Raw genomic sequence first — 144,179 nt, forward strand, 5'->3', positions numbered from 1 at the left:
TCTGCTTTGTCTGCTTTCAACCAGAATTCTAATTAATCCTAATTAATCCAACCAGACTTTTTCTCAATGAAGTTGAAAAAGTTGTCCCCTTTTTCTAAGAATCTTAATTTTTTGAAGTAAGATGGCGATATGTCAATGATTGCATCAATGACGAATCAAGAAGTTGCCTTGCATCTTGTGCGCATTAAAACATTTCTATCCTGTACACAGAAAAAATAATTTTGCTGAAGTACCTAAAAATTTAGCTAAATAGGTATAGGTCTAAATAGTTTCGTTAGATCATCTAAATAATTATGTAACAATTTCAAGCATGAGTAATGCTACAAGTGACATTCTAGCAATCAGTTTGTGCGTCTTATATAATTATTTTGTTGATTTTATATTATGATCCAACAAAGTTATTTTTAGATCTATATCTAGGAAAATTTTTTAATACTTGAGGGAAACCGTCTTTTTCATGTATATTTGTTTCTAAGACACCCTATATAATGTTAGTTGTGTGTGCACACCAGGCAATGACGAGGCGATGCAGCGACGCGACGCGGCGTCGATCTTTGATCTACGATAGAACGTCACTTTTCTCTCGTAGACCCGAATCCTCTCTAGCGAGAGTAACACCTGCATTCTGCAGAAATAAAAGCCCGACGCGCCCAGTTCGATCGACCAGCGGGCGGTTTCTATTATTCATAATAAACAGGATCATGCGATTCATCTCTGATTTATATCTGCATGGATTTATCGATATGTATCTATAGCGTTTCACGATTAGCTACGAAATCTTCATTCAGTATTTAATAAAAAGAGATTGCAAATCTCTCTCTCTCTCTCTCTCTCTCTCTCTCTCTCTCTGTTTCTCTCGCACGTTAATCATTGTTCGGAATTAGCAAGCTGAATGAGAAATACGCAGCAATAATAATAATAAACGGATAAACCGGATTACTGAGTATACGTTTTAACATATATTCTCTCTCGCGACTGATGACGTCTTTTCACGAATTAAAAATTCATACCATTAATATAGCCAGTGATATTGTATGTTATACATATTACGTCTATTATGTTTGATAAAAGACAGATTATTACTTATCTACGTATTAATTATTGTCATTCTGTTATTATGTTTATTTTATCAATTTCTCGTTTTTGTTATCTGTGTAATAAATTATTAACTCAAAATTAAAAATTTTATTGTATTGCTATATTAATATAGTCTATATAAAAGTGTTAATTCCCATTTCGTTAGTTCTTGCAAGTCGGAAGATCCAAGTTCGAATTCTGGCTGAGGCGACATTTTTTGCAATAAATTCTTCGCAGAGCATAAATTTTTTTAAGATACTTTTAAGAATCAGTGAACAAGTCTGTAGAGACTTATAGAACTTACAAATATATTCGACATACGAAGGGGGATCCAAAAGTAACATTCTATCACGAATTACAGTGCACTAAAAACTCCGAACTGAATTTACGGTTTGCAATAACTTTTTACATAATTAAAATATTTTAGTTGGCATTTTATATTATTTACAAATATTTTTTATAAAAATTTGTTGATAGCTTCATAAATAAATGTCCGACTCTCAATATACATTCGCCCATTTAAAAGAACGATATTAAATGCTTGCAGTATTGCAGTATATAATACACAATCGAGAATATATTAATCGTAAAAAAAACGATATTAAACCACTCAAGTGGCACTTCTGTTTACCATTTGGAATATTTATGAGAAAACCACTAACAGCTCCTACGAACGTAAATATTCTACATACATAGTTATGGTTCGCGATATGGTTCCGAAGACTCTATCGATTAAATTATTATCATTTTCTAAAGAGAACTCCGCTAAATTAGAATTCGTTGCACACTTAATGGCTGCACCGATGGTCGTGTTTGTATCTCAAGGACCAACGTGTATGAACAGTAAAGATATTGCCAGTGTCAATCGAGAGTAGAACTATCGCAAGACGTCCCATTGGGAACTGACAATGAGTTACGAACTTGCATCAATGTTTCAATTAACGAACCGAACCGTCATTACGGAGGAGACGGAAAGAAGGAACGAAGATGCGCGTTGGTGTGCAAGATACAGCTATATCCAACATCATCCGTTTTTCTCCTCAAGGTGAAATAAAACCTTAAGCAAAACGATAAAAAGAGAGGAGAGGGGGGAGAGAGAGAGAGAGAGAGAGAGAGAGGAGGATCCGAACGCTTACCAACCCTCGTCAGCCTTTTCAACGCGGTAGCGTCCGCACTATGCGCACTTGTCTTCCCGAGACAAGAAGCTGCAGACTTTTAACGAAACCCGCGTACAACTAGATAGAGACAAGTAAAGGAGGAAGGTAAAAACGTTGAAAAATCTTCGCGTGGTTGCGCCAGATAAAGCTCCTAATAAAGGAGTAGTTTCCAAGTATTTTTTAATTCCAGAATTATAAACTATGTCGATTAGGCGAAAATTCTTTGTATTGATTTTTTAGAGAAACTTTAGAAATGTTTATTTTAGAATAAAATACACTTATAATATTTAAATTTATTTTTATTTGTAAATTCATACTTTGTCAAAACATGAATAATAAAACAAAAGATATTTATTTTAATATCTTTATGTATTTATAAAATAATTTAAAAATGCTTATTTTTATTAGGTTTCTAAATATATTTATTTTTCTAGGATTTAATATTATTTTTTTTGCATATAATACAAAAGACTAAAATGAGAATATGTAAGAGTGTACTCAAGGAATACACAAAAAGTCAACAAAAAATCAAAATGACTTTATTTTGTTTCTTAAGGTCAATAAACAGTTAAATTTTGTAACAAAAAATCATTTTTCGTGACATTAAAATATTCCTTGGATATTAGAGTAAAAATAAAAGACCGAATGGATTTCTAAACGTTAAATAATATCGTACAGATATTTTTTGTTCCTTTTTCCATGTTACCTTTTTTTTAATATCTCCTATTATTGAATTTCGTGTAGTTAAGATAATATTACTTTATAGTAACAAATCGAAAAATATGAGAACATTTTGAGCGCCGGGAGAAGAGCTTCAGTGGACTGTTTTTCCACAACGGATCTCTGGTTGAAAAGCAATAATTAGCCCCTCTAGGCATTATGTATCCGTTACACAACGCCCGTCGAGATATATTAATCCCTTCTTGGCTATAAAACAACCGGAGGGTAATAACACATATATAAATCCCTTTCGCGTTTCGAGTTGTGTGGCGTTAATGCATGCGAGAGATTTTATCCTAACATCGTTCCAAATATGTTAGAAAATTTCTGCGGTTCTAACGGTGATTTAAAGAAAAAATGTTGTAGACCCTCACATGTCTAAAAAAAAAAAAAAGAAAGAAAGAAACATTGATTGCAAGGGGGGCCAAAAAATTGATGTATGAAACGAAACATACAGCAGGTTTATAAATGCCTTTTCCAATCGATTTTAACTACCGGAAACAAAAAATCAACATTCAGATGTGCGTCCATAACGTTGCCAACCGAATGTGAGGTGGTCGAGAAAAAAAAAAAGACTCGTACGCGATGCGTGGGACGTATATAGCGGATTTATAAATACACTTTCGGAATCAATTTTTTAACTCCACTATCGGAGACTATAATTACTGGCATTGTCGATCGTTTAATGACGTTATCGAAAGGCGGATACTTATAATGTCGGGAAGGGTGCAGGGAACGAACGGGTGCATGTGTACGCGCACTGTTTTATAATCGATCATTTTTGCGCTCGATATAATCCGCACCCGAATGTGGGGCGAGGTGGGGCACCCGCGTACAAAACGCCGCGGGGGTTAATATGTGTTTGGGCGCGCGATCCCGTATGTAATGGATCCGTAATGCGAGCCGGCGATTATTTTCCGCCGCCGCGCGCACCATTATCGGTCGAACGGGCTGTTGCCCGGTGACAAATTTACCAGCGATTCGAAAGCTTTTAGTGGTAAAAGTTTGGCGCCGATCGCGCTTATATCGTTATGCCTGCATTATGCAGAGGGTGATTTTTAGCGACCGCGAATCCCGCGCCGACATGCGATGCGCACGAATCGCAGTGGATTTATCGTGCCAAATCAAAGACGGAATATCGCCGTGTTGATGACAAATTGTCCCCCTCGTCCGGGATCGTTAAAGCTGTATTAACCGAAATTGCTCCGGAGAAAGCGTAAATATTCGCTCGGCCGAGCAAAACGGGGATTTCATTTGTTGTCTCAAATGGAAAATAATTAATTATAAATGTGACACAAAAGCATTACTAAATTAATAGAAGGAGACAATTCGATTGGAGAATTGAATTTATTATTTATATCGAAACGATTGAAAATGGATGAGGTATACTTAAATAATGAAATATATTATTCGCCGGTAATAATTGATCTCAGTCAAATCTAAATTTATTCGAGAGCCGAATATACGAAAATCTCAAATTTTCGGTAATAACGTATTTTCACAACATACGACATCGGATCTGAGATGAGAAGCGATTTAATGCGTTTGGAATTGCAATAATTCCAAATCGCATGATATCGGCAGGATTAAGTATAATCTAATGACACATAACGAGGCGGTCGTCCGTTCCCAGGAAACAAAGAAAAACGCGCCAAGTTTCCCAAACGTAGCTTCCATCTTGAGCAAGCCGAAGACCGACGGGGGACTCTTCTCACAATATTGACTTTTGACCGTAAGTATTTATCTTTTTTTTTCTTCTCCTTTTTTTTTATAGTTACATATTTACATTTATCCATGGTTGCCCTTTTGTCGGCTGGTCAGAGGAAGGTAGTCCCTCGGAGCAGAACTGGACGATATATAGACATAACTACTTTACCTATATAGGTACGTCCTCCCTCTGCATCCCAGCTGCATCCTGCATCCGTCGGGCGAACCAGAGCAACTGGTTTCTGCCGCATGCATGGCGGAATAACGAAATCTCCATCCCGCAGCTCGGGCGCTGACTTTTGCGACGATTATTCTGTCAAATGTCCCACCGTGATTAACGCCTGTTTTTCAAAGACACTCGTTGCTCTGACATTTAAATAAAACTGCATGCTTTAAAGTATAAAATATTCATCTGAGCAAAGAGAAAAATCCCGATAAAACGAGGAATCAGAATAACAAAAACACAAGTGAACTTTCATATCGTCTTTCTAACAGAAAAATAAACGTATATCTCTGCAAACATTTCTTTTAGAACCTTATCTATTTTGTCGAATATATTTCTCTATAATCTGATTTGCAATTGCATTTTTTGCTAAAGAATTTATTGTTAGTTGAAATTAATTTTGTGAAATGGTTTGATGAGTGAATCTTAAAAATTAATTTGATATTCGTAACGTTAATATATAAAAAATAACTTTTATAATTTAATTATTTCTCCTTGCCAAAATTTAAGCAAGTGTTCCCTGCCTCTCTTGGTACGTCCATGAAAGTAATTACAGATACGAGTATATATTTGAATTTAACCCTTACCGTACCAATATGGGTAACTAGTGACCGAGCGATTCCTGTTCGTGCAAGTTTCTTTGAGTCTTTCGGTAATTATAAATTATACTACATTTTATTATTTTCCAAAATAAAGAGTCAATATTTATTCTAGAAAGTTGAAAGTATGTTGGTGAATTTTTAAAATTATTATGAAGAGGTGAAAAAAACGAAGAGATTCTAGTGACCCTTGATGGTATGGATGAGGCACCAAATTGTAGATGGCACGGTAAGGGCTAATCATTCCTCAGCATCCCGTTTTTCCGGAAAGACGTTTCTTGTTCATGGACGACGTCCATCGTTCGTGTCGTATTCCTCTCGTAAACGCATGCCTCAGTCGCACGTCGTGCGGGAGTCAATACGTGCGTGTTTCGCTTGAGGTAGATCGATTGACTTACCGTCGTCGAGTCGGAGAGCAGAGAGGTCGATGGTTAAGGGAGTGTGTTAGGACAGCGCGATGCGCTTAGGATGAACGCGTAACACGCGATCGCGTAATCGCCGCGTGTCTATCAGACAAGCCCCGAATCCACATATGCACTGTTCATGGTGATTTTCCGTTAATTACGAGCGGCACGTGTCGCAACGAATAATAAAAATGATCTGGTGACGATAAGCCGCGGAGACAAACGATTGTCGCTTCGTCAAAAGCGCGGTGATTACGCGATCTGCGTAAGTATTTTATATTATTTTCTTTTTTTATTTCTCCAGTTCTTTACGAGAAACCGTAATCACCATAATTTCAGAAGAACTAGTACTACCTGTAGTAATTAGAGAGAGATACAAACGATAAACTGTTAGCCAATTCAGTTGACGTATCAGTACATGCTAATGCACGTTAAAACCATCGTACAAAAATAGGTGTAAAAATATATGTTTAATTGGTGGGAACAAAACTTTGTAGCGCGACGAATTTCAAAATTCAGGCTGCTGTAATTTAATTAAAAATAAATAAAATTTAAATTTTAAAAAGAGTTTTAAAGCTTAAAATCGATACTTTCAAAAGATCACTGTCTTTCGAGTTTCTGTGAGTTTAGTAATTTATAGAATATATAGAAAATTTGAGCTGGACAAAATGGGAAATTTTCCTCTCATTTTGAAGGTCTGTCACATGCCCAAGAAAAACTTGCAAAAATTTTTGACTTTCTAACGTGAAAACTTAAAGTTTTTCTTACAAGATTATTTTTATGAAAATGTTCCTAAAATTTTTGTTTCTGATTTATTATTAAATAAAAGAAACATTTTAAACAACCACGATTGCTCAAACTCTGTTAAAAATCATCCCTATTTAAAAAATAAATACTAAAACTTTACTCTATTGAATGATATATTTGCTAATTTTTTTAAAAGATGTAAACATGATATAAATGAAGTAACGCGCTACGAATTTTTGTTCTAATCCAAAAATATATAAATGTATTAAACCATAAAATCTTCAATGCTTTATTGAGTCTGATAAAATATGTATTATGCATTATATCATTTGAAACATTTGCATTTCATTTTTAGATTTCGTCAATTTTAGAATTCGTTATATGTCAAGTTAGCGATAACAATAATTTTTTTCCTTTATCGATATTAAAAAGAGTTTTAACTTTTTTGTTACACGACATTATTATATAAACGATCTGTTGTATGAATCGAATCGTGTAAACGATTCACATGGAAAGCGCCGATTGCAATACAAAAGATCGAAACTCTGCAAATGGTTAAATATTGCGTTGCAGGTAAAATTTAGAATACAACGGCTTTCGAGTCACCTGTTTGCAAAGTCTCGCTACCGTATCGGGATCGGATTTGTTTGCTAACATAAAAGGGACCAAAGGATTATCTGTGCAAACAGAATACCCGTTACATTTTATCTCCTCTCTCTCTCTCTCTCTCTCTCTCTCTCTCTCTCTCTCTCTCTCTCTCTCGCATTCTTTTTCAATCCAGTCTTTTATTTTTATTAACTCCGGCGCGCGACTGTACGTTATCTGTTTTATCGACACTATACAACTGTTAATATTTTCGTTAAACACGGAACAGCCTATCTCTTCGGGTTTCGAAACTTTCGAAGAAAGGACGAGTAAGAAAAGAAGTGGAGAGAGAGAGAGAGAGAGAGAGAGAAAGCTCTAAACGAAACTTAAAATATACCTACATGTACTTAAGTAAGCAAATTTAAAAACACTTATATAATCATTATTTAACATTAACTAAAGTAAAGGAACCGCAGTTGTACATTTCGATTTAAAAATCTACTGTTAACTATTAAACGTACAACTGCAGATTGTAATTAATTTAAACGAGTTACTTATATTTCGAAAATTTCGAACTATACGATATCATAAAAAGGTATTTAAAAAAGTATATGTTCAAAAAATGATTTTCCATGAATATTTTGAAAAAAGATTTACACTGCAGCCGCAAAATTCCATATTTTACGATCTGGTTGGAGTTCTAAATCCTAGCTGGAAACTGTCGATTTGAAATTCCTTATCTCAGATTTTCATTGACGCCTTTAAGATTCTCTCTCTCTCTCTCTCTCTCAGCCGCATAAATAATCGTGCCATCTGCAAATCAAGTAAAAACGGTAAGCATGAGCTGGCTTTAGTAGAGATGATGAGCACGCGATCCGATCAACAGCTGTCCTTTCTAAATCAAGTAGAAACAGTAAGCATGAGCTGGCTTTAGTAGAGATGATGAGCACGCGATCCGATCAACAGCTGTCCTTTCTGGCCATATGGCATACACCAACCGTACCGTACTCCGCCTACCCTCGACATGAGTCGAGTCCACCCCCGCGCAAGCGTGCATCCGATAAGAGATTATACTAACGATAAGCGCGGAACAAGCTATATCGTCTCTCCCGTTCACCGCGCGGACGCGTGTGATGGTCAATAAATCTGCGGCACGCTTCCTGCTTTCTGCTTTTCTGTGCAATGTTTCAAACGAATAACTGACTTCTATTTTTAGCAAAAGTTTCGGCATTAGTTAATTCTTCCTTCTCTCTCTGTTATCTCTTTTTTCTTATTTAAGCGAGAGAACTAAATTGCAGAATTATTTCTAAAATACATCCATAATGTGCAGCACTGGTCAAGTAAAGGCGCTTTGTGCGTACAATCGGTACTCATACTTGCAAAGAATTACTCCCACTAGTAGTCGATCCGGAAGGAAAGACCGGAGAATTTGACGAAAGGCAGTTTTACTACCCTTTGTGCATCGACCATGTCGCACGCGGACACGATAAATATTTTCCGGGAGAATGGACAAGACGTTAAACCTCTACGCGTCCCTTCTCTATCATTGCGGCTTTTGATCGGAACCACGAAAACCTCGAAAGAGGAGGAAAAGGAAAGAGTCACTGGGACCGGAAGCCGAGGACGATCGGCTGTACATCCGGCCACGCGCTAGCGCAAGGCAATTAATTCATTACCGCCCTTCGCGACCCCTTTCTTCACTTACTCTTCCACCCTTCGTTCCATTTTTGCCGATCTCTTTCTTGCTGGAGATACCAATCGTTAGTAACATCAAACAGAATGACGCACTACACTAAAAATTAAAAATTTTGTATCAATTTTTTATTAACGATACGAGAAAATACGATAGAAAAAGACCAAGTGATTAATATTAATGCATTTTGTCTGTTCTTGATTCAATGAGATTTACGAGATTACATCAGGTCGTTTGATTAAGTAATGTTCTTTAAAAGATTTTGAAGAACGTAATTTACATTTGTTAATTTAATTTAATGCAAAATGTAATCATTACATTGTTCCATTTTAGTCCGCCACCTTGAAGTCAATTGTTCAATTCTATTCTGACGAACGTGTTTAACATAAACGAAATAAATATATTAGTTATCGAATGAATGTTTATTTGATTATCATATATCAAAACAAATAGTAAACGTTATAATCATTTATTTATCGCTGACGTTCATATCGTTAATAAGCATGCGTGATGAACCGTCTGCCTAGCTGGCCTCCCTCACTTAACCAAATCTTAATGAAAAAATTATGGAATAATGCGCTATTTATGCGTTACCCATATCCGCAAAAATATTTTTGCGCTCATTCCGTTTAGCTAAAAAAAAAAAAATTTTTTTTGTGGGGGGGGTTGAGCAGGCAATCAGTCAGCCCCCCCACCTGTTAAAAACAACCGATTTGAAAAATTAAATACACAGGATTTATGCGCTATTTATGCGCTACTATTTCCAAGCATTTTCGATTTTTGCGCTGCAACCCTTAAGGCACTTCCCTCTTGGAGCGAACAGTCATATTCACCCCTAAGTCGTTTAAAATTGCAAAATTAAATACTCTGACTATGCAAAACAATTCTCTGATTTATGCGTTATTATTTCCAAGCATTTTCGATTTTTGCGCTGCAACCCTTAAGGCACTTCCCTCTTGGAGTCATATTTACTCCTAAGTAAATTATTTAGGGCTCACAGTTAAAAAAGGGAATTAGACCTCACAGATACGACGTTAGGTATCCATATGTTACGACTGGAATTTGACTATCACACGAAAATTTTTGCTGCTGCAATTAATCTTTTTTTTTTCCGTGTATATTTTACTAATGAACGTGTGAAAATGAAAAATACTCAGTTCACATCTCGATATACTACGCTATAACGTGTTTTTCGAAAAGAGCGACGTCGAAATGACTTCGGTCTAGAAACCAGGGTGTAGAGTTTGGTGCTTTTTGGATAGGAGGGTGGTGGAGGGAAGGACATCCGCGTAACGCGTCTGACTTTTGGCAATGCCGTACTCCTCGGAAACTCACCGAGCGAGACACGTGACCCCAACATACGAATTCATTGCCGCCGACACGTGACTTCCAATCAGCTCGGCATTGTGCCAGACGTTGCGGTGTCGGATGATGGTATTGGTGAACGTTCTTACACATAATCGCCGTAGGATGCCAAAATTAATGCTCGCGCTGTTTCGAATAGTTTAAGTCTCTTCATCGCAATCATAGATAAATCAGTCCCACTTATGAATAAGATGCAATCAAAATTTATCTTCTGGCATTTCTTTCGTATTCTCAATGTCTTAAGCAACAGCTTTGTCAAGCAACGCGTTTTATGGAACGTTCTATCTGTAAAAAAATAGTTTCAGGAGTCCACATTACATTTTTACGATCTTTATGGAACTTTCTATATATATAAATCATCGTACACATCTAATCTATTTAGCGGTATTCATAGTCCGTTCTTATTTCAACATTGTCTTAAGTAATGTCTTAAGACACTAATACGACCTCTGATTAGTTCGTGACTTCTTAAGACTGTACTTAAGACGGTCTTGAATATAAGACCTACAAATACCGGTCCATTTCAATCAATTTTATTCTCGATTAATTTTATTCTCGATTCAACTTACTTTTCGTCTGTTTCTAGTTTTAAGAATTAGAAAAAGATGAAGAGTAAATTGATTCACAAGATCAAAATTAATCTATATCGATGGAAGTGGGCATAATAGTTGTATAAGCATGGACGTTTCGATCGAAACGGTTACACTGAAAAAAAAGATTGGTTGCTGTAGCAAATTAGATGGTTAAATATGGCATAGCATTTTTAATTGACTGCAGTAACCAATTTTTGGTTGCGTTAGCTAATCGAAATCCTACACTGTTAAATTTTATAGGGTCAAATTAACTTAATGTGAGTCGCCACTGCTCCTACTCAATAATATCATTATTTTTTATTATAACAATCGTTATATTTGACACTATATACAGTATCAATTTAACATTATATAATGTCAAATTTAATTATCATTTTAGTTAAAAATTGCGGATAAGCTAACAGAACCAACAATTGGCTGTAGCAACCAAAAAAAATTGATTGTTGCAACCAATTAAAAATGCTATGCCATCTAATTTGGTGCAGTAGCCAATCTTTTCTTTCAGTGTATGTATAGGTATCTAAATACAGCGAAAGAAAATAGCAGAAGATAGTTAGCTATTCGGGTATCAGGGGTATCCCAATCGTATACGGGGACGCGTTCTGACGTTCTTAATTTACGCGCGATGCGCGATCCTGCCCCTCGTCGTCGGCGTGCACGCGATCTGAGCGATCTCAAAACGAGCGGTCGTGCGGCACGCCGAGATCGTTCTCGATGGAGGAAGTCGGCAGTCCAAAGTGGTCCCGGAACCGACCGCTCGTTTCCCAAGAGCAGCGTGGAGAAGAGGAAGAGAGGATAGGGCGGATCGCGTAGGAAGAGGTGGAGAGTTTCGACGTTGCGTAGACGTGTGTGCACGGCACGTCGCGTTGACGACGTCGTGCGTGCCGCGTCTCCTTCTCCCGGGGACGACGCTGACAAATGACGCGTGGCGCCGTTCGGCCACGCGACGCCTAATTGACGCTACCGTGACGTCACGTGCTGCGGCGTCCGCCGTGTGTGTGTGTGTGTGTGTCGTTGGCCGACTTTTCACTGCACGCAACGACGTGGGGGCGGTACTCTCTAAACATACGCGTCAGCCCGTGTAATCCACTGTGTTTTTAACGTGCCTTGACCCCCGAAAAACCGCGGGCTTGATGAACGATCGTTGCCCGTTCTCCTTCTACTGTCAGTCTTATCATAACTTTCATTCTTTCCCTTATCATTTGATGGTTGCGTGTTATTATATTTTTCGTTTGGTCTCACAACCATCTTCTTTGTCAATTCAAACGTATATTTTTCATATGATGAGGGAAAGAATGAAAATTATGATAAGTATTGATTACGACTGTAACATCCTTTTGTTTTCCATTATTTGCGGTGTAGCATTGACTGTGTTCAGGAAAAAAAAGTTGCTTTACAACATTCCTCAGCTGCCACACAACTGTTGCCGAATTCTTTAATATGATTAAGTCTGTACGTTTAGATTCAATGAAGAATTAAGGACAGTGGTAGAAAAAACAATTTTTACACACGAATAGTTTCAATATTTGACGCTCTCAGCGTTTAATATCATTTGTTCTTGTGTAACATTTGATAAACAACAAGAATGATGTGATTAAAGCGCCAAAGTGAACGCTGTATCCTCACAATATTTAATTCACGAATATACTTTGCAATCTAGTTTATGACCAAATATTAATTAACTTAATCAGTAGAATTGTACAAAACCATATTTCTAATTATATAATTTGTTATTTCTGATATAATTTTGGTTTTCACATTAAGCAAGAAGAAATTATTAATAATTTAAAAGTTCAACAGATTAAAAATCAAGAACTTACAAGGTGCTCTGATGAACTACGCTAATTCATTATGTTAGGATAAATAAATTTTATGAATATATACATTAATAATAATAAAAAAACTTCTATCTCTATAATGTGCGGTCATTCTCAGTGACAGATAAAATAATGAATGATATGAGAAAATAAAGAATAATATGTAATAAAAAATCAATTTAAGACATCAAGGATAGATCTTTATGTCATCTCATATTCAGAGAGAATGCAGATAAAATTTATAATAGTGAAGACCATAAAATTAATACCGCATCTACAAATAGAAAATTATACAAAAATAGATTTTTACCGATTAACCTTGATTATAATATCACTTTTAAAACTTTTTATTCCATTCCATTGGAATTTTAATGTGATTATAATACTTAAGAACTTTAAAAACAAGCTTTTAAAGGAAACAAGATTGCATTAGGCTATATTTGGGTTTTTTTTCTTTTTCGAATATACTATGGAATTTTGTACACTGTAAATTCATAATGTCAAATTATATCCAGTTTGAGATATTTTGAACCATTTCTGTAGGTCTCCATTGCTTCTATTCAAAATGTGACATTAATTTAACTGAAATAATGAAATAAAACAGTTTGATTCAAGAAATTATTATTACGTATTAAATTTGACTTAAATTTAGTTTATCATTAACTAAGTACATGTATATTGTTTACTTTGAAGCTAATGACATAAATAAATTGATTTCTATTTTGACACATACAAAAGTTAAAAATAATAAAATTTTATTTAGCTCAAGGGTTGCTCCTTTGATATCTAACAGTTAGAAAGAAGACGAGACTCGTAATCTTGCCTTGAGCCACCTAACGCGAAGACAATAAAGCCTTAAACACAATGGAAAGCACAGGCAGTAGCCAATAGCGGCGGAAAGTAAGAGATTGTAATCTATCAGAAACTGTGTATCTAGAATGCACGATTTTCGTAGATTGAAATCTATTATTCTCTGTTCTTACTGCCTGTGCTTTTCACAGTGTTTTAGTGCGGTATCGAAATTAATATGCAGATATACGAGCGTATACATATGCGACAACTTGGTGACGGGGTGATACGCGTTATCCAGTAACCGATCAGTCGCGTTCGCGGGGAAGGGGCAAAATTAGGGACGTCATGTGCGTATGTGCGTGCACGCGTGGACGTTCCTGAATATCCGGCGGAGTCGCGTGGTCGGTGAATAATTAGCCGATTGTCCCGTCCGTGGGCCGGAACCGAACCATCAATATTTTTATTTCCACAACGACCCCTGCGGTTGGAACCCCTGTCTCCTCTTTTTTTTTCTCTCTCTCCTTGTCGGAGCTATGGGGCGCTTGCAGAGGAGAGGAAGGGGCGTCGATGGCGCTAAGTGATATCCCTTGCGTCCGCAATGAGAGACGACTCTCTCGACGATTTTCCCGTTCTCTCTTGAGAATCCTCGCACTCGCGCGCGCGGAATACATCCTGTCGGATGAGAGATGCACGTCGGGGTCGCCGCACGGCCGACAGATTGATGGAACCCACCGCGACAGGGGTAGATCCTTTATTCGCTAATGGACGAAACGTTCAGATTTTTTTTTCATCGTAAAGATCTTCGTGATTCTGAAGTGAGAATCTTTCATTTACTGTGATATCGTACAAAATCTCTGTAAAGTGAAACAATACTATTTTTCGCTTTTGAAAGATAGCTTTCTGGAACAAATTGGTGTTTACTAGAAATTAGAATGTGGCTACGAGCGATTTTGACAAAATCTGACGAGAGAGAAAGGTTTGTAAACACACTGTTAGATATGAAAGGAGCAATGGTAACCCAATCCCTTAAGTTAAATAACATTTTGTTATTTTTAATTTCTATGTATGACAAAATGTAAGTTAATCCATTTCTGTGATTAATTTCAAAGTAAACATCGTTCTTATTACTAACGTATACATTTAGTAAATAATAAACTAAATTTGAGTCAAATTTAATACATTTTCTTGAATTAAATTGTTTAACTTTATTATTTTAATCAAATTAACGATATACCTAAGTAGAAGCACCAGTGGCGAAATAGAAATGATTAAAAATAACTCCAATTGTATGGGTATAATTTTACATTACATTTAACAGTGTATAATTTCTCCCTGTATATATGCTATCTCACTCTAACTTATACTGTGTGTCTCATTCTATAATCTTAATTAAAGTTATAGAGTGAAACCGTATAAATTAAAATGAGATAATATATATACAGAGAGAAATTATATATATCTTTCTCTCTCGTAGAATTTTGACAAAGTTGTTCGTAACCAGACTCTATATAAGGTTTCTAAAGTTTTCACCAAGTTACATCTCTGATGTCTTTCGACAGAAATCGTAATATAAAGTTTGCGATAAAATATGATCGACACTTCAAATTACGGAAAATATTAATAGTCTGTGACAAATAATTTTTTTGTTCGAGTAAAATGAAACGATATACCACTATTTAATGGTCACAGGTGAACCAAGACATGATAAATCTCGATGATCGACGATCCGCTGCTGGTCGTAGCAGGGTTGAGTGCACGTTGAACAAAGCTTACACAATTTTTCACCTTGTCCCGAGTATCATGTGTTTGTATCGCGCGGATTCCATTAATCTGCTTTCCGTTATACACATCTTACAAGTATCGCACTTATCTTCTCGACAAGATGCATTATATTTGAAGTGAGGAAAATTGTTAAAATCATATCATGTGTTAGTTGCCAAATCTGGACTCGTAGAAAGAAATGGATCTCGATACTGTATAGTATCGGGATCATGATAATGCGAAGAAAACTGCGTATCATCTTCGAAAGGCCAAATCCATTCGTAGTCTCACGGTCCAGGTCAAACCTTTGCTCTTAATGGGTGACGATGCGTGGAATATGATCCATGTTAGACAGCATAATGTCGCGTTATTATTGTACCCTTTGTGCCTACTCCCCCGCGTACCATGTAGTGATCAATCCAACTTAGTTTCCCACCGGAACACCCTACTTGAAATCGAAACCGTCTAGGACGCGTGACGTGGTCACCACATAATTTCCGCAGATCACATCGTGAGTAATCTCATATAAAAATGTATAATATATGCTGAGAAAGCTATAATCTTTTTAATACATTTATATATTTTTTTAAGTAAATTAGGACTGTCTTGTCCTTCAATCTTTCAAAATTTGTTTAATATTATTATTAACTGTAACAGTAATGACTAATATTTTGTAATTGTACATAAAAAAAATTATTTTATTGAAGTATAAAACATTTAGCGGGATGTAGATTTAAAAATAATTTTGTTGGACTATCAAAATATATAAGAATCTCAATAACGAGCAACGCTGCAAAAAATATTGACTTTGTATCTCAATCTAAGAAACCAAGTTAAGAGAAAGTCAAAATGATGATTTTTATTACAAAATTTGACTATTTACTTACGTTTAAAGACAAAATAAATTCATTTTTTTTATTGATTTTTGCGTTCCTTGGGAACTTGAACTCTAAATAATTATTTTGAAGGTCTAACAAAATTATTTTCAGATCCGCGTGTGTATCTAGCTAAACTTTTAGATAATTTATTTCAGCAAAACGTCCTTTTCGTGTGTAAGTCTAAAAAGAGAGACAAACTGTAACCAGTTAAGTTTAATGCAAATCATTCTAATGTTCGAATTCACGAATATTATACGGAACGAATGGCTGATTTGAGAGAGAAATCCCAATCGGACAATTCGATCTTCGACGATAGCGTATATATTGCCGTATATGCAAAGCGTTCAAAGCGCGAGTGACTCAACAGCTTCCGCCTGTTCGCCGATTCCATGCCTCGCGTAATGGAGCGCCAGATGATACTGGGCGCCGTATGGAAGACTACCGCGTGTTTGTTAAGAGATTCGCTACGGCGAGCTTCCCGTGGCGAAACGCTAAGTGCATCCCTCTATTATGCAAGCCTCGTCTTCCAGCGAACCCGCGTCACGAGCGAACTCGGCTCCGATCGCGCCCACGGTAATGAAAACGCGGAGTGCATCAGGTAAGGGAACGCGATGAAATTGATTGATTTATGCTTCTCGCGATGAAGAGTGGCCGAACGCCGGACTGTATAAGCGACGACGCGTCAGCTAATCAATTGATAGTTACCGTGATATAGATAATATTCGTATACCGTTTCTCTAACTTTTATAGAACTTTGTAAAAAAAAGTTCTCTTCGTTTACGCTAATATTCAAAGTTTAAAAGTTGCAATTCCTCGCCGAAGTTTGTACCTGCTATAGACGTCGGAGAAACTATGTAGAAAACTAAAAGAAATTACCCACAGAAGTCCTGCAGTTAAGTTAGGCTACAATAAATAGTGCTCAGAGGAGCAAAAAGAAAAGTATCGTCTCTCTTATTCGTGCAACTCGAAAAACCTAATTTTTATCGCGATGACTTGCGTGTGTTCAAATTTTAAAAAGAGTCTCTCGTTATTCGCGTAATTTGTAACTGTATCGAATGCTTCAAAGGTTACTGTCAACGAATGATGTTATACGAAAAGAACAATTTTGCTGATGAATCTAAAAATTTAACTAGATACAGATCTGAAAATAATTATTGGATCATCAAAATAATTACATAGGATATTCAAACATGATGAACAATGCTGCAAAAAGTTTGCCATTCTAACAATCAGTTTGAGTGTCCTACGAAATTATTTTGTCCAACAAAATTATAACAGATCTGTATCTATCTAAATTTTTATAGGTCAGCAAAACCGTCCTTTCTATACAAATACTTTGAAGTATTTTTCGATCGGTCAATTAGTAAAATTCTTTCTTCTAACCGATAAAGATTACAGTGAGACACTTTGACCGCATCCGAAGATAACGTGTTGAATGCTGTTATTCTGTCCCTTTTAAACGCGATCCAAGTCGGAACAGAATGTATTGTACGAATTTGTCCGAATCGTGTTTTCATTGGAATCACGGCTTGGTCCAAGGTAACCACGGGACATCACCTAAGGTGCCACCCAAGACCCGTCCCCTTCGCCGTCAGATCTCGAAAAGATCTCGCGCGCTCACGATCTCCGTGACATCATCGACGTACGAAACGGACGGGTCTTTAGTCGGAGATTCCGAGAAGGCAAGAAGACGGCAGAAGAGGGTAGCCCCCGTATCGAGGACTTGCATCTGCCACGTCACCCGATCGGCCGGCCACTCTTCTCTCATCTCTCTTTCCGGATACGGTTCTTCCATGCTCGTATACCCTATGCCCTATCCCTCTCCCCGTCCTCCTTCATCTTTTCGTCGCTCCTCGGCGTCCCGTCGGTCTCTTAATCTACCTGGCCATCTACATCCACGTTATCTTGCATCGCGGCCACGACGGCGACTACTAATTCGAGGATTTACTGAAAGTAAGACCTTAAACGCGCATCGCAGCCCCTGTCGAAGTTAGGTAATGATCGGATCAGCGCCGTCCGGCAAAGTGCAGGCCAGACAGCACGCCGATCATTCCGTTGATAGAGTCGTCATAATTATACAAATTACTCCCAGGTATTGGAAAGACAGAGAGAAACAGGAGAAATTTAAAGGAAAATGATAACTGAGGAAAAGTGCAAATAATAGCAGATGCAGTGATGAATAATATAGATCATATAGGAGATTAAGATAATGATTGTAATATAGAAGATTAATTTTAAGAAATGCTGTTCGATACGTCGATTTTTTTAAATAAAAAGATCGTCCTATGTGCTCACCTTCTGAGTACCTAAACTTCATCAACGGATCCAAAAATTTGTTAAAGGAAGAGGACCATTGGCGTACTGCAAGCGAAATTTTTTTAATGTCAAATATGAAAAGATAGAATATTAAATTATTATTAAAATTATTACATTAAAAAAGTATTATTTAAATATTTTATTTAAAATTGTACAATATTAACACAAAAAAGAACATAATAGAATCCATGTTTTTTACACCAAATCTGAGTTTCTTAAATTAATTAATAAAAAATTTTTGGAATATCAAAATTGATTAAGCATTTGAGGAATGTTAAAAAATGTTACGTCACATTTTGCAATAAATATTTTTTAAAAAAAAGACTTCAAGTGCGAGGACCATATGGTCCTTTTCCTAGACTCGCCAGTGCTAAGCTTTCTCTCTTGCCAGACAGTCGCAAGAACTGGTGTTGAAAAAAAAAAAAGATAGCCGAGTGTATTTTCTTGCGCGACAGATACTTTTCCTCGAATTTGCAGGAGACGTTGCGACACGCTGAAATTCTTATCGGCAGCGACCGCAGCGAGTCCGCCGGGTAAAACACATTTTAATGGTTACGGCGTCATCGCAACGTACGTACGGTGGCCGCTTGCTTCCCTCGAAAGTAACCGGTCCGGTTCGATTATCGTCCGGTTAGATTCGATTAAGTTGCTGCAAACGTCGCCGCCGCCGATGCCGTAGCGTAGAGGCGGATAATAAATTCGATTTCGGCGTCTCGCAGAGGCTCAACGAGCCACGACGTAAAACCGTCACGTCGCCGAATCACCGAGCGTAGTCGCCCGGCGCGACGATACGCGGGGTGGGATCGAATCGACGGGGATAAGGGGATCGAAAATTCGGGACGACGTTCTTTATGGGGTTGCCTGTAGGAATAATATTTTTGTTTCTCTTTCTCGCCCCGCGCACATGCAAGGTGCAGCGTTCAAGAGGGATGGAAGCAGGAAGGGGGATTGTTCAAATTTTTCCATTCGTTTTTGTTGCTAGCAGCTTTCTGCCGTTTCACTCCTAGTTCTGTCGCCCATAGTCACGTAATTATGTGGAAAGTAATCGTATTGATCTTGTTGATGTTCCAAGAATTTTGTTTATGTAATAATTATTCTATTATAGAACGTTGAAATACGTATCAATAAAAAAGGCAAATTGAAATTAAAATGTCATCGTTTAATTAAAATCCATCTGAATCTGGGAATAGTTATCTGTCAAATTTTTGTACCCCAGCAGCCAGAAGATAAAACTCATCAGTCATAATAGTTTTTTTTTTTACTAAATCGAGAATTTACATATCCATTTCTTGATTTCTTTTTACATTTTTTTAAATATAGAGTAAATCTATATACATAATGATCTCAAATTGTAGACCAATCAATAATGTACAATATCTACGTAATTTATTAATAATAATGACTTTAATTAGAGTATAAAAAACGACTTAGGTAATTGTTTACGTAAAATAAGCCAGCTATTTCCGGATCAAGGGTCTCTCAGAATAACATTAGCGTTTGTCCTACATTATACAACTATATTCAACTAATGTGTGCACTTTGCAAGGTTAATTGACGTCGTATTGACCGATTATTGACTAAATTTTATCATTTTTTAAATCATAATTCAAATAATATGTATATGACATTAAACAAATAATAAATAAAGCAAAAAATGGGCGATTAAGAGCCTTAATTGGTGCGATTACCTTATAAACATATATTTCAATTGTATATCTTACTATAAAAACTGTTCAAGGCTCTTAACTGCCCGTTTTTTGCTTTACTTATTTGTTTAATATCTCAAGAGCCCAACTCTAATTATTCGCTTTTTTAATATGACATTATTTTGACTTGTTCTCCTCGAGTTCATCTCTCTTTCGCAATATCTGTCCTCCATTTCTTTCCTCCTCTACTTATAACGCAATCGAATCAGATGAACATTCGGATCAGTTTTAGCTATTTCGTGCGATTTGTGAAAAAATAAAAAAATAATTAAAAAAATCAGTCACGATAATTGAGAGGCGGGAGCTCTTCTCGACTATTTTTCGTGTATCGGTCTGCCGAATACCTCAATTATTCTCGATCCCCGGTGATCATCTCCGCACTCGAGTCGCGCGACATCAAAAGTCTCTCCGCACGTGCATACAGACGCGTCGCACAAAGGCGAAGGTGATCGAGGAGAGCGGCCTGCCGGCTGTCACCGCGATCGAGCGCAAAGTGCAACATGCTCCTCGTGTCAATTGAAATCGAAGCCGCGCGAAGAGCGACTAGCGAGAGGGTGGCGAGGGGGAGAAACGGGAGTAGGGGACTGGAGGGGCACCTGCTGGTGTAAGAGCGCGCGCTCGTTGCACGGCGCGCCCAAAGGACGAAGGATCGTGATTAAAGCTCCACCGTCCCGCGGGGGTCCGAGGTCTCGAGGTCGACATTTGGTGTCATTGTCGTCAGACGACTCGTGAGAGAGGGTGCAACGGGAAAGTCCGCGGCTACGCTCTAATGCTGATTTAATCAGAATCACGATGTATTCTCTCTCCCTCCCTCCCTCTCTCTTTCTCTCGCTCTTTCTCTCCCTTATATTTCTGTTTCTCCTACTCTCAAACACTCTCCAGGCAATGTTGCGCGGACACCCTATGCGTATAATACGTACAAGGGCGGAAAGTGTGGTTGAATGAATTCAATCTTGCCGACGTTAGATAGATGTGTTATGCTACTTATTAGAGATCACTCGTACTTATTACAGTAGACATGGCAGGGAATGGCTTACGTTTTTATACTGCGATATTCATAAAATGACGCGTAATGATATTTCTTTAATTTTAAAGAAAAACAAGAATATGCTGCCAGGTTTTTATTATTACCGTATTACGAATTAAAGCGATTTTTTTACTGAAATGATAAAGAAATCGTGGATAAGTGTAATTCTCACTTTAGTCGGAATAAAATGAGGGTTATTTTACAAAATAGATCTGGTTGCATCTTACTCTTTAAAATTTTTCTTATTAATTATGAGCGTAAATTGTTTAACAATATTATTTTTAGTACATTCACATAATTCAAGATAAAATTGCGGCTAAAATTAAAAAGTCACTATTATCATCTATCGTGCAATTTTTACTTTCGTGCTTGTTAGCGTTTCTTTTTTCAAAGTGCACTCTCGATTGGGAGAATATCGTTTATATCGCGGTCTCGTTACGGCAACGCGTCCAAAAGAATAACGTCTCCCTAGATCGACTTGCACAGGGTCCAACATCAGTGTCCCCTCACCTTAGCTATAATTTTCGGGCCTACATACGTAATGTAATAATCGGTATGTATACCAGCCATATGGGCTTGAACCGATGCGCCCTCGTGCATACAAGTATCGGCGCCGAGAGCTCACGAGAGAGATGATTCCCCGTATTCGAGTCCCCCTGCTCGATGAATACGCACACTTGCTTAAAAGCGGGGAATGACTGCTGAAAGTATCTTAGATTACATTAGATTAAACATCCCTTTGCAGTCCGACGTCAGAGTCATTTTCCGTCCAACATTATTGTATACTGAAAAAAAGATTTTTCCCGGGGTATCAAAAATTTAGCTACAGATCTGAAAATAATTTTGTTGGACCATCAAAATAATTTACGTAGAATAATTGAACGTTGATGCTAATATTCTACAGAAATTTTTTAATATTCCATACGAATCAATTTAAGATACATAATTATTTTGATGATTTAAATTAAAATTATTTTCAGGTCTAGCTAAATTTTTAGATACTTCAGCAAATCGTTTTTTCAGTATACTCATACAGTATACCTACTCTTCATACCTTCGTGACGCAGCTACAATTATACGAATAATTACTGATTCCCCTTATATAAAAAAAAAAATTACGCCTCGGAATAAACTTGTCTTATCATCTTATTAAATAATTTTTCCACTTATGAATCTCATTACAATCGATCAAAGGATTACTCGCTAACGCATGCTGTACTTACGGATACATCCGGATTGAAACCGATTGAAATTCAATTAAACGCAACGCACTTTGCTCTTCGTAGATCTTCGATCGCCGAGTCCGCGAAGTGGCGTGTCCAGTGCAAGGAAAAGTGAGCGTCAGTCGACCCAAACCGAAAACCTTGAGGGAGAGACCTCGCTCCCTCTTCCTTCCTCCTCCTCCCCCGCGTTAACCCCCGCGTGTATTCATGAGACGACACAGATATGCTTTTAGCGCGAAGCGGGGTGCGTTTCCGAGCACACGCACCGCCCGTGTTACCGACGCGACGCGCGCGCACATGCCACGCGACAGCGTTAAGACGACACGCGAACGATGCTGGCCGACGTCGCGCGTCGCGACGTCGTCACGGAGCGAGCACGGGGAAGTGCGGGATCGAGAAAAAGAGCTATTCTTTTCCTCAATTCGCTCGCGATACTTCTTACGATATTTTATGATATTTCATAAAAATATCAATTTTTTTTGTTGCTCATAAAATTAATAATAAAATTGTGTGACATCAAGGCAAATAGGAGTTAACGAATAAGATTACGAAAACGTTACAAAACTAAAAAGCGTGTATAAATTGATAAATTTAAAAATATATACTGTGTGAGATGAAACGCAGAGCGTTTTTCATTAACGGTTGCGTTTTTTCTCACATAGTATATATTTTTTATTGTATTTTTTACATCTGAGGAGGGCTCGAATTTGTAGCCGAAACATGCAATGTGACTTTATTAAATATTGTTTTGGTTTATTAACAGGTTATTTATCAATTTATACACACTTTTTAGTCTTGTAACGTTTTCGTAATCTTATTCGTGGACTCCTATTTGCCTTGATGTCACACAATTTTATTATTTTAATATCGAGAGTCCTGTTTTGACTTACTTTTTCATAAAATTAATCTATTTTAATATAAATGCTTATATTTTATAAATATTGAATGTATTTTTTTATAATATAAATTTCATATATTCATACTTTGATTTATATATCACAATTAAATATCGATTTTCTTGTTGTCGCCGGAGAATCTTCAGAATGGATATCAGCGAAGATATTGCAAACTATAGCCTTTTGCTCTTCTATTATGTTTATCGATAATACTTTTAGTAATAATAAGATACTTTATCGAAATAAATAATAGATATTTTATATATATTTTATGTCGACTAAAAATGTAGATATACAGATTTGGAAATAATTTCGTTTAGACCAACATAATTATGTAGAACGCTTAAACTAGTTGCTAGAATGTTAAACCTTTTTGCAGCATTGTCGTCACCGTTTAAAAGTTCTACGTATTTTAATAGTTAAATAAAATTATTTTTAGATTTGTATAAACTCTGCATTATTTTCAAATATGCTTATTTAATTTTTAAATACTCCAGCAAAATTCTTTCCGTGTAACAACCACAATTATATGCGATACTAGGCTATCTCTTCGCCACGTGCCTACATTCACCACTGATAACGTGCGAACGCACGTTCATTTTTTTGTAGGTCGTTATTAATTATATTCTTATCAATTATTATAAAATTTATTACAGAACTCTTGCAATTAGAGAATTTTTTATTAACTTTAACTCTCTACCTGTCCACGAGAGGGTGATACAGTAATCACTAATTACGTCACTATACGCCCTGTATCTACGAAAGCTGTCGTACCTCGATTATTCTCTAACGTACTCGACACTTTATTACACGATAGAATCGAGTTCCCTAATGAATGCAACGTGCTTATTAAGAACGCACATGTGCGCGCGTCGTCCATCCGTATATATCAATCGGGATGCTATACCAATCATAAATATTGACCGCGGTTCTCATAACCGCGCGAGCACACAAACGCGATACGGTAATATGCCCACGATGCCCAGGATTCACCCTTGGATTTCGGTTATAAATATTGATCACGAATACGGTGCGCTCCTTATGCTGCAGCAACGGGAGCGTGCTCGTCCAGTGGCCTCGGTCAACGACGTCCCGCGGGAGGCGAACCGTTGTATGTTTACCGTCAATGATTGCGGTTAATTACAACACCATCCGTCTGTTTGTATGTCAACCCTATATACATACACGTTAACGATCTCCCGTGGGAGTGCCGCCTCGACATCCTGCGGAGTCAGCAGGAAGACGCTCCCGCTCGCGTTACTCATTCTTGCGTCGCGTTTCCGCGATATCATCCTAATTTAATCATGTTTATCATTTATGCGGAGCGTAGTACATGCGTGCACGTTGTATCACAAAAGATGATGTTAGGTCTCTTTTTCGTAGTTTTTGAACTACGATTTTTCATGATTTTGATACAAGCTTCGTGAATGGACCTTGTTATATAAATCACATGCAATTATCTGCAATTAAGGAGCTGTTAACGTGTCAACAGTTTGTTATTCCTCTTAATTTCTCGCTGATAATAAAAAGTCATGTTTTAACAATTCTTGAAAGAGAGAAAGAAAAAGATAAAACAAAATGAGAAATAGAAAGAAATAGAGTAAATAGATATTTTTCTCTCTCACAGATTTTTATTAAAACTACTACTCTGCATATACAAAACTGCGGTGTCCAGACTCTTATCGAAGGGTCTTTAGTCTGAAGAGAACGTTCCCTGAGATAGTGCGAGAGCAACCACGCGAAAAGTCTTGACGGAAAATACGGTGGTCGTCCTCGAGGCAATCGAATCGTCGCTGGGGCCGACCGATCCCGGGACAATCGCAGTAAACTTGTAAAACAATAAAAGCTTCCGGTGATCCGCCGCTACGGTGCGCCGAACCGCTACATCGAGTTACCCAAGTCGAAGTTTTCACCGGATACCGCCGTAAACGTGGGGGACACGCAGGACGACGTGGACGACTTCGCCGGTCGACCGGCGTCGATAAAAATTTCTCTTGGTTGCGACATGAAATGCGTGTTTGTGACATCGTGAGTATGCTCAATAATTAGATTTCCACTTATTTAATGATATATTTATGCTAATTCTCGATAGATTAATTATTAGAACGACGAGTCGCTCACTTTGACTTGTTAAAACTAATCATGTTTCATAAGAATTTTAAGAATAATGGCAAACAAACGCAATTCCACCTGATTCGTTTATCTTCTGTCTTATAAAATAGATATTGAGATATAATTAAATAAATAAAAATTTATTAATATTATTTCAATTATGTTTAATAAATTAAATATAATTAAATTATTTAATTAACAGTAATAGTAGAGAAAGTTGATACTATGAATTATCTTTTTCGATATATCAGAGAAGATGTGCGTTGATAAATGTTTAATGCGTAATTTTGCGATGTCTTGTCATTTCAAAAATAGACATATCGGATTTAAATTTTTCTTTCAATGAGTTTCTAAATTGACGACGGTATTATAATTTACTATGAAAAAATTAATTATTTTTATGAAGTTATACACAACAAACAATTATGCAAAACAAAGATTTATAAAATTATAGTCGCGAAAAATTATAAAAAATCTTGCAATCTTGAATCTATTTTTATGCAAAAGTCATAAGCGAGATTATAACATGTGTGTCAACGAAGCTAAAAATAAAATGAGAGAGAAAGAGAGAGAGAGAGAGAGCGCACCATCAACATTTACGCGCCCTTGTTCCTGCGATTTTCACCCCGTCCAGGAAGTATTTCTTCCGAGCTGGTGGGCCGCGACGGAAATGAAAATTTCACATCTGAATTTTTTCGCATTCGCGTTTCTCCCTTCGGTTACTTCACGAACTGCCTGCTGCTGGTGGTACCGAGCTAGGAATCCGGGACAATAGCAGCGCCACCCTGTGTCACCCTGCATTAATTTCTGATGACGGAACGCTCGTTTTCTTCGCTCGCCCTCTCTATCAGGGTTGTCATCCAGCCTTCTTCGGAAAGGGCGTTGTTCTTCCTTTTAGTATACTCTTTTTTTTTCTTGCTTTATGCTGCAAATTACTTTATTTTAACTTGTGATTTTCAAGGAAAATTAATTTCCAAAATCTGATTATTTATTGACAAACGCTGATAAATAATTACGAATTTTAGATAATCAGAAATAGAGAGATATGAATAATATCCGATCTTTACAATTTTCAGTTTTTCAACTATTTAGCGTGATAATCTCGCAAAATGCTGAAAATCAGGAGGAAATGCTATCATTGCTAATGAAAATCAGCGATAATATGTTTATTGGTAACTTGACTAGATATTATTTGAAACAAAATAATTTCTCTAAATTCTTTAGAGTGAAATTTCACTCCAAAATAGTGAAAATGCTGTCACTCTTTTGGAGTGAGATTTCACTCCAAAAAATTTATAGAGGTTTAAATGAAATGATGAGATTTATAAAGTTAACATAGCTAATTGATACTTTTTGTTTATCTGCACTCCATACGAAAATACTTGAAATTTCATAAAATGATCTTACATCTTTTTCCCGAATACCCGCTCAGCAACCAAAGTGTTCTCTTTCACCCTTCGCGCTGTTTCCTTCGCGCATTTCTCGATTCTCCCTCCAGCTTTCGTCCCCATTATAGTCCTTCGAGTACATATCCGGTGACCCGATTTAAAGCCAAAGGAGGGCGATTTCCTCCGTGTGATCGGAAACGTGGGGAGACACCAATTGAGTACTGGATGACCGAGGCAATCGTTTCGTCGTTGTCGTTGACTAAATGACATCTTCGTCCGCACCCTGCACCCCTTCATGCGCGTTAATTGCAGATAGTCGCTGCCATGATTGCACGTACTTGTGTCCCGTGCTTATATATTTATTATACAATATAACATTCTTATCTAAAATAATCAATCTTTCCCGAAAAGATCTGACTCGATCAAGTTTTAATGAATCTTTTTTTAATCGTTTTTTTTTATGTCTTCACACAAAAATTGCCTCTTATATTTTTCAAATTCTCTGCGTTACGTAATTTAATAAATATGACAGTAAACCTTTGTCTTTGCCATTTGTTAAATTTCCAATGGATCTGGTTTGTCCCTTCGGACGGTGACCGAGCGCCTCTGTCATCCGGTTCAGGATGATACCCCTAAATAGCGACCCCCGTAGAGACAATCAATCAGCCGATCACTGGACCTTGACTGTGTCCACATTGCGCATAGTGAATGCACGTCTGTATGCGCGTTTATGTGTGTGATGCGTTCGCTTCATGTATGTGCTCGTGTCCCTACTGGTTGTCTTTTCTCATCACCGTTGCAATAACGTGCGCGAAGCTTTCGTTGCACACTCCTCTCCCTGTCTCCGTTCCATTTACACCACGCGCTGATCTCGCCGTCCATTCGTGTTTAATACGCCACATCGACGGGCTAGACACCATAAGGGGCGCGAGAGGCTATAAAATAAAATAACACGTTGCACGTGAATACGTCGATGCATCTGCGTCATTGAGCATCGCGGATGATTGATTTAAGTAGCTCGTGTCGAGTAACGTTATTCGTAGTTTGACTTCGCGGATGGTGAATTTAAATACCTTCGCTCCGTGTCCTTTAGAATTGGTACTAATTTAACCAATTTGCGGCCAACAGACAGAACGGCGAAGAATGCCGTTGCATTGACCACTAATGCATTAAATTGGTTGCAACTCTAAGGGCAGGAGCACAGATTCTTGCATAACGTATAACGCACAAGGTATAAGAAAATCAACCAATCATCAGAGTTTTTCATTTTTGTGGAAAGAAAGGAAACGAAGGATTTTGATTGGTTTCTTTTCTTATGTATTATGCAAGACTCCCGCCCTAAAAGCTATATGGCATAAAAAAAACTTAAGCAGTAAGATGTAAGCAGAAATCTACTATTTAGAAATCAATACTGCGTAAAATCAAATCGTTGCCAAAGTACACGTACTTATACGTAAACAAAGCATTGGTAATAATGAGAATAATAGCACACTCCTTCGAGCATGCGATGCAAAATACATGCGATATCACTTTGTCTCATTTGAGTACGTCGCATAAAAGCAATGTTTTCTCTGTAAAAAAGAACAGCAAATAAAATGTGCTCACATACAAACACACATTGTTATTTGAGCTTTTTTAGATGAGCTTTTATTATTTGCTTTCCAAAAGTTCATATTCTTCGGCCCTCTCTCACCGTCTTCAAAACGAGAACGCAATATCGATATTAAACGTCATCGTACTCGTAGGCGACAATGTCGACCCACTCATGTCATTCCGTTCACCTCCACTTAATCGGGACAGCGAGACGATGAGGGGGCTGAGAGAAAAAAAAAAAAATAAGAGAGAGGACAGAAGGGCAAGGGCGTGTTTGGTGTTTCCGATTCTATGGACGCTTGACCCATTGTCTCCGGGGTTTAATTTTTACCCCCTCCCCCTCACCATCATCCTACACCCCGTAGCCAGAGCACCCTCCCGTGCCTCCTCGTGCGTCTTTCTCCTCGCGGTTCCTCCCACGTCATTCGTAGTCGACCTGTCGACGCATTCAGACACCGTACATGCGACAATACCGCCGAGTTCTCGTTGTGGGACAAGGCGATGCACAATGCGACAGCAATCAGGAGCCGCGCCCCTACCAGCGGGATCTCCGCGTGTCTCCTCGCAATTATTTCCTTTCTTTTCCCTTTTCCTCGTCTTCCTTTCTCTTTATTTTCTTCTTTCTCTCTTTTTATTCAATACCCGCGGAAGGATGCGTTCCTCGAGGGTGCACGAGAATAAAAACTGACTTTCCCCGACTCCTTCGGACCACCTCTGAACGCGCGATCGTTCAGCCATAAGGAACAATGATTACGTGATAACGTGCGCGAAATACTTGATGGATACCATCGTCATTTGTGCGAGGCTCATTATTGTACGTAATATAGCATCCAAGTAGCACACAGCGCCTACACAGCATTAAAAAAGCGTAAAAAAATGTATATAAGCTTTTTTTTAGCGCTTTGCTGTATTATATTGCTTTATTGCTTGGGCATAATACGGTTATATTATGTTCTGTATGGAATTGTGTGTCTTCTCGAATGACTTCATGTCGAATCTTTGTTCGAGGAAACGGGGGAAAGTACGTCTCCTACGTATGCTCGTTCGGTTCTATCCACGAACGCAACTCCGGAAAGATGTTGCTTACGGGAACCAAATATCGCTTTTAGGATATCGACGGCAGCGGGGTGTGTTTGCTTGAAACGGATGGATGGATGGGTGTATGGATGGATGGATGCTTTGCTTACGCGGGGGGTTCCGAACGCACTGCGTAAACAACGATCGGGTTTCGTACCCGCTTTCTTCTTCCTGGTTCTCCCGCTTGTCTCCGACTCGCGTCGATCTTGGGAGTCGAAAGGGTGCTCTTTGCAGTTGGGAAAACCGATCCGATTTTAGGGAGAGACAAAAGGCTGGGAACGACGGCAGTGGTATAAAGCAAATCGGGATATAGTTACGATAAGATTATTTTTTAATCAATTATAATTCATATTAAACCAAAAAGAATAAATGATGAGAAATAATTATAATTTATAGGAAGACGCCCGCAGGACTGGAGATTCGGGTTTGAATCTCAGCTGAGGTAATATTTTTCGCAATAAATTATTTGTAGTTTTTAAGATACTTATATAATAGCATAAAATTATTGATATAAAATTCCTATGAGTATCAAAAATTATTAAATTGTTTGTCATTTTAATATGTAATATCACTACTCTAATTCTGTTCATGCTTGCGTTTCAAAACTGAAAAAGATTTATACTCGTGGTTTGCAAAATATGGTTACATATAAATTCACATTGAAATACTTAAGCACTAAGATCCGGTTTGTCCGAAAACAGGATTATTTATTCTAATGGATTTATTTTAAATCGTTGCTCGTAATGTTCCATTAATTAGCAGTTAGTAAATTAGTGTGCATAGCCATTAAAATGATTAAAAGATTCGTTTCAAAATTATTTTGTTATTTCGTTTCTAGTCGGACGCGCGTGATCTTTTATACATACATTATCTTACATAGGAGATTTATTCGAAAGGTCAATAAATCTCATGGAAAGGATGATTTTGCTTGAAGCATTAAAAAATTTAGCTATATACAGATCTGAAAATAATGTTGTTGAACCATCGAAGTAATTATGTGAAACGTTCCAACTGGTTACTAGAATATCTCAAAACTTTCTGCAGTATTGCTCATCGTGCTTGAGATTTCTAACTATTCCATAATTATTTTAATGGTCCAACATAATTATTTTCAGATCTGATTAAATTTTTTAATTTTTCAACAAAATCTTTTCCGAATTTTAGAATCACGTTTGCACTTTATGTTTAATTTAATTTATTGCAAAGCAAAAAGGTGAACAGCCAGCAAGACTATTACTACAGGGTGGGCCATCTATTGGTACGTTTTTACAGGGTGGGCCATCTATTGGTACGTTTTTAAAAATGCGATCAAATGAGCATACATTGATATTTTTTATTAATTTTTTTTTTGTTGTGAAGCTAAAAGTATCCGCGTCAAGAATGAAAAACGATTTCGTTCATGTGGCTCCCTCTACCTGCCTGTTTACACAACGATGATACAATATATTATAATATAATAATAATAATAGTAAATATGGTATAAGAAGCAAGTGAAAATAAGCGCAGATAAAAACATTGTTACGTGCAATAATCATTATATGTCTTTAAAATGATCATACATATTACATGGGTAAAAATTTCAGAAAGCAGGATCTGCTCATGAATTTTTTCACGTAGGAATAACATGTGGTCACTACAGCGATACTAGTTTATCCAGAATATATCATTTCTATAAACTTCGTGACGCTTGTACAGAGTAGACGCGAAGCAGCTCGAAGATTAAAAGTAAAAAGCGTTGTCGTTAGGTTAACTAAAGAGAGAGCTAGGCTTCTAACCGCGGGAACGTGTCCGACCATCGACGAACTGGCGGTTCCCGCCAGGAAGTGCCCGGACATTATCGAAGTTTCGACGTTCGGTCTAACCAAATTCGGGACGACGAGAACGAGGGCAATTTAGTTACCTGGCGCGTTGACTGGCGCAGCCGACTATTCCAGGTCGTGTGTCGATCGATGTTCATCCACGTAAAAGGGTGGGTGGCGGCGGTTCGAGGGAGCGGATGGTTAAAGGACGGCGGTGGCGGGCGGGCGGTCGGAGGTTGTAATAAGCGTAATGGACATAGCACCCCCGCCACACACGCATGCCCTCGGTCCTCGCGGCGCGTTCGCGCGGCAAAGGGTTGCTTCCTGTAATCGTGAGAACGCTCTTCCACACTAGTCTCCCAATCCAACCCTTTCCCCCGACGTTATTCTCGTTGAAATCACGATGATTTTCACTGTGATGTTTAAGAAGAATTTAAATTTATAGCAGACGTGAGATTTTAATGTAGGATGTGTTATCGCCAACAAATAATCCAGAATGCTATTGTTTTCTTTATCCTATCGATTTTTCATGATGATTTTTTATTTCTCGCGATTTCGTTAATATTATTCCATTTGATATCCGTTAGTGTGTGATATATTAATTTTTATTAGCCCTGAAGAAATGACCTCGGAATTAGAACGATATTCAACTGACAATGAGTTATATCAGCGGATGCAGCGTCCAAGGCGTGGTACGACTATAAAAAGAGCAATTTGTAGACGACAGTAGCGAAGTTAATATAAACGGTTAATATAAATGAAGTTAATATAAATATTTTCTGTGAATAATTCAGTTTTACGTATATATATAGATATATTGTAGCAATAATATATATAATATAAATTCTAATTATTTCTGTACGAAATGTGTTACGTGAGAATATTACTGAGAGAATTATTTAGAAAAATATATCAAACGTTATTTTTAAATTTAATAAAAGATTTATTTAAGTGCGAAATAAAATAAAAAATCTTTCGAAAATGTGTGTGTGTGTGTGTGAGATGACGAAGGAATTTCAAAATTTATTAGTCATTTTAAAAAGTTCTGTTTCTAAATAAAGTAAAAAATCGATTTTTGAGAACGTTTTGTGATTCGAAAATATAATTATTCTAAACACACTTATTTGAAAATCTTATATGACATTTTTTTCAATAACGAATGTTTAATTGATATATTAATTTATTATTACATAGTCAGTATTGTACATAAAAATAAAAAATTAAAACACTATTTTTGTAAAAAAGTTATTCAGTTATTTATTCTTCAATTTTCACATTTGCGATAAATCAAGAGAGTTCGAGAGAAGAGTATACAAAGAAAGAATAAATAAATACTTCAGCCAAAAAATTAAAAATGGTAAAGGATGTACTGATGCCAAGTGCACGGCGCTAAAACCACTCAAGGGGCAAGAATTCACCGCAGACAAAAAAACGAACATTTTCGAAGCTATATTCTCTACTGAAGATATTTCAAACAACATGCATATTTAAAAGAACTCATAAAAATGTCTTTTAGGCATGCGTGCTATTTGAGATGTCATATAATCCTGGCATCAATAATTCTACGCAAGTTGAAAAAATTTAATTTTTTATGTACATAAATTATATTTCAAATTTTATATAAATATATTTTGTAAATCTCAATATTTTAAAAATTGAAACTGTCTCGAAAAGTTACGTATTTGATCGAAGTATTTGATTGAAATTTTTTATTGGTCCCTTGGAATAATATTAGCTCGCCTTTGCCATAGAATTTTTTTATATTTGTCTGAGTTTCTTTTATATTATTTATACAAATAAAGAAGCATAGTTTTTTAAATTGAAACCTCAATTTTTAGTTATTGTTATTTTGCGAAAAATCAATCTTTTTAATCGGCTACGATAAAGACTGGATTTTTTTTTATTTATTCGATTTTATTTTTTTATTTCATATAAATAGTAAAAAAACGTAACTAGTAAAAAAACATTGTTGATACTACATAAACCCACCTTGTAGCATGTCCTTTGAAGATTGCTGTTACTTTTTTATTTTTTTTAATATATTTTACGTTATTATCCATTTGAATTATATATTCCATTTATTAAAAAACTTACTTGAGTAAAATTTTAATGTTTGCTATAAAAAGTATATTTTTATAGCATATATTTTCGAGCCTCTTAAATGTATATAATATTTTGACGTTTACTCGCGGCAATTGCAATGGATCTCCGTTAGTGTTCAAAGATTACTCGTATATCCATTTTGTATCGCAAGGATATAAAAAATTATAATTTGAAAATTACTGCTAAACATTTTAAAATATCTCATATTTTTTTTAATACTCAGAAATATATCTGCTTCTTAATAAACTCATCAATCATTCGAAATCATCAATCATTCGAAGTCATTCATCATTCGAAGAAGAAAGTTATATATATTATCGAGAGGTACAAAATTTGCATGATAATTGTGAATGGAAAATTCCAAAGTTTATGAATTAACTTGAATTTTCCGGTTGAGGATCCACTTCAGTTGGGAACCTGTTAGTGACTCACGTCAACGGTAGACTCAATAGATCAAGTTATTGTATTGTTGAGGAGGACTCCAAAGAGAGTCGAAACGTTCAAAATAAAGAGAATTCCATACATTCGATTAAGTGAAACTAAATTTAATCGTTGGCACCTACATCAGCTCATGACTCACATTGGCCTTGTATGATTGTTTATTTTTAATTGCAAGTCATCAATTATCAAATTTTAAGCAAAAAATTAGAGAAAGTCGCAAAACGGCCTTAGATTGGCCATATAACTATCTAGAATTACCTTGTATATGTATTTCTATGTGAACCGACTTTTTATTTATCCAATAGAACACGGTTAAAAACGATCTAGTCACATCGATGATACGAAGCAAAATCCTGTTTTCTGATTGGTTGCAGAGCGTCGATTGGATCCAGCAACAGTCCTCCAAAAGGAATGTCTTGGAAGAGTTGATAAGATACAGGTCTTTCCTTTGCCGATCGCACATGGCATTCGCGAGCGAGGAGACGATTTACGCTCGGGACGAAAAACGCGGTGGCGTCGTCTCCGGTGCATTCTCGTGCACGTGGCCGTAGCGGTACGCACGTAAGCGTTTGCATCGTGCCGCTCGCTGCACACCGTTCGTAGCTCTGTGTGCGGTGTAAAAGCAATCCACACGCGTGATATATTATGCAGTCTCGCTAAGTGGAGCCCGGAGATGCCAAGCGGAAGAGGAGCGAGGGTGAGAGGAAGAGAGAACGAGCGTGAAGAACGAGCGGGACGACGTCGCACGTTGAGCGAGTGCATGCCACGGTAAGAGAAAGAAAAAGAGAAAGAAACACATGGGGAGAGAGAAGGGCAGAGAGGAGAGCGAAAGCGCAGAAAGAAGAGGGCGAGGTTACTCAAAACGAGCGGCTGTATTAAGTGCGCCTATAGATTACGGCGCCGGGAAAAGTAGAGGCACATCGCGCTAAAACGCCTCGGGGAAAAAAAATTACCGTACGAGCCCCCGTACGTCATCCTCGCGGCCTCGCCTATTTCTCTCTCTCGCTCTCTCTCCTCTCGCATACATGCGAGAGCGTGGATCATTTCTAGCCAAGAGTGCGGGATGCGCGTTTTTCATGATGAAGAACACTTCGTCGGCGCCTTTTTCTTCGATCTGATGACAGGCACCGTCTCTCTTTCTCTCTTCCTCCTCGATTTGTCCTCGATCACCATGGAGAATGCGTAGGGGGATGAAAGTATAATTCACGATTTATATATATACATCATACACTATCCCGGTTACCGCAACATTTTTTTTTCTTTTTTTCTCTGAGGACCGCTCTAACGATTTTTAAATTAATCCTTTCCGGAAAAAATGGGGAAAATTCTAATCGTATAAGTTTCATTATAGAAACATTATATTGAAAAACTTCCTAGATCTGTGAATTTTTATTTCACACACTGAAAAAAATTTCTGATTGAAAATGGACGAATCAGAAATTTCTGGTTAAATTTATTAGAATTCTAGTTGAGATAACCGGAATTCTGGTTGATAATATTTCTGGTAAAATCTAGAATTCTTATTTTTACCAGAATAATTATATTAATCAGAATTCTAATTATCTCAACTACAATTCTAATAGACATAACCAGAAAATTCTGATTCGTCCATTTTCCACCAGAGTTACTGTTTAATCCAACCAGACTATTTTTCTCAGTGCATGGAAATATTTTGCAAAGTTGAAATAGATTACTTCATACTTACATAAAAATTAAGCCAAATGCAGACCACAAAATAACTATGTTGGATTATACATATATATAAGGCATAATAATAATGCTGCAAAAAGTTTGACATTTTAGCAATCGACTTGAACGTCCATATCATTATTCAGATGGATATTTATTTATCCAACGTAATTCTTCGGATTCGTTATTTAACTAAATTTTTAGATACTTCAGCAAAAAGCGTTCTTTCCGGTGGTGGATTATTCTACTGGATAAGAGGATCGAATGAATTCCATACGTCGCAATACAGTAAGTATATGTCACAAAAAAATGTTATGTTTATTAATATGACCGATATATTACACATGTAATATATTAACTTATACTCATTTGTTTACGTGTTTTGTATATACGCCATATATATGCGCGTCGAAATACACGCGCATGGCACTCGTAACGTGTTCGTTAATATCTGAACTCTGCCTTCTCCTCGCGATAAAATAGTCGTGTGCCTTACGTACAATTCCTACGAGCGCTTTAATTAACGCAACTAACATTCTCCTAATATTCACGCAAGACGACCAAGATCAATTAGGGCTGTGACAATAACAAGTAGAAACGCAAAATAATTTCGTAACAATAAGAATAAAATTAGTAACTTCGCCATTTGTGTCGATCATCTTCTGGCGATTGAAAATGTGTTAAATTTTTCTGTCCAGCAAGAAATTCATCGAGATTGTCAGATTATCGATTATATCCCCATTTGAACCTAGTCGAGTTCGTGAACGAAATTGCACGAATCTATGTACATGACTGCCTTTTTGGAACGCTATTCTATCGTTCAATCACGATGAATCCTCCAATACGCATGAGAAGTTGTCGTGAAACGCGAGAAGGTACATAAGTACGGATCGTATTTGAGTTAACGGGACCATCTCGCAGAGACACATTTCCCGCGGGAGCGTGCATTTATTGTAAAGGATCGTTTTTAAATCTACAATCGCGTATGCGCATTTATATGTAAGAGCTACCGTAGAAAAATACTGCTTCTCTTTCGTTTCTAGAACACGAGCTGCGCTCGCGAGAACAGCACCCGGCAAAAGCGACGCTAAAATACTAGCTTACTAAACATCGTGATTTAATTTTTAGCTACTAGTTGTCGGTATCTATATTATGTGCCAGATAAATACACTCCCAATATTCGAATAAATGAACTCTCTAAAACTTTTAGAATAAATGGTTTTACTCTAAAGAGAGTGAAATTTCTCAAAGATTAAAAATTTAGCTACTCTTTTTCAAGGCTGGCTCAATTTTTATTCTTTAGAGTGAGATTCCATTTTAAGGAATTTAGAGAGAATGAATACTGAATATAAATAGAGTATGAATATATTCTTTTTATTTAGTATTCATCGAGAAATAAATAAATAATATTCATTCGATTCAAATAAATATTTTTGTGAATATGATTACAAATATTTTTGCGAATGTGATTACAAATAATATTTTTTATTTCGTATTTACTTCTACTCTGCATTATTTGCACATAGCTTGCAAGCATAAAGTAAGAAGAAATCAGTAAAAACAATATTTATTAGTAGCAGAGAAATAATATTTAAACTTACGTAAGTCCTTTTTTAAATTACACAAAGTTATTCACACGTTCCTATTGCATCTAATTCCCTGTGAAACAATTAATATTATGTTCAAGAAAACCATATTCGCGTAAAGGAATATAAAAAGAATAATGTACGCATAATGGAACAATAATTATAATAATTGTTTCTTTTTCTACATTTAATTAAAGATTACAGATTTTATAAAAACAAGATTTAACAATATTATTTAATTGCTTAGAATCATCGAAATGTTGGTTATAGTTAAAGAATAAAGATTGCTTATAGAGGCTTTATTTTTTAGTTTACATTTTGTTTGAATACTTTGGTTATTTTATATACGAATACTTATAAAATAATCATGATATTTTAATGAATAAATATTCTTCTAAATTCAAAATGTTGAATAAATATAAGAATACATATTTTTATAATGTGAAAATTTTAAATAAATATAATTTATAGCTCAATTTTAACAAATTTTGCATATTTATTTTCGTATTTATTAGGCACACTAATAGATGAGACATCGATCTTGTGCGAAAATTTCACCAATATTGTTTATTCCTAGTAAAAATCTAAGTTCATCCGGACGGCGAAAGTTCCGCAGAAAACTAATAAATATATTATAATCACATATTTCTATCATCATTATCGTTATATATTTTATTTAAGGTCGAACGCGTGAGATACTTATGATTCTCATTTTCATTCGACGCTACATATTATTATTAATATTAAATATTTGCTGAATATTATATTATATACGTGTGTATGTATACCCAAAAAATTAATGTAATAAAAGCAAGGCAATATTTTCTATCAAATCATAAATATGAAAACATCTTTCTTTTAATATTTAAAAATTTATTTTGGACCCCCCAACATCTTGTTACATATTTATTAATATCGAGAAATTTCATGGACAATTAGAATTAAGTCATCTCTACATAAACAAAATATAAAATATATAAAGGAGAAAGAAAGAGACTGGATAAGACATCTAAAAGTCGAAGATTACAAAGACGATGAATCATATACGCAATTAAAGTTTTTAAAAAAAAAACGATAAGCAATAAAATTCAAATTAAAGTTTGATGGAAAATACTGCCGAACTTACGTTTTTCGGGAGTTACTCCATACATTAGTATAATACTTAAATATAAATTGCATTGGCAGGACATTGCACGAATGCATGTGTTGCAGCCACGAAAACTCGTACCATCTACTCTCTAAATAAATAATATAATCAACTATTCTTTACCTGTCGTTCGAACGATAAATATTTCCTAAATTCGATTCTTTTATCAGGAAACCCTTGAAAATGTTATTCGCATAATGAGCGCACAACGCGTGTGCGCGTAAATTCAAGTTCTCGATAAAAACTTTATACCGGTTAATACCCGAGTAGAGTTTACGTGGCTAACATACGCACAAATATTTTCCTACTTCTATCGGGCCGTGCCACGCGACGATTACTATATCAAAGGCCCATTTGAAGACACATCTTTGCACGACAGATTGGCACGCGTGGAAACGGACGGTAAAAAATACAGTATGAAATACACAGATTGCAAATATAAAGATCTGCTAATATTAAAAGGACTAGATTCACGGATAATCCGTGTGTTTCGTTCGATTACTCCTCGTCGTTGCGTATCCTCTATTATATATCTCTAATGCTCTTATTACATTGACGGAAGCCAAATTTGTGTATGAAATAATCCTAGAATTTAGAACGATAGAATATTCATGCGCATCGCTTTTCCTCACGTCAGGAAAAAATAAGAAAAATTTATTAAGTTTCGTATTTTTTTTTAATTTATGGAACATACGTAAAAATATATTATTCAAGATGGTAACTCACGAATGGGATAAGTTCAATCGAGAACCTACTTAAGTCTAGCCTAAAGAATTAGGGAGCGATCGTGATGTTTTCTGTCGTTCGTTCTGCGAGGCGACAGGTAATTTCGACCGTAAGTCTCTAATGCACGGGAATAAATTATCTCGTGTTACGTATAACAAAACAACAGTCTTCAACTAAGCAATTATTCGGAAATGTAAATCATAACTTTGTTCCTCCTTCAAATTTGGCAAACGCGCGCTTGCATGTATTCTCTTTTTTCTTCTAACATCTCGACAAGTATCGCTACAGTTGAATCAGTATTTCCCGAAACATACCTCAAATAATTTTATAATACGCGTACTTTGTAGAGAATTGTACGGTAGAGGATTAAAGCAATCCGATATTGATAAAAAAAAATATTTTAGTCGAAAAATCCAGAATGATGATACTAGGATACTTTGTATAGAAGCGAAACGATGCATACCGCAAGTTTGTAAAGTAGAATATGCATGCGTGTTCCATCAGTATGTCGCAGACGTAAATAGGCGACCGAAATGGTTCGGGAAGCACTAGTCTAAATTAAAGTACACGTACTTTCGTCTTGTTCGCGTTACTTCTGAGTAAATTTAACTCTCAAATTGACTTTCATTCCTGAAGAAGAGACGTGCACGTATATATATTCACTTAGAAAGAAATTACCGTTATCGAGATTCAATTTCTAATCGTGCGATAATCGGATACAAGCAGCTGTGAATTACATCCGATGCAATCTCTCAATCTTTACTTTTCTCTTTATTTCGTCGAAGAGAAACGATTATTCGGTATAACGATCCTATCAATAATTAATGATACGCGTAAACTATAATGTCTAATGTGATGCTTATAATAAGCTCTAAGAAACAAAATTAAACTAATCAAACCTTTAGTGGAACCTACTAAACGTAGTCAACGACTAGGCGGTATCCTTTAGCAAACGCACTAAAGGATTTAATTTACCTTCATCTGAATTTCTGTACTGCTCCAGCAACTGCAAAACAAATCAGCAAATTTATTCATTAAGGATTATTATACATAGTGTAAATGTATTAATTAATAATATTGTTCAACAACAAAAAATGCATAAGAACAAAAATAATCGCTTCTCATAGTTTAATACAAAAGTACTCTATTATATCACAATTTTGAGAAACTTGTGGTTAAAGTTACAAGAAAGGTTCATTTTAGTACTTTTAAATTATAATTACATGTGATTGGAGAAGTTTTATTATAATTAAAATTAAGTATATTATTAGAACTTTCGACTCTTAAGAAATTTGTTCTCTTGGTTATAGTTAAACAAATATTTATGATTGATATATAAAGTTTACTGCATCAAAGTGTTGCAACTTATATAAGTTGTTAAAAATCTTTATCAAAGATCTGGACAATTGTCCTCGTTTTTCAAATTAAAAAAAAATTTTTTATTAAATAGTGTAATAGATTAGAAAAAAAAACATTCATATATTAGAGAGAAAATAGTTATTAATTCTATAATTATGAATGATGAAAAATAATTATAAATTAAAGCAGACTGGGAGTGAATATTAAAATATATTTAAATTATTAATCAATATGTGGCCGATTTAAGATAATGCACCCATCGAATAAAGAAAATTTTTAAAACGTGTAAAAGTTTATGCTTTGCAAAGTAGGTACATGTAAAAGATCGATCGAGCACGCGATACAGAACCAACTTAGTTATTACACGTTAAAATTATGAATATTTATGCCCGTATTAACATTTATATTAACACGTTAAATGTGGTTGACGGTAATTGGCGCTATGACGCTGATACGTCTCACCGATTCACGTACAAAATGCAATCGACTGAGAGATTGGCGATTTCTACCATCAATAGAAAAAAGTTTTTTCCCAATAGAATTCGTATCGTTGCGGATTTTTGTATTAAGAGGGTTGTTTACTGAAATCTTGCAAAAATATCTCTGTGAATTTCCGGATTTCCAGGTATTTGTATTCAAAATTCCAAGTAAAATTTAAAAAAATTTTAATGCAACTTTGAAATAAATTGGAATATGAACAATGTAAGCAATTCTTATATTGAAAAGTAGGAGTTTTTTTTTAATCAGAATAACAAAAAGACAATACTTAATTAGCAGAAAAAATGATTTTTTTACAGTCGGGATAGTATTCGTACCGAACTTATAGGATAATATAGGAAAGACAAACTACGATGTAGTATCTGTAGTTCTTTTCTGCTAATTAAGTATTGTCTTTTTATTATTCTGATTAAAAAAAAAACTCGCGAGAATATATATACGTAAATATACATGAATATGAACATTATACTTATTGCTAATCGATTGCCAACATTTTGCATTATTAAGAAAAAATGATCAAAAAACAATATTTTCAGAAAGAAACAGAATTTAAATTTAAAAGTAAAATCTCCAAAATTTTCCTGAATACTCCCGATAAAATTCCATAAAAGTTATTTTCAAAAGTAAAAAGGAAATTTTCTGAAAATTTCAAATTTTTCAAGGCAGTAAACACCCTGATTAATGATAATGATTCGTTCAATGTTCGTGATATTTACATCAATACGAAAATTAGGTGGATGACAATGAGTTCTGTCCATAATCACCTACTTACCTCGTACGACATTTCGCAAGACAATATCGCCATTGCTTCCGAATTGTGATGGGTAGCGGCGAGAAGTGCCGGTAACGTGTACGGTATCAATCTAGGATCCCCGTAAAACGGGAACGGCAGGGGACACAGCTGCTGAAGGACGCTGGGGCCCGCGCCAGCCGATTGGAGAATCAGCTGGAACAGATTTCCCAATGACAGACGTTATTCTTCAGCATAATTTTATTTTCTCTAGCTTTTCCAGCAATTTCGCGATGTCCGTAAAGAAAGAGAGAAGTCAGCGCGGACAACGACTGGGAGTTATTGAAAAGAAAATTGCCTCCACACAACCAAGAGCTATTGTTTCCGTATCATAATCTTTTTCTCATCCGTTCGTAGATATTGTCTCGAATTTTCGCTGTTATATGTAAACTGTATCGATTTGACTATAAATTTTTAATACTTTGCCGACAGGGATATGTCGATACTTTGGTCAATAGTAGATAAATCCAGTCACGCCCACAAATAAAAACGCTTTTAAAAACCATTGTAATTTTAAAGCATGTATTCATAAACTTTTGAAAAAGGCATCATAAAGGGAGATTTTGCGTAACAGATATAAATAGTAATTAGCCTACACTATATGGCCATATGAAATGTCAAAAATTACTTTTCAGAGGAATATTTTTCTCTTTATAAGGAATCAGTCTTCGCAGACGGAATCTCTCAGTCAAGTAGACGGAGATCGATATACCGGACGAAGATTCCCTTCTTGCAATTGCAAATTACCCGCATGGCACATTCAACCGGAGTTGTTTAATTGTGAACGGTTAATTAAAGCAGCAGAGTAATTTTCTTAAAGAGCGTGAGAACTTGAATGACCCAGGTGTCACGGAAACGGGTCTTTAGCGCAAGAAGATCGAACCGGACATCTGCGTCTCGTGACAAGTGCTTCTGCGAACAGGACGTCGTATTCCTGTGCACCTGCATAAAACTCTTACAGGAAATGCCCACATTTTACGCATCCTTGTCTCCTTCGGCGTCAAGGTAGCCCGTATAGCGCTCGTGTAGGTTAAATATCGGTCCGTTACGGTTGCCATAACTTCATGCCTGACATAACGTAACTCGGTAATGATTGATTCGCGATAAAATCAGTCATTTCGAGAGAAATATGAGTTCTTATCATAAAAATAGATTTCATCCCAGTGAAATGTCCCATAGAAGAAGCCTCATCAGTCCTACAGAAGATTATTCAATGCATTTCGAGTTATGACTAAAGCAAGGTCCTCGTAGAGACAGTTTCTAAGTTGCTTGTATGGAACAACGTATCGCGATTAACAGCGTGTAGCGGCACGCGCGTGATCCCGAGATGACTAGTTAACGCCAGGTCCGGGTTTAAAATAAATAAGCGGAAAGCGGTAACGCGCCCACCATGGCGCCACCGCAAAAAAATCCATTTCTCGAATTCGGTTACGACCGTCGACAAAAAAACGGAGACGGACGTGTTTATGATCGCGAACGGAGAAGGTGATACCGTCGTACCGGGTAGGCGATAACCCTGGCTGCTGCAGATGCTCGTAGAAACTTAAAAGCGTCTCGTTTCTCCCTTTCTCTCCCTTTCTCTCTTTCTGTTTTATACAGACGCAGACACGTACACTTTCTCTCTCTCTCTCTCTCTCTCTCTCTCTCTCTCGCTTTCTTTTTTCCTCTCATCTTGCGGAAAACGATTTTTCCAAGGCAGCTACTCTTGGAGAGTCGACTCTCACTCTTGAGAGCGGCGACCTTAAAAAAGCGCTGAAAGACGAATGCGCGACGTCGGCGGTGCACTCAGCGTTTACATTCCGATTCACGTGTCCACGAGATCAACGCGGACGCAGTCTCAGACAACGTGCAAACGATGATGTTAAACTGTAGCTACTTCGCGAGAAGTATCCTTAAATTAGGAAATCTCGTTAATCAAGCACTAAACTCGTTCACAAGAGGTGCTCACGAGTTACTCTGAACAATTTTCGTATTAATAATACTCTGGAAGTTTTAATATTTCAGCGTTATAATTAAATCTTGATAATTAATAATAGCTTATATCAAATGTTTTCTATTCTGGAATATATAACCACACATGATATCACAGTTCTATTCGAGAATAGTACTTGATTGAGATATATTATTTCGTTATAAATAATTACTTTATATTATAATAATCTCTAATAGAGGGAAAACAGAGAATTGTAGTAGTGATATGTATACGAACACATTTAAACAGATATTTAAAAGTACACACAGAAAAATATCATTCCATTGCTAAGAAAAATGACTCAATTTATTTTCTTTCTTCCATTGCTAAGAAAAGTACTAATTTTATTTTTTTCTTTTTAAATAACAGTTTATCTTTAACAAAGAATATTTTGATAATAATCTTAAAATATAATTATTATAAATTTTAGAAAAACTCATTATTATTTATTCAAAACAAGAATTGATTTTCTTTTAAAGAATATTATAAAATTCGAAGAAACAACTTCATATAATAAACAAATCTTATTTTAAAATATATTTTGAATAAATTTAATGCTTGTGATGAACTTATAATAGATTTGCGAATAGATGAACTGTTGAAATACTTGAAACAAATATTGATTACTTACATATAGTATGTTTTTTTCTGTATATATTCTAACATATAGATACTAAAAATCTATTAATTTATTAATAAATATTTACAGAGAGGGACTCTAAAATATATTGTTAAATATTCAAAAGTATTTAGTATAAATATGTGATAAATATATTTTTAAGTATTTATTATTCGATACTAACCATACTATTACTTTTAAATATATGCTTTATTTATTATTTCTTATAATTAAATTATTTTTTAAGAAAAACTTCCTGCATTTCGCAACGTTTACATTTCAATTGACACAAATATTCATATTTTATCCCTTAAGTTAATTTCACGCTCAGACTTCTTTCGTTTTCTGCGTCGCAATTATAAATGTTATGAATTTCCGCGTCGTTTTGCGAGCTGATGGACCAGTATTGTGCGCGTACACATGCCCTGGAGCGTACAGAATGGTACGCCGTAAATATATCTTAACGGCGTTCGGCCGTATATTGATGGGAGGTCTGCTGAGTGTGTTGTGTCTAACAGCCTCTTCCTTCTTCTCGCCAGTAACGCACTGTGCACACCATCCAACGCGTACGTTTCTCATAGTAAAGTAACGGGTGACTCGAAACATTGTAGTCAACAGTTTTAACGCCGATTCGAGGAATTTAAAGCTGTGCACTATATATGCACTATGTGTGTACAGTAAAGTACCAACACCAAACGAATATGCTCAAAAGTATACTCTCGTTTAATAATGCACATCCGTGGATAAAATCTTGAAACACAGATTATTTTCTTAATATTTTCAAAGTAAATAAAACTATTAATGCATCATAGCTTCGTCATGCAAGAAAGAATAATAAAAATTAATAATGTCAGAATTAATCTTTTTTGATTTTGTAGAAAAGAGAGAGAGAGAAAGAGAGAGAGATGAAGACTTTTTAAGCTTAAGAAGATTTTTAAGACTATAAACGGACTTAATAAAAAAAAAAGGATTTGACAGCAAATTCAGATTCTACGCAAATGAACGTACGAATGCACTTAACTTGTTTCGCTAGAAAGGACCCTTCGAATTCTGAGGTGTTCGATCGCATAAACTGCCATATGGGAACGGGACGTACCTGATTGTCCGGATTGTTAAGGGAGAAGTACCCGAGCACCACAAACAATTCCGAGAGGATGTGAATACCGCTCGTATTCGGCATAGAGCCCACCTCCGACTTGTCCGACAAAGAGTCGCGGGACAGTCGAGTTATTAAATGACTCGCTATCAACCGCCATTGCAGGCTCGTGCCCTCGGCGCCCAAGAAGCTCTGTAACAGAACGTTTTCCGTTTGTGAAAAGAAGTGATGTACATCAATTAATATTTTTATAAACTTCTTTCGATCGAACAAAACTCTTGTAAGCTCATGTACAAATCCGATGTAGAGCAACGTTCTTAATAGTATCGATATATTTCGCTTTCTTTCATCCTGAATTTCCTCCATAAAGTAGATGCTCAAAGCTTAAAATTAGAAACCCTGTATCAGAATCCAGCTACGAGCGATTTTGTCAAAATCTTACAAGAAAGAAATGTATGTACACACACTGTCAGATACAAATGTATCATAACGAAGTAATAGTAACCCAATCCTTCAAGTTAAATAACATTTTATTTTCGACTTCCATGTGTCAAAATGTAAATTAATCCATTTCTGTGGTTATAGTTTCAAAATACACATCGTCCATATTAATGTATACACTTAGTAGATAATAAACTAAATACGAGTCAAATTTAATACATTTTCTTGAGTTAAATTGTTTAACTCCATTGTTTTAATCAAATTAACGATATACTGGGTAGGAGCAGTGGCGAAATAGAAATGATTAAAAATATCTTTAATTGGATATAATTTGACATTATGAATTTAACAGTGTATAATTTCTTCCTGTGTATAATACGTCACACTAACTTACTGTTGTCTCATTTTATAATCTTAATTAAAATTATAAATTAAACAGTATAAGTTAAAGTGAGATATATAGTATGCGTATAGAGAAATTACATATACATATATTTTCTCTCATAGGATTTTGACATAATCGCTCGTAGCCAGACTCTGTAATAGGATCTCTAGTTAAAATCTAAGATAAACATTATCGGACTGGCAACCAGAATATCAGCTTAACTTGTCGTGAAAAAACTGAGTGCAAAGAGAATAGATAATAACCGTCGGTTTTTCGGCAAATGCACGCGGGGCTCATCTGGTAATCGACGGGCGATCCCACGGGACGGGGCACAGCCCTCCCGCGAGGCACACGATAGCCCTTATGGCTTTTGCGGGGCGAAGGGCGCGAGGTATGGCCGCTTCAATTCAATTCGCGGTCGGCTCGCTGCGAGAGACTTCACGGGAGGCCTTTACGTCTTGACAGGCCGAACCCCCGCGATACATGATATCTCCATCACGCCCGGCGCCCTATGACGATAAGCTGCATTGTTGGCGGCAACAAGCGGCATCGTTGTCATTTGGAGAGGCGACGCCGGGGGTGACTTGCTTGCGGTAATGCCGAATTGCGAAACTGTCGTGAATTAAAAAGTAATGGAGCTCTTATGGCGATTTAATGAGCGACAGCGTCCCAGCTATCGCTTAGACTAAAATCAAGTATCGATGATCGAGATTCAAAAGGTAGCCTGAAATAGAATAAACTGTGCGTATCTATCACTGGCTAACATATTTTTATCGCATAATTAATATCAGAATGTAACTATCCGACGTCAACTCCATATTTGATGAATATGATCACACTGGATATGACGAGTAAACTTAAATAGCCGTATTTAGCGTGAATTGTCTAGCACGAATACCAAAATTGGAAAGGAATAAATACTATAATATAGACGAGCCGAGCAACGTCATGTTCAATGATGATGAAACTTGGAGGAATGATAATTCAAGAGAGTTGAATACAATAATAGCATACACAGTTCAAAATTGTAATAGTCTATTTAAGAACACTAAATCCCGCATCCAGCCGTTTATAACTTAATTAACTTTGCTTGCACGCTTTTATCTTTGAATTTACATTAGTACATATTTTCTCTAAAACAATATTCTTTTTATACTGAAAAAAATTAATAATATTTCTTTAAATAATACTAAGTAAATATTTATTTAGAAATATTTAAACAAATATTTATTAAAATTTAGTATTTTTTCAGTGTACTTGCGCTTTTACTAATTCAATAATTATTTAAAGTCTCGTTTTATAAAATTACAATAACATAGAGATTTACATAGAACTATATAAATGCATTGAGACAAAAAGTAATGAATTAATACGTTCTGATCAAAGAGTAATTAATAAATATATAAATGTGCGTTAGTAACAACAAATAGGAGAATAAAGGGTCATTTATTAGAAATTTTGTCGAGACTAAAGTCGCAAAAAGGAATTATGTATACCTGCAGCGTCCGAAGATCGAGTTCTGCGATCGATTTAAGGAGCTTGAGCCCGTGGCTGGCCAGGGTCCGCACGGCGGTCGTGAATGTCTGGCTAGGGGTGGGCGAAGCACCTTTCTGATTCTGCGGCGTGTACGCGACCGCCGCATAAAGAGCACCGATCGCACTCGATGCCTCAGTCGTCGACAAAGTCGACAACAAGTGCGACTCGTTACTCGTTTGCTCGACACCGCTGCTACTCTCGCCGTGCATGCTGACAGAATCTTGATCGACGGACCTCCTCAGATGACTGCAGATACGTGCGAGAAGATCGTAAGACGATACCAGCAACAGCGATTCATGCTCCTGATCCAGAAAAAAATCCGTCTCGATCAGGGCCCGACTGTGGCGTGACACGCGATCCACTAAGCTGCCGGCTACCAGATATCTGAAGCACAAAAGAATCGAGACACGTATTATAAGTCTCGCGGATCATCGAAGCCGCATCTTTTTTTCTCGATGTTTTTTGGTATCCTCGAAACAGGACCAAAAAGAATTCCTACAGTTGAAATATTTTTAATTAAAATTTACTATTTCTATATTCTTACTTGTTACTAGAATCATCATCTTAATCCTTTGGTTATGGCGGAGTTATATGTACAGCTCAATGTGGAACGACTGAATGATATTAGTAGTGTAAAAATGTAATTAATTCTTCAATGCTGCTGGATATAGCATGTCTGGCATTCTTTTTCTTATGTTTTTTCCATTGCTTAATAACTTTTTTATAACATACATTTGTTTGTTGTAATGTTACTTAATGTCTGACATTTTGATTGAAAAAAAATTTTATAGCATGTTCATTTTTATGAAAGTTATAAACAATCGAATTGGATTAAATATAACATATCCAAGTACGTGTCTAGTGAAGAATAACATTAACATCAACCGTAGGAAAAATAACATTTTTTAATTGTAGCTAATTATAAATAGTCAAGTATGTTAACAATCTTGTGCAATAATGCTAATATTTCGTCTCAATCAAATTTTGTCATAACTAATAAATATCGAAGAAAACGTTGTAAGTAATTTATTCTATAATACTTCAACAATTTTTTCTGTGTACGTTATATCGTTTTCGACTGCAATGTGTTTGAACCGAGGTTTGAACTGACCTGGCTCGGATTAATGACGTTACATGCCCTACTATTGATTGACGTTACATGCTCTACCAATAATAAAGCATGCAACGTCATTAATCCAACTCAGGTCGGCTCAAACCCATTGCAGCCGAGAACATTAGTGTTCACGAAATGTTCTTCCTCTTTTACATTTTAAATTTTCAGTACATGAAGGTCGGTCCCGGTTGTTTCGATTCAGGAAGTACGTGTAAGGGTCGAAGAATTTTAAAGAGCATTCTCGCAGCGGCACAAAACAATACGAACTCGTCTCGTTGGTAGACGCGAAAGTGCAGGAACACCTGTTCTAAACGAAGAAACGAACAATCCAATATTCAAACGGGCCGTCGACCCCTGGACCGACGAAGGATCTCACTCCGGCACTTTCAGCAATCGATGCTCGTCGATCACCGAGCGATCATACGGCAGCGAAGTGTGCATATGGGCGCCAGGGGAGGGAGATGGAACCGGATAAAAAAAAAACAATGTATTGCTTACAGGACAGCATGTGCGACGGCGTAACACGAGAGGATTATAACATCAGTGCGTAATTCCGAGAGAAAGAGAGAAGGAAGGGGGATGAAGGAGCGGCCAGAACGGCGAGAAGAGCGTGTAGGGAACTGAGGGGGTTGCGACCGGCGGCGAACGCGATGCTCATTCTATCCGGTTGTTGTATGTATACGTTTTTCTTTCTCTCGTATAGGCAGCATCCCCTTCCGCGGCCGCGCAAGCCCGAGAGGGTGCGTGCCTGTCAGCGTGTATTATCGCCACCCCCTTCGATTCTCTTCTCGGCAGAAACGCACACAAACTCGGGGCGTCAATGAGTATTGGAATATATAATACACAAGTGAAAGAGAGAGAAGGAGAGAGGGTGCGCCACCCTTCGATCCTACATCCATGGAAGGCCAACTGTCGCGTCTAATCATAACTAACTGCGAGCTAATCCCGCCGCACTAGCTTCGATTGTAGCGCAAAAATGGTTGACGATATCGCGTTGTATTTTCCGAAACACTGTACTCGCGTCGACCGATATTTCCGTCCCGAGCGCGCAGGTTGAAAGACGCGAAATTCCAGAAGATGAATTTTTAACATTACGCTCGTCGACACAAGACGGAATATGGGATCCGGTTTGTCGAGTCGTGTCGCCATCCGTGGAGACGATTTTTTTTTTGTTTTTCTTGTGCTCGTTCTCCCAATAAGCGTGACGGACGGTCTTAAGCCTGTCGGAGCCAGAGATACGACAATGGACGAATGCGAGTCGCCACGATGACGCGTGATGGGTCTGAGTAAATTCGCTAATAAAATGCAGCGAAATGATCGCGGATCAGAATTGCTCGACACGCTAATCGCCAGCTCGCGCGATTACACACCGAGAACCCCTCCGCACCCTTAATCTGCAACAACACGGGCGACAGTTGGGAACGAGGGGAACCGCCGTCTTCGAACGTAATAATTTTGCGACGAGCCGAGTGGTCACCCCGCCTTCCTTCCCGTTCACCATTCTGCTTCCGTTTCGCTATACTCTATGGTAGCGCTGGATTACATCCGTGAAAGTCACTGCACGGGATCGCTTAATCCTTTAACCCATAGTAGGGATAAATCTTTTCGATCCGGGTGATGCTATTCACTCGCTGCCCGAAATATTGAATCATACTTTCATAATCATGTAATCGCAATAGGGTAGCCTGAGATCCTCGAAATCAGTCCTACAACCACAGATCCACTTAAGTGTCGAGAGGAATTTTATCCGCTTTTCAAACTTCAACTTAAACAAGATCAGGGCCGCAAATAGGTGTGTAAGTTATGTGCAAAGGCATTAATCAGGGGGCAAAATTAAGTTTCAAGAATCAATTCTCTATTCCTGTAACACCAATTGTGTGTGCTCGCTTCTATAAGATTTAATTTCTTCCGAAAAATATATATATTGTACACACAAATTTGAAAAAGCCATATCACAAAATCTGAAATCATTGGTCGGATCAGATATAGTTGTTTTTCGACGCTATTAAAATCATTCAGTACATACAGAGTTCATACCATGCCATTAGCACCAGAATACTAATCATATAACAGTTTCCATAGATCCAAAAACGTAAAAAGTAAACAACTGTTCCATTAACTTAACTTCAATGGCAAAAATTTTCACTTTTCACATTTCCGCTTTAGGAAAAAATTATTCCTTACAACAAAAATAAAAAATTGCCTTTCTAAAGATACTTAAAAAATATTTTTAAAAATAGCTTTTTTTAATAAATTAATAAACGAAAATATTAAAAGGTACGCAAAATTGTCTTTGCACAAAGACACAACTCTCTGAATACTTGTACTTTCATAATTAAATTTCAAACTGAGACGTCTTGTTAAACACTTCTTACTACACACTATGCTTAAAGTTAATTTTAAAAAAAGATTTCCTTATTCATTCGCAAATTTCAAGATGCTTCGAATCGACTTTCAATTTAAAAGCGAACTTTCCCGTTAATATTTCTATCAATCTTTACGATAAAGCAGAAGTGGCTTTCCAAGAACGAAGCGCGAGATTAAGTTTTGCTATTAGTTTTCAATTAGAAATCCAGTCAGGCGAAAGGCAATTGAACCGTCTTTAGAATATACGTATTCCTCAATCTGTCATTCAGTTTACCGCACGCGTACTGGAGGTATCGAAGCGATTCGTGCCAACCAGAAAGATCCCGTGTCCCGATCTTCACGCACGTCCGCGTCAGGGGGTGCGTCGCCCCGTCGGCCTGAGATTGCGATCTATCATTGAATGTTTGCGGGGGGAAAGTCTCGAGGCAAATATATCGAATTTATTTATTATCCCCTCGTCCCGCCCCTGCACCCATCCGCGGGAAGGGGAGAGAAAGGGGAAGAAAGAGGATGAGAGTGGCGAGCGACTGGCCGTATATACTGCTACCCTGGAGAAGCCGCCATTAGCTAACCATATGATTATTTCATAGCGAGCTCGCGAGGGTGCATATCTTTGCTCTTTCAGCCCGCACCCCCAACGAACCGGTGGTTGCTTACGCGATTTGCGCGCTGCACTGCGCGAGTGCACTTACGGGCGGCAGGAAAAAGGTTCGCCGGGGGTAGGCTTACCCCTGAGGAGGAGGGTAATCGAACGGATGGCTCGTAATTTGTGTGTCGTGCCTGGATTACCAGAGAGCGGGGAAAATACGTGTCTATCCGGTTTACAGTGTCGCGTAATTCGATTTTTGGAGAACAATCACAAGTATCTTTCGTACATAATAGGAATGTAAAACCGAGGTAGCTCTTGGCCATAGCCGTAATTCCGGAGATATAACGATACTATGTTTACAGATTCATCAAGAATACATATTTTCGGCAATATAGATGAATATTTGTTTCCCAAAGTGCTACACGTATTTAAAGTAATATACGCGCGATGCGTATGGGTGATAAAAATACGTGACTTTGACAAACGAGGCGGAATAAAAATAAGCGGAAACAATTTTTCTGTTAATCCGAACGAATAACGCAGTGGTATCTAGCTGAAAATCGCCGCAACAAATTTTTCGTGAACGCGCGTGAGTCAGCCGAATAACACTCCGGAATTAATGCTGTAAATCAATCAAAAATGTAATTTCCGACGTATGTTCGGCTGGAAACGCAAATATTTTGTACCATGTACTAGGAGAAAGGATAAATCTCTAGTTGTATCATTGTACTATTGACTATCTAGTTGTACTATAAAAGTGAATTGATACAAACAATGCAGTGGTATACTAATCAATATAGTAAATTAATTGCTAAATGTGTATATATTTTTTGTTCTTCAAAGTGTTACATGTTTATATGATATATGTATATACAAAGAAAAAAAATGGTTCAATTGACTAAGTTAATTTAATTCGTCTTTATTTCTCTTGATGAAAAATATATGTATTTAAGTCAAACATATATTATATTTGACTTAAATACATAAATTCTCCAACGAAAGAAATAAAGATGAAACTAGACTAATTTAGTCAAGTGAACAATTAATTAGACAAATGGATGATTTTTTTCTTAGTGTATAATAATATATAAAATTTCGAAATATTTAAAATAATTGTTGATGTGAGAAATAACTGCTATACAGTCCATTTCAACGTACCTAAATTTAATGTAAACTGTACTTGAAAATTGTTCGTCGAAGGAATGGTGTTCATAGTAAGAATAACAGAATTCCAGAGCGCGCTCGTGGAAATATTCCTCTTCGGCGCGCCGGACAAACGCGCCTGGCAGAAGTGCCATTTCGCTATTTCGACAATAGGGTATGTTTGCGCAACGAAATGGCAGAAGTGTGTAAATGACAGTCGCGTATCATTGAGTCGGAAAAAAAGGGGGAAGCGCGCGGGGTGTGGTGGTCGGGCCATTCGGTCGCCAATCTTGTTCGCTATTTCGATTCTCCATTATCGATCGGATGTAAAAATAGATACATTTTTTCTAATTTAGTTAAAAAGAAAGAATCGGACTAGGCGATACAATTGAATACTGTGTACATAAAATTGTGAACGTATTTTCTACAATAGCAATCGCAAAGTTACATCTAGAGAGACAAATGAAATTTTAATTTTTCAATCGTATAAAAAATTAACATTAGACGCGATATTGGCATTAGAAGCATACATGATTATTCTGCTTAAACTATCAAAACTTAACGATACCATCGCAAAGCTTCGACGAATTTGTATTAAATGCCAATAAGGGACGTCGGTACGCGAAATAAAGCCTGAAACAAGGTCAAATGGGTGATCTTCGTCGAATTGGTAATGTATTATAATCCTGAGCTCTGACATCCAGCAACTCAGGATATTGCTACTCCGAATTCGTTGATGCGTAATGCATTCGCGCTGGGATTTCGGTAGAGCGGGGGATGAAGCGCACTACGGTACTCCGTACGTACAGACGGAGTGCAGGGGTGAGCGTAGGGTGAAGAGTGCTAACTCTATGCGACTTGGCCGAGCATAGCGACGGTGTCAAGCGTACTGTAAATTCGCTCAAACGATGCGCGAATAAGCGCGAATAAAAGTAAACACGAGAATTTCGATGGAACTCTCTCCGCGGTTCTCTACGTTTCAACAAAGATAAACCCACGATTATGCGAGTTATTTGAAAATAATCATAAAATTATACAAGTCAAATAATGTGTGAAAATGAAAGTTTAGATAAAAAAAAACAGCGGAATATGATAAAGATGTAAAAGCAAAAACAGAGTAAATTGCCAAATTATTGAAATGTTATGACAAGCATGTTATCTTTATATTAATGTACACATATATTGTAAACGTATACTGTAAAAACATCACTGCACTGAATTTTGAGAGTGGCAATTATCTTTTTTTCTCTTTTTTTTTTCGGTAACGATATAATGTTGATATTTCTATTTGATTCCTGAAAAAAACTTTATGACTGTTTGAAATTGCTAAAAATGTCGCGCCGACATCCATTATTAGCGGCCGTGTAAAATCCGTGCATTGGTTTTCTGTAAACCTGAATTTTTTAATAACCGATTGCAGCTCTGTTGACTGGAGACCATTTACCGATATTCAATATGTTATGAACATGCCAGTGAAATGTATTCGTGCTGTGCTTCGGCGAAGTACCCCCCGTTTGCGCGTATTTATACGTGGAGTAGAATTTCTAAAAATAATTTATGTTTACCTACAGAAATTCAATATTCCCGAGAAGAAGATACGTATATACGCCGCGGTACAAAATAGCAGTCCACGGTCGCATCTAGTATATTTACATAAAAATACGCTTTTATACAAGGATGTATATCGGCTATACTCGATAAGAGAGACGAGGTAAAGGCAAAATATCTCTAAAATAAATACAGCGCACTCAATCAATTTAGTTATTGATCTATTAGCACAAAAAAACTTCAACAATTACTTGAATGAAAAACAATTAACAATTATACAATCAGCACGAATTATTATGTATATAATTGCCTTTATCAATATATAAATTAAAAAATTATAAAATTTCTTCTTAATTAATTTAATCCTCAGTTATACCCACAAAGGATCAGCGTAACCCCCGCGATTTTCATAGTTCAGACGTTTTTTTTCCGATTCCTTTTCACTTATTGCAAAATATTTTTTGTATTGTGACATTTTAGACTTTCTAACAAAAAAATTCTTTTTTTTCAGTCTTCAAACGATAGATTAAAAAAAATTAGTTAAAATCGATGCACTACAATCTGAGATACAAGCAAAAGAAAACGTTGGATTACAAATACCCGGATGTGGGTAGATAGGGACTTTTTTTTAGATGTGAGTACTAAGGGTTAACGATATCTACGATATTTTAACAATTTCCAATAATTTAATAAAAATCAAGATATGAAAAATATTTAACACGCAATACGTAATAAGTAATAGTAAATGATCAAATCTAGGTTACGTTTTCTGATAAATGGAATATCGCTGTATTTTTTAATACTGTTTTACCGAAGTATTTTATTTTTCTAGGTAGTTCCATCACGGATACAGCAGAAGCTCCTACGAGGGGCGTTACTTTTGTGAGTGTACAATGTATCTCGCCATGTCAGAGTCAACACCGGATTTCTTCTAGCGTCGTTTAAAGCTAGCCCTATGCCGGGTGAGTACGTGAAGGATAATAGACAATGTTGAAGCTTGCCACTTAACAGAATGGGAACAAGAACAGCCGCTCTGCCTATTTCTACTTGCGCCCCTATCCCAGCCTGATCAAATACTCGGCTCCAATCCCGCGGTTCCCATTACTATTGCCACTCTTGTCATCGCTGTCGTTGACAGCACTATTATTGTTAAAGATCCTTTTTCTCGAGTCCGTAAGAAACTTTACAAGCTTAAAAATTAATAAAATTAGAGGACTGCACTGTTAGATATCAAAGGAGCAATGACAATCCAATTCCTTGAGTTAAATAACATTTTGTTATTTTTAACTTCCATATGTAAATCAATCCATTTCTGTAGTTGATTTCAAAGTAAACAATTAACGTATGCACTTAAAAATAAGCTGAAAATAAACTATATTTTAGTCAAATTTAATACATTTTCTTGAGTTAAATTGTTTAACTCCACAGTTTATTAAATTAACGACATATTGAGTAGGAACTGTGGCGACTTGTAGAAATGATAGAAAATAATTCAAATTGAGTATAATTTGACATTATAAATTTAACAGTGTGTGACTCTCCGACGAACATTTATTTGTAAATCATCTCATAGAAATTATGATTTATTCTGATCGTAAGTAACAACTTTTTCAGACTGATCGATTATTCAGTTTCATCGGCGAGCAGCGTAGCATTTAACGCTGTCCGAAGAGTAGATTAAAGGATGCGCGCCTTGGGAATGAATACACGTTACGAGCGGAAGGCTTCGGAAATGAATCACTGACCAACACCCGGCGATGCCAGCTGATACTTCAAGTGCATCTGCTGTCTATTTGATGCTAAATCGCCAAACTAGTATTTACCTTAAATTTATGACGCGACACGATCTGAAACAAGCTTTCAGACGTGATGACAATCGTTTCGGTAGAACGTAAAAAACGGGTCAATAACAACGTAAATCTCTTAATGTGAGTTCAAGTTTGTGTAAATAGGAAGCGTCAAATGTGCTAAAATTATAAAATAAAACTGTTCGTTTTTATAGTAAAAATAGTAGATGTAATTTTTGAAATACGGAAATAAGAACAGGACGTGAAGTCTATTTTAGCAAGATATGAGAAACTAAATTTGCACCGATTTGAAAATATACCGCTCAAATCTGATGCCATTTAAAAAAAGGGCGCGGTTAATGAGTGCTGGTAAAATCCGTAGGGGATATTATTCTCTTTGTATAGAAACATTCGCGTTGTAGAAAAACGTTGGCGCGCTTCAATTTTTGTCATCGTTAAAATTGTATACTCGTGCGCTTTTAAAATAAAACGGGCGCGTGCATTATACAATCGATCCGATAATTAATAATAATTGGAAAGTGAGAAGGGGACTTATTGCTTGCGTGCTTGTAACGTTTACAAGATAAAATACAATGTCATCATAATTAATTCGACAGCGTGCATTGTCGGTAATAATTTAAATCATTATTTATGCGCGCGAATGATACCACCTGCCATTCGTGAATTTGATGTAATATTTAATTGGCAATTTGCATGTCTGAATTCCAATATGAAAAGAAGTTAATTAAATACGAGCCGCACACGCAGGTTGCGTTTCCTACATTAAATATATGTACTTTTGGAAAAAAAAAGAGAATTCTTTCATCTTCAAAATCAAAGCTTCATCGATAAAGCAAGTAATTTTCTTGCTTCGGCGATGCAAAATAAGAATCACGCTAAACTCGCGAAAAAATTCCGATTAAATATTGCATGTACGCTGAAAAAAATATATACTCTCTCTAACTAAATCTTAATAAATATTTATTTGAATAGTACCAACTAAACATTTTATACTTACAATAAATAAATATTTATTCAATAAAAAAATGATTGTTAAATTAACTTGATAGTTCTTGTATCAATTATACTTTTATATTTAGTAAATATTTAACTGATACTATTCAAACAAATTATTTACTAAAATTTAGAACGTTTTTTTTTTCAGTGTATGTAAAAAACTCTTGTAACCACATCTTTTTTTACCATTATTTAGAAACGAATATTTTTAATAAATACGTTAATAAAAACGAGTGAAATTGCGCCTTTCCTATAGTTTCCATTTGCGCAAGGTTCAAATCAGAATAAAGTAAATACATAAAGTAAAATGTAAAGTTTAATTGAAGTTAACAAAGCATAAGGAGTCATGCGTGTTCTATTTACATTCTACGGAGACTATATAATCCTTTATGAAAAAAACAATCCCTCCTTCACAATTCAATTTGGAAAAAGAAATCTTTCCGCGTGTCTACGTTTACGGAAACTCCACTCCGTTTTCATCCTCCAATACAATTTCAAAGTTTGTATGTGTAATTTTTCAACACCCTGTGTACGAGCACGCTAAACCGATTCGCGGTGTATCGACCAATCCCGCGAGCAACACGTAGAAAAAAGGAGCGTAACGAGAATACGAAGAATAGCAAACGACTGGGCGTGTTGCGCGTAGGTCGCCGATAGCTCGGCACAAAGAGAGAGAGAGAGAGAGAGAGAGAGAGAGAGAGAGAGAGAGAGAGAGAGAGAGAGGGGGGGGGGGGGGGGGGGGGGGGCTGAAAAAAAAGAGAGAGAGAGAGAGAGAGAGAGAGAGAGAGAAGAGGAGAGAACGAGACGAAGGGGAGGAGAGCAGTCCATTAGCAGATTACGTACCCAACCCGCCTCGCTCATTCACCCCCGCGATGTTTTTTCTTCTTCTCCCCCTTTCTTCCGCGACCGCCGATGATCTTGCCGGTCTACGCCGAGCCCACCCTCGCGCTTTCAGGCTCGTCCAAAGCCGCCTTCGCCGAGGACGAACGTGGCAGGTGCCCGCGCGCGACTTTGGCTTCGGCACCCCTTTGGACCGCCGCCAAAACGTACGTTATCGGTTTTCGGTCGCCGACACGCCGATTTCATCGATTATACCTGGAGTTCCTTTCTCCACGACCTCATTCCCTTAACGAGGAAGAGTCGCGAAACCCTTCGATCGCGATTCCGAGAAAATCCGTACATTAAGTTTCTTCTCTTTCATGATTTTACCCGACTGGCCGAATTCTTCGAATAATGGAGTCGGTTAATGGTACGCGTTATAATTTCCGGATAAAGCTGCTAAAAAGAAAAGAGAAACATTGTGTGTCGTACGTATTATTGGAGAATTTATGGGAGAATCTTATTTAACGTGTACAGAAGTCCATTATGTCTACTCTATAATAACCGTAAGCCGCAAAAATTGATCAATCATTGACCAATCATAAACGTCGATGCATGACACAATTCCACATAATGCCTGTCGTGATGAAAAATACAAGATGTTTCGCTTTTTGATCAATGACCAATCAGAAAATTAGCCCAAAATGTTACAAGCCAATATATATGCAGAATCGTTATTAGAAATTTACTACCAATAAGAAATTTGCCTCAAATTATACTCAACCGTCATTATGCGCAATGAAATATTTTGTATTTTTACATCACGTATTCAACAACAATCATAAGCTATAAAAATTAATCAATCGATTACTTTCTTCACATTCGATCACAATTGATCAATTTTATGGTTTATGGCTATTATAGAATAGGCAGTAATATTAAACGGAATTCTACCGCGCGTCTCGACATTTGTTGCTATTTTCTTCTCGCGATTCGTGTTAGGGTCGCCGAATCTATTTGCATGAAATCGATAAGGTGGAGAACGAGGGGGTCACGGGGGTGAGAAAGAAGTTCGAAAATGCCCACGGGAAAACGTCGGTGTGCGTTTATGCGAGATACGTTCGCGAGAGAGCGAGCCTTCGGCGTCAGCCGGTACGAGAAAAAAAGATAAAGAGAGAGAGAGAGAGGAGAGGGAGGGGGAGGATGCTCTTTAGGACGGCGAAACTAAATTATCAGATCAAACAGCAGCACCGTTATATTAATAAAATAGATTTTGCCCGCCGCTCTTCAAAGGGGAAGAGACCGGCGCGCCGTCGTTTCGCGTCTAACCTCGTTTCGCGCAACTCCCGATTTAATCAGGTTGCACGACTAAAACGTAGCCTTTTCATTTTCGTAATAAACCCTACCTATCTTGTGCGAGCGAGGAGGCATGGCAAGGCAGAAGAAGCCGCCGTGGACCTTATTACGTTAAGTAAATGCGCGAGCCGCCGTTCGCCTAGGCGGCGTATTAATTAATGCGTCGGTTTGATGTTGCCTGACGATTACGTCGTCGCAAATCATTTTTGCGATAGTTACGCGACCAACCATTTGCCTGATACAAAACGGAAGATAGAAAGTTGAAGAGAGAGAGAGAGAGGAAAAAGGAAGAAAAGGAAGGAGAGAGATCGTTGTACGATCAAATCGACTGAGAATGTCGATTTTTGTTTCTCACCAGACGACTGAGAATTAATTTAAAATTTTATTTGGTCGCGCAAGTTTTTTCTTTTTAATGGAACTGACAACTTTCACTTTCAGTCGCAAACATTAAAGCGAAGGTTTGAAGATAAGTAGGCTTACGTGGTGCGGCTTATCATCTAAAATCCGCGTTAAATCTTTGTAAGAATATTTTTTTTATATCCATTGAAATTGAAAATATAACGCACGACGTACTTTGTCGAGACAGATGATTATTTCGAGTTCAAGGGATTAATAATACGTAACAATTAGTTTAAGGATTTTAGAATTTTTTAACATGAGTTTTAGTATTAGGTGTTAAACTTAATTCCTGTCGTTTTTCGTCTCCAAAATTGATTTGTTTCGAAGGGAAGATGAATGAATACCTTAATCAAAGTAATTTCCTCCATTTTCTACTTTATTACTAATTAATAATACTTTATTAATAATACTTTGATTAAGGTATTTCCCTTCAAAACAAATCAATTTTGGAGACGAAAAACGGCAGGAATTAAGTTTAACATCTAATAATACTGAATATAAAGGAGGAATTGGTTCACTGTTTTTTTAATTTCGAACCAAAATTTTCTCGACACCTCGCCTTTACGCTTCCGAGCGTTATGCGATAATTCTCTCGTCTGCGTTATTTTTTAACGATTACGTAGTAGGCTTAAAGCGCCAGGCTGACAGAAAGTGCGTCATTTCTACGCACAATTAAGACGTAGTCCTTTAATTCCTTATAACAATAGACAGGGGGACACGGGAAGCCGCGGGCAGGCTAAGGAAAATTTAGGCTCGTGGACGTCGACAAGCTGATCGAAAGCCCATTTAATCCCCGTGCCGCAAAGAGAAACAAAAAGCGAGATCGCACCGAGTTTCTCTTACATCCGTTTCAATTAACCAGTGCAAACTGTGATTTATCTCGAGTGCGCGCAGAGAAGATCGGCACTTTAAGAAGCATAACGCTTTTCAAATCGGTACATTTCTATTATACTTCTACAATTCTTTCGGATTGTCAGATCTGCTCTTGCACACAATGCTAATCAAACTTAATACCAATATTCTTGCTATGCGTTTAAACCATCGAACTGTTTTCTTTAAGTTGCATATGTAAAATTTTCGCGATATCTGATTACCGATAATACAACTACAACATTTCTGGTGATGTTATCTATATTTAAAAGTCAACACTAACAAATTTAAGTATCAAGATATGTAATTTTATCAAGTATGTAATTTCAAAAGTTATGAGGTAAAATATATCATAGTTTACAGAAATTCTGCAATTTTAGCAAGCGTTATAGTTATACTTTCTCTTAGATTTTTAATTAATACCAAATTGATAATTTCATGACGTTGAAAATATTATGAAATAATTTTTTTCTTATATTTCTAATTAATATTGATGATATAAGGAACAACGTTTTCTAGCTGATGAATTTTTCCGTGTTTTAATAATTCAAAAAGCTAGAGGGTATAGTTGGTTATCAGTTTGATATTTGTTATTTTATGTACTTCCCTATTTAGATATTTCTATGTTATGTATAAATATTAATGTTCGAATTATTATTATTATTATTGTTATTATTATTATTATTGGAAGTCTAAACTTATAAGCAGCATTACTGTTGATCTCTCACTTGTTGAGACACAGCTCTTCATCACTTTTCAGGATATTGATCATGTAACATTTTCCCTAGAGCGGAAACGTGAAAAATTGCTCTATTAACTGTAACAATAAAAATTTTTACTTTTCACATTTACCCCCGGGAAAAAGTTATATGATTAATATCCTATTCATGTCTCTCTGTAATAGCTATTATTATTTATATTTCAACAAAGTTATTATTATTCAATTATTATTATTAAATTTCGAATTGTAACATAGAAAGTATATCGTATTTTTCTGGTGTTAAATGATAAAAAATTGCGACGATAAGTTTATTTAACTCGGCTTCCGGCCAATATTTCATCAAAATTGTGCGGGCAAAAGCAAAAGCGAGGAGATTTGATTGAATGCCGAACATTATTCGCTCGCAAGCATAAGTAAATTACTCGCTTGATTCTGTTCCGATTGAAAAACAGCACAGGTCTTAATGCGTGACAGATTCTTCCTTCTAGCGACCCATCGAGATTATCGGTAAGAGTGTTTGCGGACTTGATTTTTTTTTATAGTGCTTCCTCTCTAACAATTATGTCGAAGGTTGCTGACCAAGTCTCGATCATCGAGTTTCGAGAGTCTTCGGTCAAAAGAGGCCATTGATTGATTGTGGCCATACATCTGACCTCTCGTCTATAATAGTTCTCTACTGTGTACATACTTAATTTCGATTGCAATAAAATTTCACGACATCACATATCTTAGTTACAAAATGCACAAAAGTTGCCCTTTTTTCAAATTTAACTGCAAATTTCTTAAAACTCTTCTCGGGCTTTAGAGACAAAGCCAATTTTTTGATTGTAAATTTTAATAAATTTAAATCTGTACAAAATATAATTTAAATTCTATGATAATAAAAACTCGATGTTAAAGTTTCACGAATATGTCAGAATTTTTTCAAATTTTTATACAATCCGAAACAATAAAAATCTAAACTAAAGTTCAAAGACCCACGTTGCGGTCGAAGGATGAAAATTTCATATTGCCAACAGAGAGTTAAAAGTGTGACGTGACAGAACAATTTGGTAAACAGGATCGTATTTAGTGTTCAAAAAACTTATGGAAAACAATTGCTTTCATTCTGGTGCTCGAAAAAGTCATTTTTTATTAAACAGTATAATTAAAAGTGTGACGGACGTGTGTTATTTGCATTTATGTGTGCGTCATGTTCACACATACGTATACAGCACGAGAAACAATAGTAGGATGCGATTCTCTACGACTCACGTACTTTTTACGGCAAAAAGCTCATTTATCTTTCGCATTGTTGGCATTAAAGAGAAAAAGAGGCAAACGAGGGAAATGATCCCTCGTAGAGGAGCCGCTACTACCGGCGCCTCTTTGCTTAGAGATCGCGGAAAGATACGCGGGCTAACGGATAAAAGTTGATAGGCAAACATCCGCGTTTTTTTTATCTGCTTATCTTTGTACGACGCATCTGTTGCTTTGTAAAGCCGTTCGTACACCGATCATCGAAAAGTTTAAGAGATATCTGATTCGTACATCATCGATAAAACCTAATGATAATTATATTTTCTATGTTACAGTATCTCAGAATATTATATCGCCACAGAGTGCCATATCACATCTCTACAGTTTTTCGGTTTATTAAAAAACTGCGAAGAGAGAACCCACCATATATCCTAAATAAAAAAATATTCGTGTGATCGTTCTTTATACTAGATATTACCGTACTAATATGGGTAACTAATGACCGAGCGAGATTCCTGTTCGTGCAAGTTTCTTTGAGTCTTTCGGTAATTATAAATTATACTACATTTTATTATTTTCCAAAATAAAGAGTCAATATTTATTCTAGAAAGTTGAAAGTATGTTGGTGAATTTTTAGAGATTTTTTTTATTATTTTGAAGAGGTGAAAAAACGAAGAGATTTGAAGTGACCCTTGATGGTATGGATGAGGCACCAAATTGTAGATGGTATGGTAAGGGTTAATATCAATTTACACTAAAAGTATTGAGCGGTCATTATTGATTGTTTTTATTTTTTAATTTTATATTTGTTGTGTAAAAGATAAAGTTCTGAAAATTTTTTGACTTTTCAATAATTCCTTTATATTAATATAATAAAATATTCGTTTTATCGTCACTTTATTTATTTTTATAATAATTTATTCGTTTAGTTCTTTTGACGAGAATAAGAAACCTTGGTATGTATTTCTAGTTGACACATTGACCGTTACTGTATAATTACTGCAATTAGATAATTTTATCCTCAACACCATTCTTATATCAGCATACTATTTATAAATATGTTAATTACAGGTATTCTTCAAAACTCAATAAAATTTTTATTGTCTCTTCTGAAAAGTCGAAACAGCGAGTAGCTGGTATTCATCGACAACCCATGAGTTAACTTATTTTCGGCAGCCAACGTATTAAAAACTTATGAACAAATATAACGCTCACAAAACTTGATTGATGGAAGAAAAGTATAAAAATCGTATTATTTTTGGCTGTATGTACGTTTGGTTTACGTACAAATGTGGCGCTTATACATTGTGCAATTCATTACCACATTATCGTAACTTATTTACGCACCAACATTTACAATGCCAACGAATAATTATTTCATGATATCATCTATGAATGAACATCAACAGGCATTATCGAATATGCTCCATGCAAGCGATAGTCGTTTATCATTCATTTCACTTGCTGTAAAATTGCTTATCCTTCTCCAAGTCGGGAGTATCAGAACAACGATAACGTGGACCGTCGTATATTACCAGGTCCGTAGAAGGAAAAATCGGTCTTGGCGCGCAAAAAAAAAGTTCGCGTATTATTTTTCAGGGAAGGAGTGACGGCGAGTGCACTTAACGACCGTCAAATAAGTATTACGACGTACAAAATGATCGATCGCCGTTACACATCTGCGCGCTTTAAAGACACGAGCGAAAAGCAACCTCGCCGCTGAGTAAAAATCGTGACTAGGCCTTTCTTGCACATCGGCAGGAAATTAATCATAATAATCCCACTACCGGTGCGCGCGGTCGACAATAATTCTGATCGCACCTTCGTCATTCATTATACAAAGCCAGACAGTACATTCGGTGAACATGAAATTCGCAGATTCACCCAACTGTAAAGTACGCCAAAGAGAGATAACGAATCCGGGATCTTTTTAACACGATACTGTCACGTCTAGCGGAAATTACTGCGTAATTTCAGATCCGCGGTCTTTCCATTGTAAAAAAAAAAAAAAATATTCTTTTCCGTGTTAATAAAATCAAGAATCAATCTGACTGCTGTTCTCGTTGCAAAGCCAAACATATCGAGTCTCCAATTAAACTCTAATTTAATGTTTACCTGGAATAAAAGTTCATCTAGTACTATGTATTTTAACCATTAAGACACATGATTGGATCGTTCGTATCATGAGTTTCTTTTCTTTGAAATACTAGGAACATTTGATTAAAAATAATGATCTCTATTTTTTTCCCTTTTTTTTAATACATAACTTTATATATACTTTTTAAACATGTTAAAATATATATAGAATCATTTAATAATTTTTATATATCTGTAAGTGATGAAAATTAACCCGGTACATTGATCGTACATTTAAAGAGATACTTTTCGCGTATAACCTCGGTGACGTGTTCGACATATGATGTCCCTATTATACGTTCAGAGAGATGAGAAATGAGAGAATATGCGGACAGGATTTCTCTCCCCGGAAGACACGAGAGCGAAGAAACAGAGGACGAACATGAAAGACGCGACGGGGAAGTGGCAAAGGGGTTAACATAGCGTTTGGGGGGTCCTCATGAAGGAAGTTGACCCAGGTGCGAAACATCACCCCGGCAAAGATCGGATCTCGCGCGATGCAACGAAAACACAGTTTGCGTCTTGTCACTTTGCGTGACTCGCGTATTAAGTTCGGCATCGGCGCGACACGGCACGGTTATATTTTCAGACAGGGTGGTCCAGCGATGCCTCGGAAAGCACCCGCCGAGTATTCTTTCGTTCTTTCCCGTTCAAAGGAGCGCGTAACTATCTGTGGACGGCGCGTGTTTGCGCAACGAGCGACTCAACCAGATCAAAAGATGCGGATTTTGGACGAGAACCGTGCACTCGAGTGAGCGAGTGTATATAAGATGGAAAAGAAAACCCGTCAGGCGCTAATAGCTTCAGCGAAAAAGATGAGGATTCACTGTCAATCGACGGAGCGAGAAACTTTGTAAAAAAAAAAGCAAGCTCGTTTCGAATGACGAATCGAAATGTTTTCACGCGTTTCTTACATTTCGTGCAACGTGAAATTTGTGACGTCGCTTAAGTGCATCTTTCTATTATTGTTTTTTGTTTTTTTTTTAATAAATTCTATACGTTTTTAGCGTCGTTTTAATAATATGTTTTTTGTAATAAAAATACTACCTTAGCGCGGCTCTAACCCTCTTATTGGGGAATTCTATAAAAAAGATACAGAAGGATGCGTAAAAACATGTTACAAAAGTTACGATTTCATTGTAGATGATTGCCCGCCATTACGTAGAGCGTTCGTATCATCCAGAAAGAAGTGGAACGTTGCTAATTATGCTTCGATTACCCTAATCAGTGAAATAATACTTTGGTCGTCTGCCGAGATTAATTTTAATGGTCCGACATTTTGTAATTAATAATCGAATATTCTACGATACTACTATATTTACTTCATTGAAGTAAATATAAACAGTGCCTTTTTAAATCTCAGAAAAAGTATAACTATAAATTGTTTATTAAATTTTTTAATCCACATGTTAAACATCTTTATAAATCTTTTGAAACATCATAATGCGCAATATAATAGCTGTTTGTTAGTTAAATATTTAATATTTGTTAGTTAAATATGTAGTATTTGTTGTACACACACACTAATGTCTAACATTTTATTAAAGAGTTATTATTCAAAATGTCTTATCAGGATATATACTGTACATATTTTTAATTAAAAATAGCTTTAGTTTAAAATGCGTTTTAGTTCTGATCGAAATTTTAAATGAACATTTCAATTTTATTAAAATATTATATTTATAATATCGCAATTCCAATAATTGATAATACTTCAGAAATTCATACATCATTAATAACTAATAACCATTTAATAAATGTTTTTAATAAAACATCAGCATGCGTAAAATTAATGAGTTTTGAAATTAGTTGTGCACTAACTTCAGAAATTTGCTGAAAAAGTGAGATGTTATAAAAATTGATAAAACTTATAAAAATTTTTCCTCCTTTATAACAAAAAATTCTAAGTGATGGAAATATTTTTTATGGAAAATTCGAATAAAAAAAGTAGATTACAGATATTGCAAAAATTTCATTTGAAATATTCCGTATAATACAAAGTAATGCAATTCCTTCGCGACATTCGGCCGCTCGACTTACGAATATATACGTTAATAAAAACGTTATTATCATTTAAAAGGATTGGGTTCTTACGCGACGCCAATATCGTAGTTTCAAGAACACATAGCGTAAGACTATATTCATAAATTGAGCGTTTGAAGGACTTACCCGGCAATATCTTGAACGCGAGTCTGCAAGACCGTTTTCTCAAAGGGCTCTTCAGGGATCAGGCTGCACAGCAATTGCGTCGCGCTGGCGGCTACTGTACCGTTTCCGGTTGAATTGGCGGATACATCCTGAGTCTGAGCGTGGTCGTCGAGACTAGTCAGAGTCTGTGAAAGAGAAACTCGGTAGTTATAACGAACGGATATAACATTTTCATGAAACCTATATAAAGTCTAGAAAATAATGATATGTTTTTTAGTGAATTTTATTTTTTATCCTTTAATCCTGTATTTTTAGATGCGGCGGTTCGTATATTCGGAATCGATTAAAAGGAACATCGAAATTTCATCGATTTTCGTATCCCGTTGCAAATGGTCTCAATTCTGGAATCAGACCGATCTTATATGTACAAAGAGAGGTAGAATTATAAAAGTAATCAGAAAGTATTTTCAACATTCTCTGCGATGTCTCTATCGTACACTTCGCGGAGTGTACTCTCAACTCTTAAAATCGGAAAATAACATCCGTATACAAACATACGCATCATCAATATTTATTTAAAATTCAAACAGAAGGATTCAAAGAGAGTCGTATATGTACTTATAATTCTCGTCTACTTAATACCGCGAAAGAATCGCAGTGAATGAAAAGGAAAAGGAGGGAATCTAAGATATAGCGAGAAATGTGAGAACTGGAATCCATTAGACTTCAGTGTACGATTACGCGTTGCAATTAAGGTGACAAAAAGTGACGAAAGGTTTGAAATGTAAAAGGAAAGGGAGGAATATCGTTCTCTGATCACACAGACATGCTAAATTCGACCGTTGTCAAATATTCGATATATTAAATATGGAAGAGGCAAACGAAGCCAACTGATATCGAAGTCATTATCTGTATTTTTTTGCAAGAGCATGCTCGTCGGACGATCGAGGAGTCGGTTTTCTCATGCCATCCGTGCCCGAAGGAATTAAAGGAATTTCAGCACATTTTTTTTTTATTAAGGCTTTTACTAGGATACCATTACACCGATCAGCTAGTTATGTACTTAGCGTCCAATTCCAGTCGATCGACCAGACACAGGGAATTCCTAATAGGTTGAGTCATTGTTACAGGCCCGTTAGTCCCGAGGCAAGCTGGACAGCACGCACACGTACACGCGCATTTAGAACGCTAAATTAGTGGTAACGAGTCAAAGGGTTTCGATAAGAATTCTGGAGACAGGGATATGGGTCCTAAACGGTTTTGCCTCGGTCTCGATAAGCCGTTCGAGGAATTCTATAGAAAAGCTGTACGCTACACACGTTCGTCCACTTTTATTTAATTCTGAAAAATATCGCACACGAAAATCCTACAATATACGTTACGTATATACGATTTTTTATATTATAGATTTTTATATGCGATATAAATTCGAGAATAGATCCCCTGAGCCGTGAATATTGCTATGTATCGTGAATTGCGTTGAAAATCACACTTAGATTTTATTCGAAAATAAAAGCGTTTTTTTTTTTCGATGACTTATGATGATCGATTTCTCAAACATTTGCATTTGTTCCGAGTTATTCGGTCTTTTTCGTAAAAAAAAAAACCTCGTCCAAATTAAGCAATTTCTCATTTTATTCTCTACGATAATATCACAAAGAATATACTTATAAAGTTTATGAAATTTAATGATTAAATATGAATATTTACTCTTTTGATTGATGTGTTTAAGCACTTTGAAAACACATATGCGCCACACATTTGTTATTGAATTTTAAAAGATCGACAGTACATCGTAGACAGAAAATATTAACGCGCGTAATCTTTTAAGAACTATTGTTGCACCGGGCGGACCTCGGATGGAAAAGATAATGTTACGAACCGGCCGCTCATGAGAGGTAGCGAAATAATCTCCCACGAAACATTAAAAAGTGGTTTGACCACTGCCTTGACAAATTCAATCCTATCCGTATCCAGAAAGAAAAAAGGGCTGCCACGACTTTCTGATACGGGGCGAACGAAAACAAGACGCCAGCGAGACGTTGAAATTTCGAGGAACGCATATATCGGGGTATGTACGACCATAAACAGGAGATGCTTTTATGTTAATCCAGTTCTTTCCAAACTAAGCGTCACGGAAAGAGCAAATCGATGAGAAAAAGATTTTAGAGAATTCTATGAGACGCTGATAAAATATAATAGCATGGATTTTTTATTATAATTCTACGACCAATCAATTTATATACCTTTGCATTCTCATTTTACTTACGGAGTAATTGCTATCATTCTTTTTCCTTACAATTGTTATACAATGGATCTCCAAAAGCAGAAAGTTTAATTAAATGTACAATATTTATTGTCGCGCGGAAAGAACGGTTTTGCTAAAGTATTTAAAAATTAAGCTATGCACAGATCTATAAATGATGATTTTGTTGGACCATCAAAATATTAAAATAATTAGTAGAACGTTTAAATATTGATGACAATGCTGCAAAATGTTAACATTTTAGTGCCTTACATAATTATTTTGATAGTCTAAATATTATTTTCAGATCTCTCTGTATCCAGTTAAATTTTTAGACACTTCAACAAAACCGTTCTTTCCGTGCAGTATAATAAATACCATAAATCTGAATTTTTATTTTCTCGTCGAGAATTTTAAAACGTTAAACGTTTTAAAAATATACGCGACGAAAAATAAAGGAGATAACCAACAAGATGCGTGCTGGGCGATTCAGTGTATATTTTTCATATTTTTCACAGGTACAATTTATATATTTTTTTTTGCGTTTAACAATGTAACTATCGTTTACTGTAAATCGTTACCTCTCCTTTTCATCGATCTACGTTGCTCAGACTTCAATTCATTTGGCTTAGAGGATATGTTGTATTTTCCCCTCTTTTTTATTTTACGGTCAACGAATACAGTTTCTAGTCATCGAGAAATCGTTTTCCTGCGTCCATCAATCGGGATGCAGTCACGCATAAATACATATATGAATTCGGGAACGAAAGAGGGATACTGTACCGATCGCGAACGGTTTCTAGCGATTTACGTGGAACTGAAGATTTGTTTGGCCAACGAACTAGATTAGGAAATGTTCGCGGAGGTGGGAGGGGATTGTCGAACCCCTTAAAATGATTCGTCTCTTTGCGTAATGGTCCAGAGCAGAAAGTTTGTCCCAACCCCAGCGGGGTGAATTAAAGCGATCCTTTATTCCGATTTTCTTAAATTTTGAATCGATTAGAAACTGCCGTTTAACGGCGGTTTCTATCATTTTTTTTATAAAAATAAAAAATTAATTAAGGATCGCTCGTGAATATCACGAGGAATACGAGCTTCTTGTTTCCGAGTGTATTGCATTTATTCCTCTGCATGGCTGGGCATGTATTTGAAATACTTTTATTTAAAACACACTATTTGCAATACAAGCGTATTTTGTATTTTTGATTTTAGCGGATCACATAAAAGTTACGTATTTTGTATTTAAAATCGAGAGATTGTAAGCTTTTTGTATCTTGTAATTCAAATAATAAGGTTGATTATCAATGTTAGTATTTGAAATACAAAATACTTTCATAATCTTTTGTTATCAATACTGAAATACAAAATACAAAATATTTTCATGTACTCTGAACACAAAATACAAAATATAATTGTTTTACCAATACTGTTTTTCAAATAAAAGTATTTCAAATACATGCCCAGCCCTGTTCCTTTGATACTTGACAAAACGTGTTGCGATTCGTCAAGTACCAAAGGAATAAACGCAATACCCTCGGAAACAAGAAGCTCGTATTCCTCTCGTGATATTCACGAGTCCTTAATTTATTTTCTTCTATCTCGAACACGCGGCTTGTACACGTTTAATTCGGCGCAGTGCGATCCCATTTCGATTGCACCTTGGCCGCATGAAAACGCGTATACATCGGGAAACACGGCAAATACAAGCAGTTATAAAGATAACGCGGGAGGGCACCGCGTCTATAATCCCCGCTTATCGCTGAATTTTTAATTTGGCGAGAGTTTTTATCACCGTCGTGCGCTTTACGACGTCTTTTTCTGGTCCATTTAGCAACGAGGTGACTCCCTCGCTTCCATTTTCTCGAGAATCTCGAATCGCATATGGAGACAAGCCTGACCAATAATACCGTACGGTCTAACGATAAACGGAGGTACACGATTGCCTATACGAAAGCACGAGCAATAAAGAGTAAAATGCCGGTACAAAACAGGTGAATTCGTCCCGAATATCCGTTTAAGCCGAACGGAATTTTGTAATTATTGTAAGATGATGATAAAACGAGCACGTGTTTCTTGACTATTGTGTTACAAGTGTTATCATCACGTTAATAAAAGTACAGAGAAAGTCCGAGTAGAGTAAAACTGAGTGATGAAAGAATAACGATACATAGAATAGAGGCATGTGAGCAAACCTTCATTTTTATTAATTACATTGTTCAAAAAATGACTTTTCTTTTAGCACAAGAATGAAAGTAATCATTTCCTATAGTTTTTTTGATAAGCACTAAATATGTAATTTTAATTGCGATAAAACTTGTTCAACATGTCATAAATTGTAATCATAATATATCAAACTATATTAAAACGGCTCTTTTTACAGCTTAAGCAGTCAAAAATAATATTATCATTAAGTAAATAGTTTATACATATCATAAAAAAATGTAATTACACTAAGAAAAAAAAGTTGAAAGTGACATTTTCTTCGATATTTATTGATTATAAAAAAATGTGACTATGATAATGAAATTGTAGCTCATTAATTGTAAAAAAAAAACAGATTGTTTATTTGCTGGGATAGCAAAAAATAACATTTTCCTATTTAAATATATAAAGATTATTTCAATGAATAAACATTATATCACACAAGTAAATTTTGAAGTATCTTTTTCTCCGAAATTTTATATCACAAAAAAGTAGTTAAATTTTATACGTCCCATCTTATAGTAAAAGTAAAAAAAGGGTATCGAAGATATACATGTACTACGGGCACTTTTCTAAAACACGTATGAAGTAGTGGAGGAGGATATTTTACGACTTTCTCGGAGCTATTTTTGCGAATGAACTCCTCCTCGTCCGATGAAAGATTCAAGTATTCGAATATCATCCGTCATCGGATGATATCGTAAAATCGTGAAATCTCGTCGATCGTCGACGCGGCAGGAGGAAAATTGCAGCGCGCATTTCGTATTCTAGGACGTGCGAAGAGGTCGTTGAAAAAGAGCGCCTCTGATAGACGGCGGTGGGGGAGGAGAAGGAGGAGGAAGAGGAGGAAGAGGAGGACGAGACAAAAGATTAGGCCGGGTCCTCGAAATCGGGGCTTGATGGAAGTGGAAACAGAAGTACCCCACGCACACGAGTTCTCCCGCGTGCGGACGGACTTTCCTTTCACTCTGTACCAACCCGGGCTCCATCCGCGCGCGTGTTGTGCGTGTATGCGCGAGCGAGCGCGCGATGCGTGCGTGCGTGCGTGCCTGCGTACGTATCTGTATGTGGGTGACGTCACTAAAAGCTCTCTCGCCGCTAATGCATTTGCGGAGGGGGATCCTTGGAAGAGGGGACAGGAAGGAGGTGGCGCCAGTGCCGTATCTATGGAGCGTGAAGAATCGATGGCGAAATCACGCCGATGAATTCCCGTCGTTGGCGAAGCCACGAGATGATCGGCCGGAGGAAAAGAAAAAAAAAAAGATAACGCGCGGAGAGTCTGCTGTAACCACCATACGGTTGAAAGCATGAATCTTCGCACTGACGAGAGAGATGCGGCTGTGGCCACGTAAATAACGGGGAAAAATCCGAGAAAAAGAGAGAGAGAGGAATCGTTCTATTACAAATTCCAGATAAAAGCATGAAAAATGAAAGAGAATGTGAGTTCGTATATAACGACTTTTTTTTTATGCTTCTTTGATAGATTTCATTCGCGTCTCCTCTTGTTGTTGCATAGAGATATCACGCCGTGCATTTGCGCAAAAGGGAACAAAAAATAACGATCGATCGCAGTAATTATATTTGTCGTTTTGTAATTAACTGCATAAAGCACTCAATATTTCATCGACATGTAGATATACAAAATGACACAACGCCAGATGCATGTAAATCGAATTAAACCGAACCATATTGTTTTGCTAACCGCGCACACCAAGCCGTGATCAAATATTTTTAATTAATTGAACCGCGAATCCGATGAAAAAGGATAAATATATATGTATATATTTAAAAAGTGTAATTTATATTTTAAGTATACATTTTCTCTTGGTAATATGATCTAAATTTCGGAAAGAGAGTCTTCAAAAAATAATAATGTCAAAGCACAGAGACAAAATATCTATATAATTTCAATCAATTGTATAGTCGTCGCTTAATTCACGAATTTTATTATACAGAAAATTTTCTATTGACGTTTAACGATGATATCATCACTACTGTAACTATCTAAATCGACATCGATATCAGTACATCCATGATTAACCCTCCACTGATAATGCGGGGTCTTTTAAAACACGTTGGTGTTTTGATTGTGAATTTTTAAACAATGAACAGATAGCGAGAATCAGTATCGCCTCTTTAAAAACTCAATAGTTAAGATCGTGTATGTACACAATGACAGGATCCATTTTGTTTCGTTACAAGAATGAACAGAAGTCGTGCCTGTGCCTTCAGAAACTTACAAATCACGTAAAATTTTATGTAAATAAAAAAATTTGGATTTTTTGCGTTTTTCATATCTTTTCGTGACGCTAATTTCAATAAGTATAGAATATAAATATATGAGTACATAACGAAGTATATAAGTACATATATAAAGAAATCTTACTTTGAAAATAGATTTTTCAGTGTTTTATATCATTTATATAATTTCAGAAAAATCAATATTTATGGAGATATATCAGACAAACATAATTCACAAAATACTCGAAATAGCAAATTATGATCGAAAAATTCACATTGCTGGTGGAAGATTAATAAATGCAAATTTAGCAAATTATTGCGATCATTGTTGCTATTAGGATTGATATTTTGTACAGCTTTTCTGTTATCCAAACTTAAAGTACGTTTCTCGAAATTAGTATGTTGTATTTCTTTTATGTATCGGAGAAGCGATACGTGCCTAGTGCGACACTCAAACGAGTCCGAAAGGCAACCGCGTGACGTGAAATCATGGATCCCCGAGATTCTTAATCCTTATTTTGACAAGTCGGACAGAATGGACAGGATGACAGGGACACGTCGTCTTTACCGTCATCCCTTTCTTGTCCTCGAAATGAGATACAAAAAAGAGAAAGTAAAAGAGGGAGAAAGAAAGGGACAAAACAAGCTGTAATCTACATGCCTATCTAATACATTAGCTCGCTTTAGAGGACGATGCTCGTTATGTTCGTTTGTGCTCGTTCGACGCGGATATCACCGTGTACTTTGGCTCGCGTCCTTATTAAATAAACTTTTGTTTGTAAGACCTTCAGACAATTGATGGAAACGAGCAAATAATGCTACTTGTCTATTTTTCTAAAGATTGATTTATGATATGATTCCACATCACTTTTTTTAATAAAACCAATCTCTATAAAAATGGACGGGTAAAATTTTCTTGTAACTAAATATAGAATGGAATTTAGTTGTCTATTTAATTACCCCTGAAATTTAATTTGCAGAAATTGCCGAATTACAACTATAATCCGAAGCTCGTTGATGCTTTATTGACATTGGTGATGACTAGAGAACAAGAACTATCATTGCTGCGATCATATTTGAATGAACACGAGTCAAAAATAAATTAAAATATACCGATTCATTTTGAAAATTAAATTTTTTTACTTCTTTTTTAAATTATAATATAAATAATATTTTGGAAACTAGATTCAAAGATTCCTATTCGGATAAATTGGTTCTCTTCTTCTCAGAGGGCAGCACTTACCAGATAAAATATCGTCGATACCGACTCAAACTTTATCTAATATACTTATGAAGTTATATTCAGAATGCAAAATGGACAATTCTAGAAATATAAAATCAAGAATTTCTTATAGGAACTCAAAAAAATTAACGTGAAACCTGTATCACGTATTGGAGATTGAGATTGATTTCAATCAAATTCAGATTAATTTAATCGACGATTAATTTATCAAGTAAAATATTTACAATATCTTGATGTGAAAAACTATCAATTTATTGTCATTAATTTTTTGACACACGAAAAGAAACATTAAATTAGGTACAATTAATTATATAATAAAATTTAGATTTAAGCAATTCGGTCGATTAATTGTTGATTAAGCGATATTATTCTCAAGATTATGAATTGAAAATCAGATTTCAACTAAAAAGGACAAAGCAAATTAAAATTAAAATTACCTGATTGAAATCTGATTTAATCTAATTAGGTAATAGCCGAAATCTAATTTAATTTTTCGTATTTTAATTTAAAATATTTAAAGGTATTGTGCCTTAGAATTCATTAATATGACAAAGAAAAATCCAATCGAATAATAGATACATTAATATTTAATGATTCTGGCGTTGATGTAATAGAATTGAAAAATATGTTAACGAAACACAGAAATATCGAGAGTATGATTTACAGGAAAAAAAGGAAATATTCTCTTACGATCAATATAATGTATGGTTAATTTAGGCCTAGTTTTTTTATTTTCTGGTTAACTTTTGTGGTTAGACTTAACCTGTTTTATCCAATGGGCTTCATCTGTGATGTCATTGGATGAAACATCAGGTCGAGCTTAACTACAAATTAATCAGATATTGAAATATTGAGCCTTAGAATCATTTGTCTTTTTAATTCGAAATCAGAAACCATCAAAAGATACATCCATCATACAATCACATATTATTGACTTCTTTAAAATAAATAGGAACTTACCTCTAAACGTTGTAGAAGTAGATCTAGTATAACAAGAATTTTGTTGCTTAATAAAATAGCTTCTGTACTTTCTGTGTTTCCACTGACCCCTGCTTTGTACACTCGGCACAATGATGTAATTACTCTAAAAGATTTTATATACAAGTGTAAAATATCTCACTATATATATTAACTAAAAAGTTTATTATACTTAATATATAGTATACTTACTTATTCGGTAAAATGTGAGATGCATTTTGTATATTTAAACCTAAATTCAATAAATTTGTTAAAGTGTCAAATCCATTCAAATATCTAAAAGTATCTTGATCAAGTGGACACTGAAATAAAATAAACGGAACATAATTATGTTGAAGTAATGTAAAAAACGGAAAGAATATTATTATCTCTACAGAACCTACCGATTTGGAGAACGCTCGAACAATTTCCCCTAAGCAGCGTTCCAAGGTGGCCAATGCTATGTTTGACCATGCTGATTTGGAATGATTATTATATAATCTGTCTAATTCTTTCAAATTACGCCGGAATTTGGCTTTATTGGCCGATTCGACAGATAAATTTTGATTAGTCTCACTTTTGTATTTGTCTTCCCATTCCTGTCCGCGTGAGCTCATACGTTGTTTTATCTTCCTGCATCGGCGTTTCAGCGCTTTTTGCTTCTCTTTCGCAGCCTTGTTGTTGTTTGCGTTATTATTATTAACTACGGTGACAGGAACGTCTCGTATCTGTGCAATATTAAAACGCTGAAGTTCATCTCGCGATGGCTCGCGATTATCATGCGCGTTTCGTACTGCCTCAAGATGTGTCTTCCCTTTCAAGTGACTTAAAAGATGCACTTCGTTAGATATCTGTAAAATATAAAAACGCAATAAGTCTCGTTAAAAAGAAAAAAGATCATGCTGCGTAATTATGCGGGAAACTTACGATTGTGCCACACAGAGAACACTGTTTTTGAGCAGGATACGATTTGAGAGTAGGTGGCACTTCTTCCGATCTTAAAATTGAAGATTCAACCGCACGTTGCCGAATGTGCTCAATGTTTTCCACATGCCGTCTAGCGGATTCTTGCTGTTTTTGCGCTATTTTCTTCTGCAGCTCTTCTTGATTAGCCAGTTGAGCTGCATGAAGTGCCGACAAGCGTTCTTCGCGATCTCGTGCTTTTTCTCTCGCTAGTTCCTACAAAGTTAAAATTAGTAACTTAAAAACTCTATTTATAAAAATAAAGATATCTTGATGACGTATATAAACGGTAATATAATTTATGTACTTGTCGTTCTTTTTCTCTTTCAAGTTGCATTTTGCCAACCCTTTCCTCACGTTCTCGTCGTGCCTGTTTCATTTTTTGTATTCGTAACTGTCGCTCTGCCTCCAAAGCTCTTCGACGTTCTTCAGCTGCAGCTTCTTTGGCAGCTTTTTCTTCTTGTCGCCGTTGACGTTCTTCTTGAATACCCTATACAGTGAATTCCACACTTGTTAAAAATACAATAGTAATATGTGTTATGAATATTATATACAATTTTACAGATTTAGAAAAAAAATTTTGAATTCTTTAATTTTATTATTGAAAACAAATTATTTTTTTGGGGACACATATATATATACCTGTAATCTCTCTTCTTGTTCTTGACATAATGCCATAAAATCGTGCCTCTTATTTTGTGCCTCCAGTTCATTGATAAAAGCTATTTCCTTCAACTTTGAATCTTCATCATGTGCTTTCCTTACTATTTCTAATAAATGTTGCGTTCTGTTTTCTTCTGCCCTTTTAAGTTTCGTTTCCATTCTGATCCTTTTGTCCTCTATTAACTGATTCTTTGCACTTTTGACGTCTTCCACCTTATTCAATAATTCTCGCAACCGTTGCGATTTCTCCATAAGTAGCTTTTGACGTTTGTGTTGAGCACATGCTTGTTTTGCTTGATATCTTCTTAATGTTTCAGGAAGCGATCTTTTTCGTGATGGAGATGAAAGTTTCTGATGCAGTTCTAAAGCACGTCCGGGATGGCGAGCTACTAATGCACGCAATTGTGCAAGAGTATCGACTCGTTCCGCCCAAGACATTCCTTCTAACATATTTCCATACCTATAACATTCATTGTGTTAACAAACTTTAGTAATCCTATCGAGACGCTAAACAATACACTATGCATAGTTTTTATATACCTATCTTCTAAACTAATATCATCAGTGACCACACTAAGTGGTACTACAGGCTCGTCTTCCATTTCGAGAACCATTTCACCATCCGTTTCATCTGTTTCAGTGTCAACATCAATTTCAGTGGACTCCAACTCCAAAATCTGCCGTTTTAAGGATGCCTCTTCATCTGATAGCTGCTGAGATCTTTGAGAATCTGCTTCTTCCGTCTTCCTCTCTTCCTCTAAGATAATTCTTTCCCTCTCTGCCTGAGCGGTCATAAACTGTTGTATACGTTTCTCAAGTAATTCTGCATCATTCTTAAAGATAGCTGCGATCACTGATGTCGAATTAGTATCACACAAATTTATTGTGTTCTTTTTAAGTGTGTCTTGAAGATTACTTTTAATCGTAGATGTTATATATTCTCCTTTAACTTTCTCAACTTCATTATTCATATTTTTGCCAGTTTTTCCTACAATACATTTCTTCTTTTGTTTGTTTCCGTCAGGAGTATAACTAGTTTTCTTCAGCTTCTCGGATGGACTTTCTATTGATAAAGCTGGTAAAGATAGAGCAGTACTTGGTTTATGAAAACGTGTGGACATATTCAAGTTATGGGTGCTTCCTCTTCTGCAACGGTTTCTTACTGTTTGCCAGCCATCACTTTCATCTTTTAATTTTGGAGATACTGTTTGCTTGGTTAAAACTTCTACTGATCCGTTCATGTCTTTATTTTGATCTTTTTTTAAAGTATTTTGTTCTGATAACTGAAAAAAAATTATATTGTTCATATACAATATATTTAAATTAAATTATTAATTTAGGCTGAAAAATATATATTCATAATAAAAAAATGTAAACTAATATATAATAGTATCGATAAAATGTACTATGTACAAATACATTATTAACCACAAATTTATAAAAAAATTTTTTTTACAAAAAGTTTCATATAAACAAAACAATTAATAAAACACAAAAATATATATATATATATATATGCATATATTTTGTATAAATTTTCAAAATTAAAATTTACTTTTACTATGTCCATAATCTTATAAACAATATAATAGTTTAATAAATATATTGAATTAGAAGAATTATATACCTTATTTTCAGGAGTTTGAAACCGTCCTCTCACAATAACAGATGTTCCAGGCCTTCTTTTACTTGAGGCAGGTAAATTTTTATCACTTAAACAAGTTTTACTTCTAACAAACTTTGGAGTTTCGGATGAAATTGACGACTGTTCTTTGGAACTTTTTGTCTGCGACACGGTTGAATAGGCTGGTCTATCCGTGCTAATTATCACAGGGTTTTTCTCAATGTTGTTAGATGATGCATTCTGAATATCTTTAGTACCTGATTTGTCGTCGATTTGCTTATTTATTTGGCAATCAACCTGATTTATCTTTTCTGAAGTACTCTGAACAATGGCTGTCTTTGTACTTAACTTTTCAGCATTAACGTTGTTTTCGCACTTTCTATTACTATCTTTTATAACTTTGGTATTAATTTCATTCTTTCCTAGTCCATTATTTTTATTATACGATAATTTGCTATCCATACTTTTTCCATCTGTCTTACCATCTTTAACGTTCACTCCATTATATTCCTTTTGCATAAGTTCACAATTAGGACATGAACTCAGCTGAACATTTTTATCACTTCTATACGTTTGTTCTCGTTTTTCTACAGATAAATTAGAATCAACTAGTTTTACAATGTTGCTATGCACACAGTCCTTTGTTTGTTTAGAAATATTTTTAACGTCTATTTTATTCTTTGAATCATACGTTACGCCATCATTTAACGTCCTACGATCCACAAAGCTATTAGTTTTCGATTGTACTGTTTGTTTCACAAGAACTTTGTTAGATGTTTTCATTGACATGGATTTTTCCTTATTCGCTATTTGATTTCCTGTCTTGTCTGCTCCATTCTTACGTTTCTCTTTAATATCGGGAGAACAATTCTTGCAAACATTGTTTTTACTATCTTTTAACAATTTATGGACAAATTCCTCTTTAGCATGATTAACTTTGTTGTCCGTTACAATCGGTTTATTTTCACATATGATTTGATCGACTGGACTTTTGCAAATCGATTCTGTTGGACTTGATCTCTGCAAGGGACTAATGGACTTTGGAATCATCGTTGAATTCCACAACCGACAAGGAGACGTTTTCCTAACTTCCCAGGCCAATGGAGTTCGTCGTAATGGCGGTGCTGAATTTTCATAAGCCCACTTAACTTTAAACCACTCTATTAAATTATGGAAGTCTCGGGTATAGTTTTCAAGCACTAAAATAACTTCTTTGCACTCGGAAATATTTTCATCCTCTTCGCACGTTTGATAGATACCGTCGACCGCTCTTTGTAAATTCCCAAATAGAAACGCCCAGTATCGTGCCTGTAATTCTAAATAAACGGTAGACACTAATTAAAAGTTGAATAAACAACATAAATTGCAAAGATTTATTTAATAATTAACAATGTTTTAAACATTCATTCTGAATATATATATATATATGTATATGTTATAAAACAAGAAAACTGTCTTACCAGACTTTTTATCACGACCTGTAGAAGCAGACCTTACTCTCGTGGTTGGTTTCATGGATCGCTTTGTCGAACTGGATTGTAATTGTCTTGGTACACTGGGTGGTTTCTTCGTAATTTTCTCTACGTTATTCGTGCCAACGGGTACGTTAAAGGCTACCAAGTTTCTGGCTGCACGACCTTCTTCTTGGATAAGCAACCTGACGTCTGCCATTTTTTATAAATTCCTGAAATAACAATTGACGATATGTAAGGTAGGAAGATCTTTAACGTTAAAATAAAATATAGATCATTATATTTGAATTAACTATTAGTTCTTTAATTCTTATATCTATAATCACACAATTGCCACTTTTACACAAAAATCAAATTTCTTCATGTTATAAATTTAGATTATTCTTGTTAAGATAAACTTAGTATTTATTCTTTTTTTTATACTTTATATTAGTGATGTCATTTTGATTTCTTGAAATTGAGTGCTTTTTAATTAATATATATTAAATAAGTCTCACAGATCCATGTCAGTAATCGTAGGTCTGTTTTTTATTCCTGCAGTAGACTACATTTCAGAACTTTCTTGCTTTTACGAAGTGTCAAACATATACATATATCACTTTACGTTCCAAAAGTATACTAGTTCAGCCACAAAAAAACACAGATCTTATATTACAAATTACGGCATCAGCTCCAGAGTTAAAATTGACAAACATGTGGCTATTTATCAAATGTAGTTTGATAAAGTCATGATGTGAAAAAAAACCCTAACTTTATATCATAACTTTAATCATGACTTTAAGGCCCGGTTGCATCAACGTTACTTTAATTTTAAGCGAGGCTGAAAACTCTCTGTGCCTGTCTCTTTTCGGTTTTAAAACGAGATAGAGAGAGTTTTAAGTTTCACTTAAAATCAAAGTAACGTTGGTACAACCGAGCCAGTCATGAGTAAAGTTCAAGAAATAGAAAGTGACATATGTTATAATTCGCATTAAAAACCCAACAATTGTGTACAGAATGAAATAACAGTGGCAAACATTCGTGTGCGAGCGGACAGTCTCGCGCGATCACGAGGCTCCAAGAATAAATCAAGGACTCCAATCGTCGCACTGGCATTGTAACAACACGCTTTACGAGTGCCGCTATGTTCAGCTCGAGGTTATACATAAATAATACAACGTACGCGCGAAGCTGAGAGATGAACGCACTGTTTAAAGGAGTGACGTTTACGCGACGATAACGTCGTCAGCTGGCTGCGACTAAACGCGCGGTCAGCAGCTCCGAATTACATGAAAAATCGCCGCTACTTGCCGACGACGAGATACCGTTCTGTCAAACAACGTGAAGTGAGTTACGTTGTGTGTTAGTACCGCGCGTGACCCACCTTCCAACCTGGCGATTACGAAAGATCGGTGGACGGTCGTCCGCACCTCGCGCGACTACTTCTCGCGAGTGACACTTGAGAAACAACGCATAATAACATCTTATGAAATCATACGTCAAAACGAATAAACATGGACCTCATAAATTCCGCAGCTGTTTATTGGTCGCACTGCTCACGATGGCGATGATGGCTGCACTGGAAACTGGAAACAGAGAGGCTCTTTGTTCTTCTTAGCTGAACTTCTTGCACTGTTCATCTTTCCTCTTTTTCTTTCCACATTAAAGAGAAAAAGAGGAAAGTGAACGGTGCACAGAAGTTCAGCTGGAAAGAATGGACCAATGAAACAAGATTATGAAATAGTGTAGAGAAACGTAGTATTACTTTTTTGTAAAGATTTTTATATTTTTAAAATTTTTCCTCCTTTTTCTTTTTAATGACTAATAATTGTATATCTATTGTATATATCTATTTTATTTTGAATACAAAATGTAGAACTACAATTAAGGAATAAACCTTACAAATCTGTTTTTTGCGGCTAAACTTTTTGATCTTTTTCTCCTTTCCTTTTTTTCTTCTATTATATACAATTTTTTTATGCAAGAAGTGAAAACGTATCTTCATTTTGAAGTATCAAAAGGGTCAAAAGTGAAATAAAGTATAGCCGTCTCACTCTAACTTATTGCACCAGTATTCACCAGAACAGGTGGAAAAAGAACAGACCTAAGAACGATTTTAGGAATGAAGATAATTTGTTGACACTTCAAAATGAAGAAATAACGAGAAAATAGCACTATGAATTTTTTTAAATTCAATTAAAAGATTTTATAACTTATGAATTTGCATTTCCTCTCTTAAAATAGAAATCTTACAAGATACCTTGGGAATCTTGGGATGTGACATGTGCAACTGCATTAGATTTATAGTAAACTAAATATATTAACGATGGAAGTGTATGGCATCGACGAAGAAGACGAAGACGTTGTGATACAAGTATGATAAATCCATTCCTTAAATTTCTTAAACTCGTGTTTTAAAAACATATTTGCTGTCCTAAACAAAGGAGGTTATATTTACATTTATACATATTTTTTGCCACTTTCCACAAAGCTAAAAATGTTGGGAAAGAACAGTAGCTCTTTTTCAATTAAATGTATAATTTTCATTTTCGAAACACATTATTGATTTAACACAGAGATAATCGTAGGTTAAGAATAATGAGAAGCACAATAAGTTTAGAATAAGGTTAGAATAAGGTTACAAATAATATATAATAATTGAGACTAATTACTCCAAAAAATTTAATATCTTCATCTGTGTTACAGGGTAATGCTCTTCACGAGCATCTTACAAAATTAGGTTACACAGACTTTGAAACTGTTCCTGTGTCTAAGAGAACGGACTTCAAACGAGAGAATTATTTGAATATTGTAATAAACTTTTATATTATATATAAAACACATATACAAGAGATTGATAAATTGTATATAATATTCTATGTATATAACATTTCTAATTTTTCCAGGATATTAAGAAAATTGCAAAAAAGATTTACACAAAATTATTTTTTCTTTATTCTTGGATGATAGAGGTATTCTGTTTTGAAAAGAATTATATAATGGCATTATATATATTTAATTGTTTTCTATAATTTGTTTTGTGTACTGTTTTTATAGGAGAAGAGCAATTCTGAAAAACAATTGAAAGTTATTTTGAATGCAGAAACTTTGTTAAACGACCATTTTTCTGTGATTAATAGCTTTATAACTAAGTGCAATAATAATTCTAAAAGGTAATTATAGAATAAGTCTAATAATTTTTTAAGTTATTGTAATTATAATTTTTTAGTTGTTATAGAAACTATCGAAAAAGATAGCTAGTAAATCGTTTTTATGCTAATATTTATGTAATATTTCTTTTATAGAATTTGCAAAATATTTCTTTTATAGAATTTGCAAAATATGCGACTGATTAAAATTGATGTTTTTCATTTAATAAAAAATAAAATTATTCATTTTACAGAATAACACTGCAAGAATTAATTATGGCTGGAGCTGTATTAATCTCTTCAACATACATTCCATGGTGTAAATGCAAGATATTGCCAACATTATATACATCATTTGCAATTTGTTGCATCGGTTATATGAAATATTTACGTTTTTATGCAAAAAGAAATCTAGAACATGTCATATTATCACAAAATGAACTTTTTCTCATATGTAAAGATGGCCTTAAGATTGTACGACGTGATTATAAAATGAAATTGGATTCTGGATCATATCTTCAACAATTTTCGTAAGTGTACAAAATCTGTATGAATTTTAAAAAATATTAATATTTCGTATGTGTACGTACGCAAAGATTTAGATAAAACATTATTGTTATCCTACTTCTGTTTGTTTGTACTAGTCATTTCTTAGGTGAAAAGGTGCAACATTTAGAATCTCTAAAAGATGCTTTAATAAAATTTATGGGAAATATTTCCTATCTATATTACAAATGTTCACTGTCAATTACAAAATTACTGCCGCAAGATGCACTTAGCGAAGAGCTATTTACAAAATTCGAGAGTAACTCATTTGAAACATCCGATGAAATCAACTATCAATCATTAAAAGTAAATAAATAATGAAATTTTAATATATATATTTTATGATAACTTTTTTTAAATATATTTTTTTATAGAAATTGTACAACATCTATCTTCTGGTACAATCAGAAATGTTATATTTATTAGCTATTGCATATGATAGCAATACTTGGATAAAGTCCTGCCAGAAAATTCCTGAAACAGAATTAGCTTATATAATTCATATTTTAGCTAAAGAATTGGCAGCATATAAAGTTAAATTGTCAGAAATTATTAATGCGTATCGTACTTGCAAAACAGAACCAGTTCGATATAAGTAAGTTGAAAGATATGTTTATTACAGTTGTATTTATGTTTATTACAATAGTAACATATTATAAGAGATTTTTTTATTAGGACACAGAACAAAGCTAAGTGGCACGATCCAACTATTCAATTGGATTTGGCATCCTATAAACTGCAATTAGCCTACAATCAAGTTTTTTCAACATTTAAAGATATTGATGATTGCATTAATCAGGATATTGGTATCGATAATGAAACAGCTGATACACTGATGCAAAAATTAGATAAAGCTTTCAAGGAGATTGACACGGCTAAGAGTCTGGCAGAATTTGTCGTCCTGTTGATGGCAAGATCAAAAATCAGTGATCTGAGGAGCAATCAACCTGTAATCGATGATACGACGATCAATCAGAATCCTGATTTGCCAATAATAATCGATTCAGATCCACAGATACTTGACGAGGTATTTGAAGAGTATATCAAAGAGGAATATTTAAAACCATTAGACGAAGATACAGATGAATACTCATTAGAGCAACGAAAGTTGGATAAACTTCTAGCGAAAAATTTTATGAGCGAGTTGAAAGAAGCTTTAGTTGATAAACATAAGTCTATGTCTGAACGAGAGTCCAGGGCATTACAACGTATATATAAAAATATATCAAGGAATCCTGTATCGAGTACTGAAGAAAACGAGGATTATCAGGTTGCACCTGCTCCACCTCCAATGCCTCCTAACTACATATGGTCATTGTCATCAAGCGACAATAATTTAGATCGTAGAAGAGTGATTTCTCCTATTTATAAAATCAAAAATGATAATTCGTCTGTCCATGAAAAAATCAGTGAGTCAGATGAAAACGAACTGAACATAAGAGAACTGGAACAAAAGAACATTTTTAATAAATCTTCCATCGAAGTCTGTGAGATTAGAGATGAAGAATTAGTTACATCTATGCCACAGATTCTTCTCGAAACCCAAGCCGTGCAATTTATCACAAAACTACCACCACCTTTTCTTCACGAGGAAACATTCATAGGAAGTGGCGAAAATTCTGAGGATGAGATTATAAATAATGCAAGTGATAATGAGGAAAATAATGTGCGTGAAAACTCTAAATAATAAAGAGATAAGTTTGATTTATATTTTAAACTGGTTAATTTTCCACAGCTCTCTATATATCTCTCTCTATCTTTCTTTTCAAATTCTCGTTTTAAATATTGAATAAAGTACATTTACACATTTAATGATAGTGAAAAACATTTACTTACCTTAATTAGGATCCTTATTTTATAAGCAGAATTTTTGAATAGATATCAACAATTAACAAAAAAATCGAAATATTTTTTAACCGACTATTGCACTCGTTTCTCTTGCACTCTCATTTTTATGTTTTCTCTACAATCCTTACATCATGTTTATCATCATCAATAAAGCATCAAAGATAGACAATCTACAGATGAAAATTAAATTAATATATATATTTAAAGGATCATCTCAACATCGATTTTCTATAGTCAGTATAAACGCAACCATATTATATTTGGTCAATTCGTCGAATAATAAAACATAGTAATAATGAGTCATAATCCAACCAATTCGTCGGTTAACAATGAGAATTCGATTTTCTATAGTCAGTATAAACGCAACCATATTATATTTGGTCAATTTGTCGAATAATAAAACATAGTAATAATGAGTCATAATCCAACCAATTCGTCGGTTAACAATGAGAAAGGACAGTCAATGTGAATGGAAACTTTCTTTTATTCACACTCTCGCTGTCAACCGACGAATTGGTTGGATTATGATTCATTATTACTATATATTTAATTGTTCGACAAGTTGACTAACTGTAATATGGTTGCGTTTATACTGACTATTCAAAATCGAAGTTGAGATAATCCTTTAAACATGTTAATTTAATTTTTGTTATATGGGGTAATTATATATTTCTGCGACTGATGAGGACTAAGTATAGTCGAAACTTATCGGTGGAAAATTATATTCTGAAATAATAAATCTTGCATTGTTTGTCACATCTAATTATAGCTCGTTTAATTATTAATCTGGGTTACTATTTATTGATGTGTATATAAATTAAGTATATTTATACACGATAAATTTTATATCGACAATCGATAATGTCGATATTTATCAAATACCTTTGATCTTTCACTGATAAGAAAAATTAATTGTCCAGAGGCTCGATATTTATCGTTCAATGTAATTGTCAGCTATCGCATAAATTTGCAAAGTTGAAAGTGCAGATCATAGATAAAGCCTCAAACTTATCGAGCTCATTCCAAAGCCCAAAGAACCGCATAGTTCGTGACGTTCGTGTCAATTCGTGCGTGCTCGTGCCGCTCGTGTCGCCTTCGGTCGCTTGACAGTTCATTCCGGCGGCGGAGGGGGTCGGTGATCGTTCGCTCTACCCCTCCGTTGATCACGATCATCCACCGAAAAGCGATCCTAGAGCAGTAAGCGAGTGGTAGCGATCGAGTGGCAGGTACCAATCGACCCGGCATGGGCGATTCCTTGGACGGCTCCGGGGAACCGTCCCCGGAGTCGCAGAACGTAGCGATCGTCGAGTACCCGACGTTCGCCAACTATCTACGTAAGGCCGTTACCGTGCTGCTACCGGACGAGGATGTGGTGCCGCCCGCGTTCAGCCTGGCGCTCGACGACCGCTGTAACCAGGATTGCATCCGCAAGTTCCTCGGCGACTCGCAGGTCAGCTCGCTCTACGTGCAGAGGAGCTCGAGCAAAGGTAAAGTGCGAGATCGATCGATTATTATATCACCGTTCTCTCGTCATCGTTCTCGTTCTCTCCGGGAACGACGAGGATCGGCCGTCAGTCGGCGACCGGCGATGCGAGGCTCCTCCATTATCAAATACGTTAACTTGCCGCGTGCAACGGTACATTCACACGTATATGTGCATACACGATTTTATAGGTAGACGCATCCTGCAAAATCAATCGCGGCGCGTTCACGCCCCGCTCTCCCGCCAAATATGACTCATTCGAGCTGATGAGATCGATAAGTGCGTATCGGCGCATATCGATTAATTACGTGGGCGACGCACAATTCATTCCTTCGTGATCTTCATCTCGATTCCCATCGACATTCTCGACGTTCTCACGCGTGCTTGTATCACGGCTTGGCGAACGCGCAGTGGTTAACGCGTAGTTTGATAACAAATCTGTGGATTCTGCCGCGTTTGCGCTTTACTGCGCAGACACCGTCTACGTGTAATCTCCGTTAGATTTATAATCTTGGCGATAAACATCGCTCGTCTATTTTTATGTACTAATTATTGAATAATGAAATTTTATATGTATATGTATATATATATATGACTTTATTATACAAGATGTTTCAGAAATAGTTGGTCAAACTTTAAGAGCATATTCCACTCGTTGTAAGGATGAAAAAAAGTCATATAAACATGGGTTCGAAAACGCTTCCTTTCCAAGTTATAAACATTTTTTTTATTTTATACTTATATCTATATTTTATCTTCACTCTTAAATAAAGACTGATTCCAGTTCCATACAGACCTATCTAATAACTCTTTGTTTACTTTAGAAGGGTTTTTCATCCTTACAATGAGTGGAATATGCTCTTAGAGTTTGGCCAACTATTTCTGAAACACCCTGTATATCTTTTTAATACTCTAATGTTCTTTAGATGTGAATATACACTTTAGCAATCAAAATTTAAATATTTTAATCTCTATTTTGCATTCTAAACAAGATATGATAAATTCAAAATTTTTTATTTTTTGTTTTTTTCTGAAATTAACTGTCATTGTGATAATTGTTGAAAAACTGAAGTTGAATTAAATCCTTTATGTATTAACCAAGCACTCTCTCTTTACAGAAGAAGATAGTGGCGAGGGAGATGAAGACAAGGAGAATGCCACTTATTATATATCAAATGAGATACACTTTTCAAATCCAAAAATGGCCTCCCTAGTTCTAACAAAACGTAGTCTTGTTGTCGAGGCTGATAAATCCATTCATTCGCAAGTGCGTCTGATTACGTTCTCTGATGGGCCACCGTACGAAACTTTGCATGCGATTAGCAAAACCATGGCACCCTATTTCAAGAGTTACGTGAAGGAAACAGGTCGCGCCCATAGGGATGGGGATAAAATGGTACCATTAGTGGAGAAGAAGATTGCAGAACTTGAAATGGGGCTGCTGCATTTACAGCAGAATATCGATATCCCTGAGATCTCGTTACCGGTTCATCCGATTGTCGCGCAAGTTATTAAACAATGCGAGGAGGAGGGTCGTAAACCGAAAGTCGCAGATTTCGGCGACAAGGTCGAGAACTCGACATTCCTGAATCAGTTGCAGAACGGTGTCAACAAGTGGATAAAGGAGATCCAGAAAGTAACGAAATTGAACCGTGATCCGGAATCGGGTACGGCCCTTCAGGAGATATCGTTCTGGTTGAACCTCGAGAGAGCATTGCATCGCATTCAGGAGAAACGGGAGAGCATCGAAATCTCCCTGACGCTCGATATACTCAAGCATGGCAAGCGGTTTCACGCCACCGTCAGTTTCGACACTGACACCGGCTTGAAACAAGCGCTAGCTACCGTCAACGATTACAATCCACTGATGAAAGACTTTCCGATCAATGACTTGCTGTCGGCTACTGAACTTGAACGAATACGTAGCAGTGTGCAGCAGATATTCATGCACTTGAGGAAAATCAGAAGCACCAAGTATCCCATTCAAAGAGTGTTGAGATTGGTAGAGGCTATTTCGAGGGATTTAGGACAACAGTTGCTCAAGGTGCTGGGTACAAGACGCCTGATGCACATTCCATTCGATGATTTCGAGAAAGTCATGGCCCAATGCTTTGAAGTGTTCACCACTTGGGATGACGAGTACGATAAACTCACAGGATTGTTGAGGGACGTCGTGAAGAAAAAGCGCGATGAACACATGAAGATGGTATGGAGAGTACTGCCGGCGCACAAGAAGTTGCAGTCGAGGATGGAGCACATGCGCCGCTTCCGACGTCAGCATGAACAACTGAGAACTGTGATAGTCCGCGTGCTCAGGCCTACCGTACGCCAGAGCAGCAATACTTCCACGATGGAGAACGCTGATAACGACAACGTGAAGGTGGAATTCGCACTGGACGCCGCCGACGCCAATGCTATCAGCGAAGTTAACTTGGCGTACGAGAATGTAAAGGAAGTGGATTGTCTGGACATTACCAAGGAAGGACAGGAATCCTGGGACGCCGCGGTGCACAGATACGAGGAGCGTATCGAGCGCGTGGAAGCGCGGATCACCGCACACCTCCGAGATCAATTGGGCACGGCCAAGAACGCCAATGAAATGTTCAGGATATTTTCACGATTTAACGCGCTCTTCGTACGGCCGCATATTCGAGGCGCTATTAGAGAATATCAGACGCAACTTATACAGCGAGTCAAAGATGATATCGAGGCTCTGCACGAAAAGTTCAAGGTATCAAATGAATATTAAGATCACTTTAACTTTAGACAGACTTGCAGCTTAAATAAATGTATACATCTTAATAACTGCGATAAATTCTTTGTAGGTTCAATATGCGCAAAGCAAATGCTGCAGAATGAGTATGGTGAGAGATTTGCCACCTGTAGCTGGATCGATAATATGGGTCAAACAAATCGATTACCAATTGACAATGTATTTAAAACGCGTCGAGGATGTCCTAGGTAATCTCTCTTTCAATTTTTGAACTGTAGAATATATTTTCTCAACTTAACGTTATATGCGTGTATTTAGGCAAAGGATGGGAAAGTCATATCGAGGGTCAGAAACTGAAAGCCGACGGAGATAGCTTCCGTATGAAACTGTCAACGCAAGAGATTTTCGATGACTGGGCACGCAAGGTGCAGGCACGAAATCTTGGTGTAACTGGACGTATCTTCACAATCGAGAGCGTGCGTTCAAGAACAGGGCGCGGCAATGTGCTGAAACTGAAAGTGAATTTCCTTCCTGAGATTATTACGCTATCTAAAGAAGTGAGAAATTTGAGAAACCTCGGATTTCGTGTGCCTCTACCTATCGTGAATAAGGCTCACCAGGCGAATCAGTTATATCCCTTCGCTATCAGTCTCATTGAAAGCATCAGAACTTACGAGAGAACATTGGAGAAGGTAAGATAATTGATAATAATTTCTTAGTGATCATTATTCGGAAGTTAAACAATTTCTAGCAAATGATCGATTTCTTTTTTTTCTGGATGTTCCGCATTTTATAAATTACAATAATATAGGCAACTTAAAGCTTTAACAGTCCGAACAAAACGATAGATTACGCTAGGGTAATAGTGCCAGGTATTGGAGGGTAAATGTTAGAATAATTGATATCTCTAATTTCTTGGATCTCCAATATTTTTAGCTTACCAATCGGAGTCCCCATTGTCCCGCACTAAAGGTAGTCATACTTGATGCTTCCAGGAATCTTGCCTATATATGCAAATGCATTTTTGTCTGCCTGCTTAGCTATTGTAGATAAATCTGTAATGCAAGATAACATATAATTTATTTTTTTTTTACTGATTTATATCTTTAACGAATGTTACGTCAATTATTTTCAAATACATGTAGGCTTGTACGGATGTGCGGGAGGTCTGAAGCTACAAGCATTTTTAAATTACTTAGAAATTTCATAAATATTCTAAAGGAGAAAATGTAAACCAAAGTTTTAAATGAAACTAATTCGTATAAAGGCAGATATATATGCAATTATAAATTTGCAATATAAATCTATTTAAATTTTAACAAATGAGGCTATCCGCATATCCGGAAAGTTGCTTGGAGGCAATACATATATAATTGTTTCGTCTATTGATATGAATATACCAATTATCATAAATATTATCACATATGACTACATTATCTATATTAAATTTTTAAGTATGCATATTCCTGAGTTCGGTATTGAATGATAACTTATAATTTATGTCGTAAAATTGTATTGAGATTACGCATTGCAAATTAAAAAAATAATGTAACAAATCTCTTCTTAGATCGAGGACAAAGCCAGTATTATTCCTTTAGTCGCTGGTATGCGTAAGGATGTCTTAGCATTGATTTCCGAGGTAAGTCATCGCTTTATATAAAATTTATGATATATTCACTATTCTTTATTTGCTTTCTATATATCATGTAGTTTCTAATATTACAACTGTATTGATTGTCTATATAGGGTATCGCGCTAGTTTGGGAGAGCTACAAACTCGATCAATACGTGCAGCGTTTGTCGGATGCTGTCGTGTCGTTCCAAGAAAGGGTCGAAGATCTTTTAGTTGTAGAAGAACAATTAGATGTGGATGTTCGTTCTCTTGAAACGTGTCCTTATTCCGCAAACACATTCGCCGATATACTGTCAAAGATACAGAAATCAGTAGATGAATTATCTCTGAAGAATTATTCCAACTTACATATCTGGGTGGCAAGACTCGATGAAGAAGTGGAGAAAAATTTGGCTGCCAGATTGGAAGCTGGAATAAAAGCGTGGACTGATGCCTTAACCGGTCACAAAAAGGAAGTAGATCTGAGTATGGACACGGACGCTCCTACACAGCCGACGCATAAACCCGGCGGCGATCCTAAAATTCAAAATCAGATCCATGAAGTCCGAATTACCAATCAGACTATGTATTTATATCCTAGCATCGAAGATGCAAGGTTTCAGATAACGCAACAATTATTTGCATGGCAAGCAATTGTTACTTCGCAGGTCCGTCTCCAAAGCTCGAGATATCAAGTCGGACTGGATAAACCTGAATCAGGCACATACAGAAATTTGCTTACAAAATTACCTACTGGAAAGCAACCGTTGGAGGCAGCATACGAAGCGGTTGAATCCAAGATGAAGGATGTTGCAGATTATGTCGATCAATGGCTACGTTATCAAGCTCTTTGGGATCTGCAGCCAGGCAATCTTTATGGCAAATTGGGCGAAAATATTAACTTATGGATGAAGTGTCTCAACGACATAAAGAAGACAAGAACTACCTTTGATACTTCCGACACAAGACGTGAATTTGGACCTGTGATTATAGACTTTGCGAAGGTGCAGAGTAAAGTATCCCTAAAGTACGATTCGTGGCATAAAGAAACTTTGGGTAAATTCGGGACACTTCTAGGTAACGAGATGGCGAGCTTTCACTCTCAAGTATCGAAATCTCGGAGCGATCTAGAACAGCAATCCATCGAAGCAGCTAGTACATCCGATGCAGTCGGTTTTATAACATATGTGCAATCTCTGAAACGTAAGATGAAAGCGTGGGAGAAACAAGTAGACATATATCGCGAAGGTCAAAGAATACTCGAACGTCAAAGATTTCAATTTCCATCTTCTTGGTTGCACGTGGATAATATAGAAGGAGAATGGGGTGCATTTAATGAAATAATCAAACGCAAGGATACCAGTATTCAAACTCAAGTGGCGTCCTTGCAAATGAAAATCGTCGCTGAAGATAAAGCGGTTGAAACAAGAACTACCGATTTCCTCAGTGACTGGGAAAGGGGTAAACCGGTGGAAGGCCATTTACGACCAGACGATGCTCTGCAACAGCTGCAATTATTCGAGAGTAAATTCGCTAGGCTTAAAGAAGAGAGGGATAATGTAGCCAAGGCCAAAGAGGCATTAGAATTGCAAGAACCAGGTGGAATATCGACCAGCGAGGATAGAATGCAGGTGGTATTTGAAGAGCTACAGGACTTGAGAGGAGTTTGGTCAGAATTATCAAGAATATGGGCACAAATTGATGAAACGCGAGAGAAACCTTGGCTTTCTGTACAACCGCGGAAATTGCGCCAGCAACTGGATACAATGATGGCGCAGTTGAAGGAACTTCCAGCGAGATTGAGGCAATACTCGTCTTACGAATACGTAAAGAAAATGTTGCAGAGTTATACGAAAGTGAATATGCTGATTGTAGAATTGAAATCTGACGCGCTCAAAGAAAGGCATTGGAAACAATTGACAAAGCAGCTCAGAGTAAACTGGGTATTAAGCGAGCTTACTCTCGGCCAAGTCTGGGACGTAAATCTTCAAAAAAATGAAGGTATAGTTAAAGATATTATTCTTGTAGCTCAGGGCGAAATGGCACTCGAGGAGTTCTTGAAGCAAGTACGCGAGTCATGGCAAACATATGAATTGGACTTGATAAATTATCAAAATAAATGTAGACTGATACGTGGTTGGGATGATTTGTTCAATAAGGTGAAAGAACATATCAATTCAGTGGCAGCTATGAAACTATCGCCATATTATAAGGTATTTGAAGAAGAAGCTTTAACATGGGAAGAAAAATTAAATAGGATTAATGCTCTATTCGATGTATGGATAGACGTACAGCGACGATGGGTTTATCTCGAAGGCATCTTCTCCGGTAGCGCAGATATCAAGACATTATTACCAGTGGAAACATCTCGTTTCCAAAGTATTAGTTCCGAGTTCTTGGGACTGATGAAGAAAGTCTCTAAATCCCCTATGGTTACAGACGTACTGAACATTCCTGGCGTTCAAAGAGCGCTCGAACGTCTTGCTGATCTTCTTGGCAAGATACAAAAGGCACTAGGAGAATACCTAGAAAGAGAACGAACTTCTTTCCCACGATTTTACTTTGTCGGCGACGAGGACTTGTTAGAGATTATTGGTAATAGCAAAAATGTTGCAAGGTTGCAGAAACATTTCAAAAAAATGTTCGCCGGCGTAGCAGCTATTTTATTGAACGAAGACAACACGATTATCACCGGTGTTGCTTCACGCGAGGGTGAAGAAGTTATATTCCAGAATCCGGTATCTACAGTCGATCATCCCAAAATCAACGAGTGGTTGTCGCTTGTGGAGAAAGAAATGCGCGTAACGCTTGCCTCAAGCCTCGCGAAAGCAGTACAAGATATTAAACAATTTAAGGACGGAAATATAAATGCACAAGCGTTTATGTCCTGGTGCGATAACTATCAAGCTCAGATAATAGTTCTAGCTGCACAAATTTTATGGTCAGAAGACGTAGAAGCGGCTCTTCACGAAGTGCAAGCAGATCCGAGCAAAAATTCGTTGGAAAGAGTTTTAATACAAGTGGAAGGCACGTTGAATGTCCTGGCTGATTCTGTTCTTCAAGAACAGCCACCTTTAAGAAGAAAGAAGTTGGAACATTTAATCAACGAATTTGTACACAAACGCACTGTTACCAGACGATTAATCGCTAATAGAGTTTCGAATCCAAAAGCCTTCGAATGGCTGTGCGAAATGAGATTTTATTTTGATCCTAGGCAAACGGAAGAGCTTCAGCAGCTTACAATACATATGGCAAATGCTAAGTTCTTCTATGGATTCGAATATTTGGGAGTACAAGATCGGCTGGTTCAGACACCGTTGACCGACAGATGTTACTTAACAATGACGCAAGCATTAGAAGCTCGACTTGGTGGTTCACCATTCGGACCTGCTGGTACAGGAAAGACTGAATCTGTGAAAGCATTAGGCCATCAGCTCGGAAGATTCGTATTGGTATTTAATTGCGACGAAACATTCGATTTCCAGGTAAATACAAAAATTAGCTTAATAATATTAGTAAAGAGAAATGTATAATTTATGTTGTTATTTCTTATAGGCAATGGGTCGTATATTTGTTGGTCTCTGTCAAGTGGGTGCGTGGGGTTGTTTCGATGAATTTAATCGTTTGGAAGAACGAATGTTATCTGCCGTTTCTCAACAAGTGCAGACGATTCAGGAAGCACTCAAGAGTCAGATGGAAGGCAAGAAAGAAGGAACCCTCTGTGTCGAATTGGTTGGAAAGCAAGTTAAAGTCTCCACCGATATGGCTATATTCATCACCATGAATCCCGGATATGCCGGACGATCCAATCTACCTGACAACCTGAAGAAACTTTTCAGGTCGCTTGCTATGACCACACCTGATCGGCAACTGATCGCCGAAGTAATGCTCTTCAGTCAAGGTTTCCGATCAGCAGAAAAATTGGCGTGTAAAATTGTGCCATTCTTCAAGTACGTATTTTATAGACATATAAGTATTTTTTGTTATTAGCAAATAATATTTGTTACATTATGGAATCTTTCTCTTTTCCTAGGCTTTGCGATGAACAACTTTCTAATCAATCCCATTACGATTTCGGACTACGTGCACTTAAATCCGTGCTGATTTCTGCCGGAAACGTAAAACGCGACCGTATTCAAAAAATCAAAGAAGGCATGCAGAACCGTGGCGAAATCAATATCGACGAAGCCTCGATCGCTGAGAATCTACCTGAGCAAGAGATACTTATTCAATCTGTTTGTGAGACGATGGTTCCCAAATTAGTTGCTGAAGATATTCCATTATTATTCAGTTTACTCAGTGATGTATTCCCCAACGTGAATTACACTCGCGCGGAAATGAAAGGTAAATTATATTCCAATAATGTGTATCTTTATAGATAGAGATGGTTAGACAAATCTCTATATAAATGTACGCATTTTATTCCAGGATTGAAGGATCAAATCAGGAAAGTTTGCACTGAAGAATACCTAGTTTGCGGCGAAGGAGATGAACAAGGAGGCGCTTGGCAAGAAAAGGTAATACATTTTTTTTTTATAGGAAAAAGGATGCTTAACACTAATTTTAACTATAATTTTAACTATATTCTCATACACTGTCAACACTAATAAAGAGATACTAATTATATTCGCTGAAGATAATAATTATCTCTTATGTATTTTACAAATACGTTAATAACATGCTTAAAGACTTAATTTTCATATTGTTTATGCATACTAAGGATTTGGTCGGTGAGACGTGGGTAGAGAAGGTGAGATAAATCTAAATATAATCGTGTCTATAATTATTAATATATTTTAGAGTCTTTCTTTTGTTATATCGTGAATTTTCTTTATTTCTTACACTCTTCTATTTATTATATTATTTATTTAGGTACTTCAACTATATCAAATTTGTAACTTAAATCATGGATTAATGATGGTTGGCCCGAGTGGATCTGGTAAAACAACGGCCTGGAAAGTGCTGCTTAAAGCGCTGGAGCGATTTGAGGGCGTGGAAGGTGTCGCTCATGTAATTGACCCCAAAGCGATTAGCAAAGAAACGTTGTACGGCGTGTTAGATCCAAATACTCGCGAATGGACGGATGGCTTGTTCACGCATATATTGAGGAAGATAATCGACAACGTCAGAGGTGAAATCAACAAGCGACAATGGATCATATTCGACGGAGATGTCGATCCGGAATGGGTCGAGAACTTGAACTCGGTATTGGATGACAACAAGCTTCTCACTTTACCTAATGGTGAACGCCTGAGCTTACCGCCGAATGTCAGAGTTATGTTTGAAGTACAAGATCTTAAGTACGCTACCTTGGCCACCGTGTCGCGATGCGGTATGGTTTGGTTCTCGGAGGATGTGCTGTCAACGGAAATGATATTTGAAAACTACATGCTACGACTACGAAACATCCCATTGGAAGACGGCGAGGAAGATAATCTTGGCAAAAAAGCTTCGGATAAGGAAGACACTTTATCACCTGCGTTAACGGTACAGAGAGAAGTCGCCAGCATTATGCAGAGTTACTTCGCGCCTGATGGTTTAGTAGTGAGGTGCTTGGAGTATGCCATGAAGCAGGAACACATAATGGACTTTACGCGCTTGCGAGCTCTTAGTTCTCTTTTCTCCATGCTAAATCAAGCCGTTCGCAATGTACTACAGTACAATCACTCTCACATCGACTTTCCTTTACCGGGCGAACAACTGGAACGTTACATGCCCAAGTGCTTGGTTTACGCGCTCTTATGGAGCTTTGCGGGAGACGCTAAATTAAAAGTTAGATCCGACTTGGGTGACTTTATTAGATCTATCACAACTGTACCTTTACCTTCTCAAAATAATATACCTATTATAGACTTTGAAGTAAACATACATGGTGAATGGTTACCGTGGAGCAACAAAGTTCCTCAGATTGAAGTAGAGACTCACAAAGTAGCTAGTCCGGATATTGTTGTACCGACTTTAGATACCGTGAGACACGAGAGTCTGCTATATACTTGGTTGGCTGAACATAAGCCTCTAGGTAAGTAATTACTTGTAACAAACATATGCATTATTGCTATATTATTTTTATTTATTTAAATATATTAAATATATAATTGTTTTTTTTTTGCGTATTTAGTGCTCTGTGGACCACCCGGTTCTGGTAAAACCATGACTCTATTCTCTGCTTTGCGAGCACTTCCAGACATGGAAGTTGTCGGACTTAACTTCTCTTCCGCGACGACACCCGAACTGTTACTCAAAACGTTTGATCACTATTGCGAATATCGTAAAACGCCTAACGGCGTTATACTCTCCCCGGTTCAATTGGGCAAATGGCTGGTTTTGTTCTGTGACGAAATTAATTTACCCGATATGGATAATTATGGGACGCAACGTGTGATCTCTTTCTTGAGACAATTAGTAGAACACAAAGGATTTTATAGAACCAGTGACCAGGCATGGGTCACTCTGGAAAGAATTCAATTTGTAGGTGCTTGTAATCCACCTACAGATCCTGGCAGGAAACCTCTCAGTCACAGGTTCCTGCGACACGTACCTGTTATTTACGTTGATTATCCTGGCGAAACCTCGCTCAAGCAGATTTATGGCACATTCACGCGTGCCATGCTCAGGTAAGAATTTTTTTGAAATATGAAATGTAGACTCGAGAAATGGGTTATTATTTTTACTTTATCTTCTTTTATTTACAATTTTCAATCAAACCTTATGTAAAAACGAAACGCATATGAACACTCGAACTTCATGCTAGTTGCAAATTGCTTTTAATTATGCATTATTCCAAGAGTTGTTTATTGTTTATATTTATTTGTAATACTCATGTCTTAAAATACATTCTTTTTTTTGTAATAAAAACATTATCCAAATATCAATTAATACAAGAGAAATTGTTCTGCAAAATTATAGACTGACGCCTAATCTGAGAGGCTATGCGGAACCTTTAACGAATGCAATGGTGGAGTTCTATCTGGCCTCCCAGGAGAGATTTACTCAAGACATGCAACCACACTATGTATACTCTCCACGTGAAATGACACGTTGGGTGCGTGGCATTTGTGAAGCCATTAGACCGCTTGATAATCTCTCCGTGGAAGGTCTAGTGCGTTTATGGGCCCATGAGGCTCTTCGTCTATTCCAAGACAGATTGGTGGAGGAGTCCGAGAGAGCTTGGACGAACAAGAACATAGATATTGTGGCTCTGAAACACTTTATGTCGGTTGATCGAGAAAAAGCATTGGCCAGACCAATCTTATACAGTAATTGGCTGTCAAAGGACTATGTGCCAGTGAATAGAGAAGAACTGAGAGATTACGTTCGTGCAAGGTTGAAAGTATTTTACGAGGAAGAGCTAGATGTGCCGCTGGTACTCTTCGATGAAGTTCTTGAACATGTTCTACGGATTGACAGAATTTTCCGACAGCCTCAGGGACACTTGTTGCTTATTGGTGTCTCTGGTGCTGGTAAGACTACTCTGTCGAGATTCGTTGCATGGATGAACGGCTTGTCTATTTTCCAAATTAAGGTAATTCCATACTGCTTTGTATCGTTTCAATAACAAATGTTATATTTAATATTTCAATTCAAATACATTCTTCTAATCGATCAATATCTTCGATAGGTACACAATAAGTATACTGGTGAAGATTTTGACGAAGATTTACGGCAAGTGTTGAGACGGTCCGGTTGCAAGGATGAAAAGATAGCCTTTATTCTCGATGAATCTAACGTGCTGGATTCCGGTTTCCTCGAACGTATGAATACATTACTTGCCAACGGAGAAGTACCCGGATTGTTCGAGGGTGACGAGTACACAACACTCATGACACAATGCAAAGAAGGTGCCCAGCGAGAGGGTCTAATGCTGGATTCCAACGAGGAATTGTATAAATGGTTCACCGGCCAAGTTATGAAGAATCTACACGTCGTTTTCACAATGAATCCAAGTACAGACGGTCTGAAAGATCGCGCGGCAACATCGCCTGCGTTATTCAACAGATGCGTGCTGAATTGGTTTGGCGATTGGTCGGACAATGCGTTGTTCCAAGTCGGCAAAGAGTTTACTAATCGTGTTGACTTGGAGAGACCCATGTGGAAGTGTCCGGACTTCTTCCCGTCCGTATGCTCGTTGATCCCATCACAACCAACACACAGGGATGCCGTGATAAATGCATGCGTTTACGTTCACCAAACTTTGCACAAAGCAAACACACGGTTGGCCAAGAGAGGCGCCAGAACAATGGCAATTACGCCGCGCCATTATTTAGATTTTATTAATCATTTCGTCAAGTTGTACCAAGAGAAGAGAAGTGACCTAGAAGAGCAACAGTTACATCTAAATGTCGGTTTGAGTAAAATTGCTGAAACGGTTGAGCAAGTAGAGGAGATGCAGAAGAGCTTAGCCGTTAAATCTCAGGTGAGCATAAACTGAACTTACAAGAAACGTTCTTTTGTTTTTGTAATGCTTTTTTTTTAATAGAATATAATCTTTTACACATCTATATTATCCTGTTTTCTTATAGGAACTGCAAGCTAAGAATGAAGCAGCCAATGCGAAATTAAGACAGATGGTCAAGGATCAGCAGGAAGCTGAGAAGAAGAAAGTGCAAAGTCAAGAGATCCAACAGCAATTGGCTATTCAAACAGTGGCTATAAATCAGAAGAGAGACGATGTCATGGCAGATCTTGCCTTGGTCGAGCCAGCTGTTGTTGATGCTCAAAATGGTACGTATCTTCAACAGTATTCTTTACTGTACTATTATACAAATTTGTTGATGAATATTTTTAAGATTAATCGAATAATTATAAAATCGTTCAAAATTTTATTTAAAAAAATAATTTAGAACGTTTTTGCATTTGTAGTAATATTAATTAATTATTGACATTGTAATATATTATGTTCAATATTATTGTGATAATATTCAAGAGATAATGAAAGCAGTACTGTACTGCGTATCTTTTGTTGTTGACGTTTTCGAATTAATGCCGTTTTAAAATTACGGTATAATTGTTTTCTGGAATGTTTTGCGCTGAGAAATATTTGCATTGAGTGTAGCCGTGAAGTTAATTAAGCGACAACACCTGGTCGAGATCCGATCCATGGCGAATCCGCCCGCTGTCGTAAAACTAGCTCTCGAATCTATATGCCTGTTGCTCGAGGAAAGTGCCACAGATTGGAAGCAGATTCGTACTGTTATAATGAAGGACAGCTTTATTCCTACTATCGTCAACTTCAACACCGAGTACATCACGTAAGGGAGCGACTACTGCGGGTCTGCTGAATGTTCAACGTTCGTGCGTGGGGTTCTAATATGAAACAAGCTATAATTTTTAACAGCTTGATACATGTCTCCCTTAATATATGTCGGTTTCAGCGTCGCTTACTTGCGTCGCTGCGTTATTACAACTGCAAGGAGAACGTACAGTAATAATATCTCAGGAGAAGATATTGCAAATGAAAATATTTTATTAAATCGTTTCCATCTCTTTGCAAATGTAAAGACATAACATGTATGTTACTTATGTTGCCTCTCTTAAGTCTAACATTATAGGTCAGCTATGCAGGAAGGCCAACATTTTCTCTCGCGTAACTTATCATAACTTTGCCTAATGCATGTGCATCTTCTTCTTTGTACTATACAATGTCCTCTTTGATTGTTCGTACAGCGGTGAAATCAATAAAGAAACAGCATTTAGTCGAGGTTCGCTCCATGGCGAATCCGCCGGCGATTGTGAAGGTCGCATTGGAATCTATCTGCTTGTTGCTCGGTGAAAATGCTAGCGACTGGAAATCTATCCGTGCGGTCATCATGAGGGACAATTTTATCAATACTATTGTCTCTAATTTCAGTACTGAGGACATTACGTAAGCATGCATTCATTATTTGTTTTCTTGTTGCGATATCGAGGGATCAGCTGTCACAAACTTAGATATATCGCGTACGGTGTAATATTAGTGCAAAGTTGCAATATTTGATTGCATTGATGATTAAAGTATTAGCTTATATTTACGACGATTTTTAAACGTATTTATTGATTTTATTTTTTGTTGTTATTCAATTATAAATATGTTAAAAATATGACATTTTCTTTAGATATTACAATGAATAAACCAATGTATATTTTATACTATTATTTAATTAATATCGTAACAAGTTTTGACATGAAACATATTTCTTATAAATGCACTTCACTTGGCAAGCAATTTTAAAACTGCTTTAAAAAATATAACGTGTATAATAACAAGTTTTAACGGCAAAAACTACTTGTTACAACTACTATTATTCTTTTACTGCATGTTAACAATGTTCGATTAATTTGTTACTAACATTAACTGGATCTTGTTTATTGAAAATAATGAAATTAATAGTATATAACAGCATAATATATGAAATGTGTATTAATGTTTTATTAGTAATTACAATAAGTTTCTAATTTTTTGCCGAATTAATAGTTTCTGATGATAAAAAAAAAGTAATTATACAAAATATTTTTATACGACAAAAATGGTATATTACAATAGAGTTAAAATATTATTTTATTCTCTAAAGACAACGAAGAGATTAATGAATTTTTTAATTAGTGATGAGGTGAGAGAAAAAATGAAGAACCGCTATCTGAGCAATCCCGATTATAACTTCGAGAAAGTGAATCGTGCTAGTTTAGCTTGTGGTCCTATGGTGAAATGGGCCATAGCGCAGGTAAATTTTATCGTTTAAAACTTGAAAAAGATGTATATATCATTATACAATTTTATACAATTTTCAAGAACATAAACCTTAAAGATAAATATATTTCCAGATTGAATACGCTGATATGTTGAAGCGAGTTGAACCCTTGCGCGATGAACTACATTCTTTGGAACGACAAGCAGAAACTAATAAACTAAAAGGCGAGGAAGTGAAAAATTTGATTGCTCAACTGGAGCAGAGCATAGCGTCATATAAGGAGGAATACGCTCAACTTATCTCACAAGCGCAAGCCATCAAAGCCGATTTGGAGAATGTGCAAGCCAAAGTGGACAGATCAATCGCTTTGTTAAAGTCCTTGGTTATTGAAAGGGAAAGATGGGAAGCAACGAGTGAAACATTTAAGAGTCAAATGTCGACGATAATCGGAGATGTTCTATTATCTTCCGCTTTCTTGGCCTATGCTGGCTATTTCGATCAACACGTAAGAGTTTCAGCTCTTCCTAATATTTCTTTCTTTTACATTTGGAGTTTTGTTAATTTACAACGAAATGTGTTTTATTTTAGTATCGCCAAAATCTTTTTACCACGTGGTGCCAACATTTGCACCACGCAAATTTACAATTCAGACCTGATATTGCGAGAACAGAATATCTTTCCAATCCGGACGAACGTTTGAGATGGCAGGCGAACGCGTTACCGACTGACGATCTGTGCACCGAGAACGCGATTATGTTGAAACGCTTTAACAGATATCCTCTAATCATCGATCCGTCTGGTCAGGCGACGGAATTCATTATGAACGAGTTTAAGGATCGGAAGATCACGAAGACCAGTTTCTTGGATGATTCGTTTAGGAAAAATCTCGAGAGCGCTCTACGATTCGGTAATCCCCTTTTGGTTCAGGACGTGGAGAATTACGATCCTATACTGAATCCTGTGTTGAACCGAGAACTGAGACGAACAGGCGGACGCGTACTGATTACACTCGGCGACCAAGATATAGATCTCTCGCCTTCCTTTGTCATCTTCTTGTCGACGAGAGACCCGACGGTGGAATTCCCGCCAGATATCTGCTCACGTGTAACGTTCGTTAACTTTACCGTTACTAGAAGTTCTCTGCAGAGTCAGTGTTTGAATCAAGTATTGAAGGCCGAACGTCCTGATATTGACGAGAAGAGATCCGATCTGCTTAAACTTCAAGGCGAGTTTCACCTAAGGTTGCGACAACTGGAAAAGTCTTTGCTGCAAGCGTTGAACGACGCCAAGGGCAAGATTCTCGACGACGATTCCGTGATCACAACTCTGGAAACTTTGAAACAGGAGGCCGCCGACATCAGCAAAAAGGTGGAGGAAACGGACAAGGTTATAGCGGAAATCGAAACAGTCTCACAGCAATACATGCCTCTTTCTCAAGCGTGTTCAAACATGTACTTCACGATGGACAGCCTCAACCAAGTACACTTTTTGTACCAATATTCGCTGAAGATGTTCCTGGACATCTTTACGTCCGTGTTGTCTCAAAACCCGAAATTATCTGGTATGTCGGATTATGGTCAGAGGCTTACACAAATCACGCGCGATCTATTTGCCGTCTGTTACGAACGAGTTGCCAGAGGAATGTTGCATACGGATAGGCTAACATTTGCTCTACTGCTCTGTCGTATTCATTTGAAGGGTGTACCCTCAGAATCCACCTATGACAGCGAATTTACATTCTTCTTGCGCGGTAAGGAAGGCGTGCTTAACATCCGAGCGCCTCCGGTACCTAATCTCAGTTCAGAACAGCAGGAAGCGATGATGCGCCTAAGCATAAGATTGCCCGCCTTCAAAAAGCTCGCGGAAAAAATCCAGGAGAACTCGGAATTCGGCGCGTGGTTACAGTCACCTACACCTGAGACATGTGTACCGAAGCTCTGGGATGAGGAGAAGCCGTTGTCACCCACAGGAACAGCAATGCATCAATTGCTGATAATACAAGCTTTCCGACCGGATCGTGTGATTGCAGCCGCGTCTCTAGTAGTGGCCTCTGCTTTCAACGAGTCCTTCATGCCGGCCGCGGAGGCTGAACTCGATTTTGCATCCGTTGTAGAGGACCAATTGAAAGCGACTGTGCCGGCTTTATTGTGCTCAGTACCGGGCTTTGACGCTTCGGGCAGAGTCGACGATCTAGCAGCAGAATTGGGTAAACAAATAGCCAGCATCGCTATTGGGTCAGCGGAAGGATTTAATCAGGCTGATCGGGCTATAAACATGGCTGTGAAGGCCGGCAGATGGGTGTTGTTGAAGAACGTACATCTTGCTCCGCAATGGTTGGTGCAGCTGGAAAAGAAGCTTCACAGTCTTCAGCCGCACGCTAGTTTCCGACTGTTCCTAACGATGGAGATTAATTCTAAGGTGCCGGTGAATCTATTAAGAGCTGGTAGAATATTTGTGTTCGAACCGCCTCCTGGCATACGAGCAAACTTGTTGCGCACATTTAGCACCGTTCCCGCTTCAAGGATGATGCGAGCACCCAATGAAAGAGCCCGTCTCTACTTCCTGCTCGCGTGGTTCCATGCAATCGTGCAGGAACGTCTACGTTATGCGCCGTTAGGCTGGGCAAAGCATTATGAATTCAACGAGAGCGACTTGAGAGTCGCCTGCGACACTTTGGATACATGGATTGAAACTACGGCTATGGGCAGGACAAATCTGCCGCCAGAAAAGGTGCCTTGGGATGCTCTAGTGACTCTTCTCTCTCAATGCATCTATGGTGGTAAAATTGACAACGACTTCGATCAACGTCTCCTGGCTTCTTTTCTGCGTAAACTCTTCACTCCGCGCTCATTCGAAGCCGATTTTGCCCTTGTCGCCAATATCGATGGCGCCCAGGGTAATCAAAGACACATCACGATGCCAGATGGCACTAGACGTGACCACTTTTTAAAATGGATCGAGTCACTCTCGGATAGACAGACACCTTCCTGGCTTGGCTTACCGAACAATGCGGAAAAAGTGCTTCTAACCACAAGAGGAACCGACTTGGTTTCCAAGCTTCTTAAGATGCAGCAGTTGGAGGATGAGGACGAATTGGCGTATTCGAACGAGGAGTCTCTAGATACGCCAAGAGAAGCTGAAGCAGACGGTCGACCATCTTGGATGAGGACCTTGCATAACTCGGCTTCCACTTGGTTACAATTACTTCCAAAGAATCTACCGACCTTGAAGAGAACAGTCGAGAATATCAAAGATCCATTATATAGATACTTCGAGAGGGAAGTCAACAGTGGAGCGAAATTACTTCAAGATGTTATCCACGACTTGGAGGATGTCGTATTAATTTGTCAAGTAAGTGTTTTACTTTTCTTCTGTTTTATTACTCTCAAATATAAAATGGCTAATGGACTAATATTGTTTAAATTAACTGTGTTTTATGTATTTTTAACAGGGCGAAAAGAAACAGACCAATTATCATAGAACGATGCTGTCTGAATTAGTAAAAGGTATTCTACCCGGTGGTTGGAGGAGATATACTGTGCCAAGAGGCTGTACAGTCATACAATGGATTACCGATTTTAGCCACAGGGTCTCGCAACTGCAGGAAGTCTCGCGTTTAGTCTCCCAAGGCGGTGCGAAGGAGATAAAGGTTTATTTCAATTTTCATAATTTCCTTACATTTGCTTCACTGTTCCAGATATTTTATCACTAAATGATATTAATTATATTATTTTTCAGAAATATTTACTCTTCATTGAATTCGCTCAAATTGATTCGATATAAAATTATTAATCGATTGTGATTGGTTTCAGAGTTTTCCAGTTTGGCTGGGAGGTTTGCTGAATCCTGAGGCTTATATCACCGCAACCAGACAATGCATCGCGCAGGCTAATAGTTGGTCACTCGAGGAATTGCAATTAAACGTAACTATCGGAGACGGCGATAACATTGCCACGGATGATTGTTCCTTTGCTGTTACCGGTTTAAAACTACAAGGTGCGCAATGTAAGGATAATCAATTGTATTTAACTTCGACTATCATGACTGATTTACCAGTCACTATGCTAAGATGGGCGCGATCATCTACGGAGGATATCAGAAAGGGCAAACTGTCCTTGCCGGTCTACTTGAACAGCACTCGTACCGAACTATTATTTACTGTCGATTTGAATATCGCTCCTAGTCAAGAACCGCACAGTTTTTACGAGAGGGGGGTTGCTGTATTAACATCCACCGCTTTAAATTAATAATTGCTTAATAATTAAAACTGTTTAGAGCAAATTGTATCGTATGTGAAGCAAAGAATGCTATCACGATAAATTAAAAACAGTTTACGACACATTGCATGTTACGTCGTTTGTAAAGAAAAGAAGGCATAGTAACATGTAACTCACTACAAACCTAAAGTATAAAAACATTAAAGAAATATATATTTTACACTGAATTGCTTTCGTATCTCCAAAAGATTTTGTGCTGATTGTATAATTAGGAACGAATACTTTCGACGTATAGAGCATAATTAAATGTACATCATTCATTTATAAGAATTAACATTTTCATGCAGGAGGTTGTAATATATATATAGTTTATTTAATATTGTATACGTTCAGATATAAATATGTATTCTGTAACAAAAGGATTACATTGCGTTTGCCCAGATGTAAATCGGTTTATAACATCTTACTAGCATCTAATAAAGTCGTATTATAATATCACTTTGTTTTCACTATTTGTAATCAACGTTCAGTTATACATATCTTATTTATTTTTTATGACCACTGTCTTTGTCGAGCCTATAACTTATTCTTATTTACCATTAAATTATCTTAATCCAAATTTTAATGTAACAGACTTCATACGTTTCTTGGAAAAATAAGCTTAGTCGAATTGCTCCGTTTTGAGAGATATAGTTTATAATTCTAAATAAATATCTCCACTGCTACAATTACAAAAGATCAAAGGGTAAAGAAATATGGAGCTCTGAAACCATAGAATTTGATTGCTGCCATATTTATTTCAGATAATTTGATGTATCTTTTACTTATAACGCGCGAGTATATGTACGCGTGTATTTGTAAACATTTAAATGCGTATATTCGCATGTAAATTATTATGCTTTCACTGTGGAGGAGAATTAGAGACTTGACCAAACGGTTATCGAACTAGATATGCACGGATCACCGTTTGATTGCCAGTTTTATAATTCTCGACAGTGAAAGCACAATATTTTATCGCCACTTTCTAAATAATAGAAACCTAGCAGTTGTTAATTTTTCTTCAATTTCTAACAATGCTTTAGGTCATTTGTGATACGACTCTAATCGGACAGCATAACGGTCATAGTCGGGGCTCTTCGAAACAGTTCGACCAGTAATTCCATTTGTTGATCCAACAATTCATTCCTTCTATCTTTTGTTTTTCATCCATTAGATAACTGCAGAAAAATATCCGGCAGTGCTGAAATTTGAACCGAAACCCAATCTCCTCTACACTATTAGACATCTGTCTTTGCCATGAGTCGCACAGTCCTAACCGTAGCTTCTGTTGTTTACTTCTATTTATTTCTTACAATTATATAGCAGCCAAACGGTGATCTGTGGGTAATAAAGTTAATAATTATCCTTATCTGACTTTAAATAAAGGAATAGAGTTTGTAAGCAAGATTACAGGGAAGAACAATATCAGAACAGTAAGCATTCAAGAAAATATATTTATTCCACATACATCCAGTACTCTAAATACGAGTAGCGGAATTGTGCTAGAATCCATACTGAACAAATCATTTAGGTTTAGACCATCGTTGATGTTCGATCATTGGATTGTCTTCTATCTGCCATTTGTATATTTTTGCACAATCAAAACATTGAACTTTGTCGCTTTCGCTTGTATAATAGAATTCAGCGAATTCCTTTGACTCCTTTCAGCTAAATAAAAAAATTGCTTGTCAATTTAATTCGCGATTACTAGAGTAGTTTTAATTGCGTTTATTTAGTCCGGAAAAACAATTCGGCGCGCAGTTTGAAAAAGACTACAATATGGTATATATGCAAGTACATGTATAGAATATATTAGTAATTCAAGATTGAATTATTTAAAGCAATAAAGATCCAGCTCGGACCGTAATAGGCAGTTACATTATAGTATTAATTGAGTTTTTCAAATATACGGTCAAAATATAAATACATTGTCCTTTCAGCTAGTTTTTGAATAAATACAGTTAGTTTTTGAAGCTGTCCAAACGGACTGATTCAAATCGATATTTATCATTACCATAAACATCTTTATATTATATCGATTTTAAAGAGTAATGATTTATTATAACATATGACTTGTATATTCAACGAATTGCTTAATAAAAAAAAATGCTGTAATAAAAAAATTAAAATATAAATCTTTAATTGCAAGGATCATATTACGTATGTTTTATTATCGTATTTTCTTTGTCTCTCAATGCAATTCTAGACAAACGCGTTATACATTACAGACATTTTAATAGAAAGGATAACTTGTTTTTTTCTTTATTGAGTGACGCAGTTAATTCGTGTGACATTTCTCTTTTATCGTGCTCTTTTTATTGTATGCACAAGTGGACATGCGAGAATCGTATATGGAATGTTATTGAGAGAAACAATCGCCTTCTTCATTTGAAATTTTATTTTGTATTATAATTGTCGTTATTACATGTGTATCTCTAAGTTTTGTACAATATAATGTCAAAGTTATTTTGCCCAGGGTACACGTCCAATTATCACAAATGCATTTTACTGCAGATATATAAAAAAAAAGTCAAACATCCGAAAGTTCGTAGAAAAATGTGAAAATATCTGTGCTGTAAATATGCATTCGTGATACAAAAATAAAATTAACATCTATCATAAAAATAAGTATACAAAAATATATATATATATATGTGTGTAAATGCATGTGTATATTTATATAATTGTGTACTAATAGAACAGAATAACTTTGGACAAAGAGAACGTAATTACGAGAAAATTTATATTAGAAAAACGATTACAACACGAAAATGCAAAATTTTTGGTCTCATTTTTTCTCATTGTCGAACACACACTATTACAATTCAATTTCATTAACACAAAAGAGATCGTCCATATCGAAAGAACGATTATTATATTTGATAGAACCCTATCTCCATGGATAATTATTGTATGTACGCATGTTTCTATACCAACACCTCATATTATTTTCTATATACTTGTGAAATGAAGCGAAATATGGTACTATAATATTGTTTCATTTTGAAATTATTTCAGATTATTCAGAAAATAAGAATTTTACAATATTTCCTTGTTTCTATAAACATAGAATTACTCTTGAAATATACATACGTAAATGTATATTTTTTATTATATGTAACTTTGCTAAGCTCATCTCAGTGAAATCATTATATTGCTGATATTTAAAAATTATGTATTTCCCTCTACGGAAATACGCTAATTTATTTTACGTAGACATAATATATACAAAATATAGTCGCAGATAAATTAAATATTAGATATTAAAATGCAATTCCTGTACTAATTTTATATAAATATATACACACAAGATGTCGTAAAAACCATAACACTTAAATGGAGATTCCTGAGATCATTTTGAGACGAAAATATAACCAAAATAATCGAGGCTATAATTTTTCAGTATAACAAACATCAATAGTTTTAAATTTGCATACGTAATTTTTATATCGATTTCAACAAGAGATAACAATTAGCTTACGCTTTAAGCACTTTGTATTGTATCACACCTGAACGTGCAACTTTAATGATTCGCTAACTTTAAATTACAATTCAAAAAATATTATAGTATATTATAAATATATTATATCAAAAACTATCATATTATAAATATATTATATCTCGACATTTTGGTATTACAATTTTCGTCTTAATATTCTCAAAAGTCTACTTTTAAGCTGTTATAGTCTTTATCAATCGCCCTGTATATATACCGAATTGTTTCAGAATTTCGATGCTAATTGATATAATTAGTCGATTCGTGGACATAAACTTAGAATTCTCAACTTTTAGGAACTCGATTCAATTGTATAATTGTGGGTCACTTGTATGTGTGATTGTTTCTTTATGCCTTGATTTAACCTAGCTTTTATATAAAATGACCAAATCTGAGGTTTATTCAATGCATAATAACCTTATATGAAATAACTTATAAATATCCACCAATGTAGCCGTAAGAACTACATCCTTTATACACTATCGAGTATGCCAAAAGTTCCTCGTTTCATAATCTTAGAATTACTAAATTTATTAATTATATTACCTATACGAAATAATAATAACGACACGTACATTTACATTAACAAATTCTTACGTTACATTTCTTTAAGGATCTTTAATTGTCAACCATATTGATGTTAGAGCCTACCTCATATTGTGTAAGTGCGATAGATCAGGAGCCTTGAACTTGAATATTGTGTTAATTTTGTATCAACGTCGATTAATTTTTATCAACCGTACCCTGGAGTGCTTAGATTCGTTATGATAAAATTTCATATTTTCCACTTATGGACAGTGATGTGTTTAATCATTTGCAGTATATTAATATGTATAAACGGAATGTCTATTATAACAGAAATTAGAAAAAGATTGGTAGACTAAATTCTGAATTTCTTCATTAATTTATAGTAGAAAGGCTAATAAAGTTAGTTTACAAACATTCAGCAAGAAAAAAAAGTATATTACTGCGCAATTCGCTATTAAAGAAAATTCAATATAGATCAAAAGAAAGGTGATGATTATTTTAGAAAAATTGTACATATTGATACAAATATTAACGCTCCAAGAACCATGATTTCTATCTACAGAGTGTCGATAAAGTCTGTCCTCATCTCCTATTTTCGAAAACGATTTAAAATTATAAATGACTGCGAAATACGTTTTCCACAAAACTATTTTTAGACTTGACTAAGCCAGATGCAATTTATAACAAAGTTTTTTATTTTTCTCTGCATACGAACATTTAGCCTAATATACCATTTCAATGAACTAAATACCGAAATATTCATAACCTATATTTGTATATGAATATATATCTTATTTCTCATCATTACATAATACTAATGACTAGACTTCATGCCGTGTTGCTATTTGTACTCGTACAATGGTGCCGCTTTATCTTTGTCTTCCATCACAATAATATCCTTTTTGGCAAATGTTGCATTGGGAAACAGTATAAACTCGAAAACGTTCAAATAGCAACGTTCCGTTGCAGGTACAATCTATTTCTTCTGATTTTAACAACTTCCTGTATTTGCGCTATTTAATAGTTAAAATATGAAAACTTGTGATATGCCACATATGTATACATCGACTAACAATTTTTGCAATACCGATTACGTAGCTATATGCATTTATATATATATATATTTAAATATAGGAACATTTATTACTTGTACAACGATTACAAAAAGTACATTCACTTGTTAATATTACAACAGAATATCCTTTCTATTGAGACCATAATAACCGTGAAAAGTTAATATTTCATTAACAAGAGCTTCAACGTTATATAGTTTGTACCTGCTAATCGGTATGCTACATGAGTCATGTCATTTAGTTTTGCTTGAAAATGTCAGTCTTCATAATGATGATAAGTTGAAAATTTTATCAGAATCCGATTATTTATCACAAGGATAAAGACACTATGAGATGTACACTTGTACAGTAAGTTCAACATTCTTACGACATACGCCGCATATTTTCATATTTTTCGCACACTCTGCACACGCCAATAAATGTCCGCATGGCATAAATACAATCCGTACTTCTCTACTATAGCAAATTTTACATAATCTTGCATCCTTGTCGCATGGTTTGTCACCCTGTGATTGGACAGATTGTTCCTCGCTTTTAGCTTCACCTGCTACAGCACTTGCTTCTGTATTATTATTAGTTATTTCAGAACTGATTGAATTTTGAGAACTTCCGCTGGCAGTACTCTCAGCTTTCTCTAATTTTTCATTCAATTTATCAACTGCAGTTGATACGTTTTCCTACGCGAAAAAATAAAACAATTTAGAATTAATTATTATTGCATTCAACACACAATTTCATAATTAAAATATTTATTATAAATATTTTAATTATACAAATTGTATAATTCTATTAATATATTTTATTAAATGCTTACTGCTCCGATATACGTTCTCCCTGTAATGTTGCTCACAAACTCCATTCCTTTAGTCAAAAGCAAATAAGGACAGTATTCGAACCATTTGGCATGCTCCACCCAAGGATCATCATTTGGCTCCCAATCCCTTAATCCTCCACCGCAATGATAACATAATGTTTGATCGCCACTTCCAGTATAATAAAAACCAGCAGTTGCTAGTTCTTCTTTAGTTTGTGACATTGCTTTAGGCCATCTATCATACGACGCTAATCTAGCAGCATAACTAGCGTATTCGGGATGCTTCGGTCTTGATGTTTCAGTGAATTCTTTCAATGTAGAATTCATTTTTTGTTCAATTTCTCGATCTTCATCATGATCTGGACCGGAAAAAGGCATGTATATTGAACCATAAGGTCCACATACATCTACTCCTTTAGGTACAGGCGCCGGAATTGCGCTAGGATCCGTACCGATCGGCACATTGCCGCATGGAATTTTACGAATAAACCTACATTTTCCAGACCACCGCTGATGATCAACCATTGGATTGTCTTCTTCCCGCCATTGACATATTTCTATATTACATTCGAAACATTTCACTTTATCGCTTTCGCCAGTATAAAAAAATCCAGCCGCCGCGAGTTTCTCTGGCTTTGTCCACGAACATGGCCAGTTTTTAAAGCTGGCCAAACGAGCGGATTCAAATCGATAATCTGAAGACATCGAGGATCCATTATCAACTTCATCTTCTTCGATAAATATATGAGACTTTATTGGTGATTTTCGTTGCAAATGGTTTCGAGGAAAGATACATTGTTCGATATATTCGGTCATTTTTGTAATATAGTTATAAAGCTGCTTTTTGTGAGCCTGTAAAAAAATTAATAAATGTCAATAGATGCTGAAATTTTATATAATAAAAATTCATTTAACAGTTTTACTTCATTAATAATCTTAAAACGCTCGTCTAACTTAAAACAAAAACGTAGTTCAAGGCTTTTTTCGAGCAATAATTTTATTCAATATTTAGTTCATCTTAATACTATGTTCAATTCTATTTAGTTGTACAAACCACGCAGTTTTTTACAACCATTAACAAATCAGGAACCTAATAACTACCATTTACATCGTACTACCATTTATACGTGTAAATGGTAGTTATTAGGTTCCTGATTTGTTAATGGTTGTAAAAAATTACGTGGTTTGTACAACTAAATAGAATTGAACATAGTATTAAGATGAACTAAATATTGAATAAAATTATTGCTCGAAAAAAGCCTTGAACTACGTTTTAGTTTTACTTCATATTTGTACATATTTGGGACAAAATGTTGATAAAAATACAGTAAAAGCGCTTTATCCGGTACTTGCTAATGTTAAATTATGTTGGAAAAAAATAGCAATATGTTAATATGATATTTTTTGTGTCAATTTACTAACTATTTCTGATTGAATTTGTTACCACTGCTGGTATATTGTGGACAGTTTGGCTTATTAGCAGACATTTATTAATTAAATTCATTGATTATTACGAAAATTGTAAAATGGCAAAGGATTTTTCTATTTAATTTAAACTTCTTGCTATCCACGAGCGGTGTTAAACTTTTTAAAACATCCTGTATGATATTTAAAAAGTATTATAGCCTGGACATCACAGGTAATATTTGAAATATTTTTCTTGTCTCTTTTCTTTTTGTGCAAAAAAATACCAATAAAAAGTATAAAAGACTAGAACCATCAATTTTACGATTAAAAGGAAGCACACCAGGTATAAAATACCTTCGAGATACGTGCTTCCTGTTTAAATATTCATCTCTGTTGAACATTCAAGAAATACCAACGTCTGAAAACACATCGAGATGGATTTTGTAGTTTAATATATCGATGTTGAATAGCGATAATAATATAAATAATTATAATATATAACAATAATGAATAATACAAATAATTAACTATACATGTTTTTTTAAAGTAATTACTTGCATAGAAGATTTACACCTCAACCTCAATTTTCATTGTTCTCTTTGATGATTTACAATTAAAATTAACATATTGATAATAATTCTATATTTTTTTTAGATTAAAATAAGCGCAAAATTTTTTCTTTAATTTCTTTAAAATAATTTTTGGGGCGTATATATTATTTTTTACATTTCACGCGAATGTTAATAAAATATAATAGCAATAACATTTTCGAACAAGCAATAATCATAGCACACTTGAATCGATATTTTAAACAGGAGAAACATATGCCATAAATGTCTCCTATAAGTATATACGTGCAAATTCATGTATTATTTTTGCATATATATATATATATTATAGCGAATGTAATCTAACCACAAAACCATTGTTATCAACAAGAAAGTCGACTTCCTTATAAACTAGCAATGTGTTCGGAAGACTTACAGCTGTCAGCTGCGACACCCGGTACATCGAATGCAACGTTGCCGCTAACGCGGCCTCTATTTCTGTTCGTCTTATTACATTACACGGGAACGCGACGCGTATCCGCGGAATGAATTGTGAACGGTAGGACCGTCTGCAGGCAACGAATGTGCCCCGGTCTTCATTCCATTTCGAGGAATGAAGACCTTTTCTCCGTTTGGGACAGCGAGAGAAATATCTTTAAAATTTTTTTAAATAATAAATCTCGAGAAACTTCGAAACGAAAGAATACTTTATCAAAAAAATACTTAGTGATGTTTAGTACATTAGAAACTTCAAATCAGCGAGTTGAAAATATTTGAGAATTATTTTGTGAATTCTCACGTTAAAAAGTATCGACAATCCAAAGTATTTAGTCGCATGAAATAAGTACAGCCTGTGTTGTAACAGACATGGTTTTTAGAAGGGAGAGTCTGCTGGATCTTAAGTTAAGTTCTGTAGCAACATTCCACAAGTCCAGATCTACAATGAATCACTAGTCTGCAGTCGGGAAAGAGTCTGAAGGGCAACTGATGAATCAGGATTAGTCGAAACCGGAAAATTTGGGAAGTTGAAAAGTACCCAACCTCTAAGGCCGCAGCGACTGATTAACTGTAGAGACCGCTAGCCGATCTTGTGGAATGTTGTTACCAACACCGTACTTGAGAAAGAGAAAAATCTGGGCGCCAGAAATTCCACAGGTCTGACGACAGGAAATGTCTCGGTCATGGTATCGTGAAATTGCATAGCTTAACGCGACTTAACAAGACTTTTGTTCAACATACAATACGGATATTAGTCTCGCCAGTGTCGCTCTAGAGAACGTCTTTTCTGTCCTTATTTGTTGCAGCCAAGGCGCGTCACGCGTCGGCGTTTCAGTAAAAAAAAAAAAGACCTTGCAACGTAGACACATGTCTGTGTCACATTGCATTGAAGATTGGGGATTGCGAATTGAAGATTAGAATTCGACCAATCCGATAATTTTAATTCATTTTGTTCTAATTGGTCGAATTCTAATCTTCAATTTACAAATCTTACAAGAACATGTCTTGCCAGTCTTATTCTGCTTAGAATTGATCCGTTATTGTGGCGATATATAGGGTGTCGTCACAAAACTCTCGACAATCATAATTTAGAGTGAAATTATCTATTGGCTAAGAATCGATTAGATGTCTTCACGGATTCCTTTCTTTATTCTTGGTGTCAACTAACTAATCGCTTCGAATTAGACACAATAATAATCATTATTTGCTATTCAGTTTTTAATCTTGAGATTCTATTTGAGAGTTCTGTGAAAAAACAGTCTTTTTTTTCACAAAAATTTCCTCTCATTTTATTCGTATCATCGTTTCTTACTAATTTTGCTGAGGTCAGTCATTATGAATCAATCGGCGAATAAATCTGAGAATAAATGCACAAAGTCCGTGTCTGTTTTGCAATATTTCGTGTAATCGCAAAATGACACATTGATGCCAACGTCACGTATATGCTATACCGGGGAGACATTTATCGTTCAGACTTCAGAGAATTATAATGACATCAGCGCAAAACCTCCTTTAGACGCTCACGTCTTCTTTATTATTTCCAGCTGCGAGAGAACTGGCAACGTTGCTTATACGTGGGTTTAAGTTAGGTACGTTAGTCGTACAATTGAAAGGTCCGATTCAAAACATCGGTTGAGCTCCGTTGGTTTAATCTTTCAAACTCTGTGTACATTGTAACGTACATAAAATTTTAAAATTTGTTGATCTGTTGATATTATTTAATTCTATCGACATCGTCTGAGATCTAATCTATGTACTTATATAATAATGTATATGTTGGAAAAACAGTCAAAAATTTTGAAAAAAAAATTAATTGTTTTGTATAAATTACTTTGTATAAATTAAAGTGTGCATGAATTCAATTAAAAAAATTTTTAATATGGTTTCAATAAAATGAGGTCTGAATTTAGGTCCTTATTAAATTTTGATAATCCAACAAAATTATTTTCAGATCTGTATCTAAATTCTTAGATACTTCAGCAAAATCGTTTTTTCCGTGTAATATAAAAATATCTGAGACTCGAGAGATGCAGAAAACGAGAAAAACGAGACAACTTATTTTTAATTTTTATGAAATGAATTCAAAGAAATCAAAGAATCGAAATTCTCAACTCAGTCAATGTTTGTTAATTGCGATGAGCCAACAAACATCAACGAAATCAGGCATGAACCTTCCATACATCTCGAACATATGGAAGTGAATGATCTCTAGACGATATCAAATGTCATATCTCTTATTAAAGATTCCCTGTAATGATAAATGACTTATCAAAAGATATAGACAATCCAAATACGATAACTCACAATTATCTTATCCTCTCGAATATAGAATGAAACAGTAATTTGATTCAGAAACATGTTGTCCGTGTGAGACAATAAAGGTTCTTCTTAGAAGCCACAAAGCTGCAGTATACTAGCTTTCAGCTACTTCTTTTGAACATTACAAGAGGTCAAAGTACTGTCACTATTGGAAATCGATCCAATTTAGGCTACGTTTCAAAACTTCCTCTCCGAGGCAAATTTTACTCGACATATGTATAGTACACGTAATACGGTAGCATATAGAATAAAATCTTCCTTGGAGAGGAATTTTGGAATGTAGTCCTAGTAGGGGTATCCTTTTTGTTTGGGTCAAAGAAAATGTACTATCCCTGGGTCTATTCAAACAATAGACAAGAGGTCAATAACCTCGTTTACAAACACTGAGAGAGAACCAAAAAAGATAGAGAAAAAAGATAATCCTTTAAAAGACTTCAAAACCTTAGTTGAAGGTGGTTGACAGGCAGGTAGAAAAGGGAAAGGAAAATACGTGAGGCTTTTCACGTACGAACTTTTGAATGAAATTTTGATAAATCGTTCAAATAAATCGATAATTATTCTATATATTTAAATTTTTTTAATTTTTATTCTATATACATATATTTTTTGTTCCCTCTTTTTCTCTCTAATATCTAATTATAGAATTCCCAAAGTATCCTTTTATATACGTAATGTTTATAAATGCACACATTTAACGACTATTATTCTATCTAGAAAACAAAGCTTTGTGTAAAACAATTTTATTCAACATTTTCGATTAATTTTTTTGTAAAGTCATTTTTTGTAAAATCTCGTTTGCGCTTCTGGGACACCCTGCATTGTCTAATTCATTTTAAATGTGTTAACAATAAGTACGATAAAAGAAATACTAAGAAGAGCCACGAACCAAAACAAATAAATTTAATGTACAATATGATACAGTTGACATTAAATAACATAAAAGTAAAAACAAGATAAAAATAAGTACAATATAATAGACTGCGGAGCAACAAAGAACAGCTATTATGTTCCAAACAAATAACAGTTATTGTGTTTCAAATTTTATGTTTTCTCATCTATTTGAATTTCATATCCGATTGAAATTCTTTGTTCGCCAGATGGTTCTTACCATTTTGCTTTACAACATATCTTATTTTTGTACTGTTCGCAAAAGAATCGTTAGTCAATTTTGAAAGAAATTTTAAAAATTGTAGTCGGTTTATTGCAACTGTATCTCTTTTTCATTTGTTATTCTCCATGTAAGCCGGTCGAGATTAGGTTAGGTTCATAAGGAATTATCTGAAATTATTCCTTTCAAATCTAATTCAAAGAATCAAGTGTACAAAAAGCAAAACATTTTCACCAGTTTCAAATTACTCGCTTTCTCTAAAGGTTCCTCTAACATCAAATGTCAATTACCAATGCCTGTGTTTAGCAGAGAAAACTAATCAGTTAATTAGGTATTTATTTTTAGGATCTAATGGAATATGCCAAACAGATGAGAGCTCGGTGAGCAGTTGTTTTGAATGCACCCCATTGGTTCTTGCCTTTAGATCCAGCGAAGATCACATTAAAGAATCACTAAGCGATTACTTTTTTTCCGTTGAACGCGGCCATTCTTTCTTTTTTTAAATTTGTTTAACGGCTGATCGTTTTATTACACGTTTATTATGCCATATTTGAGTAATAGCTACATGAATATGTTTAAACGTTGGAAAGGACCTAATAAAGAAAGAAACGTTTGTTATTACACGACAAAATTATTTTAAAAGTTAGACAAGCATCTAGCTTTAGCTCATTATTTGTACTAATTTTAGGGCGTTTTTCGACAAGGAATATGTAAAACATAGTGAATCATTAACATCCAACGTTCACTGTGTTACATTATCTCTTTGTTGGAAAACGTTTTTAGTCGTGATTCTAATTAAACCTTGTATTAATCAAATTAATTTTTCTTTTTCCGACTACAAATTATTTCTCTCCCGTTACATGATAGTTCGCTTCCCCGCAGACCCGCCCAGCGTTAGATAATAAACGACGCCGCGCAGCACTGCGTCAAAAGGTACCGATAAAGCGGTAGGGGAGGTAGGGGAAAGATGGGGGAGGGGAGAGAGGAGTGGTAAATGGGAGAGGACATAGTAAACAAACAAGGCAATCGAATTTTATCAGTTGTCATGGTCAACTGTTCTTATCGAATTCGCGACTATTTTAATTTTATACCCAGCTTTTTTTTTTCTTCAACCGTCCCGGATGTACTTATCCTACTTTCTCGCGTGAGCGTCAGGCAAGCGTTCATACAGATGGTAAAAGAAAACACAAGGAAGAGAAAATAGCAACTCTCGTGTTTTTTTTTTACAAGTTATCAAAGAATATGACACGTTATGGTACACTGTGAAGAAACGTACCCAAAAATCGATTCGGACGACCAGACAGCCGTGAACCGCTACGCTTGTCTTTGTCTTTCCACGCAATTTCCACGCCACGGCTTTGTCCCTCAGCTCGATCCGTTCCGACCCGCTCTCTCCATCGATTTTGCAACCGTCTTATTTCGCGACTCGTGTCGTTTTGCGAACGTCGCGTTGTTGTGCCACACGGAGGGTTTCGTTCGCAAAACGAATAGCTGCCCGTTGTACTTGAGGACAACACTCACACGAGGCACGCGGTAGACGGATAAGACACGAAGGTACGTCTGCTCGCGGTCGCGTCGAATCACGAAGCTGCACGAAATAGATTCCAATACGAGCCTGACTGAGGTCGCTGCTCGCTCGCCCTGCGCCGCTTCAGGAATTGTCCGACGCTTATCCGAGTCGCTGCAGTCGCTGTAGCGCCAGTACAGTGAGTATGTATACACAGCTCGAGTGTTAAGGCTCTGTGCACAACAGCAGGAATAAGGATTAGGGATAAGGAATAAACGATTTCAATTTATCAGAAACCGTGTATTCCGATGTATCCAATTTCTGATAGGTTAAAATCGTTTAATATTTGTTCCCAATCTTATTCCTTCTATTGTGCGCAGGGCTTTAAGCTATCTCGAAAATAACGATCAACTGCCTGTACTGTAGCACAGTTGGCTTATAAAAGGCCGAGAGGCATTTCTACCAGTTTCTCTTTGCTCGGTCAGGCTCGGTGTCGTCACAATACCGTATTATAGGATTATAGCGCGATATGGCCGGCACTGCCAGTTTTATCAACGGTAGTAACTCGTATCGTATCCCCCGCTCTCTCCCTCTCAGCGGGGTGTGACGCAGTGACGCCACTAACGTCAATGGCGTCTGGGCGAGCCGTGTTGGCGTGTTCACGACTCAAAGAATTTTCAAGTAGGATCGTCACGCGTGAAATTATCTTTTCGTCCTTAGTGTGCCCTTCGTGGTCACCTCCAGTCCAGGAGATCCCAAAAAGATGTGAAGCTTTATATTTCCAAGATCTTTTTTAAAACGGGACTTACTGCCATTTATCCAAAGTTTATTGTTCCTTGGACGTCAGCCATTGCGGTTTTTTTAAATATGTTAAAATTAAACATTTTTTTAAGCCACTGCATTTCTATATTCTGCAATATTTAAAGTACGTTCAAAGTCGTTTTTGTGATTTTAAAAAATAAAAGCTGTAAATATGGTAATCAATTAAAATGATAAGGTCATTCATTTTGTTCCCTGTGTGACCACGAAGGGTTGAAGGGGAAGTAATATACGTGAACTATGAGTTCAGGTACTTTTTTTATGCTCGACGTTTCTTTTTAGCGTTAAAACAGATCACATAATAATAATTGACGAATATCAAGTGTCAATTTTGCGCTAACGTGATCTATTTTGACGCTAAAAATGAGCGTCGAGCGACAGCATGAAAAAGTATCTTTACCGAATATTTAGCTGAGAGTTTATCGTCGCCAGCAATCGGCTATTCGGCTATCGTAACTTATCCGGTTTACCCGGTCTTACTTCTTACAGCATTCCTTGCTGTTTTTGTGTTCTTCTCCCTTTTGTGCCTTTTATTGCCGATCCGCTCACTATTTACCTTCACCTTCGAAAGCCACAAGAGACTATACTTTAACATTCCTGTAGGGAACAAATTTAAACATTTTTCGTTTTTTTTTGGTTTAGAGTGAATCTAAATTCCATCCAAAAATGTATATACTTTAATTAAAAAAGATTCTTTTTTAAATCCAATTGTTTTTTATCTATAAAGCGGTATAATATATTGGCAAACTTTTTATAAATTATATTTTAAAATCGTTATGAAATGCGAATGGAATTCACGAGCTTTTGCTCGTTCTTAGAGTCTTAACTTTATTTTGACTGAAATTTTGTTCCTAACATATGATATGTATTCTGAGAATAAGATTTTACTGCAAATCTAATTCATACAAAAGTGATATGTAATGACTGCCACTGTGTATAATTATAAATATTCTCTAAAATTAAAGTTTCTTCTGGCTCCATTTTCCCTTTTAGATTCCACTCTAAAAATTTAGAAAGTAATTTTGCCCTCGACATTTTTATGTTATTTTAATATGTTACTTAATTATATAGTTTTTCTTCATCAAATCTCAACCAAAATAAGATTTTTATTCATATTTGAAAATCAATAAATCTAACGACAATAATCGCTTGAATTTTTTAATTAAGAAAAACCACTTTACAAAATCTCTCTCTCTCTCTCTCTCTCTCTCTTTCTCATTATCATGTCAAGAATTTATTTCAAAGTTATCGTTAAAAGTGCCACGGATAATATTATGATTTTTCCTACAATGACTTCCACTTAATGTCCTTATTATGATTTTGTTTTCTGAAATATAAAAGTACAAAACACGAGAAAACACACGTTATATTTCTTTTAACGTTGCGTTTTTGGAGTTCAAGGGAAAGATACAAATATCGAAAACAAATTCGATACGCTTCATCTGCAGTGACAATCGAGGAATTTGAGTAATTTGCTCGTCGTATCTACTCAGGGCGTTGATACGTCTTGATACGGGTCTAACGGCCATGGAAAGTTGATACATACGCTGACGCATAGCAGTGGCGGCGAGAGGGATGGGCTTGCTGCGAGTAAAATCCCATTGAAGATTTCATCAGGTATAAGTATTTCCGATACGCGGTTGCTCAATCAATTGAATGTACATGCCACGTCGCACAGTGATGCCATGGCAGAAAAAAATTATTCTTCACAATTTTACCTTTCTAGTCAATCGCGCTATAAGAATAATGTTTAAAAGTTTTGAATATATCAGTGTGATTGAATTGATTTCTTCTTTTAATCTTTATTTTCATAATATTTTAACCGAAAATACTATTCAATTTTAAATATAAATTCTTCTCAAAAAACAATAAATAAATTATTATATTGTTATTGCTATGAGAACATCTATCTTAAAAAATAAATAAGTTTTAAATTGAAAAAGATTTCTTTGCTATCTAAGCTTCTCTAAAATATGTGTTTTTTGTTCAGGACGAAAGGTAATCTTTCTAATTTTAAGTAATATTAATATACATATTCGAAAAGTCCCGGATCCTTTAAATATCTTGAAAAGTAAGCATTTCTGAGAAAAATATTTCGTACAAAAATTGTGTGGTTTAAAATGATTTATTTACTGATCTTATCAATTTGACCATGAGTGACGTCGCCAAGGTCAAGTTAAGGTTAAATCGATTTTTTTTAATGGAACACTCTATTTTTGATGCCAAAATTTAATAGCTGATATAAAAATTTAAGCTTTTCAAAACACTATAACAAAGTTATTTTTCATTAAGTACTGTTCGAGTTATAAGGCTCGAAAGTTACTTTCGTTATTAGTAACGTCGTTCAAGACACCTTTGAAAAAAGCCGTTGGTTGTATAAACTTGATGTATATTTTTCAATAAATTACTGTCTTTAAGTTAAATAAAGATTTAGAAGTCTAGAATATCTACAATAGAAAAGATATATAATTTTTTTCCGAACATGCATTCTGTCACGTACGCCCGACTTTATTGGAAGCAAAATTTCGTGAACAAAGCACATTGTTGCCACGTGATCAGTATACGACAAAAGATTCGAAAAGAAATGCGAACTTCCCTTAAGCGACTAAAGCTTGTGTCGAACAACATCCGCGCTGCGGGTGACTACTCTGTGGTGGGTCCATTATTTTTAGTTTGCTTTCCGTTTTCTGCAGGAATAAAATTGTGACGTATAGCTGTAAGTACAAACGTACTAGAGATAAGAAGAAAGAACTCAAACATGTTTCTAAAATCCAGGAAATTCTATATGGATCTACCACTTAAAAAAAGAATGTTCCGCATTTACCAGATTATTAGATTCCAATATTATCTAAAATGGAACTTTTGGTCGTTTTTAAAATCTTCCTTTTCTTTTTTTCTCTCTTAATGTTCCACCGACAATATGTTGTACTTTAAAAACACAGTTGACTTTTTTTATTGTGAATTTAGTAGATTTAAATCCATTTAAAAAATAAAATACAATTCAATTTTATGATTGTAAAAACTTGTTGTTAAAGTGTTTTTTCTCAAGTATGTAAGAAATTTTCACACAAAAACGTTCAAAAAAATAAATTTCTTAAATATTTTTCTTTCATTTCTTTACAACAAATTTGCATGATCATAAAACGGCAAATTAACAATGTTATATAATATATGTAACGCCGCCGCCGGGCTGTCGAAACAAACCGGCGTGTCACATATATGTGATGCGTGGCAATGAACATGTTAAAACAATTTTATGTACAGGATGTTCTGTAATTAGTGTAGGTCCGGAAAAGGGAAGGTTCTATACGAAAAAAAAACTGCAGATTCTTAAATAGCCTGAAATACAATTGAGAATAGACAATAGGATCGGGAGAAAACAGATTTCAATCCAACGAAATTTTCTAGTACATATACCTGATTCCTGACAAATTAAAATCAATATTTCTTATATTACCTGTGCTTTTCAATTGTATCTCAGGCTTAAAAGAAAACTTTCGACTATAAAATAACATACATGAAAAATCGAAAACGTACAATAAAATTTTTTATGAGGGTAGCAAATTAACGTTATTTGTCGATCGTTATTTTAATATTAAAGTGATCGACATTCTCAATTATATTTACACACGATGAATTTTATTATTTTAAATTATTGAAAATGTTGCCCATTCTGTCGAATACACAATTCGTAAGTCAAGGCGTAATTAGTAAGTGCACGCGTCCTCGGTGAATATTTGAAGTTGATCAAAACAGATACCACGCTGACCGTCAAAATGATGACAAACAACAGTTTGCTATTTATAAATCAGAGCACACAGCACACGATGGATTTTTCGGTTCATTTTCAGCTTAATTTTCCATCCTATGTATTGCCGATCGGCATTTACAAGAGCGCTCAGTGAACTCTTCTCAATGAGAAATGAGAATGGAATCGACATCGAATCGATTCGACATCGAATCCATTGTCATTTTTCACTGGGTTGCATCTGATTGGCGTATTCCGTTAGATTTAAAAATGCAGACCAAACAAGTACACAAGAGCTCGAGCACTCAATAAGCAGTCATTGTTCTGAGTGCACATGTACCGGTACCGACAAATATTTCAGACAATTTTCCCGGAAAAGCCTTACGAAAACCATTTACGAAATCCTCTGCATGTATAGGATATCTTATGATAATGTATCAGCTCTCGTGAGCAGGTATAAACAGATTACTATATCTAAAAAAAAATCTTTAAAAAGGATCACTATCTTATCACATGACTTAATGGATTAGGCGTGACATTTCCAAAATTTATCTCATCCGCTTAATCTAAATATATACGCCCACGAAATTTCTGCGCATTTTATCGACATGCAATCGCGAATAATTACGAATTCTCAGAAGACGCTTTTTATATATAACTGCGCCGCGTGTAAATTTCAGGGACGCCACAAAAAATTAAATACTTTAAACCTCGATCATCACATCTACATCATAAAATTGGCTAAAAAGCAAGATGTATTTTAATATTCATATAATTCAAAACGTACATCCTGTATTATTTCGCTTTCTAAAAATCTTTGTACCTTGACAAAGAAAAAAATAATTCATACGCATAAATATTTAATATAATAATTATTAGAAATACTATTACATAAATGTATTATATAAATATAATTTACAATTATAAAATATGCCGAATATAATAAATTTTATTACATATAACCAGTGAGAAATGATAATGGAATCGACATCGATTTGACATTGATTTCATTATCATTTTTCACTGGGAACATGTCGTTTTAAGAAATAAGAGATTCTAATTCAACAGGAAATGCGCTGCTGGCTTTAGAAATCTGTATATATCCTTGCAGATTCTTGAATAGCCTAAGACACAATTAAGAATAGACAATAGGGTCAGGAAAAAATAAGTTTCAAAACCCAACGAAATTTTTTGGTATATATACCTGGTTTCTGATAGATTAAAATTAATATTTCTTATATTGCCTGTGCTTTTCAATTGTATCTCAGGCTTAAAAGGAGACTCTCGACTATAAAATAACATGTGTAATTCTCCGATATATTGTCCCGTATCTATATTAATCTACTTCCGAAAAATCGACTTAATCGGTCAAACACAGGTAATGGAATTCACGGAACAACGCGTGCATGTCTCTAGATTATTTCTTGAAACATATTTGTCAGTTAAGATAAAAAGTATTTGTTGTATGAAGTATATTTTTTACCTGTATTATCGCACTTAGTGAATGTATCCAAAACGGCTGAAACGAAAAGTGATCGACATGATTTATATATCTATAATAAGGGATAAAAGATTTCTTGAGCTATGTTCAGATTTCCACTCAAATCCCATTCAAGTATCACTCCATCCTGACTGCGTTCAGCAGACTCATCATTGAGTGAGTGCTCATTGCTATTGATGTATCCTTCCGAATCTAAAATTCTGATTGAATGATTTAAAAGAGTACACTAATAACAACGAACGCTCATTCAATGTTAAATTCGCTGAATGCGGATGATTATTCATTTGCTTGGCAAACAGGCTAGTCGCTTTGTCGACTTATGCCCAATTTCTTCACCTCTAGATAACTTTATTCAAGAGATATCTCATAGAATACAATGGAGATATCTCCTGGATAAGGTTATCCGCAACTTATCTAGAAGTGAAGAAATTGGGCATTAAAGGGTCATTAATTTTAAACCCAGCGAGATTGTTCGTTGTTATATAACCCTAGTTTTGTATATTATTTAAGGAAAAGCTACACAAGAGATTGTCATGACCATGGAAATTGCTCCACGGCAATTACATATAAAATGTTCACTTCAAAAAGTATCGAAACGAGACTACAAATGAAAAAAGTGTAGTTTTATTCTTAAATATTTTTTTTTTACCTGAACAAGTCATTGATCGTCGTGAGTTCATTCATACGACTTCGCGTATGCTGCGAACGTAACATATGTCCAGTACGGACAGTGGTCAAGTGGTTATTTGAAGAGGTAAAGCTCACGTGGAAAAGGAATGCGTTTCGTTTCACGCACTGTCATTTTATCTTTGTTCACCGAATATATATTAACGAAAAATAAAAGGATACATATATTATATGCGTATTATAAACGCGAAACATGATACATCTAAGAATTTCGTAATTGTGCATTTTTCTCTTGTTGCACACTCAATCTAAGGCCCATTTTCACAATATATGCGGTTACCTCCTATGTAGCACAGATCTCCAAAAAGGACGTTCCCAGAAAGATCTCTTGAAGAAAGTGCGCTGTATGGGAACTAAAGGTTTTGTGCGTGTGCGTGTGCGTGTGTGTGTGTGTGTGTGTGTGTGTGTGTGTGTGTGTGTGTGTGTGTGTGTGTGTCTGTCAAGGCACCTCTTAATGAAATTCATTCATGAATTTCTTGGTAACCTTTGATCTTTAGGCGATCATATATTGTGAAATCTGACCACCGTGTCCTTTTTACTTGAGCTTCTTGTCCCCACTTCTCAACGCTCGGTCTACATGTACTATGGTGAATTTGTATATAAATTGATTTCCCAAAGAAAAAGCAGAGGCATTTTTTCGGAGTTTTCTCTAATTTTTAATAGCTAGAATAAAGCCTATATCCAAGATTTTCTTTTTTATTATTTTTAACTTTCTTATGTGTCATGCAAATTATAGGCTGATTCCTGGTATCAGCGGTCTGCTGTCTCACTAGATCTTGAAAAAAGGGATCGATGTTATAACTACTTAACGATTTTAAATTTAAAAAATTTATTTATGTCTCTCTCATAAATATTTACATGGAATTTTCTGGATGTTCCAAGGTATTTTGAAATAAGTACCGATATAAAGAAACAAATAATTTATTACGATCTAGAATATACATCCTCCTCCTCAATCCTATTGTTCGTGGCGCTGACGAGATACTATTAAAGACTGACATTCTTACGGGAGTTCGAGTCCTTGTGAATCCCTAACAGCACAAAAACCTCCATAGGACGTCCTGAGGACGTCCAAAGGACATACGGACATCCTTTGGACGTCCTTAGGACGTCCCATGGAGGTTTGTGCTGTTAGGGTATTGAAGTGATTAAGAGTTAAAAACTGATAATATTGTACTAATTTTATGATTTATTAGTTTAGTAGACGTATTTATGCATTTATAACTCAATAATATTCGATTTTTCTTTAAAACTGACTTGATTTCAGTGTTATCGTCAAAGTTTGATTATCAAAAGAAATGATATAACTGCAGAGAAAAAAATTGTAATTTTTCGGCAATATATAGGATATTATAATATACCTTAAAGATGCAATGTGCAGTCAAATTTAATAAAATTGTAGTGTCAGAAAAAATAGTTGAGTCAGTGATTAAAACTGTAATATATCTAAATTGAAGCAACCTTGCGATGAGGACCAAGTAATGAAAAGTGACAAACACTAGGAAACTAATTAAGAAAACTGTGTAGAAAAAGTAAAATAGGAAGGGGAAAAATAGGAAGGGGAAAGGGATTGTATGATTGGAAGATAGGACTCCGGTAAAGCTTCCGTAATCATTATGCCTGTTTAAGCCCTGTTTTTCTTTGTCTCTTAATGTGAACCATTTCAGAGATTAAACGTTTATTACTGGTTCACTATCTAAGTATTTTAACATTGTTCCAAAGTTATGGTTACATATATTATATATAATTCTATGGTCCATGATAACCGAAGGAGACAACATTAAGGCCCAGTTTTACAACTCACGGTTAACTCTTAACCGCGAGGTTCAATTTATCTCTCATCTTTTTCCAATTCTAGAATTGAAAAGAGATAATGAATAAGTTGAACCTCGATTAAGAGTTAACCGTCAGTTGTGAAACCGGGCCTAGATAAAATTCTAATCTGGTCACTCTCTCGTTTAGCTCAGAGAAGTTATTCTATTGTGTATGGTTTAGATATACTGTAGGTGGCTCGAAGTGAAGCCGAAACGTCTGACTTATCGTAATATGAAATAAATTTTTTTTTATCGCACGAATTACCGCGATTAAAAACTCTCGTTAGCCCTTTATTTGTTTTTTATTTGACATTCTCGAGAGTTATTGTTATCAATTTTGTACTAAATAAAATTGTTGTCTGCTCTCTTGTCAGTGGTCATGGCGCGGGATGATACAATATAGTAGTGGAGGAAAGAACATCAGCAATCTATGCTTGTGGCTAAGCATACGAAAATCGATAATTTTTCGATTCTACCTGGGATCGAATCCGAAATCTCTGGCATAACAGTCTAGCTCGTACGTTGTCTGCTACGTCACGCTCTCGCTCATGTAGAATATATATAACGAATTAAATTATATTCAACACGAAATTAACATAAAATAAAAATGTAGAATAAAATCACACACAGTTTTATAGTCGATTTTCGTACGTATTACATGCACGCAAATTACATTGACGTTAAAGCAACTCATGGGGAACGAAATGTTTTATTTCGGATTATTACAGGAAATTGTGCAATTCTTTACGTCATTCTTCTGCGTAATAAGCGTTTCTGTATCTGTTTGTAAAATTCTAAAGTTAAAACGCAAAAGTTAATGTAATGTATCATTGCATCACATCGCATTGACAAATGATGACATCATACACTAGTAGGAATGAATTATCCCATTTACACTCGCACTAATTATCTCATTTAGATACGTACTAAGACGCAGATATGTACTAAGGCGTAGTTAAGCATTTTGCAATATCTATCTTATAAATTTTCCATCAGTTCTCTAGAGAAAACCTCATCATCTCTCATCGATTTTAATGGATTTTCGATATATTATAGAGTAGCGATGCGCAAGCTTTTTTAAAGAATCATTTTCAGAAGGCTATTTTCGGAAGTAGATATAAAATCTTGCGAGCCGCATAATATTTATTACGTTTGTACGAAATAAATTGATTTTATATTTTCAACTATATGGACCGGCGCGGGCGGGTCATAGAATATCTACAGGTGGGCCGCATGCGGCCTGCAGGTTGTGCATCACTGTACAGGACAAAAAATATTAGACCACATCTTTTTACTTGCTTATTTTAAGATTTAAGGATCGAAATAACAACCTTTGGGAATGAGAGTAAATTAAAATATTTAACATTTTTTAAAAAATGTAAATCGTTATTAAGAAAATTAAGTAACTCAAAACTTTGTATAAAATATTTTTTTACTCCTCATAATTTCGAAAATATTCATTGAAAATGTTTTGATAACCTGTAAATGTTGAGATAAGCAGGTAAAAAAATTTTTTTTAGCTTTACATGTACAAAACCCGTTTAAATCGATGAATGACAGTTCGATCCTTTGTCCGAAAAAAATCCCTTGGAATGTACTGAAAGCTCTCCGATATATTTATCAAATAAATGTTTGTACGATTTAATAATTGACAATTGAAACAGTTCAATGCACTTGTATTCATTGTAAAACGTACAATGATAACTACTCACACACACACACATTAATTTTATTTATACACGATGACAGGCACGTGATGTCATTTTTTTTAACGTGCGATGCTTACATATATATCTATAATATAATTTGTACAAACGTTTGTGTATATCGCGAATTAACTGAAGTACTTAGTAATGTTATAGATTAAAATACTTATCTTCATATTCTTATTGTAAACTTATATCCGCTTTTTATTTGTATTTCTTGGAACTCTTATCTTTATCTTGGTCTTTAACTTATATTTATTTTAATCTATCTTGAGAAGAAAAATAAATAAGTTGCGTTTTAAATAAATAATACACACAATATTATGAATCAGCTATGCAATCATAAATAAAAAAATAATACTTAATCCTAATCTAATAATCAATAATAATCAATAACTAATTTACCGATACTTAATCCGTCAACATACTCGTACAGCAAGCAAAAAATGATATTGAATGAAAAGTTGAAGTAATATAAAAACGTTTGGTTCTTTTCTTATAGAATTTATATTTTGATTATAACCTGTATCATCGTTTTTTTTTTAATAATGCAGTGCAATTATCAATTTGTAATATATGATACATTACGAGATATTACGTATTTGCATTAAATAAATGTAAGAATCATTCACACTGTAATATTGACGTTACTTACCATAATACTGATGTTATACTAATATTAAGTTAATAAAATTTATCATGATAAAATTAACACTTAAATAAACATATATAAACATTTATTACATGAAAATATTACCTATCTGAAATACATACATAATTTTGAATTTTATAATTTTATGTTACAATATGTGTGTAATACTGATATCCGCTAATGAGTCGTCTCGTTAAGCATTGTTTATTCAACTAGATTGAAGTAAATTGTTCTTAAGCATATCAGATGATTAACATGTCTAAATGTATCTTTATTATGAAAAAAATGGATATATAATTCTGTTATAACTAAATGACTTTCATACGTATTGTCTATAACATGAGCACAATATTTTACATGTAAATATGTTTCATGCTTCTTTATTGTAATGCAGCCTTATCGTTAGACGCTTGCCAGACGTGAAAGAGGACAGTTCATATCTAAAGATTGAATAAAATTAACAGTAGTCGCAGTATTTGTAGGAGTCTCACCCTCGTGATCTGTCCGTTTCGTGCATAATTCATTCTTCTCCTTTAAGTTCTTTGCTAATATCTTCTTGATAAATTCGCATTCGGGGAACCACTTAATATGCTCTTCCACAGGATCATCCGTCCGTTCCCAAGCTCTCAAAGATTTTCCACAGTAGAAACACATCGTTTGATTAAAAGATTCAAAAAGGCCGCTAAGATAAAAGAAACCAGCTTTAGCCAATTTTTCTTTTTTCTCACATATCGTATCGTTAGTACATGTTGCGAAAGAGCGTAATCTACGCTCATAGGAAGCGTATGTAGGCTGTTTCGAACCTAATACGTCGCTGAGCTTGGCCGTGAGGTAACTGTTCGTTTCGGCGTCCCAGAAAACCGCAATGTCAATATCTTCATTCAGATCAGAAGATACGGAGTTAGAATTCGTGGCACTTTCAACCTGCAGATCATTGTCCGGAGCAGAAAAGTGCATGTACTTGAGGCCATAAAGCCCGCAAACATCTACTCGTTTAGGTATTTTGGCAGGATCGGCGCCGATTGGTACATTTCCACAAGGAATATTCCGGATAAATCTACATCTTCCAGACCAACGTTGGTGCTCGATCTTGGGATCATCGCCATCCATCCAGCTTGACAAAGTAATTTGACACTCGAAACACTTTACTGCATCTTTGTTTTTAGTGTAAAAGAAACCGGCGGCCGCGAGCTTTTTGGGATCCATAAATGACACAGACCACGTGGCGAAAGAATTCAATCTTACGATTTCAAAGCGATAATCCGAGTAATCTATATCATCATTTTTAAGTTTTTTAAATTCCTTTATGTCAAAAACTGACTTAAATACATGGTCGTTGATAATTGTATCTGGTATCTTCATTTTTTTTTTAATGAAAAACGTCCGTTCGTGTAAGAATCTGCGAAAAGAGACAAACATGACTTATGACAAATTCCTACATTCTTTCTATTTCCTGCTTTCGATAAAAGTATGCGAGAATATTTATTTTAAGCGTGCGCATGCAAAATTGCAGATAAATTGTAGATCCTTTGTGATTCTTCAAATTCTTTCTTCAAATTCTACGATAATCCCTAATAGGGATTACGAGGGACGTTCTGGCGAACGTTCTTAGGAATCAGATTGAAAGATTGAAGTTTGACCAATCAGAACAAAAGGAGCCAAAATTTCTTTGTCCTCATTGATGAAATTTCAGTCTTTAATCTTTAATCTCAATCTTCAATGCGTAGACTGATTCCGGCCTTAGAACATGGGGATCCTCTGAACGTCCCTTGAGATCTGTGCTATTAGGGATATTCTTCCTTTTTTTTAAAAAAGAAGAGAAAAGTTAACGTGCCTATTTTCGTCTACCTATTGTATTTCACAGATATTATACTTCACAGGTATAAAATAAAGATTCCCATCTCTTACCGAACACTCGATATCACGCTCTCGTTTTCCTTTTTATACATAATCTACAAAAAAGCGCATTCCACAACTCCAACACACATGCACGTACACAACACTCAAGGTTGAATTTTTTTCTATTCGAAATATAGCAGCAGAGATAATATAAAAATGTGCTGATCAAATTTATTCAAAATATATATATATATATATATATATTCTGAATTTTAATAAATTTAATATCTCAATTAAGGTTATTAAACTAAAATAAATTCAATTTGCTTATTACGTAAAATAACTTCTTCGACCGATTTTATAATACTTTTCAAATAGCACGAGCAGCGAAATAAATAATATAAACTTACACATGCGCAAAGCTATCGTTCTTTAGCATTTATATATATATATTTCACTCAATAGTTTTCATACGAAAGCCGTTGGAACGTCGTCGCGTTGGAACGTATATATTACAGCGAGGTATTCTCACTCGTCGGCGTCTATCTTGTTACTGCCACGTCAAATAATTATTACACGATAAGATAGGTATTTACGCTCCTTGTTTTCTGAACGTAGAAATTCTTAATAATCACAGAAATACAAGGAAGGATTATCAGTGCATTCTTTAGTCGATATACAATACAAGCAAAACTATATTTGTAACATTCTATTAATAGCGCTGATTTCTACGACGAATTATGTAATGTTACGTAAAATCTTTAGACATGGATTCATTTACGTGCGTCGTTTTTAACGTAATATCAGTCACCTGCGTATATTTATATTTCATTGAGAAAGCTTTATACATTTAAGAGAATTTAATAATGCATAATAATTGAGAGAATAATTAATCCAAATCTGAGGAATTTAAATAAATATTAATTCTTTGCAATTAATTCCTTACAAATAATGGTATTAAAGGTGCAATTGAAATGAAATTTTTACTAATGAAAGCGTTTACTGTAAAAGAAATTATTCTATTTTTTAGTAATGAAAAAATCAATTCCTAGCAAGAATCTTATTCATGGTAGCGCTTTTAATAATTTCTAAAGTTAAAGGTTAATCTGGGAATGTAAATTTTCTGTAAAATTCAGAGATTATCGTTATGTTGTAAAGACATTTCCTCGATAGATTATCGAAAAATGAGAAACGTAGTTGAGCTAACATCATTTATCCTCTTGGATGATTTTTTGATTACATTGTTGTCGCTAGAGTGCCGTTGTGTTCGACAAACTAATCGGCCTGATACAATACCTAAATGACCTTTGTCGACGCTTATCGAAAAACAATAAAGATTATATACAGTATCGCGATAAGATTTTATTATTATTATTGCAATTTCCTCTATATCTTCGTGATAATATTGTTCAATAAATAATTCTTTTACGTCAAAGAAATAAAATATTTGGGATATACTCTGCAGAAAAATGGGGGAGCAGAAAAGCACATTAAAGAAAGTATGAAGAAAATAATAGTAGCAATGAAAAGGACATGGAGCATTGAAGAGAGATTATTTAAAGATGATTTCAGGAGAAAAAAAAATGAAGATGTTTGATTCACTGGTGGAGAAAGTATTGCGCTATACGGAGCAGAGGTGTGGGGCTGGCTAGAGGATAGGAGACTGGACGGAATAAAAAGCAAATACATGAAGTGGATTTTAGGATTGGATTGGAGGACACCGGACTACATACTAGCGGAAGAAACGAAAATAAGAGAAATAAAAACGGAAGCGATTAGAAGAGCAATCAAATACAAAGAAAAAATAAGAAATACAAAGAAGAAGCTGATACAGGAATGCATAAAGGATTTAGAAAAGGAACGGACATTAAAGGAAGAGGACAACTGAGAGAAGAAAAGGAGGGAAATGTTAAAGAGAGCAGGGATGAGCAAGGAACAGGTAAGGTTAGGAAAAAAGGACGGAGATAAGGAGTATACCTGAGGACCTAGTGAAGAAGATAGAGAATAAAGAGAAGAAAGAAAGGAGAGTGAAGGTAAGTGAGTCTAGACACAATTGCAACTATAAAAGCATAATGACAGAGAAATTACCAAAATATCTGGAAGGAAAAAGGAAGCGGAAAGACAAAAGTCTGATAGACAGATATAGATGTGAAAGTGAGACAAAGGGGAGCCAGTATTGGAGAGAGGTCGAAGACAGGAGTTCCAGAATATACTTGGTAGAGGAAGAAAGCATATTCCACATATTAAAAGAATGTGAAGAGACAAAAAATGAATTGCGGACGGAAAAGTTTATAGGCGAAGAAGGCAGAGGTCTGGAAACAATGAAGAAGATAGGCAAGACGAGGAAGTAACTGGACGTTTAAGACGATAACTACATGTCACAGTTAACGATAAGGAGAGTTCAGTCAACGCGGTTAATACAATAGAAATATTTTTGACACAGAGCTAATCAGTCGGTGCAGGAGTATCAACCCATTAGGCTTGGCAGGTATATATAAACTATGTTAATTTGCGATAATGGGCTAGACCAGAATGTAAGACAGGCTAGTGAATTCACAAAATAGATAGTTAGTTTGTTTTATATTTGTTTGAAGTTTTATTAAAATTTATTTAATATAATGGAATGGATTAGATATATAATGTATAATAAAATAATAATATATAATGTATGTGTTATGTTTGTATGGATTGTAAGAAATGTAAACTGGAAGCCATCCTGAGCCGCGAGACAAGGATTAAAATAAATAAATAATAAATAATAAAAATAAAAAATATATGTTTCATTGCAATTAAAATTAAATATTTGTTAATATTTAATTTTAATTGCAATGAAACATATATTTTTTATTTTTATTATTTATTTCCTTAAAACAAATTTATTGTCGATTATAGTTAAAAAGATACCTATGATGATGTTAATATTAGGTCTATATTGCGTAATATTCCGTCAAAGTTACCTATGTACTCAGAAAATATGCTGACGTTATTTTTCGTCATTTTGATGTCAGAATGACAATTGACACCAGCTTGTTGGATAAGTCATTAAGAATTCGTTAAATGTTTTTTGAATGTATTATTCAAACTTAAGGAGCTTTCAAGTCGCTGAGACTAATCTGATAATTACGAACATAATTACAAACTTGACAACATACTTAATTTTAACACAATTACTTGACATATGTAATTTATTAACGCGATTTAAAAAATGAAGATGCTTAATCCTCCGTCTGCAATTTGGATTAAATCTAAAAATATGATTGTAGCCGTAGAATTAATTTTGTGACTATTATAATAAAATTTCTTCAAATGCATAGTCATGTATATATACTTATACTTTACAATATAAAAGATAGATATTAAGATAGATTTATTTTGTAATTTTAACTACACACAAATTTCTCAAAATTACAACAAGATCGATAAAGCAATTTGGTAAGCATGATCGTATTCAGCGCCCAGAAAGCTATGAATTACATACTTTCGTTCCTGTACAATTTTTTTTTCCTTAAACAGGCTAATTAATTAAGACTACATTCGAGTAAAGTACCCTATAGTTTGATAGATTTAGTACAATGAATCAATATAAATAAAAGAAGAGCTACGAGCCAAACTTTGAATTAAAAAATTTTACTGCAACCTATAATTCTGTACAGAACTCGATATTTTTCGAAAGCGATTTACAATCTTCCGCTGAGTCAAGACTTCCCTTCTGAAGCCTTTCGGATCGATACTTCCGGAACCCAGCTGTGACTTTGAAATGATGACACCCTTCAATCTCTGTCCGAAGCCTTACATCTGCCGACCACTTTTCTTTGTTGACTCACAGTATAAAGAATCAATACGAATTACAAGGTAAAACGATCAAAGAATGATCCAGTTTTAATGATCTTATAAGATGAAAATCCAGCCGAAAAAGAGAGAGATGAATAAGGACAAGAGAAAGACTAAGCGAAGTAAAGAGAAAGGGATGAATGTAGACCGCATGGAGCGAACGGCGTGGAGCAAAGGGAATGTTTCGCGTGCCAAGCTGTACCTTTGTACGAAAGAGAAAGAGCGACGACAAATAGGCGCCGCCGGCCACGCCACCCGTGACGCAACCGGAAGAGAAAGAAATAAAGAGAAAAGAGAGAGAGAGAAAAATTTCCCGGTACCCGGATACAAAGGCAGAATGAATGACAATGAGAGAGAGAGAGAGAGAGAGAGAGAGAGAGAGAGAGAGAAGCCGGCGATTGGGAGTCATTGAGAGAAATCGATCTTTCTTGGAAATTGATGAAGTTGATCGACGTTGACACGTGAATGATAAAAAAGAAACGGATGATTGGAAGCAGGAAGGAAGGAAAGAAGCATTCTTATCTATCCTACTATGAGTACTTTTCTGCCATGCCACACCGTTTCCCCATTCAAATGATTCAAGTGAATCAAGGCATGATTAACGTACCGCTGATAACAGCTGATAAGGCGTGTGTTGCTATTCGTCTACTTGACACTCCCGTCGCTGCGATGATCCTTCAATGAAAACAGAAGCCGGTTCTCGCGACGATTCTTCTTTGCGATGTTTTTCCGAAGGTGCCGGTGTGTCACTGGTGTTTCAGAGGTATCGCCGGGCTATCCGTTGTCCACCAAAATCCAGTATTGTTCACGGTCTTCACTCAGCTGTTCGGAATAATGAAACCCGCGGCTCAACTTGATTTCATCGTGACGTACCGGAGAGCTAAGGCTCACTCGAGTGTGACTGGCGTACGGAAAATATTCCAGGATAAGAGACCAGGCTACTGATTTTCGCATTCGGGCGAAGCGGAATTTTATGGAAGGAGAAAAACGACGGTGGAGTTTCTAAAGTTTCTGCCAATTCCAGCAAAAGGGCTGTCCTTAATGAATCGTCTGGACGAAAGTTGCACTGCACCGAAACGCACCGTACTTGCTGCAGGCTGGGATTCTCTACCGAGTGTGACTGAGATAAAGCAAGAGGAGGGTAGTAGTGGGGAGGGTGAATGGCACGAAGGGCAGCTCTGACCAGCTCTGACAGATGATCACAGTATTGCACAGCATTGGTCGATCTGCTCTTTTTGTAGGGGCTGTTGGAAGCAACTGGCAGCAGCTGGGAGGAGTTAAGAAATTAGGGACGGACTTATCATTAACCCTTACCCTACCAACTACAATTTGGTGCCTCCATACAAACACTAGGATCCGTGTGTTTTTTTTCACCTATTCAGAATGATTTAAAAAATCTCTAAAAATTCACCAACATACTTTCAACTTTCTAGAATAAATATTGGCACTTTATTTTGGAAAATAATAAAATGTAATATGATTTATAATTACCGAAAGACTCAAAGAAATTTGCATGAACAGGAATCGCTGGGTCACTAGTGACCTATGTTAGCAAGGTAAGGGTTAATTTTTAATTTCTATAATTTTTGGCTAATCCAAAAATTATTTCATGTCGAGTACGTGTTAATTATAATAAAATTTTTTTTTGGAGAAAAGAAATATGATTTTGTTCTCTCGAAAGAAAATTAACGTTCGGATCTTATGTAACATTAAGAAAAGTTATTTAATAGCAATGACAGGAATCGCGTAATATTGAGGAAAATATAAGCATATTTTTTTTTTAGAAAAACATTTTGACAAATTAAAATAATATATAAAATATACAAAATAACATATAATAACAATCTAATAATAAATTAAAAAACCAGAAAAAGACAAATCTATTACAAATTAATCTGATTTTGCTTTTGCGGAATAACTCTGAAATTAACTCTTATTTAATACTAAGAATCGCTTGATAATAAAGAAATGTAAATGGAAACTTCCTACTGTAATCGGTGTGGTTATCTGAATACGTGTTTGTCGCGATATAATCAAGTCCAAGAATGCGACTTGATAAAATTCTATGGTCAACGACAATTGCATTACTTAGAAAAAAAAACTCAAGAGAGATATGTGTGAAATTCTTTTATATTTTATGTACATTCAAAGTATATGACACATGACATTCGCGACAAATTTCTATTTTACAATGCTATATACGATATATATTAAATCTGATATAACATAAAATCTTTCTTTGATATTTTACATAACTGTTCGCTTATACACAGCTAATTACTACACATTTTCGCTTCATAGACACATTACGGATATCACATTTATATTAATCTCTATGTCATACTTTCAATAAAACGAAACTGTACAAATATGAAGATATTTTTCTTTATTTCTTTGGAATGATCCTGGCCGAGTTTGCTTTCTTAGGCCAATATTACATTCGTTCGTTTTTAATTGTACATTAAATATTTTATAATGTATACATTTTTCCAAACGTGTTAATTGACTGCAGAACAGAGAAGTTCTCAGTCTATTCGATAGCCAATCAACAGGCTTGAAAAATTTGTTGTACAAAAATGGATAAATGTAATATTGGCCTTAAGCTTACGTGCTAACACTAGAAACTAGTATGGACAGCTATATACATACATATATATGTATTATTTCTGTTCATTCGTTTATCTCTAAAATCATCGAATTGACAATCGTCTGTCGATTTGATTATTTTATATTTTTTGTACTCAATCCTCGGTAAACGCAACAACACTGATTTCTACATATATCGCTTTCACTATTTTATCTGCTATATATATTATCTGTGAGAAACAACGTTCACATACACATATATTTTATCATGATACGACGTCGTGGAGACGTATCAGCACTAAGAGAGATTGTGTCTGTATTTTGTACATGTCCTAATAAATGTATTCTCTAAACAACCACTTGAATTCCAATAGCCTTATCAGAAAGCTTTTACGCTAACTTATTTCATCAATAAATAAATATCTTCAAGTGAAGATTTTTTATTGACTGGATTATTTCTTTATGATCGAGTTTATGATTGTATACTACAAATATATTAATACACGAATAATATAGAGTTATATGTCCAAGCCAATGATCTCAATGTGATATTAGAGATTAATTAATTTCGTAAAATATTAATTACTTCCAACCTCTGTAGGGCGTGACAGATACAAATCAGTTTTTTCATCAAGAAGAAGGATAATTGAAGCCCAATTGGAAAGAGTAGAAATCAGACCTGAAGATCTAGTCATCAGCTTTTAAATAAATGATTATGCTTGAACATTTGAAAATTTTTATATATGTTTTCCTGAATTATTACATGTTGTGTTTTTACTTGTGTTTTATATAAGTTTTTAGTTGTAATGTATATGATGAGATTGATTGACCATTAGTGTTGTTTTGTGACTAATGATTGATGATATTGTTAATTTCAATTGTGGGTTTTGGTTGATATGGGGATGAAAATAATTGAAAATTACAAAAATAAAAATTAATGTTATTGTAGGTAGGTTAGCAATGTGACAAGATGCATATGCACACTTAACACCTGATGAATTCATTATAAGATCACAATGAAAGAAAAAAAGAAGTAGATTAATATTTTACGAAATTAACGATATAATGATTTATCGTTATATCTGTAAATCTGTAAAAATTGTACTGATAATGTACAAATAATAATTATTATAATTCGATAATAATATAGATTGTAGCTTAAATCTGTAATCAGTTGCAATTGTTATTTTTTTAAGTTTTTTTTACACTTTCCCACTTTTACAAAATTAGCTGACAAGTAACACTATCCAAGTGCCACTCCGGGATTGACTTCTACCTATGCAGATTTTGTAAAGAATCGAAAAATATTTGATACGTATTTTTTTATTTCGGCAGACATGACGTTTTAAGGGCTGAAAATAGGGGTTGAAATATTAAATTTTTTAATAAACGGGTGTATTTCCGAATAATGCTGTTATGCGATCTAGCTGTAATGCTAATATAATTTTTAAATTAATATTAATTTAATATTAATTTAATATAATTTTTCAGAAAAAATTCGTGAAAATAGCTTAAAAATCAAGCTTCTAAACCCGAATCTCCCCTGAACTAACAAATTTATAATTTCACTAATTCACTTCCTTCGATTTCATAAAAAACCATTGGCAAATCTCAAATAGCAAACTGCGAATCTTGAACCACGAATCGCGTATAATCTGGCGCAAGATTTATATGTATACTCTACTTTAGGACAAGAAAATACGGACATATCCATGAATCCTGAATCTGCATAATGGACATCTCGCAAAAACCGGTGCGCAATTGCTACACGTTGCTAAATGTCCACAAGGTAAAAATACTATGGCTAGTTCGTGATCCATACAAACTTTGCATAAACGAGCCTCCTTCAATTTTCTGTTTTCCTCTTGCAAAACCACTGCAAAAAAGCGATACGAGCTGTACATGTGTGCACATTTCTTTCAAAGAGATCAAATTACGTATGCATAGGATGTAGAACACATGATATAACTTTACAAGGGAGAAATTTTTCACACAAAAGAACATTGCATCAAGAAGTTGTATCAGTTAAGATTTTTTAATTAATTTTATCAACACTTATTCCTGGAAGTATTAATAAAATGTGAACTAAATTAATAAAATTAATAAAAAATCATAAACCACAATAGTATGATAACGATAAAAACAATAGTAGATGAGTGGCATGTAACTGATTTCACAAATAATATAGAGATAATATCAAATAATAATATATGATATTTATTTGTTACTTACTAAAATCATCTGATTCATTATCCGTGTTTTTCTTCTCGAGATCTCTTTTAAATGCGTCAGATTCTTGTGTGCCATTTTTATTTGCGGTATTATTAGTCATTTGTATAGTAACTTGATTAAACAAATCATTCAATTCTGGAGTAGGTGAGTTAGAAGTGCTGCTATCAAGGCTAAAGGAAAAAAAAACATAATTCTCAATGATACCTCAACAATTCGATTATTTCTAATTACATGTAACATACGCATACTGTATTTTACATGCCTATTATTCTCTTGTAGAAGATCTTGTAGCAGTTGTGCAGCATCAGTATACGGTATGCCAATTCTTTCCATTCTACTCTTCTGAGCTCTCTCTACTTTAAGTACATCCATCCCAATTTTAAAAATAGTCTCTCTTTTTCTCTATTGAGAGAAAAAAAGAAAGTCATATTAAATTAATTAATCTTAATTAAGAATAATTAGGAACATTTGAGTTACGTTTTCAAATCGCTGACAAAGAATTTCATCATTAATGTTTTTACATGTTTTTACTGTTTTCTTTATATATAAAGTTTGAATTGATAAAAATATTGCAAAGTTTTCTCTAATTTCAAAGTAATACACACATATGTACAATTTTATCATTTTACTTGCCATATCTGGAGCTGTTTTTAAAAGTTTTTCAATCTCTGTGTAATAATCCCTTAACGATATATTGGGTTTTAAAACTGTCGAAAGAGATAATATAATCAAAGTGACATCGCTAGGTTGCGGAACAGATACACTTAAACTTTCTACGAACTTTATCGCAGATGCTAGTGCCATATCATCTAGTTCGCTATTTTGTGAAGTTGAAACAGATTCAACTGAAGACTCTGTGGCATTATCTTCTGGTATGCCAGTGATAGTCTGTATATACATAACAAAATTTAAAAAATATCACATGTTACGTATAAAATGTATAAAATGTATCTTATGTATATTACATAATATAGACATTATTTTTACAACATAAAATTTGTATTATCTAATTAAATTAATTCATAAAATCATAAAAAAGTGGAATATAACAATTACCGAAAGATCGAAATTTCTATTATCAACGCAATATTTGACAAAGTCTTGTCCACGCACAAGATTTACAAAGAAACAATTTGAAAACCATCGTGCATGTTCAATCCATACATCATCCGTTGGTTGCCAATTTCGTAATCCTCCATCGCAATGAAAACATCTAACTTGATCTTCGTATCCTATATTAAAAATATAAGATTAGAACAAACATTTCACAGGGGGAGGGGGGGAAGATCTAATAATTTAAAAGATAAATATAATTCTGACCGCTATAATAGAATCCAGCCTCAGCTAACATTTCTGGAGTTTGCTTAAGATTTTTTGGCCATTCCTTAAACGTCTGCAATCTTTTTTCATACATTGCGAATCCTGGTCTTTGGGGTGTTTTGTGTACTAGTATTCCTGGCATATTCGTTCGACTTTCAGGCATGACACAAACAAATCCAAATAGCTCTATCGAAATAAAACTATGATTAGTAATTAATATAGTACACAAGTTTTATATATTTATATTAAAGCAAGATTGAATATATTCATGAGTCTCAAGAATGTTACTAAAATAGTAATATACCTTCTACTGGTTCCAGTCTCATATAGAAATCACAATTTGGAAAATTCAATCTGTGTACACTATCTGGATTGTCACCAGGTTTCCAATTCATTATGACACCTCTGCAAAATGCGCATTCCACCTGTTATTTGTACAAAATGTTATGCAAGCGTAAAATATTTTTAGATAATATATAAAACTTAATTTTTAACAAACAGTTTCTAGTAAAATTACAATAGATTTACAACAATCTCTATATATCAGGATCATTTTCTTACCATGTCTTCATTTTGAAGATAATAAAATCCTGCCATGGCCAACTTGTGTGGATGGATAATACTTGTTTTTGGCCACTTTTGAAATGACACTATCCTTTCTACAAGGGTACCATATTCCTTAAGGGGATCCATAGACCTTTGCGGTAGGCTTGGATTGTTTTCGACACTGCTGGATTGCTGTGAGTGATCATCAGCAGACGACTGTTGATGCATTGATGATCCTGCAGCAGCATTTTCAGCTATGCCAGGTATGAAGGGAATGTTGATAGTGTTGGTCGGTGCGAGGACAAAAGGGCATTTAGGCGCTTTCGTTCGATGACGAACCATAACATGATCACCATAATTCCAGTCGGATATCCTCGTGCCACAAAAAAAACATTGAACCTCAAGGTCATGTCCGGTGTAATAGAATCCCGCTTTCGCGAGACGCGTCGGATCGACAGCGGCGTTGGCCGGCCACTTACCACGAAACGTTCCGAGCCTGCTTTCCTCGACGTTCATTCTCGTCGAGTCAGATTATTGTCTTTTGCATTGAAGAAAACCCTAGTGGAAATAAATCCCTGAAATCTATATCAATCGACCTATTTCAGTATGAATTATACTTTTCATGCAATTTTCAACGATTTATTTACCAGAGAACTCATAGCAAATCAACTTGGTAAATTTTTTCGGTTCGGGAGGCAGAGCGACACTTTTTTCTGCCAGATTCTTTCGTTTCATGCAAAAACGCATCGAATGAGCCTAATTTTATTAAAATCGGTGAGGTCGCCCGTTTTCTCCATAATTACCAATTTTTTAAATTATCAACTGATTAAAATGCAGACTTATT

General features: G+C 35.5%; 6 protein-coding genes across 15 annotated transcripts; 2 read left to right on the forward strand and 4 right to left on the reverse strand.

Annotated features, from left to right (window-relative positions):
* Positions 1-39,576: 39,576 nt before the first annotated feature.
* On the reverse strand, positions 39,577-82,057 carry ssp3 (short spindle 3). Of its 6 annotated transcripts, none has more exons than XM_018502790.1 (15): positions 82,006-82,057; positions 80,495-80,718; positions 79,038-80,350; positions 77,951-78,693; positions 77,390-77,870; positions 77,055-77,237; positions 76,712-76,963; positions 76,189-76,635; positions 75,998-76,107; positions 75,788-75,911; positions 66,918-67,081; positions 47,604-48,027; positions 45,282-45,473; positions 41,577-41,750; positions 39,577-39,953 (listed from the first exon to the last, which is right to left on the reverse strand). In XM_018502790.1, exons 2-15 carry the CDS (start codon positions 80,703-80,705, stop codon positions 39,879-39,881), a joined length of 4,893 nt encoding a protein of 1,630 aa, XP_018358292.1. In that variant the 5' UTR covers positions 80,706-80,718; positions 82,006-82,057; the 3' UTR covers positions 39,577-39,878. The 6 variants fall into 6 exon arrangements, with proteins under 6 accessions (XP_018358292.1, XP_018358289.1, XP_018358288.1 ...); XM_018502787.1 differs by having other exon boundaries at positions 81,984-82,024; XM_018502786.1 differs by lacking the exon at positions 82,006-82,057 and adding an exon at positions 81,870-81,944.
* LOC108758045 (uncharacterized) lies at positions 81,760-85,933 on the forward strand. The gene is made up of 9 exons (XM_018502791.1): positions 81,760-81,831; positions 82,730-82,859; positions 83,192-83,296; positions 83,392-83,457; positions 83,543-83,658; positions 83,889-84,164; positions 84,279-84,486; positions 84,555-84,775; positions 84,856-85,933. The coding sequence occupies exons 2-9, from the start codon at positions 82,812-82,814 to the stop codon at positions 85,865-85,867; spliced, it is 2,052 nt and encodes a 683-aa protein (XP_018358293.1). The 5' UTR covers positions 81,760-81,831; positions 82,730-82,811; the 3' UTR covers positions 85,868-85,933.
* A 1,077-nt stretch (positions 85,934-87,010) lies between these two features.
* On the forward strand, positions 87,011-107,298 carry Dhc64C (dynein heavy chain, cytoplasmic). 4 transcript variants are annotated; one of them, XM_018502736.1, is made up of 21 exons: positions 87,011-87,515; positions 88,630-90,242; positions 90,337-90,472; positions 90,543-90,916; positions 91,792-91,863; positions 91,971-95,321; positions 95,392-95,786; positions 95,870-96,180; positions 96,265-96,353; positions 96,557-96,586; positions 96,709-97,855; positions 97,955-98,450; positions 98,743-99,358; positions 99,455-100,249; positions 100,356-100,557; positions 100,889-101,084; positions 102,416-102,533; positions 102,634-103,005; positions 103,089-105,851; positions 105,952-106,149; positions 106,313-107,298. In XM_018502736.1, exons 1-21 carry the CDS (start codon positions 87,272-87,274, stop codon positions 106,745-106,747), a joined length of 13,953 nt encoding a protein of 4,650 aa, XP_018358238.1. In that variant the 5' UTR covers positions 87,011-87,271; the 3' UTR covers positions 106,748-107,298. The 4 variants fall into 4 exon arrangements, with proteins under 4 accessions (XP_018358238.1, XP_018358237.1, XP_018358240.1 ...); XM_018502735.1 differs by lacking the exon at positions 100,889-101,084 and adding an exon at positions 101,500-101,698; XM_018502738.1 differs by lacking the exon at positions 96,557-96,586.
* Positions 107,299-111,950: 4,652 nt separating this feature from the next.
* Positions 111,951-120,130, reverse strand: LOC108758075 (putative inhibitor of apoptosis). Its single transcript, XM_018502853.1, has 3 exons — positions 119,824-120,130; positions 112,668-113,519; positions 111,951-112,530 (listed from the first exon to the last, which is right to left on the reverse strand). Exons 2-3 carry the CDS (start codon positions 113,481-113,483, stop codon positions 112,180-112,182), a joined length of 1,167 nt encoding a protein of 388 aa, XP_018358355.1. The 5' UTR covers positions 113,484-113,519; positions 119,824-120,130; the 3' UTR covers positions 111,951-112,179.
* An 11,014-nt stretch (positions 120,131-131,144) lies between these two features.
* On the reverse strand, positions 131,145-137,922 carry LOC108758009 (death-associated inhibitor of apoptosis 1). Of its 2 annotated transcripts, none has more exons than XM_018502716.1 (2): positions 137,259-137,922; positions 131,145-132,380 (listed from the first exon to the last, which is right to left on the reverse strand). In XM_018502716.1, the coding sequence occupies exon 2, from the start codon at positions 132,341-132,343 to the stop codon at positions 131,384-131,386; it is 960 nt and encodes a 319-aa protein (XP_018358218.1). In that variant the 5' UTR covers positions 132,344-132,380; positions 137,259-137,922; the 3' UTR covers positions 131,145-131,383. The 2 variants fall into 2 exon arrangements, with proteins under 2 accessions (XP_018358218.1, XP_018358217.1); XM_018502715.1 differs by lacking the exon at positions 137,259-137,922 and adding an exon at positions 133,231-133,365.
* A 2,863-nt stretch (positions 137,923-140,785) lies between these two features.
* Diap2 (Death-associated inhibitor of apoptosis 2) lies at positions 140,786-143,926 on the reverse strand. Its single transcript, XM_018502705.1, has 8 exons — positions 143,351-143,926; positions 143,094-143,214; positions 142,790-142,975; positions 142,526-142,701; positions 142,099-142,357; positions 141,732-141,861; positions 141,470-141,639; positions 140,786-141,113 (listed from the first exon to the last, which is right to left on the reverse strand). Exons 1-8 carry the CDS (start codon positions 143,849-143,851, stop codon positions 140,923-140,925), a joined length of 1,734 nt encoding a protein of 577 aa, XP_018358207.1. The 5' UTR covers positions 143,852-143,926; the 3' UTR covers positions 140,786-140,922.
* Positions 143,927-144,179: the final 253 nt, after the last annotated feature.

This window comes from Trachymyrmex cornetzi, unplaced genomic scaffold, assembly GCF_001594075.2.
Source record: "Trachymyrmex cornetzi isolate Tcor2-1 unplaced genomic scaffold, Tcor1.1 scaffold15, whole genome shotgun sequence".
NCBI classification, from domain to species: domain Eukaryota; kingdom Metazoa; phylum Arthropoda; class Insecta; order Hymenoptera; family Formicidae; genus Trachymyrmex; species Trachymyrmex cornetzi.

What these genes read in the sequence shown, in the direction of transcription:
- ssp3 (XM_018502790.1), bottom strand. Translation starts at nt 80,705, where the DNA reads ATGGCAGACGTCAGGTTGCTTATCCAAGAAGAAGGTCGTGCAGCCAGA. An exon ending in GTTCTCTGTGTGGCACAATC is followed by an intron (nt 76,636 to 76,711) that starts GTAAGTTTCCCG and finishes TATATTTTACAG; the next exon opens with ATATCTAACGAAGTGCATCT. An exon ending in TCGATCTTCGGACGCTGCAG is followed by an intron (nt 45,474 to 47,603) that starts GTATACATAATT and finishes GTTCTGTTACAG; the next exon opens with AGCTTCTTGGGCGCCGAGGG.
- LOC108758045 (XM_018502791.1), top strand. Translation starts at nt 82,812, where the DNA reads ATGGAAGTGTATGGCATCGACGAAGAAGACGAAGACGTTGTGATACAA. An exon ending in GAGAGAATTATTTGAATATT is followed by an intron (nt 83,297 to 83,391) that starts GTAATAAACTTT and finishes TAATTTTTCCAG; the next exon opens with GATATTAAGAAAATTGCAAA. An exon ending in TCATATCTTCAACAATTTTC is followed by an intron (nt 84,165 to 84,278) that starts GTAAGTGTACAA and finishes TGTTTGTACTAG; the next exon opens with TCATTTCTTAGGTGAAAAGG.
- Dhc64C (XM_018502735.1), top strand. Translation starts at nt 87,272, where the DNA reads ATGGGCGATTCCTTGGACGGCTCCGGGGAACCGTCCCCGGAGTCGCAG. An exon ending in CTCTGCACGAAAAGTTCAAG is followed by an intron (nt 90,243 to 90,336) that starts GTATCAAATGAA and finishes AATTCTTTGTAG; the next exon opens with GTTCAATATGCGCAAAGCAA. An exon ending in ACGAGAGAACATTGGAGAAG is followed by an intron (nt 90,917 to 91,791) that starts GTAAGATAATTG and finishes ATCTCTTCTTAG; the next exon opens with ATCGAGGACAAAGCCAGTAT.
- LOC108758075 (XM_018502853.1), bottom strand. Translation starts at nt 113,483, where the DNA reads ATGACCGAATATATCGAACAATGTATCTTTCCTCGAAACCATTTGCAA. An exon ending in GGAGAACGTATATCGGAGCA is followed by an intron (nt 112,531 to 112,667) that starts GTAAGCATTTAA and finishes TTTTTCGCGTAG; the next exon opens with GAAAACGTATCAACTGCAGT.
- LOC108758009 (XM_018502715.1), bottom strand. Translation starts at nt 133,259, where the DNA reads ATGCTAAAGAACGATAGCTTTGCGCATGT. An exon ending in AACGATAGCTTTGCGCATGT is followed by an intron (nt 132,381 to 133,230) that starts GTAAGTTTATAT and finishes CTCTTTTCGCAG; the next exon opens with ATTCTTACACGAACGGACGT.
- Diap2 (XM_018502705.1), bottom strand. Translation starts at nt 143,851, where the DNA reads ATGAACGTCGAGGAAAGCAGGCTCGGAACGTTTCGTGGTAAGTGGCCG. An exon ending in ATAGAAATTTCGATCTTTCG is followed by an intron (nt 142,358 to 142,525) that starts GTAATTGTTATA and finishes ATGTATATACAG; the next exon opens with ACTATCACTGGCATACCAGA. An exon ending in AACAGCTCCAGATATGGCAA is followed by an intron (nt 141,862 to 142,098) that starts GTAAAATGATAA and finishes AGAGAAAAAGAG; the next exon opens with AGACTATTTTTAAAATTGGG.